At 44.0% G+C, this 144,179-nt stretch overlaps 2 protein-coding genes and 1 long non-coding RNA gene across 4 annotated transcripts; all 3 read left to right on the forward strand.

Moving 5' to 3' along the window:
- The first annotated feature begins 671 nt into the window (after positions 1-671).
- LOC124031397 (plexin-A2-like) lies at positions 672-71,590 on the forward strand. Its single transcript, XM_046342584.1, has 32 exons — positions 672-1,053; positions 17,596-18,939; positions 20,096-20,278; positions 29,307-29,441; positions 34,529-34,629; positions 38,683-38,806; positions 38,955-39,108; positions 39,293-39,389; positions 42,056-42,170; positions 42,340-42,540; positions 43,161-43,257; positions 43,591-43,790; positions 44,532-44,683; positions 51,118-51,235; positions 51,377-51,513; positions 54,811-54,978; positions 55,776-55,869; positions 56,028-56,267; positions 56,384-56,527; positions 57,087-57,321; positions 57,498-57,640; positions 57,784-58,052; positions 59,538-59,604; positions 59,824-59,970; positions 60,803-60,962; positions 61,105-61,208; positions 62,057-62,153; positions 62,271-62,464; positions 62,572-62,741; positions 62,855-63,067; positions 63,592-63,742; positions 69,363-71,590. Exons 2-32 carry the CDS (start codon positions 17,719-17,721, stop codon positions 69,456-69,458), a joined length of 5,727 nt encoding a protein of 1,908 aa, XP_046198540.1. The 5' UTR covers positions 672-1,053; positions 17,596-17,718; the 3' UTR covers positions 69,459-71,590.
- A 29,600-nt stretch (positions 71,591-101,190) lies between these two features.
- Positions 101,191-125,536, forward strand: LOC124031398 (hematopoietic progenitor cell antigen CD34-like). Of its 2 annotated transcripts, none has more exons than XM_046342586.1 (8): positions 101,191-101,357; positions 111,224-111,331; positions 111,484-111,719; positions 112,239-112,319; positions 114,087-114,207; positions 114,304-114,356; positions 115,809-115,958; positions 124,247-125,536. In XM_046342586.1, exons 1-8 carry the CDS (start codon positions 101,270-101,272, stop codon positions 124,391-124,393), a joined length of 984 nt encoding a protein of 327 aa, XP_046198542.1. In that variant the 5' UTR covers positions 101,191-101,269; the 3' UTR covers positions 124,394-125,536. The 2 variants fall into 2 exon arrangements, with proteins under 2 accessions (XP_046198542.1, XP_046198541.1); XM_046342585.1 differs by having other exon boundaries at positions 101,192-101,357; positions 111,481-111,719.
- A 7,298-nt stretch (positions 125,537-132,834) lies between these two features.
- Positions 132,835-141,566, forward strand: LOC124020373. Its single transcript, XR_006836010.1, has 3 exons — positions 132,835-132,974; positions 138,512-138,617; positions 141,271-141,566. It is a non-coding gene; the product is annotated as an uncharacterized LOC124020373 (long non-coding RNA).
- The last annotated feature ends 2,613 nt before the right edge of the window (positions 141,567-144,179 follow it).

Genomic DNA, 144,179 nt, shown 5'->3' on the forward strand with positions numbered 1-144,179 from the left:
CTTTGAAGTGTATACAATGGCACCCACTGCCTGTTTGTTAATTAAACCATGGTTGATTTTACCGCAAAATGTGACCTTATTCTGTATTTGGTTAATATTGTTTGGTTATGTCCTCTCCCAGGCTGTGTCTATAGCCGAATAACTCCACAAGAAATGTTATCTTATTCACAAAATTGCCTCTGAGGGTAGTTTATGTACACTTTCAAAAGATATATTCTGGATGCTCTCTACTAGTCTGATTAGAAGCAAGGCGAAAGAGTTCATTGAACAAGTGTGGTTGCAGCAATGAACCTACAGATGTCAGTGTTTTAAAGGGAAATGTGACATTTACATCGCCATATAGAGAATGCAGTAAAAAAATGTATATATTCGAACTGGCTCTGATATTAAAATAATTCACACACCCCTCCCCTCCAGTTTATCCTCGATAGACACACTTGAGAACAAGGAACAACGAAATATGAAATGTATTGGATGAAACTGTAATTGAAGTCTTTCTAGCTTTTGTGACTATACGCATGAAGTAAAACACGCAATACAACTGAGCACAGTATGTGAATGTGAGAGCATCAGATGACTCGGTCATGTGGACAGACTTGTCGATGAAGCCAACGCTCAGTCTACGAAAAAATATTGCACTGAGCCCTCGTGAAAGGATGACGCGAGGGAGGTTTGGTTTAATCCGCACACATTGTACGTGAGATGAAAGTAAACTGATGAGAGTCCTGTCTTGAAGCCTACCACCGGCATTCAAACACCGAATGGAAAAGTGAAGAGTCTTTTGAAATGTGTAATTGGGGTTGCGAGTTTAGAAAACACGTAGGCTAAATGTCCATTGATCAAATGAGAGAACTGTTTCAGCGTGATACATGAGAATCAAAATTGTCGCATCCTGAACGTTTTTCTCTCAGTATATGGACATTGCGCGCATCACCGCTGACTGTGCCATTGTGGGACATTTTCCAACCCCAAAGGAAGGACACTGAATCCAGCAGATCCTTTATTAATTCAACACACTAGACACATCATGACTGAGACTTTCTACTGCTCAAGGTGAGTACCATACTAAGATTGATAATTGCAACCCATGAGGACGAAATTGTAAAATTGTGTTACTTTACGCGACCAGGGCGCATTGAAATGACAAGCGCGCGTCCAAAATAAATGAGCTACTGGTACATTCTTATTGTTCGGAATGTATTTACATACCGGTATATTATTTCAGTGTGTAGGCTATTCCAATTGTAACAATTCCGTAGAAGTCATGTTGAATTGAGTTATAGTCTACTGTGATATCATCTCGTTTTCCCAGACAGTGAGCAGCTGATGGGCACATAACGCATGCAGCACGCATATGCTTCATGACTTATTTATATGGATATAAAGTATCTATCTGGAATATCTCAGATTCGGATACATTCTCTATGGAGTCTCTCTTTAGTGGTACTGCACAATCATGGACATATTTCTCTATAGAGGTATCATCTGGTATGATCATGAGAACACCAAGATTAGACCTCTGTGGGAAATGGGTTTTTGAGGCAGGCACTTTACTTGATTGCCAACTGTCAGGGATTCTGGGTTTAGGCAGCAGCAGCACACACAACCTAAATATCCTTTCATGAGATGTCATTGTAAATATGAATTTGTTCTGAACTGACTTGCCTAGTTAAATAAAGGTTCAATAAAAATAAACAAAATCATCATCATCATCATCATCATCATCATCATCATCATCATCATCATCATCATCATCATCATCATCCTCAATGGGCATACATCAAAATGTGCATCCTCATAGAGATAAATGCATCAGGTACCACCGAACCAGCTGTGGAGAGAGTTATCTAATCCTGTTGAGAGTTGTTTGGCCATTATCTGTAGTTGTATGTAGTTTACTGGAGCTTCGGTATACATAGCCAGCCTTGGCACAGGAGTGAGAGTAGAATGTATTGGGTTGATGGAGACAAAGTGCAAAGCGGAGAAGAGTTGGAGCCTAAACAGCCAGAGTAGATGCAGCTGCAGTGCAAACTTCCACAATGATGTTTACCAAGCTCATCTCATCTTTGTTCTGTGTGTGTATTTGGGAGAGGTATTGGATTTGGTGCCTTTTAGACTCTCCCAGTCAAGCAAACCAGATGGACCCAGGGCTCTCTGTGTTCCTGCTTATCTCACTGGCCAGTTGGACTGGATTTATTCAGATGGTCCCACCAGAGCTATAAAGCTTCTCACAGAGAGGGAGATTGGCCTCTCTCTCTGTTTGCTCACTAATGCCAGGCCGCTACTTTATCAGTTGCTTGCTAAATTTAGAATTTAAATGGGTCTTTATTTTTGTTCATTTTTTATTGCTACACTGTAATATAATGAGATTGCATTTTCCTTTGGAGGTGACTCAGAATTGCTTCCATTACTGTATTTCTCTATATATTTATTTGCAAGTGCCAATGGCAAACAGAGTGCTATTTTGTTGCAGCACAACTTTGTGTAATGTATTGATTTAATGAGACTTAGTGTAATGTATTGATTTAATGAGACTTTCTGTAATCTACTGATTAGATAATATGTAACATCTGTCATGGACTCTCGTTTTCATTGCCTTTCATCAGTCATGAGTTCCCTTCATATCTTTAGATTGAATGTTGCAGCACTGCCTTGTGTGTTCTTTACCGAGGTGTCATGATCCCCCTTTGGAAAGGGTTATTGATTTAAACACAGATTATAGATAAAAGAATACAGTTCACTCACATATGAGATATATTTAGCGTGGCGTGGTAGCCTTATCAAATGTTGACACTATATAACTATGGTTGTTGTGTGATCAAATCAAATCAAAGTTTATTTGTCACGTGCGCCGAATACACCTTACAGTGAAATGCTTACTTACAGACTATAATCAATGGTGCGAGAAAAAAAAGGTGTGTATGTGTGTGTGTGTGTGTGTGTGTGGTGTAGGTAAGTAAAGAAATAAAACAACAGTAAAAAGACATTTGAAAAAAGAGTAGCAAGGCTATATACAGACACCTGTTAGTCAGGCTTATTGAGGTAGTATGTAGGTATCGTTAAAGTGACTATGCATATGTGATGAACAGAAATAGGGGTTGGCGGGTGGTGGGATGGGAGCACTGGTTGGTCGGGCCAATTTAGGTAGTATGTACATGAATGTATAGTTAAAGTGACTATGCATATAAGGTAAACAGAGAGTAGCAGCAGCGTAAAAGAGAGGTTGGGGGGAGGCACACAATGCAAATAGTTACCTGTTCAGGAGTCTTATGGCTTGGGGGAAAAAACTGTTGAGAAGCATTTTGGTCCTAGACTTGGCACTCCGGTACCGCTTGCCATGCGGTAGTAGAGAGAACAGTCTATGACTGGGGTGGCTGGGGTCTTTGACAATTTTTAGGGCCTTCCTCTGACACCGCCTGGTGTTGAGGTCCTGGATGGCAGGCAGCTTTGCCCCAGTGATGTACTGGGCCATACGCACTACCCTCTGAAGTGCCTTGCGGTCGGAGGCCGAGCAATTGCCGTACCAGGCAGTGAGGCAACCGGTCAGGATGCTCTCGATGTTGCAGCTGTAGAACCTTTTGAGGATCTCAGGACCCATGCCAAATATTTTTATTTTCCTGAGGGGGAATAGGCTTTGCCGTGCCCTCTTCACGACTCTCTTGGTGTGTTTGGACCAATCTAGTCTGTTGTTGATGTGGACACCACGGAATTTGAAGCTCTCAACCTGCCCCACTACAGCCCCGTCGATAAGAATGGGGACGTGCCCGGTGCTCCTTTTCCTGTAGTCCACAATCATCTCCTTAGTCTTGGTTACGTTGAGGGATAGGTTGTCTCTGACCTCCTCCCTATAGGCTGTCTCGTCGTTGTCTGATCAGGCCTACCACTGTTGTGTCATCAGCAAACTTAATGCTGGTGTTGGAGTCGTGCCTGGCCATGCAGTCGTGGGTGAACAGGGAGTACAGGAGGGGACTGAGCAGGAGGGGACCCATGGGGAGCTCCAGTGTTGAGGATCAGCGTGGCAGATGTGTTGCTACCTACCCTCACCACCTGGGGGCGGCCTGTCAGGAAGTCCAGGATCCAGTTACAGAGGGAGGTGTTTAGTCCCTGGATCCTTAGCTTGGTGATGAGCTTTGATGGTACTATGGTGTTGAACGCTGAGCTGTAGTCAATGAACAGCATTCTCACATAGGTGTTCCTCAAAACATCATCAGGAGCAATGTGGGTCAGCGGCAATGCCCTGTACTCTAGTCGCAGTAGTAAGTCAGGCAAATTAGTGTATGTAAGACAATTACATGGTGTGTGACTGCACGGCAGCTCACTACCCAGAGCTGGAAACTCCCCCGTTGCCCACGGAGACACTGATTAAACACAACTTCTTAGATGCTACAGCCTGAGGAGAAGAGCATATGTGAAAGAGGGAGCGTCACAAAGAAAGGCAGGGAGACAGAGTATGAGAGTAAGAAAGATAAATAAAATCCCCCAAATGAACAAACATTTCCTGTAGCTATTGTGCTCCCTCTTCTCTTACCTCATCAGTCCCCCCTCAAGCACCTGTTTATTTAGAGCATGAGCCAACATTAAGGTAAAACGACTGTACATTTATATTCAAAGTAGTGGAGAGTGTGGGAGGGGAGATACAGGTGGAGGGAAACAGTGAGCTCACCTGCCATATGGTTCCTTTGGCAGTACACTGCATGCAGGGATTGCTATCTTGCAATATGGCACAATGCCTACAGATTGTTATCACTATTGTCAATGTAAATGCTGCTGTCACAGTGCTATTGTATTGGTTGATCTCCTACAGGCTACTTCCATGTTGATTTGTAATCTCTGGCACTTTGTGATGGCATTGTGCCAGTGTAAATGGGTGAGCCTTTTAGATATTAAGTGAGACACACTGATGAATTAGTGAGAGAACGAGACCAATGACAGGACATTGAGTAGATGAGCAGGGTTGAGAACTAAGAGATAAGAGCAGAGATAAAGAGATATACAGGACTCTAGGAGGGAACTTGACAGTGTCAGACATGTAATGTGTGTGAGGAGGAAGCAATTCTGCATACTGTATAGGGGAACATGATTTGTGCAGCAAAGTCAGTCTCTATGATTTTATTCCCTGTACCGTGCCCTTGACTCAGGCATTAGTGCAGCGTTTCAAGGTAGGGGCAGGACGGACCCTCCAGACCATGGGAAGAAGCTAGGCTGATGCTTGTATTTGCATAGCTCTGTGTGTGAGCTACCTCCTTGGCCTTATTTACATTTAGGATTAAATCTGGAATGGGTGCTGCCGGTGCACCGGAGACTCCAGAGAGGAAGTTGTGAATAGTAGACAGCATGAATTGTCTCTCCTCCTCTTCCCTGTTTGCTGTGTTTCTCTCTGGGCTTCCAGCGATTTTTGTCAGCAGTGAAGGTAGCAGATGCTCTGTAAATCTTTGATCGTAATTATTCGTGCCAGCTACCTCTATCATTGGCATCCTCCTCCCTACACAGCCATATGGGCCAGTTGAGGGAAATTGAGGAAACATACAGCCTTGGTCTGAATCAGTTATTATTGGCTTTGTGTGCATGTCCATATAAGGGTGTGTGTGCATGTGTGAATATGTGCTTCATGTGTTTCGTTCTATTGTGTATGTTACTTCCTCCTCATATGCTGTACTCTTTACCCGGAATCCTACTTTGTATATGGAAGTCTACTGTCTATCAGATGAGAGAGCAACATCTGCACTGCTTTCACTTTTCTATCCTGAATGATTGATGCCAACAAACCTTACACAGTATAGCGAACTATACAGTCATACCTGATCTACAGGGGCAGTTACAATAACTGCAGGATGTCGTAAGCAATACCAAAAAATGAACTCATGGCAGAAACGGACTGTCATATTGTACCAGCACAAAACTGACTGAGTATCTAGCTGAGGGAACACTTCCAAACAGAACTCTATAGTTGTTCCTTGTCCCTGTCCCAATCACACTGGAGAAGAGAGCTTGTATTTCACTGGCCTTATTCCACATTCCCATCAGTTATTATTCCAACAGTGCACTAGTAGCTTTACTCTTTCCATTGTTCTGTTTCTAGTCACTACCAATAGGCGTGCCGTAGCAGCTACAGCAGAACATAGTGGGCCTCTGTCTTTCACTGAATGCTGAATTATAGAAGACCTGGTATTGCACTTGGGCTGCACAGGTCACTTTGACTTTCCATTTACATTTACATTTAAGTCATTTAGCAGACGCTCTTATCCAGAGCGACTTACAAATTGGTGCATTCACCTTATGACATCCAGTGGAACAACCACTTTACAATAGTGCATCTAAATATTTTAAGGGGGGGGTGAGAAGGATTACTTTATCCTATCCTAGGTATTCCTTAAAGAGGTGGGGTTTCAGGTGTCTCCGGAAGGTGGTGATTGACTCCGCTGTCCTGGCGTCGTGAGGGAGTTTGTTCCACCATTGGGGAGCCAGAGCAGCGAACAGTTTTGACTGAGCTGAGCGGGAACTGTACTTCCTCAGTGGTAGGGAGGCGAGCAGGCCAGAGGTGGATGAACGCAGTGCCCTTATTTGGGTGTAGGGCCTGATCAGAGCCTGGAGGTACTGAGGTGCCGTTCCCCTCACAGCTCCGTAGGCAAGCACCATGGTCTTGTAGCGGATGCGAGCTTCAACTGGAAGCCAGTGGAGAGAGCGGAGGAGCGGGGTGACGTGAGAGAACTTGGGAAGGTTGAACACTAGACGGGCTGCGGCGTTCTGGATGAGTTGTAGGGGTTTAATGGCACAGGCAGGGAGCCCAGCCAACAGCGAGTTGCAGTAATCCAGACGGGAGATGACAAGTGCCTGGATTAGGACCTGCGCCGCTTCCTGTGTGAGGCAGGGTCGTACTCTGCGGATGTTGTAGAGCATGAACCTACAGGAACGGGCCACCGCCTTGATATTAGTTGAGAACGACAGTTTGTTGTCCAGGATCACGCCAAGGTTCTTAGCGCTCCCATTTGATTGTCATCATACAGTACATACAACATGAGCACTCCCTGATTCAAATCCTGTTTCAAGTCACAATGAGCCAGTAGAGATCTACAGTGAAAGGTATGGAAGACAGAGCCCAGGGAAGTTAATTTATGAATGAATCTGACTATGGCAATATTGGGATGTTCTATATTTCTATGCGGACCGAGAATACTGCAGTGTTGCATAAATGTCTATTTTATCGCTGTGCATAATGCCATGCATTGTCAAGAGGTCACTGATTGTGTTTTGGCAATATGCTTGAAGAGATTCCTTTCCACAACCTTGGTTCACCACCCTGTGGTTTTTTATGAGTATACCATTCTAGATTGATAGAGTGCTGTTTTATGGTTCCCCATAAACGTCCTCTGCTACCCTGCCATCATTCTTAATGCTTGGTCTCTAAAGCTAGCAATCTGAGAATTGTTCACTGAACAACACAATTGATATAAAAATGATATTACGTGTAACAAACAATCCAACAAACTATGCTATCAAATAAAATTATGAATAGCTTGAATTTATTTGAAGAGGGATATGGTCACTAAATGGTAGAATTCACTGCTTGTATGCCTATCCAATAATCACAGTATTGAGTGGTTTAAATGAACATCCATATGTCATTATAGCCATTTTAGAGCTGAATGTGGGTTTGTAAGAAGGCCAATAAAAGCAGAATCCATAGCCCCGGGCCTGGCCCTCCAATGAGAACACAAATAAGACAGGAGTGGAGTGATCACAAAACATTTATTTTACCATAAACCCCACAGGTCCCATGTGATTAAATCTGACATTCGTTTAAAAGTCATCGTTAACAAAGACGACACTTTCATGTCCTAATTCCTCTTCCCATCACTGTAGGTACCAGTGTCAGCCTCCGGCTCTGGCTCGCTCTCCCCCCCATCTCCACCACGTATGACCTACTTCTGTCTCCGCATCATTGTAAACAGATCTACTAATTGCTTTCATTTATTCATTTGGAAGTCAAGTTCTGTTGGGGCTGGCGCCCTCCCTGTTCATTCATGTGTGACGTGTACAATTCTCCCCTCCCCCCATGACTCATCCACATGGATTTGTGGCAGACCCCATGACAAAGGTATCCCATCAGGCTTTGTGATTTAGCCAATGATTAAATGAGTGCCATTTTGAGTGCGAGACATTTTTGCAGTGTCCCATTGTGACTAACCTAGAAGTGTGGCACATGACAATATACCGAACAGAATGCATTGACAAGCTCTAGAAGGAATGAAGATATCTTTATGGATATATGGCTTTGTAAAGTTTTTGTCAACGCCCTTGATATTCCACCCTAAAACCTAGAAGTGGGGAACATTGATTTTGAGCAATTCTCTGGAGGCAGTGCAGGATTGATATGACCAGATCACATACAGATGTTAATTTGATCACTCTTTTGTTTGTCCTTGTTGCTAAAATATGCAGATGAGTTTCGTGATTTACATAAATTCACGGAAAACCCACACTAACATCCGTTATATTAACAGTATTGTACTTTTCATGTAGCCTACCTTTGACCAGCTAATAGCCTAACCATCGATCAAGCAACATCAAGGCCTAAACCTGTTCAAATCCTGTTGCTGCAGGATCATTTTGCTGTGCAAATATTGGTCCAATGAAGATCCTATATCTGTACACTCCTGTCCCTGTGCCTCCAACCTGTGTTATTACTCTGTTTTGTCCAGCCTGATCAGACTAGGCCACAAGACACACAATTTTCATCACATCTGATGTAATAACACAAATCTATTGTTGAATCAGTGTGAGAACATTGTGTCTGTCCTGCAGCCTGAAAGATGGTGTCAGAGTCTGTCTGATTCCAATCTTCTCACATGTTATCAGCCTGTGACCAGCAGGAGCCTCAAAGGCTGCTGCAAATGGAACGCATTGGGCCCCACTGAGCCATAAAGTACAATAAGCACTGTGCATGAAGTGCATAAAGGGGGAGAAGGAGACATATTTCTGTGATCATTTTAGTTCATGTTTATGTATGGTTACAGACGGTTACCCTCCAATGAATCACACATAATAAGACACTACAGAGTTTATGCCAGAATGTCACCCCAATGCATGCTGAAAACATAGGCACAGCCCTGTGGATCTTGGTGGGTTTCTAAAGGTCAAATAAAAAATGGTGGCAAGAAATTTTGACTCAGATTGGTGCCCGCCACCGTAGCCAGAGGCCTGAGCATGTTCTTCTATGAGTTTGTGTGAATGAGTCACGTCTGGGGCTGAGGCTGGGGTTGGCAGGAGCGTATCTGACTGACGAGGCAGTGTATTCAGCAGGGAGGGCTGCAGCCAGCAAGATGCTGTCTCTACAATCTAGGGTAAACAGAGCAGCATTACCGCACGCCTCAGACGAGACTGAATCGAGAAGAAAATAAATAGATGGGCTGTTGTTACTTCCTGCTTCGCGCCCACCTTGTTATGTTTAACTTGATCTTCACAACACTGAATTAACCTCTGTAGGTCTCTGTATTGCGGAACTAAAATTGAGGGATGACCTATCATTTTGCACAGACACAGGCACAACACTTGAGGCGCAACTAACATCTTAAAGCAAATTATGTTGAGGTTCATAACACTGAAGTTTGTCATATGATTTTGGATTGGAATGATTTAGAATAAAATATTGGATTTCCCAAACCACTGAACACAGCAACTCAAGGTGGTCTTCCATGATATTGTAAACTGGGAGCTTAATATAGAGTTTGAAATGGGGTGTACTCCTGGGGGGATAAAAATGATTAGTGACAATCCATTTGCTTGCGGAACCTGTTAATGGAATTCACTCTCTGCATGTACAACAATGAAATGCTGCATAGAGACAAACCAGATTGCCCTGAAGCCATCATAAAACAGAGCTACAACTCACACCTGTGTGTGAATCCTGTAGAAGGCCCCAGAGACTCACTAGGCTAAGGCTATTCATTATATTTTACTACAAAGACCAACTGAATACAGTATGTTATTATATAACCACATGTATACCAAGATGGCATAGCAGTCAGACGTCCTCGTCTTGTCGTGTCCCGTGTATATATATTTACATCTTTCTTCGCATATCTTTTAGATATTTTCTTTTCTAAAAACTCAACTTCAAAACAATCTCCTGCAACCCGCCTCACCAATTAAAAAAAGGCATTATTTACCTCAAATCTGAAATCCACAATAGAAGCTAGCCAGAAGCTAACCAGAAGCTAGCCTGAAGCTAGTCAGAAGCTAACCAGAAGCTAGCCAGAAGCTAGCCAGAAGCTAACCAGAAGCTAGTCAGAAGCTAACCAGAAGCTAGCCAGAAGCTAGCCAGTTTACTGGCTAACGTTCGTATTCAGCTAAACACGGTTTGTGGTCATCAGCTATCCTTTAGCTTGAAAAGCTATCGTCAGTTTTGTACAACGCGACTCAGACCAGAACATATCGGACCTATTTTTCTCTCCATATCCCCGGATTTCAACCGCAAGCTCTGGACATTTACTCCTGGATCTCGCAGCTAGCTAGCTGCTATCCGTGTGACTATTGGAAAATGTCGATCCCGGAGCAAACATCAACTATTCCGGAGCTAGCCAGCTGAAGAGTTCCATCAGCCACTTCTGGGCTACAATCACCTATCCAGAACCATTTTACTGCCGATGTGGAGCCCCACCGGGCCTTCACGACTGGCCTACCGACGTTATCTGCCCGAGGGAGTTATCCAACTGGCCTCTCCGTCGCGATGTTACCTGAACGCCCATCTGCGGCCCGCTAATTGTTAGCTGTCTTATCGGCTGCTATGTGAATAGGTCTATCGGACAATTTTTCTTGGGTCACTATAACTATATATATTTTGCCATTCGGATTGATCCCCTCTACCACACAGAACCCCACTAATCTACCGCCGGAAACGCACGAGGTGGCTAAAAACAGACCTCCATCCTATGCTAGCTTGCTAACGATGGCCCGGCTAGCTGTTTGAATCGCCGTGACCCCAACCAACCTCACTACTCACTGGACCCTTATGATCACTCGACTAAGCATGCCTCTCCTTAATGTCAATATGCCTTGTCCATTGCTGTTCTGGTTAGTGTTTATTGGCTTATTTCACTGTAGAGCCTCTAGCCCTGCTCATTATACCTTATCCAACCTTTCAGTTCCACCAGCCTCAATTATGTTTCTAGAGACAATATCTCTCTCATCATCACTCAATACCTAGGTTTACCTCAACTGTATTCACATCCTATCATACCTTTGTCTGTACATTATACCTTGAAGCTATTTTATCACCCCCAGAAACGTCCTTTTACTCTCTGTTCCGAACGTTCTAGATGACCAATTCTCATAGCTTTTAGCCGTACCCTTATCCTACTCCTCCTCTGTTCCTCTGGTGATGTAGAGGTGAATCCAGGCCCTGCAGTGCCTAGCTCCACTCCTATTCCCCAGGCGCTCTCTTTTGATGACTTCTGTAACCGTAATAGCCTTGGTTTTATGCATGTTAACATTAGAAGCCTCCTCTCTAAGTTTGTTTTATTCACTGCTTTAGCACACTCTGCCAACCCGGATGTTCTAGCCGTGTCTGAATCCTGGCTTAGGAAGACCACCAAAAATTCTGAAGTTTCCATCCCTAACTATAACATTTTCCGACAAGATAGAACGGCCAAAGGGGGCGGTGTTGCAGTCTACTGCAAAGATAGCCTGCAGAGTTCTGTCCTACTATCCAGGTCTGTACTCAAACAATTTGAACTTCTACTTTTAAAAATCCACCACTCTAAAAACAAGTCTCTCACCATTGCCGCCTGCTATAGACTACCCTCTGCCGCCAGCTGTGCTCTGGACACCATATGTGAACTGATTGCCCCCCACCTATCTTCACAGCTCGTGCTGCTAGGCGACCTAAACTGGAACATGCTTAACACCCCAGCCATCCTACAATCTAAGCTTGATGCCCTCAATCTCACACAAATTATCAATGAACCTACCAGGTACCACCCCAAAGCCGTAAACACAAGCACCCTCATAGATATCATCCTAACCAACTTGCCCTCTAAATACACCTCTGCTGTTTTCAAGCAAGATCTCAGCGATCACTGCCTCATTGCCTGCATCTGTAATGAGTCAGCGGTCAAACGGTAGCGTAGCCTAGTGGTTAGAGCGTTGGACTCGTAACCGGAAGGTTGCGAGTTCAAACCCCCGAGCTGACAAGGTACAAATCTGTCATTCTGCCCCTGAACAGGCAGTTAACCCACTGTTCCCAGGCCGTCATTGAAAATAAGAATATGTTCTTAACTGACTTGCCTGGTTAAATAAAGGTACAATTTAAAAAAAAATTAAAATTAAAAACGACCTCCACTCATCACTGTCAAACGCTCCCTGAAACACTTCAGCGAGCAGGCCTTTCTAATCGACCTGGCCAGGGTATCCTGGAAGGATATTGATCTCATCCCGTCAGTAGAGGATGCCTGGTTATTAAAAAGAAAAAGCCTTCCTCACCATCTTAAATAAGCATGCCCCATTCAAGAAATTTAGAACCAGAAACAGATATCGCCCTTGGTTCTCTCCAGACCTGACTGACCTTAACCAACACAACAACATCCTATGGCGTTCTGCATTAGCATCGAACAGCCCCTGTGATATGCAACTTTTCAGGAAAGCTAGAAACCAATATATACAGGCAGTTAGAAAAGAAAAGGCTAGCTTTTTCAAGCAGAAATTTGCTTCCTGCAACACAAACTCAAAAAAGTTCTGGGACACTGTAAAGTCCATGGAGAATAAGAACACCTCCTCCCAGCTGCCCACTGCACTGAGGATAGGAAACAATGTCACCACCGATAAATCCACTACAATTGAGAATTTCAAGAGGCATTTTTCTACGGCTGGTCATGCTTTCCACCTGGCTACCCCTACACCGGTCAACAGCACTGCACCAACCCACAGCAGCTCACACAACCATTTCCCATTTCTCCTTCTCTCAAATCCAGTCAGCTGATGTTCTGAAAGAGCTGCAACATCTGGACACCTACAAACCAGCCTTGGCTAGATAATCTGGACCTTTTCTTTCTAAAATGATCTGCCGAAATTGTTGCAATCCCTATTACTAGCCTGTTTAACCTCTCCTTCGTGCCGTCTGAGATTCCCAAAGATTGGAAAGCAGCTGCGGTCATCCCCCTCTTCAAAGGGGAGGACACTCTTGACCCAAACTGCTACAGACCGATATCTATCCTACCCTGCCTTTCTAAGGTCTTCGAAAGCCAAATCAACAAACAGATTACCGACCATTTTGAATCCCACCATACCTTCTCCGCTATACAATCTGGTTTCAGAGCTGGTCATGGGTGCAACTCAGCCACGCTCAAGGTCCTAAACGATACCTTAACCGCCATCGATAAGAAACAATACTGTGCAGCCGTATTCATTGACCTGGCTAAGGCTTTCAACTCTGTCAATCACCACATCCTCATCGGCAGACTTGATAGCCTTGGTTTCTCAAAGGATTGCCTCGCCTGGTTGACCAACTACTTATCTGATAGAGTTCAGTGTGTCAAATCGGAGGGCCTGTTGTCCGGGCCTCTGGCAGTCTCTATGGGGGTGCCACAGGGTTCAATTCTTGGACCGACTCTCCTCTCTGTATACATCAATGATGTCGCTCTTGCTGCTGGCGAGTCTCTGATCCACCTCTACGCAGACGACATCATTCTGTATATTTCTGGCCATTCTTTGGACACTGTGTTAATAACACTCCAGATGAGCTTCAATGCCATACAATTATCCTTCTGTGGCCTCCAATTGCTTATAAATACAAGTAAAACTAAATGCATGCTCTTCAACCGATCGCTGCCTGCACCTGCCCGCCCGTCCAACATCACTACTCTGGACGGTTCTGACTTAGAATATGTGGACAACTACAAATACCTAGGTGTCTGGTTAGACTGTAAACTCTCCTTCCAGACTCACATCAAACATCTCCAATCCAAAGTTAAATCTAGAATCGGCTTCCTATTTCGCATAAAGCATCCTTCACACTACCGATCCTCGACTTCGGCGATGTAATTTACAAAATAGCCTCCAATACCCTACTCAATAAATTGGATGCAGTCTATCACAGTGCCATCCGTTTTGTTACCAAAGCCCAATGTACTACCCGCCATTGCGACCTGTACACTCTCGTTGGCTGGCCCTCGCTTCATACTCGTCACCAAACCCACTGGCTCCAGTCACCCTTATCTCAGCTCGATGGTCACCATAGCAGCACCCACCTGTAGCACGCTCTGCAGCAGGTAAATCTCTCTGGTCACCCCCAAAACCAATTCTTCCTTTGGCCGCCTCTCCTTCCAGTTCTCTGCTGCCAATGACTGGAACAAACTACAAAAATCTCTGAAACTGGAAACACTTATCTCCCTCACTAGCTTTAAGAACCAGCTGTCAGAGCAGCTCACAGATTACTGCACCTGTACATAGCCTATCTATAATTTAGCCCAAACAACTACCTCTCCCCCTACTGTATTTATTAATATTTCTACTTTGCACATTCTTCCACTGCAAATCTACCACTCCAGTGTTTTACTTGCTATATTGTATTTACTTCGCCACCATGGCCTTTTTTTGCCTTTGCCTCCCTTATCTCACCTCATTTGCTCACATTGTATATAGACTTATTTTTCTACTGTATTATTGACTGTATGTTTGTTTTTTGACTGTATGTTTGTAACTCTGTGTTGTTGTATTTGTCCAACTGCTTTGCTTTATCTAGGCCAGGTCGCAATTGTAAATGAGAACTTGTTCTCAACCTGCGTACCTGGTTAAATAAAGGTGAAATAAAATAAATACATATCAGAATAGAAACTAGATCAGGAAAGTCTCAGAGTAAGGGCTCTAAAATTTCAATCAATTCCCTGGTTTTCCAGGAAATCCGGAATTTTACAGCCCTGTTCAGAGTGTACATCATGCAGACGTGAGAAAGGCACTGTCAGGAGTTAGCATCTCTTGCTCTCCCTCCCAAGGGCCACAGGATTGAACTTTTATGTGGATCCTGCAGAGTACAGCCTGCAAGGGCAATGACACATTTTCTTTTTTATCTGGATATAGAGAGTTTTGACATTTTCCTTCTAACATCCAGCTTTAAATTTGTAGCTGACATGAATTGCAACCAAATAACTGCATGATGACAGGATGACAACATAACAGGGCAGCAATGCCGGGGACAGTATGTACATAGTGCATAAAACATTAAGAACACCTTCCTAATATCCTAATATTGAGTTGTGCCCCCTTTTGCCCTCAGAACAGCCTCAATTTGTTGGGGCATGGATATCTCCAAGGTGTCTAACGCGTTTCACAGGGATGCTGGCCAATGTTGACTCCAATGCTTCCCAAAGTTGTGTCAAGATGGCGGGATGTCCTTTCGGTGATGGACCAATCTTGATACACATGGGAAACTGTTGAACCTGAAAAACCCAACAGCATTGCAGTTCTTGACACAAACCGGTGCACCTGGCACCTACTACCATACCTCATTCAAAGATACTTACATCTTTTGTCTTGCCCATTGACCCTCTGAATGCCACACACACACAATCCATGTCGCAATTGTCTCAAGGCTTAAAAATTGGATTTGGATTTAACAATTGACAAGGAATCATAGCGTTCACCTGGATTCACCTGGTCAGTCTGCCATGGAAAGAGCAGGTGTGCCTAATGTTTTGTACACCAGTGTATAATTGTCATCAGTTTGAGGGTGAGTATATAATAGGATATGTGTTGTATGTTGCAGAGAACAGGGAGAGAATACACAAAGTGTCTGCCTGCCAAAGGGACAAGAGGAAACAGGGACACTCCAGTGATTTCCCCCCCGACGTCTTTGAGGCAGGGACAGATGGAGAGGAGATGCTGGAGTGGAGCTGGAGAAAACCCAGACACCACCGTGTCAGTCCTCCACTCCTGTCTGTCCTCTCCATCCCTGGCTCCTACACAACACACCCTGTCGGACACCCTGTTAGTAGTAGCAATGGAGTGCAGCCATGGCCACTGCTGTCCACTGCGAGGACACAAATTACCATTTATATTTAAACTTTATTCTAAACAGGAAGTCTCATTGAGCTAAATTATCTATTTTTCTATCTTAAGGGGACCTAGGACAGAGAAAGAAGGCAATTGTCTCCACGCTAAAGGCTTTGAGCTGGTCAGGGGCTTCCGTACCATTCCACTGGGAAGTTGAATGTTTTGTGAAGCAGTAGTACAGTAGAGAGCTATTGGACTGGCATCAGACAGGACAGAGCATGTGGCGTGTGGCGGCAACGCAGCCTTAGAGAGACAGCTTGGCTAAGTCTCTAGAGCTGCTGGGACTCAGACAAAAGAAGCGGGTGCACGCAGATGTGGGCTCCTAATTTACAGTCCTCTCCTCCGCGCATGGCACTTTTATTACTACTATAATGGACTGGGATGAAGTGAGTGCATGTATGAAGCCAACAATTCTACCTTATTGTGATCAATGTTCCCTACCGTAGATTAATAAGGAGTCATATAAAAAAGGTAAAAGTGCAATTTGTTCTCCAGGTCCAAATTTACTAACCAGGTTATCTCATCGGTGTGAGATTTTTATTTATTTAGACAGATGCAAACTCAAAGCATACAGCACATGATGAATAGATTGTGAAAAGAAAGAAAGTCATGAATAAAGATTTTTTTTTACAAGGCTTTCACTCTCCTTTCTCTAATCCACTCATCCATCCACTCATCCATCCATCCATCCATCCATCCATTCCATGCAGTATTCTAGGGCCATTGTTTGTCCCCTGGTTGAAGTAAAATATGCTAATGAAGTTAAAAGGGGAAATGAAAGGGTTGATGCTGTCCGACTCTGAATCCTTAATGATTCACCGCGAAAAGGCCTGATTAATTTAGGAATGTCAGACGTCCTGGAAAGAGTGATTAATTCCTGGAGGATTTAACCATTTAGGAGAACAAGAGGGAGGGAAGGAGAGAAAACAGGCAGCTGGAAATATGTAAGCATAATTAATACATTTGGATCCTATTTAATTAGCTGTCTAAACAGTATGTAAAGCACAGAGTCACTGTTTGTCACTGCTTTGTTGAAGTAATAGGCTACAGACCTCCCTGGTCGTCACAGAGAGATAATGAACCCCTGCAGATAGGGAGAGCAGAGAGACCTCTCCTGCTAATCTGGCACTCTGTATTGATTGCAATGGGGATGGAGATCTACACTGCTCCTGTGAAGTGATTACTGGAATTGCATGTTCTGTTGATGTATGTTGTGTCTGAGAAAGCAGAGTGGGAGAGAACAACAATGGTGAAACCATTTCAAGATGGTATTTATCAGTGTGATTTTGTTCTGTCTCTGGCCTGTATCTCTTCTTAGCCCTGTCTTTTATAATGGAAAACTCTTGTCACTGTAAAATGTCAACCTAGTAAAATTGGAGGGAGGTTATTCATATATTTATTTGAACCAAAACCTTATATGAATAAAACCCTATTTTATGAGTCCTTGCTAAAGATTTATGAAAGGTTTATTATAACGCCTTTGATTTGTTTCTAAATCATTCAAAGTATTCTAGGTCATCAAGACTAAACCAAACCATTTATTTTCTCTTTCAGGATAATGTGAAGACCATTGTTGCGGATATCAACTAGAGTGCAGCCTGACTGAGAACAGTCTTATTCATTCCTACCCTACAGCACTAGACATTTAGTCTGGACTTGCCATCTCTTAGAAGTCCTATGGGGATGGGGATGTGTTTGGATATAGGATGCATTTACAGTGGAAGTACTAAGGGGCAGTCATGGTCCCTGACGCGGTGGCTGTTGGTCTTGATGCCCATCTCCCTAGCAATGGGCCAAGGCCAGTCCCAGTCCCTCAACACCTTCAAGTCAGAGAGAAGGGAATGGACCCTGAACCACCTGATTGTGCACAAGACCACTGGCGCTCTCTATGTTGGTGCTGTGAACCGGATTTACAAGCTATCTGCCAACCTGACCCTCCTGGTCTCCCATGACACAGGACCTGAGTACGACAACAAGGCCTGCTACCCTCCTCTTATAGTGCAGCCCTGCTCTGAGCCCCTGGCCTCCACTGACAACATCAACAAACTGTTGCTCATAGACTACTCCCACAACCGCCTGCTGGCCTGCGGCAGCCTCTACCAAGGCGTCTGTAAGCTAATGCGACAGGACGACCTGTTTATCCTGGTGGAGCCCACCCACAAGAAAGAGCACTACCTCTCCAGTGTCAACCAAACAGGCACCATGTATGGGGTCATCGTGCACTCTTCACAGGGCCAGGACGGCACCCTGTTCATCGGCACGGCCGTGGGTGGGAAGCAGGACTACTTCCCTACCATCTCCAGTCGTAAGCTGCCCCGTGACCCAGAGTCATCTGCCATGCTGGACTACGAGCTCCACACGGACTTTGTATCCTCTCTCATTAAGATCCCCTCTGACACGCTAGCTCTGGTCCCGCGGTTTGACATCTACTACATCTACGGCTTTGCCAGCGGGAACTTTGTCTACTTCCTGACCGTGCAGCCAGAAACCCCAGAGAATGGGATGCCTGCTGGCAGTTCCCCAGGTGACCTGTTCTACACAAGCCGCATCATACGGCTCTGCAAAGGGGACAGGAAGTTCCACTCTTATGTGTCACTGCCAGTGGGCTGTGTACACAAGGGAGAGGAGTATCAACTCCTACAGGGCGCCCACCTGTCCAAGGCAGGGAAAGTACTGGCCAGGTCCCTCAACATCAGTGCCCAGGATGACGTCCTCTTTGCTGTGTTCACCAAGGGCCAGAAGCAGTACCACGAGCCCCTGGACAACTCAGCCCTGTGTATCTTTACCATACGAGACATTAACGCCCGCATCAAAGAGCGCCTGCAATCCTGCTACCAGGGAGAGGGCAACCTGGAACTACATTGGCTACTGGGAAAGGATGTGCAGTGCACCAAGGCGGTAGGTACCTGTAGCTACCTTTGCAACCAGTCCCTTCATTAGCATCCAGCAAGCCAGGGGCCGACCAGCACTGGCTCCTCTGATGTGGCATACAGACACATTATTCAGACAGTGAAGGTGACAGGTTAGATAATTGAATATTGAAAGCTTTTTGATTACCCCACAGCCTTGATTACACCAACAGTAGTTGATATGCCCCAAGGTAGCCAAAATCCAGTTACAGAGTCCCATTCAAAGTTTTTATATTCCACAAGAGCAACAGAGAAGTAAGTGGGGGAGATTCATTTATAATTCTAATCAGAGGAGTTTTATATGCAGCTTTTATACCATTCAGAGGTTTAGGCTCTCCCTGCGTGGCGCAGTGGTCAGAGCAGCGCGCTTCTCTTCCGAGCATCATGAGTTAGCGCCAGTGCTGGGTTATTTATTTGTATTTTTTTGGTGAGTGCAGAGGAAGGCGTTCTCAGGACCGTTTCAAACGTCCAAAATTGAAGTTAGCCTTCTCTCTCTATGTTTCTCTCTCTGTCTCCCTTTTCTGTTATTCAGTATGATAGGAGTATCTCAGCATTCAGAAAAACAGGTAACAAGGACATCCATCAAGGTTGTTATTCAGCAACTCTCACACAACCACCCATTTCGACAATAGTCACATACTGCCTCTTACCCCTATCATCACCGTTCCAGTGCAGAAGAAAGAAGAGATTCTCTCGAAAGGTGCAAGAAATTAAAGTGCAAATGTGTTGCCCTAAAAAGTGAGATTTCTATTCTGCCTGACAGGCCATTAGTGGAGGTTTGAGGTGGGTTGTGCTAGATGTACTGTAGCAGGACTGCTTAGCTTGTGAGCCTCTTTGATGCTAAATCAAAAGCTGACATCTCTGGGGCTGTGTGTTTGTGTGATGTCAGATCTAGCGATTTAAAATCACAGAAACCGGCACCAAATACATAGTGTTTTCATGTTTGCAAAGAGCAATTAAAATGATCAACAAACACTCTCCTGGCATTGTTGACTAATTTAACAGCCCCAATATCTTCTGAAGTCACTGCCTTGAATACCCTGGTAACAAATGTGAAGATTATTACAGTAGAAGATTATTACACCTTCTCTTACTCTCTGTCGTCTCACCCATCTTTCCCTGTCTTTCCCCATCCCTCTCTGCAGCCTGTACCTATCGATGATCACTTCTGTGGGCTGGACATCAACCAGCCCCTGGGGGGCTCCCAGCTGGTATCTGGCCTGACTGTGTACACTGAGACCAGGGACAGGCTGACCTCGGTCATCTCTTACGTCTATAACGGCTACAGCGTGGCCTTCCTTGGCACCAGGAGTGGCAGACTGAAGAAGGTAAGCATGGGTAATACACTGACAGATATAACAGGGGGATTCTTTCTCCACAGTCATGTACAGTAAGCAGCCAACAGTTAGAGACCAATGAGGATTTATCAACAGGAAAAATAAATCAACAGCCAAGACTAGCAATATCATAGATTATAGCCCCCTGGGTTTAATCGCTATGCAAGAGGCACAAATCAATTTTGACAGTATTTAGTTTCTTCAAGAGTCTCCCTTGATTTAGGCCTCCCGAGTGGCGCAGTGGTCTAAGGCACTGCATTGCAGTGCTAGAGGCGTCACTACAGACCCTGGTTAATTCCCAGGCTGTGTCACAACTGACTGTGTTCAGTAGTCCCATAGGGTGGCGCACAATTGGCCCTGCAACATCTGGGTTAGGGGAGGGTTTGGCCAGGGGGGTAGGCTGTCATTGTAAATATGAATTTGTTCTTAACTGACTTGCCTAGTTAAATTAAGGTTAAATAAATTAAAAAGATATATATAACTGTATTGACATAAATCAAGATAGGGAAAGATTATTGTATGGATGAATGGGAACATTGTGACATTAGCCAGTGGGCACAGTGTCAGCCTGTCTGGCACACATGCAGGGTGGACTTGGAGCAGAGGCTCACATAACTAGACAATAACTCCTCTGCTTTCTCTTCCCTCAGTGTGTGTGTGTGTGTGTGTGTGTGTACGTAAGGACAGGGTTTATCATTACACTGACATGATGCAGACTCCATAGTTCCCCCGTGGAACATCATGTCTGCCCTCCTATTCCATCATTCTAAATGGTCACAGAGAGTGGAAGTGGGGCATGACAATAAATGCCATTAGGAGATCAGTCAGGCAACAATGCCATTGGAAAGGGCAGGCTCAGCACACTGGAAAGTCAGGGGTCAGAAGGTCAAATGAATAAGCAACACTCTCACCGTCCAGCATCTGGGGATATCACACCCAGCAACACCCATTTCCAACCTGACTTCACATGTCTTTTATCAATGGATTAGATATGTCTGTATGTTTGTTGTTGGCGTGTGGTCTTCTTGGATAATTTCCTTGTAGATTGGATTCTGTTGTTCCATTGTTTAGCCTACTGTGTTTTCCTGGCTCAAACTCAACACCAATGCCGAGTATGCCAGTAATCCACCAGTGTGCCACCAGTGACAGTAAGGCTCCATTCTAATAAGATTAAATGGTATAATGCAGATTAAATAGTGTCAGCAAGTTATGGCTTACTTTGACATAGTTATTCACTTACCAAGAAGAGGCCATTGACCTCTGTAATATAGGTGTTGCATGGCAAAACACGAGAAGGACATGAATGCATCCAATATTCTTCTCAGTGGTTAGCTATAATCACTTAGTAGTATTTCCCTTGGATTCATATGATAAGCACACAGCTCTCATGAATGGTCTCAAGTGCTGATACTGCATTCATTATAGCTTTTTGAGAACCGACCAAGTGAGGACACTTTCCAATGTGTATGTACTAAATTACTTGAGCTTTTCAAAGACAGCTTCAGAGCGGAAAGGAAATATTTGGTAATTGAAGTGATGAGAGGAGAATCTCAGACAGGAAGATGGGGACTGGCAATGAAGATATAGGTAGGGGTAAAGTGACTAGGCAACAGGATAGATAATAGACAGTAGTAGCAGCGTATGTGATGAGTGTGGAAGTGTTTACGTGTGTGTGTGGCGAATGTGTGATTGTGTGTACATGTAATGTGTGAGTGAGTGTGTGTGTATGTGTTGGAGTGTCAGTATGTGTGAGTGTGTGGGGAGAGTCCAGTGTGTGTGTATGTGTTGGAGTGTCAGTGTGTGTGAGAGTGTGGGGAGAGTCCAGTGTGTGTGAGAGTGTGGGGAGAGTCCAGTGTGTGTGTATGTGTTTTCGAGTGTCAGTATGTGTGAGAGTGTGGGGAGAGTCCAGTGTGTGTGTATGTGTTGGAGTGTCAGTGTGTGTGAGAGTGTGGGGAGAGTCCAGTGTGTGTGTATGTGTTGGAGTGTCAGTGTGTGTGAGAGTGTGGGGAGAGTCCAGTGTGTGTGTATGTGTTGGAGTGTCAGTGTGTGTGAGAGTGTGGGGAGAGTCCAGTGTGTGTGTATGTGTTGGAGTGTCAGTGTGTGGGGAGAGTCCAGGAGTGTTGGAGTGTGTGTGAGAGTGTGGGGAGAGTCCAGTGTGTGTGTATGTGTTGGAGTGTCAGTGTGGAGAGTGTGGGGAGAGTCCAGTGTGTGTGTATGTGTTGGAGTGTCAGTGTGTGTGAGAGTGTGGGGAGAGTCCAGTGTGTGTGTATGTGTTGGAGTGTCAGTGTGTGTGAGAGTGTGGGGAGAGTCCAGTGTGTGTGTATGTGTTGGAGTGTCAGTGTGTGTGAGAGTGTGGGGAGAGTCCAGTGTGTGTGCATAGAGTCAAAAATAAAATGCAGATAGTCTAGGTAGCTTTTTGGTTAACTATACACTAACTATTTAGCAGATGTATGTCTTGGGGGTAGAGCTGTTCAAGAGCCCTTTGGTCCCAGACTTGGCGCTCCGGTACTGTTTGCCATGTGGTAGCAGAGAGAACAGCCTATAACTTGAGTGGCTGGAGTCTTTGACAATTTTTGGGGTTTTCCTCTAACACGGCCTGGTATAGAGGTCCTGGATGGCAGGAAGCTTGGCCCCAGTGATGTACTGGGCCGTACGCGCTAGCATCTCTAGTGCCTTGCAGTCGGATGCCGAGCAGTTGCCATACCAAGCTGTGATGCAGACAGTCAGGATGCTCTTAATGCAGCTGTAGATCTTTTTGAGGATCTGAGGGCCCATGCCATATCTTTTCAGCTTCCTGAGGGTGAAGAGGCGTTGTTGTGCCCTCTTCACGACTATGTTGGTGTGTTTGGACCATGCTGGCTTGCTTCTGAAGCTAAGCAGGGTTGGTCCTGGTCAGTCCCTGGATGGGAGACCAGATGCTGCTGGAAGTGGTGTTGGAGGGCCAGTAGGAGGCACCCTTTCCTCTGGTCTTGTAAGTGACTGTCCCACTGGCACACCAATTTCCTCTGGTCTCTGCTAAATAAAATGTAAATCCCAATGCCCCAGGGCAGTGATTGGGGACATTGGCTTGTGTAGGGTGCTGTCTTTTGGATGGGACGTTAAATGGGTGTCCTGACTCTCTGGGGTCACTAAAGATCCCATGGCACTTATTGTAAGAGTAGGGGTGTTAACCCTGGTGTCCTGGCTAAATTCCCAAGCTGACCTTCATACCACCTAATCATCCCCAGCTTCCAATGGGCTCATTCATCCTCCCCTCTCCCCTGTAACTATTCCCCAGGTCGTTGCTGTAAATGAAAACCGGGTGAAATAAAAACATTAAGCGATTTGGACACCGAAGGACCTGCTCAACTACAGCCTTGTCGATGTGAATGGGGGCATGTTTGGCCCTCCATTTCCTGTAGTCCACAATAAGCTCCTTTGTCTAGCCCACATTGAGGGAGAGGTTGTTGTCCTGGCACCACTCTGCCAGTTCTCTGACCTCCCTATAGGCTGTCTTATCATCATTGGTCATCAGGCACCACCGTCGTGTCATCGTCAAACTTGATGATGGTGTCATGGGTGGCCAGCCAGTCATTGGTGAACAGGGAGTACAGGAGGAACACTAAGCACGCACCCCTGAGGGGCCCCGCTTGGAGAGCACTATGGTGTTTAACGCTGAGCTGTAGTCTATGAACAGCATTCTCACATAGGTGTTTCTTTTGTCCAGGTGGGAAAGGGCAGTGTGGAGTGCAATAGAGATGGCTTCATCTGTGAATCTGTTTGGGAGGTATGCGAACTGGAGAGGGTCCAGGGTGTCTGGGAGGATGGTGTTGATGTGAGCCATGACCAGCATTTCATGGCTACAGATGTGAGTGCTATGGGGTGGTAGTCATTTAGACAGGTTTCCTTGGCATTCTTCAGCACAGGGACTATGGTAGACAGCTTGAAACATGTAGGTATTACAGACTGGGTTGAAAAATGTCAGTGAAGACACTTGCCAGCTGGTCAGTGCATGCTCTGAGTACACGTCCTGGTAATCCGTCTGGCCCTGTGGCGTTGTGAATGTTAACCTGTTTTAAGGTCTTACAACACATGGGCTATGGAGAGCGTCATCACACAGTTGTCCGGAACAGTACTCTCATGCATGATAGAAGGGCAGCTATGTCCATATATCCTCTGCTTCTCTTGAGTTCTGCTTGCATTAGGACACTGAAACATGTACTGCACTTAGTACACACCCATGAGCATGCAGGCTAAGACATGCACACGTGCAAAAATACACTACACACACACACACACACACACACACACACACACACACACACACACACACACACACACACACACACACACACACACACACACACACACACACACACACACACACACACACACACACACACACACACACACACACACACACACACACACACACACACACACACACACACACACACAAACAGGATGCATCCGTTAAATAGCAGTTAAGAAAATTAAATCCAGATGAGTGCCTGAATCGCCCCCCAAAACAAAAGGAATGGAGGAGGGGGTATAGAGGAGGACAGGAACAAGAGAACAGGAAGCAGGGCCCTGAACGAGAATCCAAAAGCTCTTAAGGGAAAACACAGAGACCTAGATGAGTCTGTGGTCATGTCGTAGAAATGGTGTTATGGAAGCTAGCCACAATGTAGAATGTTAAGTTCAGGGAAAAACTCAGGGATCATTCAGCAAACCTCATACCTTTGGGCCAACACTGACATGCTGTATGTTTTTTTCTTTGTCAGACGAGCCCTCTCACACAGCACATGCGTACGCACGAACGCACAGCATACACACACACAAACACAATTAGAGTGCAGTAAGCCTAGTAAGTAATCATCTTTGGCAATTGCATTTGTTAACATACAGCTTGTTCAATGTCAGGGATCAATACAGCTCTCTTAGTAGCAGTGATGAGATGTCTGACTGATTAGAGCAGGTGTGTAACACAGACCTCCACCTCACTAAACACTAAGCACTACAGCACCATCCTGTCTTAACAGGACAGACACACGCTCCTCCTCATCAGCATTCAGCCAAAGTCATGATGGATACGGGTTAATCAATGTCCACTCCAGTCTGTCAGCTAGAATTTGCCAAAACACACAGCCGTTCAACCCTGAAGGTTACCAGACGTACTGGCTTTATGTCACTGTATTTTCAGTCAGTTAGAAAGAGATGCTTGGAAAATGTCATGAATTTTTGTTGCTAGTGTCCCTACTACCATACTGTATCTGGCAAAGGAATAAGGGACACTGGGTGGATACTAGACTAAAACGTATAGGCTAGCTGAAGAGATTGCTCCCAGTCTATTATCCATATGTTAGGATACACTCAACACACTTTGCCCATGCTAGTCACATCTGATCACATTTAGTGGGAATGGCAGGCCAACAACATGTACGGTAAACTGATCACCTTTGACACAAACCTCCAGGGAAATGGAAAGCTATAGGAACATTTATGTACAGAAATGTGTACCACTTCTAGAACCCTTTTAAATTGATTCCCTGATCATAATAATATCATAATCAATCCTGCATGTTAATTGTTAAAGGAGGAGAAATTAGAAAGATGTGACTCAGGGTAGCTGTCTTGCAACTTTCAAACTACCCAATTAGGCAATTTTTTAAATGACATCTTAGCCTTAGGTTTTGTGTTTTTTCTTTTAAGGATGGAAGCACAGACCAACAACCAATGAAAATAAGCTGAAAAAAGCAGCAAACCATGTCAATAGAGCTGGGAGGGGGGGGGGGCAGGTTGTTTTCATAACTAAGATTTATGTGGGATCATATGAAATTCCAATAGTTATTTGGGTTATTTGACTTTGTTGTTTGTATCCAATGTTGGTCTCTAAGGGGGTTAAGATTCATTTCATCCATCAGTATCAGGAAGGAAAACACACCATTGTAGGTATAACTATGATTCAGGAGTGAAAAGCATTTCCTCTTATAGGTGAGTTTGGACATTTAAAGGGATAGCTCACCCAAATTAGAAAATGACACATTGGTTTCCTTACCCTGTAAACAGTCTATGGACAAGGTATGACAGCAATCTATGATTTGGTTTAGTTGCCCTGGCAGTAGCTGGCGCTGTTTCCAAATGCTAACATTTTAGTGACTACAAGCGACTTTGGTGAGCTTCACATGATTCTTGAAAAATGCTAACATCGGTGCCATGACTTGAATGGGATTTGTGCTACAAATACTAAAAAGTGAGTATTTGGAAACAGTGCCAGGTAAACTAAACTATTTCTCTGAGTGAAAAAAAAATGTGGGAGGGGCCTCATTATCATATTTGCCAGCATGCTTTGTTGAAAGTTGATTCTTAGAATAGTTTGTTTCATTACCTTTGTTTCTGCATGCATATTGATTGATTTGTTGATCTTATACTATACAAAGATAAATAAATAAAACATTTCTAAACTAATCCAATCTGTAAGGGGTTTGATTGATCACACCTGTTACTGAGATGGTTATTCCAGTTTAGATTGTTTTTAAATCCTTCACCATAGCAGTCATTCTGAATGCAGGTTGTGGGTGATACAATATTCCAATTGTTGGATTTCCTCCCTCTGGCTGGATTCTAATAGGAATTACTAATCACTTCACAAACCAGCATATTGTGACTTGAAAGTCTGATGTGGCCCATGAGCCAGTATTTTCAGACCACAATGGTGAGGATAACTAAGCCATAACTAAAGGCCTTATCAAATGTATAATATATGGTCATAAACGGTTCATTTAAATGCATCCATTTATTGTAGATAGTCACTTGGTGAAGGCACTAGGGCTAAAAAGTTATTGAATGCAGCAATCATGTCTGTCACTAACAAACACAGCCATGGGTGGGTGACCCTCAAATTCACTCAAAAAAGGCATGCTGGGAAATATGCAAACAAGGCTTTACACCCTAGTGTTAAAACAACATCTACCCCCCAAAACACTGTAACACTACATGTGTTATTCCATAACACAAAACATTTAAGTCAGAATTTGCAACACCCATAGTGTTAGGAAACCAACACTTTAGTGGTGTTAGTTTGTCAAAACTTTGAAAAGTGTTAGTTTTTACACTGTGAATGTTCAATTCTGATCTCAAATTTGCTGTGTGTCCTTCTATCCAGTAAAATCGACAGCACACAAAGAGAGAGCGAACATCTTTGTGTGCACATACAGTAAAGAGCCTTGAAATTAAATTATTTGTGGTTTAGATGACTAAGGTTGATAGGACAGCAGTCATCGGTTGATCCTTGTGAACTAGCCACTTTTCGTCATGTACATTACTTCTACCACAAACTCTGGCTGAACTAGGACAGCTTCTAGAAACTGTGCACATGTCATCAGCTACCAGCAGGCTCATTATAAAACCAGTGAAATGCTCCTTCTCTCATTACGGACTGTGAGCTTAAAGACAGATTGAAGACATGTTGTAGTTCCACAGGGCCAGAGCCCGTGACAAACCTGTTTTAGATTATAAACCCATGAATAAATGGATTGAAATCAAACTCTGGGCTGGTCAAAAGGTCAACATTTCATCTGAGCTCATTAATTGGACCCTGTCCACCATGGTGGCCCCTGGTCAACCTCCTAATGCCCTGCTAAATATCTCTATTGACAATTTAGGATTTATTTACGATAACATTTTTCTAAGGGAACTCATACAAGCTTTGGTTTCTATTTATGAAATATGGAGTGTGGGAAATGGAATGGAAGCCGACTCCGCTTTGTGTGGGATTGTGGTAAGAGAGTCCGAGGGTGAGGGGGAAGACAGGGAAGGGGGGCAGGGATCCACTAAATAGATGAGAAGTTAAAGAGAACAGCTTTCTATTGAGTGACTGGTTAGGAGGTTGAACGTGTCAAATCAATGGTGGACAGAGCTGGTTAAATGAGAAATGGAGCAAAGTGGACACCGTGATCCTCTGGTGATCCTGCTGAGAGAATCCCCTGACTGTGGGGCTGCTTGCCAGGCGTTGGTCTGTTTGTCCCAGAGGGATTGTCCTGTAGGATTCTCCCATCTCAGCCCAAGAGCTGTTTTTCTCTGTACTCCCCTTTGTTTTTGGTGGGGAGCCCAGCTTGCAGGAGAGAACTTCTGACTGGAAGGTGGAGGGTTTGATTGATTGGTGCAGTTTTGGAGCCCAAGGGATCCAATCATGCAATCCGTTTGTATTGATTGCTGCTGTGTCTATTGAGAGAGCATTGTGAGTCTGCCAGTGACTGTGTGTACTGGCCTGGCACGCAGGGAGATTTGCTGCAGTCCAACCTGAGCTTGGTGCTGGAGATTTGTAGTGTCCAAATAACTAGAATGGAGGATATGTTGTTTATTATGGGCTTCTCTTATACTGTATTTACATTACATTACATTTAAGTCATTTAGCAGACGCTCTTGTCCAGAGCGACTTACAAATTTAGAGGATTATTGTCTTTATCTAAAAAAGTACATTGAATTATATTTTTGTGCCTGATTTCTTAGCAGCCATTACATTTGAGATTGTACATCCAATGAGGATATTTTCTCTTGGGTGTTGAACTTGAAGGTTTATTAATTTTGTCTGTCAAGACTCTGGGTAGATGTGATAATAATGTACTGTGATGTATGGAGCAATTCAGATGTCTGATACAGCCTACTAATGAGGGCAGTGTTTTCTGTGTATTGATGAAAATGTGGCCTGTGGACAGAAGGGGGTAGGGGAAGGGAATTCAATTCTCTGTTTGGAAGTAGAAGCCTATCCGCCTGCATGCTTTTAATGAGCTCCAAAAAGATGGTGGTTTGAAAGTCATGCCAAAGTCAAATCTTTAGAGTCTGGTTTACTTGAAAACAAGCCAGAAAAATGCCACCACCAGTAACAGCATGAACTAATCCTGGAGTAGGGACAGCATTACAAAGCCAAGCTAAAACCACAGCAATCCATAGGTATGTTTGGTCAAAACCATCCCTTTATTTCATATTCAAGCATACAAATGTAATTAACCAGACCCATGTCTGTCTTTCTCTCCATCAGATCCGAGTGGATGGGCCTCCTGAGGGCGGGGGGCAGTATGAGACCCTGACCGTGATGACAGATGGCAGTCCTATCCTCCGAGACATGGCCTTCACTCTGGACCGCAACTTTCTCTACGTCATGTCTGACAGTCTGGTGAGGAATCTCCCATTTCCTGCTGCATCAGAAGCAAATGTTTATAGGTTAACAAGACCCTTAACTATGAACAGAATGATGTATGTACTGTATGGGTTCAAAGTTGTGATGCAAAGAAAAATAAAGAAATTGATGATTAACAAACATTATTATGGCTCAGGGTAATGTGTATAATATACACTATATATACAAAGGTAAGTGGACACCTTTCAAATTAGTCGATTCGACTATTTCAGCCACACCCATTGCTGACAGGTGTATAAAATCAAGCATACAGCCATGTAATCTCCATAGACAAACACTGGCAGTTGAATGGGCTTACTGAAGAGTTCAGTGACTTTCAACATGGCACTATTATAGGATGCCACCTTTCCAACAAGTATGTTCGTCAAATTTCTGCCCTGCTAGAGCTTCCCCGGTCAACTGTAAGTGCTGTTATTGTGAAGGGAAAATGTCTAGGAGCAACAACGGCTCAGCCCCAAAGTGGTAGGCCACACAAGCTCACAGAACAGGACTGCCGAGTGCTGAAGCGTGTAGTGTGTAAAAATTGTCTGTCCTCGGTTGCAACACTCACAAGTTACAAACTGCTTCTGGAAGTAACGTCAGCGCAAGAACAAGCGTCGGCTGGAGTGGTGTAAAGCTCGCAGACATTTGACTCTGGAGCTGTGGAAACGCGTTCTCTAGAGTGATTTTTTGTCAGTCTGACAGACCAATCTGGGTTTGACGAATGCCAGGAGAACACTATCTGCCTGAATGCATAGTGCCATCTGTAAAGTTTGGTGGAAGAGGAATAATGGTCTGAGGATGTTTTTCATGGTTCGGGCTAGGCCCCTTTGTTCCAGTGAAGGGAAATCGTAACGCTACAGCATACACTGACATTCTAGACGATTCTGTGCTCCCAACTTTGTGGCAACAGTTTGGGGAAGGCCCTTTCCTGTTTCAGCATGACAATGCCCCCGTGCACAAAGGGAGGTCCATACAGAAATGGTTTGTCATGATCGGTGTGGAGGTACTTGACTAGTACCTTTGGGATGAATTGGAATGCCGACTGAGAGCCAGGCCTAATCACCCAACGTCAGTGCCCAACCTCACTAATGCAAGTCCCCACAGCAATGTTCAAGTGGAAAACCTTCCCAGAAGAGTGGAGGCTGTTATAGCAGCAAAGGGGAGACCAACTCTATATTAATGCCCATGATTTTGGAATGATGTTCAATGAGTAGGTGTCCACATACTTTAGGCCACGTAGGGTATATAACGAGAATTGAAAATAGTAAAGATGAATTTGATCTGAAATATTTGATCTTGTGCTCTCCTTCATACATTGTGATACTATTGCACATTTTTAATTCTTCTCTGATTATATTATACGTACACTCCATGTTGGGTTGTGTGTAAGATATGCAGGGCATGTTCAGACAGAATGACAGATGCTCTAATTACTCACCCATGTGCACTGACTAACATGTATCTCATACTACACACATCCCATAGAAACCACTAGACTAACATGTATCTCATACTACACACATCCCACAGAAAACCATTACAAGTCCATTCATCTACACACATCCCAAAGAAATGACTTGCCTTCGATGTATCTTCTAATCTACATGCTCCACACATCCCATTGAAAACCAGACATTTCATTGGTTTGGGGATGCTTTTTGGTGTTCTCCAGTTGGGCCAGCATCACAGCAGCTAGCAGAGCAGTTGTTGTTGGCAGATATCCTCTGGACTCTTTGGAGATAAGAGGGAACAGTGGTAATCACTTTCAACTCCCATCAAGTGATTTTTCTGGCACAGTCACATGACGTTGTGTAATGGGATTAGATTTCAGTACGGCCAAAAGGCCTGCTATCACTGCTACACTCACTTGTCTCCCAACTGTTGGAATATATTTTTTAAACTAAACTGATGGACAAAGAGGCAGAGGGCGTTTGAACAACACAGGCGGCATAAATTTGTTTAATGTGTCTAGAAATAATCTCTAAACATCAAGTGAAGGAATAAATGAGGTTGTCTGTGAGAAATGAGGGAGAAACGGGCACAGGCATTGTACATAAGTGTCTCTTGATACAAATGAAGGAAGCACTTCCTAGAGTGTGATAGACTAGAAAAGACAGGACATCACTTATTGACGAGCCCTGGTTGTTCAAGGAGATACTCTTCCCATTCGGACTGTAGTATGAGAACATGGATGAATGTAACCAACCAAACCAGCCCATGGCCATGCACTCGCTCTCTCCTAATATTGGAATCATACAGTCTGCTTGTGGCTTTTGGCCCCTAGGGACCAGGAAAGGAGTAAAGCCTTCCTCCCTTTCTCTTATTCCAATCAGACCTTCCTAGAGCTTTACAGAGGAATTCCAGGAGGAGAGGGGCTTGCTGGGCTGCTCTCTCAGATTTCCTGCTTTCCCAGCCGATCCCAGAGTATGGGGATTTGGGGATTTCTCTGAGCCAAACAATAGAGAAATTATGTGAAATGAGGAGCGAGGCACAAACAGATTTGACTGCGATCAGGCGACCCTCGCAGAATAACAATGAGCCTCTCTGTCTCCTGCCGAGCATGATGATGCAGAGTGGAGAGGAACGGAGTGTGTGTGTGTGTGTATGTGTGTGTGTGTGTAAGTAGTCTAAGAATGTACTTTTTTATCCTACCAAGCAGCTTTATAATAGTGGATCTGAATGATGTCCTCAGGTTGATTATTTGTTGAAACATCTATCTATCCCTGCTTTACCTTAAGAAGTATTGGTGCGGCAGGGTAGCCTAGTGGTTAGAGCGTTGAACCAGTAACCGGAAGGTTGCAAGTTCAAACCCCTGAGCTGACAAGGTACAAATCTGTCATTCTGAACAGACAGTTAACCCACTGTCATTGAAAATAGGCTGTCATTGAAAATAAGAATTTGTTTACCTGACTTGCCAAGGTAAAAAAATTGTCCAAACATACACACTCTTCATTGAGTTGTAATGGTCTGATGTAGCATGGGGTCAGAGGTTTAATGCTGGTCCATAACAAGTGTTATTACAGTTATTTACTCAGAGGGAATACAACCTGCATTGCCTACAAGGCCAATCTCTCTACAAGTACTGTAAAATGTGGAATAATTGCTAAAAGTTTCACATCTGCTGCTTCACAAACTCCATTTCTGAGAGTACCATTGTTTAGGACACATTAGATAATGAATTCCCCTCTTATTCCCATTTTAGTCAGTATAATTAACCTGAAGGCAATAGCTATAACCCGGGTGAAATGTAACATCATCATACAGGCTACACATCGTACATAAACAGTATAGGCTGCCTATAGTGCTTATAGAGCAGGGCTCTCCAACCATGTTCCCGGAGTGCTAATGTCCTATAGGATTTCGCACCAACCCAATCTAGCGCACCTGATTCTAATAATTAGCTGGCTGATTAGCTTAAATCAGGTTAGTTACAACTGGGGTTGGAGCGAAATCAACAGGAGGGTAGCTCTCCAGGAACAGGGTCGGAGAGCCCTGTTATAAAGGCAGCCATGACCCGTCTCGTGAAGGAACAAAGGCAGAGGAGGAAATACTTCGTATCTGGGCATTTTGTTGAGCGTGGTTTGGTTGGACTTTGTGTGAGGTTGTTTGGACAGGAAGGGTTAAGTCTCTGTCCTGGCTTCTGTCCTGACCCGTCCTTGAACCTTTTGTTATCCCTGTCAAGGGGTCAGCAGCTGTGAACACAACAGGTCAGGGAGGAGAGCAACCTCTGTCTGTCCTCCCAGCAGATCGACTAGTCACATAATAAGCTGATGATTGATGGATAGTGTCAGTTGAAGAAAGATAACAATCTGAAGCATTCATCAAGTGACTGCCAATGATTTCAATGTGAAAATTAATTTGAGTTACATTTCTATAGATTTTCTAGGGCTGTACATTTGTAGGAGAATGTGGTCCTAAAAAAATCCTGCTGTCAATGTCATCTCATTGTGATTCACAGCTATGCATTTATGCTCAGGTAAAATCCGATGGACAAATAAACTCCCATCATCTGAGCACCAGAGGCACGCAGCACCAGAGGCACGCTGTTGGCACAGTGACACCAAGGCTCTGTCTGTCTGCTCCTTCCCATTCTCAGCTAGTTTAGAAGAGGCTGATCTGAGTTGGGTTGGTTTAGTCGATTACTCCTCCTGCATCAGATTTGCCCGTCCATCCCTTCTAAAATAATTTTCCTAATGGAATGCACTGTGTTCTGAACACTTTAAAAAATAAAAACGGATTTTGCGGGAAGAGGCAGATAATCAGTTTTGCTAACACAGACCTGGGAGAGAACCCACTTACGCTATCAAGTGCAGCAGAGACGTTCTAATCCATAATTCACTCTTCATTTGTGACTGCTTACAACAATAAATTGCTTGCATTGTCCGTCAAAGGGGAGAATAATAGCAAAGTATAAAATAGCAAAGAGCTTCAACCTGTTTGTGTATGCACTGGCTGCTGGCGCTGCCCACTCAACAGCAACGTCTGTCACAGCGACTAATGGGAGCGTATGCTTTGCCAGGCGTCCACACAGAGAGGAGGTGTGTGTGTGTGTGTGTGTGTGTGTGTGTGTGTGTGTGTGTGTGTGTGTGTGTGTGTGTGTGTGTGTGTGTGTGTGTGTGTGTGTGTGTGTGTGTGTGTGTGTGTGTGTGTGTGTGTGTGTGTGTGTGTGTGTGTGTGGGCTGATCTAGGCTGTGAGCTCACCCATTTAGATCAGGCTTGTCTTTGCTGTGGCTTTACTCCTTTCTCGGCCTGTTTGCCAAAGCTATTTCCTCTGTTGAACACACCCACAATCAATCAGCTGAATCAATCTGATTTCATGGACTACCAGTCTTTTCTCAATTTCCTTAGATACTGTAAACCGTGTGTCATTGGTCAAGCCAACAGGAAATACACTATTTCAATGGATACATGACATTCATCACATACCACCACACCAGCTAAAAATGTAATGAAGCAATTATATAGAGCAATATGTTTTACACTTATTCTAAATCATATGCTACTCATATCTATGTGAATGTGAATGTTGTAGCCTCCATGGCCTCTGTGCTGCATCTAAGCCTTCCTCTGTTGTGTTGTAGGTGACCAGGGTCCCAGTGGAGGCATGTGAGCAATACGGGACCTGCGGAGAGTGTCTGAGCTCTGAGGATCCTCATTGTGGCTGGTGTGTCTTGCACAACATGTAAGTCCACTACCACACTATTCTTAAAAGGCACAATGGCCATGGTTTAACACACCAATCACATAACTTACCAACACCTGGAATTTAGATGGAAAAAAGGAGTAAGAGTTTATAGAATCCCTTGAATAGAAAATTATGCTATTGAGCACACAGATACAGACAGACAAACTGTCACTGCTGGTATGGGGGGACAGAATGAGACAATGGGGACAGAGTACAGAAGGATTACAGGGAGTAGACAGGGTAACCCACTGGGCTGCTGCAGACTCTATACCATTTTGGTCTTTGAGAGACTGGGCTTACATCTTAATTGTCTGACCGGCATGTTAGCTTACGTAATAGAACAGGACAGACCAGAAGGGATTCAGAAGATTAAAACCCAAGCAGTGTTTCTGAAAATTTACTGAAACAGACCTCAGAAAGGATTTAATATGCAGTATTATATTGCATTTGCATTTCAGCAATCTCTACGATCATCATTATCTAAATTGCAGCTCTTGGAGTGTACTCTTATCATCCTACTTGACTAGCAAAACACAGAATAGATTTATCCTAATTACACTGAACAAAAATATAAATGCAACATGTAAAATCTCGGTCCCATGTGTCATGAGCTAAAATAAAAGATCCCAGAAATTGTCCACATGCACAAAAAGCTTATTTCTCAAAAATGTTGTGCACAAATTTGATTGCATCCCTGTCATTTGCCTAAGATAATTTTTATACCTGACATGTGTGGCATATCAATAAGCTGATTAAACAGCATGATCATTACACAGGTACACCTTGGGCTGGGGACAATAAAAGGCCACTCTAAAATGTGCAGTTTTGTCACACAACACAATGCCACAGATGTCTCAAGTTTTGAGGGAGCGTGCAATTGGCATGCTGACAGCAGGAATGTCCACCAGAGCTGTTGCCAGAGAATTGAATGTTAATTTCTCTACCATAAGCCACCTCCAACTTAGTTTTAGAGAATTTGGCAGTACGCCCAACCTGCCTCAAATTTGCAGACCATGTGTAACCATGCCAGCCCAGGACCTCCACATCTGGCTTCTTCACCTGTGGAGTCGTCTGAGACCAGCCACCCGGACAGCTGATGAAACTGTTGGTTTGCATAACCGAAGAAATTCTGCACAAACTGTTAAATAAAATAACATTTTATTGGTCACATACACATGGTTAGCAGATGTTAATGCGAGTGTAGCGAAATGCTTGTGCTTCTAGTTCCGACCATGCAGTAATATCTAATAAGTAATCTAACAATTTCACAACAACTACCTTATACACACAAATGTGAAGGGATGAATAAGAATATGTACAGTACATTTAAACATATGGATGAGCGATGGCATGCGGCACAGGGAAGGTGCAGTAGATGGTATAGAGTGCAGTATATACATATGAGATGAGTAATGTAGGGTATGTAAACATTATATAAAGTGGCATTGTTTAAATTGACTAGTGATACATTTATTACATCCAATTTTTAATTAATAAAGTGGCTAGAGATTTGAGTAAGTATGTTGACAGCAGCCACTCAATGTTAATGAAGGCTGTTTAACAGTGATGGCCTTGAGATAGAAGCTGTTTTTCAGTCTCTGGGTCCCAGCTTCGATGCACCTGTACTGACCTCGACTTCTGGAAGATAGCGGGGTGAACTGGCATTGGCTTGGGTGGTTGTTGTCCTTGATGATCTTTTTGGCCTTTCTGTGACATCGGGTGCTGTAGGTGTCCTGGAGGGCAGGTAGTTTTCCCCCGGTGATGCGTTGTGCAGATCACACTACCCTCTGGAGAGCCTTGTGGTTGAAGGCAGTTGTCATACCAGGCGGTGATACAGCCCAACAGGATGCTCTCAATTGTGTATCTGTAAATTTTTGTGAGGGTTTTGTTGATGTTGAGTGTGAGGTTATTTTCCTGACACCACACTCCAAGGGCCCTCACCTCCTCCCTGTAGGCCGTCTCATCGTTGTTAGTAATCAAGCCTACCACTGTAGTGTCGTCTGCAAACTTGATGATTGAGTTGGAGGCGCGCATGGCCACGCAGTCATTGGGTGAACAGGGAGTACAGGAGAGGGCTGAGAACGCACCCTTGTGGGGCCCCAGTGTTGAGGATCAGCAGGTTGGAGATCTTGTTTCCTACCCTCACCACCTGGGGGTGGTCCGTCAGAAAGTCCAGGACCCAGTTGCACAGGGCGGAGTCGAGACCCAGGGTCTTGAGCTTAATGACGAGTTTGGAGGGTGCAATGGTGTTAAATGCTGAGCTGTAATCGATGAACAGCATTCTTACATAAGTATTCCTCTTGCCCAGATGGGTTAGGGCAGTGTGCAGTGGGATTGCGATTGCGTCATCTGTGGACCAATTGGAGCGGTAAGCAAATTGGAGACGGTCTAGGGTGTCAGGTAGGGTGGAGGTGATAAGATCCTTGACGAGTCTCTCAAAGCACTTCATGATGACGGAAGTGAGTGCTACGGGGCGATAGTCATTTAGCTCAGTTACCTTAGCTTTCTTGGGAACAGGAACAATGGTGTGCCTTTTGAAGCATGTGGGAACAGCAGACTGGGATAGGGATTGATTGAGAGAAGCTGATGAGCTCAGGGAAGCTCATCTGCGTGTTCATCGTCCTCACCAGGGTCTTGACCTGACTGACTGCAGTTCGGCATCATAACCTACTTCAGTGGCCAAATGCCCACCTTCGATGGCCACTGGCACGCTGTAGAAGTGTGCTCTTCACAGATGTCCCAGTTCTTCCATGGCCTGCATATTCACCAGACATGTCACCCATTGAGCATGTTTGTTATCCTCTGGATTGATGTGTACGACAGCATGTTCCAGTTCCTGCCAATATCCAGCAACTTCCCACAGCCATTGAAGAGGAGTGGGACAACATTCCACAGGCTACAATCAATAGCCTGATCAACTCTATGCGAAGGAGATGTGTCACGCTGCATGTGTCACGCTGCATGAGGCATTTAGTGGTCACACTAGATACTGAATGGTTTTCTGATCCACGCCCTTATATATATTTTTTAAGGTATCTTTAATCCCACACATGTGAAATCCATAGATTAGGCCCTCATTTATTTATTTCAATTGACTGATTTCCTTACATACTCTATAACTCCGTAAAATGTTGCATTTATATTTTTGTTTTGGTACTTTATTCGTCATTTGTTTACTTTAGTGCAGTTTCCACTCCCAGTATTATACCTGTATGCATGCTACTTCCATGAGCTACTATTCACTATATAGCTTATACTGCCTGAATTAAATACTCAACTTGTCTCTCAAGAGTAAAACAGGGAGTTAGAAAATGCAACATGCAATCACTGTATATGCCCACCCAAAGCATGTGGAGGTAAACCCCATGTGACCTACAGAAGAGTGTGTGTGGTGGGTTAATGTCTAAGGGGCTAGGACAGGAGAACAAACAGCTCTATCAGACATGACATGGAGGGGGAGATGAGATAAAAGGGAATGAAAGGGCGTCTGGGATGAAATGGCTGTCCAGAGGCACTTCAATTAATGAGAGGCCAAGAAGTTAGTGTCTATTCTCCCTGTGGGTACAGGCTGTATCAAGGAGACGGTAGGAACAACAACCATCCATTCTGCCTTCATTGCCTTGTAATTACAGTTGAGGCCTCTGTGCACTTTGAAGGCTCTCATGAGATGTCACCCTCGACAACATCTGAGAGTTCATTAAGCACCGTCTCATCCCGCAGTGGGCATTACAAATGTAAAAGAGAGACACGCTCTATTGTCAAATCCTCGTCAAGAGGAAGCGTGATCGCTGAGAGATGCAACCTTGAGATCCTCTGTGTGCATTTTCTAAATCTCCACGTCCCAAGCTATCACAATTTCTCATTTAAAGAGACTGATTATATAACCCCAACATAAAACACAATTTATCCCATCTTACAACAATCCAGAACAATCCAATCACACTGATATGGGCTCACTTTCCTTAGTTGACCTCAATTGCTTTGACATTGCAGCAATGTTGTTAAGATGTCCCTTAACATTTTGAATAATGTCCTGGTTCCCATCCATAGGTGTGCCAGAAGAGACCGGTGTCAGAGAGCAGAGGAGCCTTTCCGGTTCACCACTGATATCGAACGTTGTGTGAAAATTATCGCTCACCCAGACAGCATCGCCGTGTCAGCACACAGTGTTCCCGTGAGTCAAATCTTAACCATTCGTTCTTTACTTCTGATCAAACTGATTCTTACATGTTTTGAGTCAATGGTGGCGATGTGGTCCTGAGCTTTTCATGACAGACCAGACAGTTCCAAACCAGCTATCCCTCTCTCCTCCTCCGCTATAGCTCCTATTGGAGGTGAGCAACGTGCCTGACCTCTCAGCTGGGATCAGCTGTGCCTTTGGAGAGCAGGCGGAGATGGAGGGTCATGTCAACGGCAACAGAGTCATGTGTCTGTCCCCGTCTGGCAAGGAGGTCCCACACATACCTGAAGGACAAGGTGAGAAAAGATATAGCTCCAGTATAGAACCTATTTCTCTGTGTTCCTCAGTGATACAGATGTGACCTCTTTTTCAGAGGACCAACAGCCTGAATAAAGTTATGCACTGTATAACCAAAAACCTGGAAATCCATAAATATACTCAAAATCAGATGTATCCTTACCCCCCCCCCCCATCTATCAGACTGGTTGAGTGTGGAGCTGCGTCTGAACTCTAAGGAGACAGGTCAAATGCTGGGCAGTACAGAGGTCAAGTTCTATAACTGCAGCATGCATCACACGTGAGTACAACACCCCCCGGGCCACACATGATCTGATCCATTCAATAGATAGTAGAGTACAACCTCATTAAGGGCATTGATGTACGCAACCCCACTTAAGTACAGGCAGGTAGGTAACCTCTAAATTCAGGTCAACCTTAGGCAACCTTTGGTCAATACTGAGTTAGGTAAATCAGCTTTAAGTTTTCTTGATCCTTATTTGTGGAACAAAAACTGGATCTAACCAGAATAGAAAGAGCAGTGGGAGGACCCTGGCAGCATCATTAAATAGCATCCCCACTCCTCTTTCTATTCTGGTTAGAGACAGTTTGCGCTGTTCTGTGAAGGGAGTAGTACACATCATTGTACGAGATCTTCAGTTTCTTGACAATGTCTTGCATGGAATAGCCTTCATTTCTGAGAACAAGAATAGACTGACGAGTTTCAGAAGAAAGTTATTTGTTCCTGGCCATTTTGAGCCTGTAATCAAACCCGCAAATGCTGATGCTCTAGATACTCAACTAGTCGAAAGAAAGGCCAGTTTTATTGCTTATTTAATCAGGACAACAGTTTTCAGCTGTGCTAACATAATTGCAAAATGGTTTTCTAATGATCAATTAGCCTTTTAAAATGACAATCTTGGATTAACTAACATAACTTGCCATTGGAACACAGGAGTGATGATTGCTGATAATGGGCCTCTGGACGCCTATGTAGTTATTCCATACAAAATCAGCCATTTCCAGCTACAATTTCTAAGTGACTCCAAACTTTTGAACAGTAGAGTATATACAAAAGTATATGGACATCCCTTCAAATGAGTAGATTCGGCTATCTCAGCCACACCCGTTGCTGACAGGTGTATCAAATACAGCACACCGCCATGCAATCTCCATAGACAAACATTGACAGTAGGATGGCCTTAATGAAGAGCTCAGTGGCTTTCAATGTGGTATCGTCATAGGATGCCACCTTTCCAACAAGTCAGTCTGCCAAATTTCTGCCCTGCTAGAGCTGCCCCAATCAACTGTAAGTGCTGTTAACGTGAAGTGGAAACATCTAGGAAACACAACGGCTCAGCCGCGAAGTGGTAGGCCACACAAGCTCACAGAACGGAACCACTGAGTGCAGAGGCATCTGTCCTTGGTTGCAACACTCACTACTGAGTTCCAAACCTCCTCTGGAAGCAACGTCAGTACAAGAACTGTTCGTCGGGAGCTTCATTAAATGGGTTTCCATGCCCGAGCAGCCGCACAGAAGCTTAAGATCACTATGCAAAATGTCAAGCGTCGGCTGGAGCAGTGTAAAGCTCGCCACCATTGGACTCTGGAGCAGTGACAACTCGTTCTCAGGAGTGATGAATCACACTTCACCATCTGGCAATCCGACGGACTAATCTGGGTTTGGTGGATGCCAGGGGAATGCTACCTGCCTCAATGCATAGTGCGAGGAGGAATAATGATCTGGGGCTGTATTTCATTGTTCAGGCAGGGGCCTTAGTTCCAGTGAAGGGAAATATTAACACTACAGCGTACAATGACGTTCTAGAGGACTCTGTGCTCCCAACTTTGTGGCAACAGTTTGGCGAAGGCCCTATCCTGTTTCAGCATGGTCCTTCTGTAGCTCAGTTGGTAGAGCATGGTGCTTGTAACGCCAGGGTAGTGGGTTCGATCCCCGGGACCACCCATACGTAGAATGTATGCACACATGACTGTAAGTCGCTTTGGATAAAAGCGTCTGCTAAATGGCATATATTATTATTATATTATTATATTATTCAGCATGACAATGGCCCTGTGCACAAAGGGAGGTCCATACAGAAATGGTTTGTCGAGATCGGTGTGGAAGAACTTGGCTGCCCTGCACAGAGCCCTGACCTCAACTCCATCGAAGACATTTGGAATTAATTGGAACGCCGACTGAGAGCCAGGCTTAATCACCCAACATCAGTGCCCGACCTCACTAATGCTCTTGTAGCTGAATGGAAGCAAGTCCCCGCAGCAATGTTCCAACATCTAGTGGAAAGCCTTCCCAGAAGAGTGGAGGCTGTTATACCACCAAAGGAGGGACCAACTCCATATTAATGCCCATGATTTTGGAATGAGATGTTCAATGAGCAGGTGTCCACATACTTCTGGTGAAGTAGTGTAGCTCTCTTGCAGGTACATTCAGGTCAACTTGAACATATTACTATAATATAAATGCAGTACAAAGCCTCATCACATCCAATTCATCAGAATGCAGTGTCCATTAGCAGCTAGCGACCCTCTCTGGTCTATAGTGTGATTAATATGTCAGTCTAAACAGCCTCCCCCTTCTCTCCCCTCCCTTTTTGCCTCACACAGCACAGCAGCATCACATCAGCCTCCGTGATTAATTATCCTGTGTTTGAAACGGCCCGGCAGGCCAGTTCTATTAGTACAGAGCTGTTACAGAACATACTGACTTACTGTTGCTCGTGGCCTTTCTGAAACACTGCTGTATTAACATTATGCGCTAGTGGTACAATGTTGAGGAAACTAACTATGCTCTCTTCATGCACTGCATCTTGGATGGATCATTAAGAGACATACTAAGATCGTGTGTTTGGCCACCGAGTCTGGAAGCATTTGGATGTCCGTTGGCTGGTTGGTCATATGATGTCTGTAACGTGTCCATCTGTCCCTCCCTCTGTCTTTGCCCTGCAGGTGTCTGTCCTGTGTGAACAGTACCTTCCACTGCCACTGGTGTAAATACCGCAACCTGTGTACTCACAACCCCTCCAGCTGCTCCTTTCAGGAGGGCCGGGTCAATGCCTCAGAGGTAGCTGCATGGCTATGGATTAACAAACACTAGATTAACAATTTTGTCTCTATAATACACATTAACACATGTTTACATTAACCAGTGTTGAATCTTTCTTTATAATTGAATGGACCTTGATAGAAGCTTTTTGATGTCTGACCTTTGACTCCTGGCGTACGTTCTACAGGACTGCCCCCAGCTGCTGCACTCTGGAGAGATCCTGATCCCAGCAGGGGAGGTGAGACCCATCACCTTGAGGGCCCGGAACCTACCCCAACCCCAGTCTGGCCAGCGGGGTTACGAGTGTGTGCTCCACGTCCAGGGAAACAACCACCGCGTCACCGCCCTGCGCTTTAACAGCTCCAGTGTGCAGTGTCAGAACAGCTCGGTACGCACTGTGTGACCCTCTCTAACACACCCGCTGGGACCAGCCTCAACCTGGCTGTGCATTATCCAGGACCATTATCTCTAGTGTAGTGAATTACATCTGAGGTAGTCTCTGAGCGTAATCTGAATCTGATCTCATCCCACTGAAATGATCTGTCATGCGGTGTCTCGATAAAATAAGAAGTAGGTTGTCTGCAGTGGAAGGACTAAAACAGACATCTAAATTATGTCTGAAACCTAACATGTCCGTGTCATTCAAACATACATCTAGGTCCTTGTAATATGGACATAATAGGTTCCCTTGAGACTCAAGTTTCAGTGGAGTCCAACTTCTCAGATAGTTGAGTGAGGAAGAGTGGCAGACATAGCTACACAGACTACATGACATTTTAATGTATCTATACCTCACTCTCCTCTCTCACGTCCAATGAACAGCCTCTCTAGTCCCCGCAGAGGCCTGTCCCAATATGGGCAAGTCCCAGGGGATAGGAGCAGATAGTGATCATAGAAATGACAGGTGGTTAAAAGCCGCATCTCTCTCTCTCTCTCTCTCTCTCTCTCTCTCTCTCTCTCTCTCTCTCTCTCTCTCTCTCTCTCTCTCTCTCTCTCTCTCTCTCTCAGTACATCTATGAGGGTGTAAAGATCAGTGACCTGGCGGTGGACCTTTCTATCGTTTGGAACGGCAATTTCATCATCGACAATCCCGAGAAGATTAAAGGTGCCTGTGCCATCCATCATTGCCTGCAATTGCTGAGGAGTGGAAAACAGTCACTCTGTTGGGATGAATGGGGTCTAGCCCACGTCAAAGCTTTCCCTCTGCCTTCAGATAAAGTTCACATGGCTCTCACGCTCTACTGTGTTATTATTAAGGCCAATCATTTGTGCTGTGAGAGTGAAGGGTGAACTTTTGTGTTTACCATTTTTGGTTTCTAACTGTTAGAACTCTTTCCATTATGTATTTGGTTGTAGAATAGTGCCATCCAATATCTAAATACTGTGAAATATACACACACTGAATATAATTCAAATGCGGTCCTCCTCTATCCCACAGTGCACCTGTATAAGTGTGGTGCCCAGCGGGACAGTTGTGGCATGTGTCTGAGGGCCGAGAGGAAGTTCCAGTGTGGCTGGTGCAGTGGAGAAGGCCGTTGCACCATGAAGCAGCACTGTTCACCCATCAGCCCCTACGCCAGCCGCTGGCTCAACCTGTCCGGCAGGAATGTCAGGTGTACCAACCCACGCATCACTGAGGTTAGTTAATCAGTGAGACCCTTACCTTTTCCTGCAAACCTCTACTTTAACCTTCATCATTATCCATCATAGGACCTTAGTAATAAGAGGTCTTCTCAGAAATAACCAGTAAAAACACTGGGATCAGTCCTTAGACATGAGCATCATATCCTCCTTCAAATCAGTAAAACACAATTAAGGAAGGACTATACGAGACACAGCGAGTGCCACATAGAGTACAACATTATCTCTGCAACCAAATGAATGCAGCCATGAGCCGTGCACTATGCAGCCTATTTTATGAGTCTTTTTGGCCCTAACTCCTTCTTTATTACAAGAGACATAGTGGGTCAGACAGACATATAACTAATGCTCCCACTTCAAAGAGCCGCAAGCCTTTGAAGTCCCTGTCACATTATTAGTGTTTCAGTGGCAGTCTGGGAGGGAATTGATTCAGACCCGGACTGCTACTGCCTGCTGCTGGGAACAGGGATAGAGCTGCACTACAGACCTGAGGGGTGTTTGTGTGGTCAAGCCATTTTAAGGAGAGCTTCTGAGTAATTATCTTTGTACATAGTGATGCAGTGCTGCTAGAGGGCCTACGCATGGAATATTACTTAAAGGCTCTATTTGAACCGCATGATTTCTGATTGATATGTTTTCTACCTATTATTTTATCCTCTCACTTTCAAACACTAATATACAGTGTTCTGAAGTGCTCTAAGTCTCGCACTTCTCCATGCCACTGTCTCCTCCCTGTAGGTGAGCCCAGTGGCAGGGCCTCCAGAGGGGGGGACACTGGTCACCATACAGGGAATGAACCTGGGCCTGTCCTTCTCAGAACTGTTGGGGAACGTGGAGGTGGCAGGGGTACATTGCACTCCACAGGAAGAGGGCTACATCACTGCAGAACAGTAAGAACCAACACGCACAGAAGCACCCAGACACACATGCATGCACAAACTCAGGCACTTACACGCAAAGACACACACACACGCACACACAAAGATTACAACCAATGATAGAGATAGAGATAAACAGTTTGCAGCAGGCTTGCTTTACTGTACTGAGGAGTGGAGAGCAGAGCTGTTTTGTGTGTCTTCGTGAGGCTGACGGCACCCCTGTAATTGAAATGCGCTGCATGTCACTGACTGCAGGGACAATCTGTTAGCCATGGGTTTCTCTCACAGCCATGTCATTCAATTGGTCCATGGCTGAGGGCACCTTATTTATATCCTTGTATAAAGAAACATGCCAGCAGAAAATTGGAAAACTCGCCTGACATAGCAGAGGGGGGCGAGAAGAGGATTCATTGGGTCCTGTTATTGTCAGGTGAAAGGTTAATCCCTAAGACATTTCTGGGACTACTCATTTAGGCCCCACACAGTGCTTTAAAGCATGGCATTACAACCATTATTTTTTACTGTAGGTCAGTTTTATAATGACTTATTCATTGCATACTTTATCTTATTGACCTGACACGCTAACACATTTATGGAGAACACACTGTTGCCATGGTGCCCGAGTTAATGGTGGGTGGTAGAGATGGGGTGTAGTTTAACATTGCTATTCTATTGGTGCTATTGGTTTTCCATTAGGAAGAACGGTGGCCTTCCATATTGACCTACCACTACTTTGAAAGTCTGCCACAATCACATTGAATTGTTATGCAGGTGAATGAGGACCCAAAAGCGACTTGGCGAAAACAGAGTCTTTAATCCAGTTTAAGGAAATAGCAATACTCCTAGACAAATCGGAGCGGTAAATAAAGCATAAAAACAATTTCACTCGTAATCACGAGAACTGACTGGAGACTCGATAATAAACTGCAGGTTGCCTCGGGAAGGCACTTGACCGTAGCAGACTCAGACACCTGCTCACCACGCAGCATCTGAGGGAAACACGACACGACAGGGCGATACAAAGACACAGCACAGTGAACAATATACAAGGATCCGACAGGGCAGAAACGGAAAACAAGGGGAGAAATAGGGACTCTAATCAGGGGAAAAGATAGGGAACAGGTGTGGGAAGACTAAATGATTGATTAGGGGAATAGGAACAGCTGGGAGCAGGAACGGAACGATAGAGAGAAGAGAGAGGGGAGGGAGAGAGAAAAAGGGGAACGAACCTAAAAAGACCAGCAGGGAGAAAACGAACAGAAGGAAAAGCAAAATGACAAGACAATATAAGACAAAACATGACAGTACCCCCCACTCACCGAGCGCCTCCTGGCGCACTCGAGGAGGAATCCTGGCGGCAACGGAGGAAATCATCAATCAGTGAACGGTCCAGCACGTCCCGAGACGGAACCCAACTCCTCTCCTCAGGACCGTAACCCTCCCAATCCACTAAGTATTGGTGACCCCGTCCCCGAGAACGCATGTCCATGATCCTACGTACCTTGTAAATAGGTGCGCTCTCAACAAGGACGGGAGGGGGGAGGGAAGACGAACGGGGGTGCGAAGAAAGGGCTTGACACAGGAGACATGGAAGACAGGATGGACGCGACGAAGATGTCGCGGAAGAAGCAGTCGCACAGCGACAGGATTGACGACCTGGGAGACACGGAACGGACCAATGAACCGCGGAGTCAACTTACGAGAAGCTGTCGTAAGAGGAAGGTTGCGAGTGGAAAGCCACACTCTCTGGCCGCAACAATACCTTGGACTCTTAATCCTACGTTTATTGGCGGCTCTCACAGTCTGTGCCCTGTAACGGCAAAGTGCAGACCTCACCCTCCTCCAGGTGCGCTCACAACGTTGGACAAACGCTTGAGCGGAGGGAACGCTGGACTCTGCAAGCTGGGATGAGAACAGAGGAGGCTGGTAACCCAGACTACTCTGAAACGGAGATAACCCGGTAGCAGACGAAGGAAGCGAGTTGTGAGCGTATTCTGCCCAGGGGAGCTGTTCTGCCCAAGACGCAGGGTTTCTGAAAGAAAGGCTGCGTAGTATGCGACCAATCGTCTGATTGGCCCTCTCTGCTTGACCGTTAGACTGGGGATGAAACCCGGAAGAGAGACTGACGGACGCACCAATCAAACGACAGAACTCCCTCCAAAACTGTGACGTGAATTGCGGACCTCTGTCTGAAACGGCGTCTAACGGGAGGCCATGAATTCTGAACACATTCTCGATGATGATTTGTGCCGTCTCCTTAGCGGAAGGAAGTTTAGCGAGAGGAATGAAATGTGCCGCCTTAGAGAACCTATCGACAACCGTAAGAATCACCGTCTTCCCCGCAGACAAAGGCAGACTGGTAATGAAGTCTAGGGTGATGTGAGACCATGGTCGAGAAGGAATGGGGAGCGGTCTGAGACGACCGGCAGGAGGAGAGTTACCTGACTTAGTCTGCGCGCAGTCCGAACAAGCAGCCACGAAACGGCGCGTGTCACGCTCCTGAGTCGGCCACCAAAAGCGCTGGCGAATAGAAGCAAGAGTTCCTCGAACACCGGGATGACCAGCTAACTTGGCAGAGTGAGCCCACTGAAGAACAGCCAGACGAGTGGAAACAGGAACGAAAAGAAGGTTACTAGGACAAGCGCGCGGCGACGCAGTGTGCGTGAGTGCTTGCTTAACCTGTCTTTCAATTCCCCAGACTGTCAACCCGACAACACGCCCATAAGGAAGAATCCCCTCGGGATCAGTAGAAGCCACAGAAGAACTAAAAAGATGGGATAAGGCATCAGGCTTGGTGTTCTTGCTACCCGGACGGTAAGAAATCACAAACTCGAAACGAGCGAAAAATAACGCCCAACGAGCTTGACGAGCATTAAGTCGTTTGGCAGAACGGATGTACTCAAGGTTCTTATGGTCTGTCCAAACGACAAAAGGAACGGTCGCCCCCTCCAACCACTGTCGCCATTCGCCTAGGGCTAAGCGGATGGCGAGCAGTTCGCGGTTACCCACATCATAGTTGCGTTCAGATGGCGACAGGCGATGAGAAAAATAAGCGCAAGGATGAACCTTATCGTCAGACTGGAAGCGCTGGGATAGAATGGCTCCCACGCCTACCTCTGAAGCGTCAACCTCGACAATGAATTGTCTAGTGACGTCAGGAGTAACGAGGATAGGAGCGGACGTAAACGTTCTTTTAGAAGATCAAAAGCTCCCTGGGCGGAACCGGACCACTTAAAACACGTCTTGACAGAAGTAAGAGCTGTGAGAGGGGCAGTAACTTGACCGAAATTACGAATGAAACGCCGATAGAAATTAGCGAAACCTAGAAAGCGCTGCAACTCGACACGTGACCTTGGAACGGGCCACTCACTGACAGCTTGGACCTTAGCGGAATCCATCTGAATGCCTTCAGCGGAAATAACGGAACCAAGAAAAGTAACGGAGGAGACATGAAAAGAGCACTTCTCAGCCTTCACGTAGAGACAATTCTCTAAAAGGCGCTGGAGAACACGTCGAACGTGCTGAACATGAATCTCGAGTGACGGTGAAAAAATCAGGATATCGTCAAGGTAGACAAAAACAAAGATGTTCAGCATGTCTCCCAGAACATCATTAACTAATGCCTGAAAAACAGCTGGCGCATTGGCGAGACCAAACGGCAGAACCCGGTACTCAAAATGCCCTAACGGAGTGTTAAACGCCGTTTTCCACTCGTCCCCCTCTCTGATGCGCACGAGATGGTAAGCGTTACGAAGGTCCAACTTAGTAAAGCACCTGGCTCCCTGCAGAATCTCGAAGGCTGATGACATAAGGGGAAGCGGATAACGATTCTTAACCGTTATGTCATTCAGCCCTCGATAATCCACGCAGGGCGCAGAGTACCGTCCTTTTTCTTAACAAAAAAACCCCCCGCCCCGGCCGGAGAGGAAGAAGGCACTATGGTACCGGCGTCAAGAGACACAGACAAATAATCCTCGAGAGCCTTACGTTCGGGAGCCGACAGAGAGTATAGTCTACCCCGAGGAGGAGTGGTCCCCGGAAGGAGATCAATACTACAATCATATGACCGGTGAGGAGGAAGGGAGTTGGCTCGGGACCGACTGAAGACCGTGCGCAGATCATGATATTCCTCCGGCACTCCTGTCAAATCACCAGGTTCCTCCTGAGAAGTGGGGACAGAAGAAATGGGAGGGATGGCAGACATTAAACACTTCACATGACAAGAAACGTTCCAGGATAGGATAGAATTACTAGACCAATTAATAGAAGGATTATGACATACTAGCCAGGGATGACCCAAAACAACAGGTGTAAAAGGTGAACGAAAAATCAAAAAAGAAATAGTCTCACTGTGGTTACCAGATACTGTGAGGGTTAAAGGTAGTGTCTCAAATCTGATACTGGGAAGATGACTACCATCTAAGGCGAACATGGGCGTAGGCTTGTCTAACTGTCTGAAAGGAATGTCATGTTTCCGAGCCCATGCTTCGTCCATGAAACAACCCTCAGCCCCAGAGTCTATGAAGGCACTGCATGTAGCACCCGAACCGGTCCAGCGTAGATGGACCGACATAGTAGTACAGGATCTAGATGGAGAGACCTGAGTAGTAGCGCTCACCAGTAGCCCTCCGCTTACTGATGAGCTCTGGCTTTTACTGGACATGAATTGACAAAATGTCCATCAAATCCGCAATAGAGGCACAGGCGGTTGGTGATCCTCCGTTCCCTCTCCTTAGTCGAGATGCGAATACCTCCCAGCTGCATGGGCTCAGTCTCTGAGCCAGAGGAGGGAGATGGTTGCGATGCGGAGCAGGGAAACACCGTTGACGCGAGCTCTCTTCCACGAGCTTGGTGACGAAGATCTACCCGTCGTTCTATGCGGATGGCGAGAGCAATCAAAGAGTCCACACTGGAAGGAACCTCCCGGGAGAGAATCTCATCTTTGACCACTGCGTGGAGTCCCTCCAGAAAACGAGCGAGCAGCGCCGGCTCGTTCCAGTCACTAGAGGCAGCAAGAGTGCGAAACTCTATAGAGTAATCCGTTATGGATCGATCACCTTGGCATAGGGAAGCCAGGGCCCTAGAAGCCTCCCTACCAAAAACTGAACGGTCAAAAACCCGAATCATCTCCTCTTTAAAGTTCTGGTAATTGTTTGAACAATCAGCCCTTGCCTCCCAGATAGCTGTGCCCCACTCTCGAGCCCGGCCAGTAAGGAGTGAAATGACGTAAGCAACCCGAGCTCTCTCTCTAGAGTATGTGTTTGGTTGGAGAGAGAACACAATATCACACTGGGTGAGAAAGGAGCGGCACTCCTTGGGCTGCCCGGAGTAGCAAGGTGGGTTATTAACCCTAGGTTCCGGAGGCTCGGCAGACCAGGAAGTAACAGGTGGCACGAGACGAAGACTCTGGAACTGTCCAGAGAGGTCGGAAACCTGAGCGGCCAGGTTCTCCATGGCATGACGAGCAGCAGACAATTCCTGCTCGTGTCTGCCGAGCATGGCTCCTTGGATCTCGACGGCAGTGTTACGAGCGTCTGTAGTCGCTGGGTCCATTCTTTGGTCGGATCCTTCTGTTATGCAGGTGAATGAGGACCCAAAAGCGACTTGGCGAAAACAGAGTCTTTAATCCAGTTTAAGGAAATAGCAATACTCCTAGACAAATCGGAGCAGTAAATAAAGCATAAAAACAATTTCACTCGTAATCACGAGAACTGACTGGAGACTCGATAATAAACTGCAGGTTGCCTCGGGAAGGCACTTGACCGTAGCAGACTCAGACACCTGCTCACCACGCAGCATCTGAGGGAAACACGACACGACAGGGCGATACAAAGACACAGCACGGTGAACAATATACAAGGATCCGACAGGGCAGAAACGGAAAACAAGGGGAGAAATAGGGACTCTAATCAGGGGAAAAGATAGGGAACAGGTGTGGGAAGACTAAATGATTGATTAGGGGAATAGGAACAGCTGGGAGCAGGAACGGAACGATAGAGAGAAGAGAGAGAGGGAGGGAGAGAGAAAAAGGGGAACGAACCTAAAAAGACCAGCAGGGGGAAAACGAACAGAAGGAAAAGCAAAATGACAAGACAATATAAGACAAAACATGACATGAATGGAGAGACCAACATAAAATAGCACTTTGTGTTCACTTGAAAAACGTGTACAGCAAAGTTCCCTCTCCCTCAATTAAATTTGCTTTATTGGCATGACGTAACAATGTACATATTGCCAAAGCTTATTAATATCGAAATTGTCAACGGGACAACATTGAAAACAATAACCAAGTGTCAGAATAACCATACATTCAACAATAACAATAAGCATACAGTAGTCTCTCTCTCTCTCCCTCTCTCTCTCTCTCTCTCTCTCTCTCTCTCTCTCTCTCTCTCTCTCTCTCTCTCTCTCTCTCTCTCTCTCTCTGTGTGTCTGTGACTTGATAGGATTGTGTGTGAGATGGACTCTACGTCTCAGGGCAGGGCACCTGGTCCAGTCCAGCTGTGTGTTGGTGAATGTAGACCAGAACTACAAACTCAGTCCTCCCAGCTCTACTCCTTTGTGGTATGATATGCATACATAGTACACATCTCTCTACTGCAGTATTATTGCTCTGGAACAGTTTGTTCTCATAGACTATCATATGAGTCATCGACAACAGAGTTGACAAAGTAACATGCCATGTGGAAAATGCTCTTTTCCCAGACCTCTAACCTGGTGGGACTGACCCCTGGCCGAGGGCCTGAGTCTGGCGGAACTAAGGTCACCATCGTGGGGGAGAACCTTGGTGCTGGTAGCAGAGCGAATGTTACCTTTGGAAACCAGACCTGTGAGCTGTACAGGTGAGTGCAGAGGAGAAGGCCAAAAGAGAATCCTCTACGGAAGCTCCTACAAAGATCCTTATATAAAAGTGGGGACTTGATGAAAGTGCCTACTCTTATTTTGTCGGGACCAATTTTAAAAGGTCCTGTGCAGTTAAATATGTGATTTTCCTGGGTTTTATGTAAAGCACAGAATCATCTAGAATGTCATTGTATGCTGTAGCGTTAACAGTTCCCTTCGCTGGAACTAAGGGGCCTAGTCCGAACCATGAAAAACAGCCACAGACCATTATTCCTCCTCCACCAAACTTTACAGTGGACACTATGCAAGTAGTGATCTCCTGGCGTCCGCCAAACCCAGATTCTTCTGTTGAACTATTTCAACGCATTTCCACTGCTCCAGAGTCCAATGGCGACAAGCTTTACACCACTCCAACCAACACTTGACATTTGGCATGGTGATCTTAGGCTTCTGTGCAGCTGCTCGGCCATGGAAACTGATTTCATAAAGCTCCCGACGAACAGTTCTTATGTTGAAGTTGCTTTCAGAAGCAGTTTGGAACTCGGTAGTGAGTGTTGCAAACGAGGACAGACGTTTTTTACTCACTACGCGCTTCAGCAATCGGGGGTCCCGTTCTGTGAGCTTGTGTGGCCTACCACTTTGCGGCTGAGCCGTTGTTGCTCCTAGACGTTTCCACCTCACAATAAAAGCACTTACATTTGACCAGGGCTTAAATTTCACAAACTGATATGTTGGAAAGGTGGCATCTTATGACGGTGCCACATTGAAAGTCAGAGGATGCCATAGTCTTCAGTAAGGCCATTCTACTGCCAATATTTGTCTGTGGAGATTGCATGGCTGTGTGCTCGATTTTATACACCTGTCAGCAACGGGTGTGGCTGAAATAGCCGAATCCTCTCATTTGCATATATACTTTTGTATATACAGTGTGCTTTTGTATATACAGTGTATTCTTCCACACTATGAGGTTGGATTAATTATGATAATGCTATTTTAGTGTAAGAGCTGTTTGAAAAGACTCCCTGAAATTGGTGGGATGGAGTTTTGGCCTGCCTGGTAACAGCACCAGTCATTAATTTAGTAAGTAGACCAAGAAAATGAATAAGAAATGATTTATTGGGAAATTGCTAAGAAGCCATTTATGTTTATTTTTGACCATTTTAATTTAAAACAATCCCAGAAGGTACTTAATTGTTACCCAGAGTTGCTATTTGAGAATGAGAGAAAAAAGACTGTTTTGGACCTTTAAAGATCAAAAAGGCCTCGTTGTGAGAGTCAGTAGGGTGAAGAAGAGGAACCATTAGCTATAAATCCTCTAATTACCACTTTTCCTCTGTAACGTGTCTCTACTGAGGAAGAGGCAGACAGTAATGCTCGCTCGCCCTGCATGGTAATGTGCATAACTCACTGTAGTAGAGTTAAGATTCCCATGCGGTAAAGAGTAGGCACAGACAGAATCAAAGGAATTGAACCTTGTTGGTATTCCCTGTTGGTATTCCTTGTTGGTATTCCCTGTTGGTATTCCCTGTTGGTATTCCCTGTTGGTTTTCCCTGTTGGTATTCCCTGTTGGTATTCCCTGTTGGTATTCCCTGTTGGTTTTCCCTGTTGGTATTCCCTGTTGGTTTTCCCCGTTGGTATTCCCTGTTGGTATTCCCTGTTGGTATTCCCTGTTGGTATTCCCTGTTGGTTTTCCCTGTTAGTATTCCCTGTTGGTATTCCCTGTTGGTATTCCCTGTTGGGAATACCTATGTGAGAATGCTGTTCATCGACTACAGCTCGGCATTCAACACCATAGTACCCTCCAAGCTCGTCATCAAGCTCGAGACCCTGGGTCTCGACCCCGCCCTGTGCAACTGGGTACTGGACTTCCTGACGGGCCGCCCCCAGGTGGTGAGGGTAGGCAACAACATCTCCTCCCCGCTGATCCTCAACACGGGGGCCCCACAAGGGTGCGTTCTGAGCCCTCTCCTGTACTCCCTGTTCACCCACGACTGCGTGGCCACGCACGCCTCCAACTCAATCATCAAGTTTGCGGACGACAGTGGTAGGCTTGATTACCAACAACGACGAGACGGCCTACAGGGAGGAGGTGAGGGCCCTCGGAGTGTGGTGTCAGGAAAATAACCTCACACTCAACGTCAACAAAACTAAGGAGATGATTGTGGACTTCAGGAAACAGCAGAGGGAACACCCCCCTATCCACATCGATGGAACAGTAGTGGAGAGGGTAGCTAGTTTTAAGTTCCTCGGCATACACATCACAGACAAACTGAATTGGTCCACTCACACTGACAGCGTCGCGAAGAAGGCGCAGCAGCGCCTATTCAACCTCAGGAGGCTGAAGAAATTCGGCTTGTCACCAAAAGCACTCACAAACTTCTACAGATGCACAATCGAGAGCATCCTGGCGGGCTGTATCACCGCCTGGTACGGCAACTGCTCCGCCCTCAACCGTAAGGCTCTCCAGAGGGTAGTGAGGACTGCACAACGCATCACCGGGGGCAAACTACCTGCCCTCCAGGACACCTACACCACCCGTTGTTACAGGAAGGCCATAAAGATCATCAAGGACATCAACCACCCGAACCACTGCCTGTTCACCCCGCTATCATCCAGAAGGCGAGGTCAGTACAGGTGCATCAAAGCTGGGACCGAGAGACTGAAAAACAGCTTCTATCTCAAGGCCATCAGACTGTTAAACAGCCACCACTAACATTGAGTGGCTGCTGCCAACACACTGTCATTGACACTGACCCAACTCCAGCCATTTTAATAATGGGAATTGATGGGAAATGATGTAAATATATCACTAGCCACTTTAAACAATGCTACCTTATATAATGTTACTTACCCTACATTATTCATCTCATATGCATATGTATATACTGTACTCTACATCATCGACTGCATCCTTATGTAACACATGTATCACTAGCCACTTTAACTATGCCACTTTGTTTACTTTGTCTACACACTCATCTCATATGTATATACTGTACTCGATACCATCTACTGTATGCTGCTCTGTACCATCACTCATTCATATATCCTTATGTACATGTTCCTTATCCCCTTACACTGTGTATAAGACAGTAGTTTTGGAATTGTTAGTTAGATTACTTGATGATTCTCACTGCATTGTCGGAACTAGAAGCACAAGCATTTCGCTACACTCGCATTTAACCTCTGCTAACCATGTGTATGTGACAAATACAATTTGATTTGATTTTTTGGTATTCCCTGATGGTTTTCCCTGTTGGTATTCCCTGTTGGTTTTCCCTGTTGGTTTTCGCAGACGGACCATGTCGGAGATCGTGTGTTTCTCGGCACCCTCTGTGACTGGTGCTGGCCTGGTGCAGGTCAGCCTCATTGTGGATCTGGCCAAGGTGCCAGGAAACCTGAGCTTTGAGTACATTGAGGATCCCACAGTCCAGCGCATCGAGCCAGAGTGGAGCATCACTAGGTACAGTAACCCCCCCCCAGCATAGAATAAACTGATATTTTAATAAACTATTGATGTTTTTCCCCCATTTGGTTCAGCTGTATATTACTGAGGGATAAGGTGAGTGAAGATGCAAGGCACCACAGCAACCTGCTCTGCTGGCCTTCCTGTCAAAGATTATGCATGATAGTTGGTGCAGTGCGGGGTGTGACTCGAGGACACAGAAACAGCCAGCCAGGGAGAAGTTGTGCAGTGAAGTGGCTAGTGGCTTTCTACTAAGTCAACTGACAGAGGATTTCACAGACTTATAATTAAAGTCCCATCGTCTCATCATCTGTGTGCAGTCACACCATGTGGCTACCAACGCTTAGGTATCCTTTGAAGTGTGGGAATGACTGGATCCATCTCAAGCTAACTAGACAGATGTTCCACTTTTCCATTTAGTTTCTCTCTTCTCTTCAGATCGGTCTCATTTTATTCTGAGCTCTACCTGTAGACCAAGTGATAACAGGGTTAGTTTGTTTGTGTTAATACATATAACACAATCAGGTAGCATTCAGGAAATGCCAGTCTTGGATACCTGATAGATGAATAAACAGGAAGCCAGCTAGCAGAACCGTTCCACTTGGCTCTAACTGGCCAGAACAGTTCAATGTTTTCCTGGTACCAAATATGCATTTATGCTGAAAAAGTACAATTCAATACAAATCAGGTGATTTTGATGACGACAGGAAGAGGAAACTGCCGTTTATCTCCCGGATCACCTATTCAGTGGCCAATATGGAGGTGTAAAATGGTGTATGTGTTGTGTTTTCTAGTGGACACACTACCCTGATGGTGACTGGGACCAACCTAGATGTGGTGCAGGAGCCGAGGGTCAGGGTCAAGTATGCCGGTCACGAGTCTGTCAACGTGAGTCTGTCCACTGATAACATATTACTGTATCTCTTTCCCCTGTCCTGTATATCGTCTAGTCCTGAGAAATGGTGGCCAATTCTAATTGTCATTTCAAAAGTGTTGACAATGATTTCTTTGTTCTTGTCTGTCTCTGTCCTTGGATCTCTCCCCAGGTGTGTAAGGTGCTCAACACCACCACGATAAGCTGCTTTGCTCCCTCCCTGAAGGCAGAGTACACACCGGAGCAGGAGTCAGTGAAACACGTGGAGGAGTTTGGTTTTGTCTTCAACAACGTGCAGGCCCTGCTCACCTACAACAGCACCAGTTTCATCTACTACCCCAACCCTTACCTAGAGCCCCTCAGCTTGTCTGGGGTGCTAGAGCAGAAACCTGGCTCTCCCATCATACTCAAGGTGGGACCACCCAGCCCAACCTAAAGCAGCCCATAACTCTGTAGCAGTACTGTCATAAGATGAGGAGTTCTATCTACTGACCTGACGGATGTGGGGTTTCCCTCTCTGTGTTGCAGGGGCGTAACCTGGTGCCCTCGGCATCTGGAGGGGCCAGGTTGAACTACACAGTGCTGATCGGGGACACACCCTGTTCCCTCACCGTCTCTGACACACAGCTCCTCTGTGAGCCACCCAACCTCACAGGCCGGCACAAAGTCCTGGTCAGTTTGTCTGTCGAAGTCCAGTTCTAGATAAACTATTAAAGGCCCAAAGCAGACGTTTTTGTATCAAATAATATCTGTGTAACAATTAAGGAAGAATTTTGATAAGACAGTCTGCGAGTGGTCTGAATGGGGAGGGGAAAACTGAAAACTATCTGTTAATGGTAGACAGGTTGGTTTGGAACTCTCTTTATTATCGGTCTATTAACTTATTTGCCACTTGGTGATGTCCCCAAGCAAGCCAAAACTCCACCCATGCAAAACCTGCTGATTAGAAGTTCTTGAGTACATTGTATTTTCAACCAACTGGATGGAAATAACACTGATGAAATTATTTCCGATTTTTACACTGTTCTTTTCATTAGCTGGTATACAATATGATACAAAACACCGGAAAAGTGAATTTTGACTGCACTTGGACTTTAAGTCAAATGCAGCTTGGCCAAGGTCAAACAAACATTTAAAAAGGAAAGTATTGATCAGTATAGTTTACCTATGTGTTACATTTTGCATGAGGGCCTATGTACATGTGTGTTTATGGTTTATTGTCTATGTACAGGTCCAGGTGGGTGGTCTCCACCTCTCTCTTGGTGCAGTCCACATCCGCTCAGACAGCCTGCTCACCCTCCCCGCCATCTTCAGCATCACGGCTGGAGGAGGCCTGCTGCTCATCATCGTCTTCATCGTCCTATTGGCCTACAGACGCAAGTCGCACGAGAATGACCTCACTCTCAAACGCCTGCAGATGCAGATGGACAACCTGGAGTCGCGAGTGGCTTTGGAGTGCAAGGAAGGTGAATCTGACCAGCACATGTTATCAGACAATCTCAACTACCCATACAAGAGAACAATCTAATCCAATCATGCTCTCTCTCTCTCTCTCTCTCTCTCTCTCTCTCTCTCTCTCTCTCTCTCTCTCTCTCTCTCTCTCTCTCTCTCTCTCTCTCTCTCTCTCTGTAATTGCGCCTAGCTTTCGCTGAGCTGCAGACTGACATCAACGAGCTGACCAGTGACCTGGACAGGGCTGGGATCCCCCACCTGGACTACCGCACCTATACCATGAGGGTCCTCTTCCCTGGCTTCGATGACCATCCTGTACTCAGGGAGCTGGAGGTAACCAACCATTACAAACCTGGCAACACCTGACCACTTGCCATCTACTGTATCTGTACATTATTTGTAGAATCAGATGATATACCCCATGCAAGATCCCCCTACTCTCTGAGGGTTCTGTGTGTGTCTCTGTGTGTGTGTAGGTGTCTGGGAGCGGGCAGCAGGGTGTGGAGAAGGCTCTGAAGCAGTTTGCCCAGCTGGTGAATAACAAAGTGTTCCTGCTGACATTTATCCGTACTCTGGAGCTCCAGCGCTCCTTCTCCATGCGTGACCGCGGCTACGTGGCCTCGCTCATCATGACCGCGCTGCAGGGCCGCCTGGAGTACGCCACAGACGTGCTCAAACACCTCCTCTCTGACCTCATCGAGCGCAACCTGGAGAGCAAGAACCACCCTAAACTACTGCTGCGCAGGTACAGACAGAGAACGCTTGTTTCCTGTTTTGCTGAATGCTGAAAACCTCATATCACACAGAATAACTGTCAGAGAGGGAGAGGGAGAGAGAGAGAGAGAGAGAGAGAGAGAGAGAGAGAGAGAGAGAGAGAGAGAGAGAGAGAGAGAGAGAGAGAGAGAGAGAGAGAGCGGAGACCACAGTGTGCCATCACAGCAGCGATTTGTGACCTGTTGCCGCAAGAAAAGGGCAACCAGTGAAGAACCATCACCATTGTAAATACAACGCATATGTATGTATATTTATTTTCCCTTTTGTACTTTCACTATTTGCACATCGTTACAACACGTTATATAGACATAATATGACATTCGAAATGTCTTTGTTCTTTTGGAACTTCTGTAATGTTTACTGTTAATTTTGATTGTTTATTTCAATTTTGTTTATCATCTATTTCACTTGCTTTAGCAATGATAACATATGTTTCCCATTCCAATAAAGCCATTGAATTGAATTGAGAGAGAGAGACAGAGAGAGAGAGAACGCGAGGGTAGACAGCCATTGTCAGTCTGACTTATACTCTATGTGCCATTCATGAAACATTCAGCTGAAGCTCATATTTCCTCCCCTCCACCTCACTTTATTCTGCACAGCACATTGTTTTCCCAGGACTGGGAGAAGCCTGTTAAATCTTTCATAGGAGGCACTCAATCTGAGACACACTCTTTCAATATAAGGATGTGTTAACATGGGAGCCAGCAAGGCTGACCTTGTTAGCCCAAACAGTCTGCAGTCACAAAAACAATCCCAAAGATAATGGAATGCAGGCAATGGGAAAGAAGTGATAGCCAGCTATATGTACAAGAAAGAGCATTGAGCAGGAGCTAGGAGCTAGGAGCTAGGAGCTAGGAGCTAGGAGCTAGAAGCTAGGAGCTAGGAGCTAGGAGCTAGGAGCTAGGAGCTAGGAGCTAGAAGCAGAGCTGCCATGTCTATCGGCACCATCTTTCCAGAAGGGAAGAGATGAGCAAGTTAGGAGGCTGCAATGGAGCTATACTGTAGTATTACCTCTAAGGGGAGGCGAAAGGTTCATATTTAACATCTAGATCTTTGAATGTTTTATCAGATAGAACATACAAGTATGTTTTAGTGTATCTATTGATACATAATAAATCACAATCTTGCCCACATAGCATTTGATGATGCGATGAGCACTGCTGACACAGTGAAAGGAGAGAAAGTGGTCAGATAGTAGCTTTTGCACAATTATGTCATGACCCAAATAGGTTCCATTCTATAGCAGCAGCACTCAGGTTCCGGTGTTAGTCCTCTGAGACCATGCAGAGCAGGATATTACTTTTACATAAACTAACTCGCCATGTCGTTTTTTTACACACCACTGGGTTGTCTACCGTCCCTCTTAAGCATTCGCTCTACCTAAATGGTCAGACCACTCTACGTTACGACATCTCCCGCTTTTAAAATGTATCCGTCCGTTCCTTTCTTGCAGAACCGAGTCAGTTGCAGAGAAGATGCTGACTAATTGGTTTGCCTTCCTACTTCACAAATTCCTTAAGGTAATATCAATGACTTGGAACCTCATCACTGCAGATGTCACCACGATATATCACTCCAATCCTCGAATGATTGTTATTGATGATACACCAGATGGATTTCTATGTGCGTTGGGGAAACACGTGTGTGATATGGACGTGTTTTATGAACAATGTACATCTCCTCTCCTTTGCTCTCTCAATCCTCTCCCCTCGCACACGTCCTTTCCTTCCTGGACAAAGGAGTGTGCAGGTGAGCCTCTCTTCATGCTCTACTGTGCCATCAAGCAGCAGATGGAGAAGGGACCTATCGACTGCATCACCGGGGAGGCGCGCTACTCCCTCAGTGAAGACAAACTCATCCGCCAGCAGATTGACTACAAGACCCTGGTGAGTCACCAAACCATACAACAATATGTCTTAGATGTCGGATTCTATTAAAACCACTTGGAGTATTTTCTTAATCATAGTTGCCACCATAAAAGTGAGGTGCTTGCTTACACCACAGTTGGTAGGGGACATGCTGTGCAGCGCCTCTGTAAATATTAACTCGTGGTGCCCTTATGTCAAAGCTCTGAATAGGAGATAATTAATTGGCTACTGTAGATAATACGATCTAGAAGAAAAAGAAACGCACACCTATTAAGACGGGTGCTGGCTAGCGGAGTAGAAAACTTGAAAATAAAAGGGAGCCGCACACTCTAGGAGCTCAGATGCAAAACTGTAATTACCAACGTTTCGACAGCCAAGCTGTCTTCATCAGGGTATGTTGATAATACAACAGTAAAGAGCCAAAAGGATGATACAAATCATGTTTGAAATGCTGTTCAGTGACACAATCAGCTAAGAGTTAAACCTGATGATGTAATCAAGGCTTGGCCCCAGGGAGAACTTGTCCGTAGCTAAAGCAGAAGTTGGATGCAGCAACAGTGTGGCTCATCCCCCAGAGGCATTAGCCTGAGAGCAGCCCAGTTACAAGACGACACGTCTCTGGTCACCCTGTGGGAGAGGTTGTGTCTCATTATCCATTTAATGCCCCACTAGAGCTGGCAACCCGACATTCAGCTGAAAGTGTGAAATTACATTTCTGGCCAAAGCTGTGAGAGAGATGGCACACAAGGAGAGGAGAACCTTTTCCATGCAGCCAGGAGGCCGATTTAAAGAGAGGGACAGTGAATACTAATAACAGCATTCTCTCTCTCTCTCTCTGGTCCCTCCTCAGACTCTGAGCTGTGTGAACCCGGACAACGAGAACAGCCCTGAGTTCCCCGTTAAGGTGCTCAACTGTGACACCATCACCCAGGTGAAGGAGAAGATTCTGGATGCTGTCTGTAGGAACATGCACTTCTCCCAGAGGCCTCGGGCTGTGGACATGGACCTGGGTGAGACAGACTGGCTCCAGTCAGAATGAATGGATGACATACAATAACTAATACAGTGGTTATTCACTGTCTGCTTGTGTCTGACTTATTGAACCTTGAAAAGGGACTCATAGATGCACACCTGGGTTTTTCCCCCCACCAGAATGGCGCCAGGGGAGGACGGCACGTGTGGTCCTGCAGGATGAAGACATCACCACTAAGATTGAAGGAGACTGGAAGAGACTAAACACCCTCATGCACTATCAGGTCAAACCACTCAATCCCCATCACACAGTTCACTAACACAGTTCACAGCCTCTGTACATTCTGTTGTCCACAATGCTGCCTCTGGCCATAGTAAACCAAACTAATCCACCTCTCTCATCTCCTGTATGAGTCAGCTGCCTCCTGCTACGAGTAGATCATGAGGGGTGTTCATGTTAAACAGCTTTAAAAAGAGCACTAGTGTAAACACATTAAAGTCCATCTCACTCTGCACTCACAAATGCTCAGACTATGGGGTGTAAAACATGTTTGCATTAAGCCAAGAGATAAAGACATCCAACTTTAGCTGCCACACCAGGAGGGAGGGTTTGAAAGAGATGAATGTGTTGATAAAATCTATCAAGGAAATGAACAATTTCCCTCGATTACATTTAGTCTCTCTGGGGGGGGGGAATGCTCCCCTCTGCTACGTACCTGGTTCTGTGACAGCCCGGCCTGTGGCTCCTGTAGAGCAGCAGCAGTGAATTCTACTCATGCTGGGAGCCTGCTTTACTGCAAAAGGCATGCACACCTCTCTGACCTTCTTCTCCCCTACCAGTGTTACCTCCAGTGTTGCGCAGAGCGTCTGGAACTCCCTCCCTCCAGCCATCTGTGACTCTGAGTTCCTCACTATCTTTCAGCCCCACCTAAAAACCCACATATTCACCATTGCCTACCCCCTAAGTTCAAGTTCATTATACTGCATATCACAAATTGTAAATTGAATAACTTCTATAGGTCTTCATCGGGCCAAATTTCTCATATCAATGTCATGTTCTGACCCAATAATGTGGATTTGGGAGTGGGTCAAACTGACATGAACCCTTGTGTTTTCCGTATGAATCCTGCAGGTGTCCGACCACTGTGTGGTAGCCCTGGTGCCCAAGCAGATGTCCTCGTACAACCTGCCCTCCTCAGCCAGCTTCCCACGCAGCATCAGTAGATACGGTCAGTCAATCAGACCTGCCCTGGAGCCACTCTCACCACCAAACCACTCACGTACCTATTCATTATTCTAGAGGTAATATATCGTGACCGTCTGTCTGGGATCCTCTCTCTCTGCAGATGTACCATTCCGCTCCACCCCCACCAGTCCTGACAGCCCTCACTCCCGCGTGCCCATGCTCACCCCGGACATGGAGAGTGGGGTGAAGGTGTGGCACCTGGTCAAGAACCACGACCACGGGGACCAGAAGGAGGGTGAGCGCGGCTCCAAGATGGTGTCCGAGATCTACCTGACCAGGCTACTGGCTACTAAGGTATTCCCTTACTCTCCCCCCCAGAGCATCTTAGCAATTACAGATTCAGTCATTTTTTTTTCCAATGCTATGGTGTGTTTTTAACATTGCTGTGGTTTTTTATTTAGGGTACACTGCAGAAGTTTGTGGATGATCTGTTCGAGACGTTGTTCAGCACTGTGTGCCGGGGCAGTGCTCTTCCACTCGCCATCAAGTACATGTTTGACTTCCTGGACGAGCAGGCTGACAAGCATGGCATCCATGACATGGACGTTCGCCACACATGGAAAAGCAACTGGTAAGGGAGTGCAGATTTAATGTGCTACTTGAAAGCAATAATGGTTTTATGCTGATCGTGTCAATATATAGACTGTCTGTGAACTATTCTTTCTCATCCTCCCTCTGTCCCAGCCTGCCTCTGCGCTTCTGGGTGAATGTGATCAAGAACCCGCAATTTGTGTTTGACATCCATAAAAGCAGCATCACAGACGCCTGTCTGTCTGTGGTGGCTCAGACCTTCATGGACTCCTGCTCTACCTCAGAGCATCGCCTGGGCAAGGACTCCCCCTCCACCAAGCTACTCTACGCCAAGGACATCCCCAACTACAAGAGCTGGGTGGAGAGGTGAGATGAGTGTGTGTTTTACTCACATCACTCAACTGTAATATTATTAATGGATTCGTAGTTATTCTTTTACACTGAAGAAGTGTAAAAATCACAGAGGAAGACTGACTTCAGTGTCCAGGCTTTTTGTTAACAGTCCACAGTGAAACATATACCCACTGGGCCCACACTAGTTGAATCAATGTTGTTTCCACATCATTTCAATGAAATGATGTTGAACCAACGTGGAATAGATGTTGAATTGATGTCTGTGCCCAGTAGGTAGCAGCTAGCTACGACATGTTTGCCAGTTGAGTGAAGTTGTTTCCACCCGGAATATTAACAAGACAACACTCCATCTTAACTTGTCCTCCACACTTACTGGATTGGTCGAACAGTGCAGAAGAGAACCTGTCAACAGTTTTTTTATCTCGTCATGTCCAGAATATGGGGTGTGTACTTTCAGGTGTTTCTTTTACGCCTGCTGTGTTCAGGTTACATGTTGGCTGACAGAACAGCCTGTGTGCGTTTCTGTTTCCCGCTAGGTACTACGCGGACATAAACCGCCTACCTGCCATCAGTGACCAGGACATGAATGCCTACCTGGCCGAGCAGGCCCGTCTTCACTCCAATGAGTTCAATGTGCTGTGTGCCCTGCATGAGATGTATGCCTACGTCAGCAAGTACAGCCAAGAGGTGAGGCCCTATACCTCAATGTGTTTACAAAATACAGTAAGGGTGTCATGCAGGTGAAAGAGGACCCAAAAGCGACTTAACAGAAACAGAGTTTATTCAAGTCCAAACAGGGAATAACTGAAATCCTCTAGTCTGTAGAGGGGAATAACAGGAGAAGCGGCCACAGACTGCAGGTCGCTTTGCAGGCGCAGGCCGTAGCTGACAGAGACACCTGCTCACACGCAGCATCTGATGAAGGCAAAAAACACGACAGGACAGGGCGATACACAATCACAGCACGGTGAATTCTAAACAAGGAACCGACAGGACAGGAACGGAACACAAAGGAATAAATAGGGACTCTAATCAGGGGAAAGGATCGGGAACAGGTGTGGGAAGACTAAATGATGATTAGGGGAATAGGAACAGCTGGGAGCAGGAACGGAACGATAGAGAGAAGAGAGAGCGAGAGAGTGAGAGAGGGAGGGGGAGAGAGAGGGATAGAAAGAGGGAAAGAACCAAATAAGACCAGCAGAGGGAAACGAATAGAATGGGGAGCACAGGGACAAGACATGATAATAAATGACAAACATGACAGTACCCCCCCCCACTCACCGAGCGCCTCCTGGCGCACTCGAGGAGGAATCCTGGCGGCAACGGAGGAAATCATCGATGAGTGAACGGTCCAGCACGTCCCGAGACGGAACCCAACTCCTCTCCTCAGGACCGTAACCCTCCCAATCCACTAAGTATTGGTGACCCCGTCCCCGAGAACGCATGTCCATGACCGTGCTTTTACACCTGCATTGTTTGCTGTTTGGGGTTTTAGGCTGGGTTTCTGTACAGCACTTTGAGATATCAGCTGATGTACGAAGGGCTATATAAATAAATTTGATTTGATTTGATTTGATTTATGTACCTTGTAAATAGGTGCGCTCTCGACAAGGACGGGAGGGGGGGGAGGGAAGACGAACGGGGGTGCGAAGAAAGGGCTTAACACAGGAGACATGGAAGACAGGATGGACGCGACGAAGATGTCGCGGAAGAAGCAGTCGCACAGCGACAGGATTGACGACCTGGGAGACACGGAACGGACCAATGAACCGCGGAGTCAACTTACGAGAAGCTGTCGTAAGAGGAAGGTTGCGAGTGGAAAGCCACACTCTCTGGCCGCAACAATACCTTGGACTCTTAATCCTGCGTTTATTGGCGGCTCTCACCGTCTGTGCCCTGTAACGGCAAAGTGCAGACCTCACCCTCCTCCAGGTGCGCTCACAACGTTGGACAAACGCTTGAGCGGAGGGGACGCTGGACTCGGCAAGCTGGGATGAGAACAGAGGAGGCTGGTAACCCAGACTACTCTGAAACGGAGATAACCCGGTAGCAGACGAAGGAAGCGAATTGTGAGCGTATTCTGCCCAGGGAGCTGTTCTGCCCAAGACGCAGGGTTTCTGAAAGAAAGGCTGCGTAGTATGCGACCAATCGTCTGATTGGCCCTCTCTGCTTGACCGTTAGACTGGGGATGAAACCCGGAAGAGAGACTGACGGACGCACCAATCAAACGACAGAACTCCCTCCAAAACTGTGACGTGAATTTCGGGCCTCTGTCTGAAACGGCGTCTAACGGGAGGCCATGAATTCTGAATACATTCTCAATAATGATTTGTGCCGTCTCCTTAGCGGAAGGAAGTTTAGCGAGGGGAATGAAATGTGCCGCCTTAGAGAACCTATCGACAACCGTAAGAATCACAGTCTTCCCCGCAGACAAAGGCAGACCGGTAATGAAGTCTAAGGCGATGTGAGACCATGGTCGAGAAGGAATGGGGAGCGGTCTGAGACGACCGGCAGGAGGAGAGTTACCCGACTTAGTCTGCGCGCAGTCCGAACAAGCAGCCACGAAACGGCGCGTGTCACGCTCCTGAGTCGGCCACCAAAAGCGCTGGCGAATAGACGCAAGAGTGCCTCGAACACCGGGATGACCAGCTAACTTGGCAGAGTGAGCCCACTGAAGAACAGCCAGACGAGTGGAAACAGGAACGAAAAGGAGGTTACTAGGACAAGCGCGCGGCGACGCAGTATGCGTGAGTGCTTGCTTAACCTGTCTTTCAATTCCCCAGACTGTTAACCCGACAACACGCCCATAAGGAAGAATCCCCTCGGGATCAGTAGAAGCCACAGAAGAACTAAACAGACGGGATAAGGCATCAGGCTTGGTGTTCTTGCTACCCGGACGGTAAGAAATCACAAACTCGAAACGAGTGAAAAACAACGCCCAACGAGCTTGACGGGCATTAAGTCGTTTGGCAGAACGGATGTACTCAAGGTTCTTATGGTCTGTCCAAACGACAAAAGGAACGGTCGCCCCCTCCAACCACTGTCGCCATTCGCCTAGGGCTAAGCGGATGGCGAGCAGTTCACGGTTACCCACATCATAGTTGCGCTCAGATGGCGACAGGCGATGAGAAAAAGTTCGCAAGGATGAACCTTATCGTCAGACTGGAAGCGCTGGGATAGAATGGCTCCCACGCCTACCTCTGAAGCGTCAACCTCGACAATGAATTGTCTAGTGACGTCAGGAGTAACGAGGATAGGAGCGGACGTAAAACGTTCTTTTAGAAGATCAAAAGCTCCCTGGGCGGAACCGGACCACTTAAAACACGTCTTGACAGAAGTAAGAGCTGTGAGAGGGGCAAACTTGACCGAAATTACGAATGAAACGCCGATAGAAATTAGCGAAACCTAAAAAGCGCTGCAACTCGACACGTGACCTTGGAACGGGCCAATCACTGACAGCTTGGACCTTAGCGGAATCCATCTGAATGCCTTCAGCGGAAATAACGGAACCGAGAAAAGTAACGGAGGAGACATGAAAAGAGCACTTCTCAGCCTTTACGTAGAGACAATTCTCTAAAAGGCGCTGTAGAACACGTCGAACGTGCTGAACATGAATCTCGAGTGACGGAGAAAAAATCAGGATATCGTCAAGATAGACAAAAACAAAGATGTTCAGCATGTCTCTCAGAACATCATTAACTAATGCCTGAAAAACAGCTTTACTCAAAATGCCCTAACGGAGTGTTAAACGCCGTTTTCCACTCGTCCCCCTCTCTGATGCGCACGAGATGGTAAGCGTTAAAGGTCCAACTTAGTAAAGCACCTGGCTCCCTGCAGAATCTCGAAGGCTGATGACATAAGGGAAGCGGATAACGATTCTTAACCGTTATGTCATTCAGCCTCGATAATCCACGCAGGGGCGCAGAGTACCGTCCTTCTTCTTAACAAAAAGAACCCCGCCCCGGCCGGAGAGGAAGAAGGCACTATGGTACCGGCGTCAAGAGACACAGACAAATAATCCTCGAGAGCCTTACGTTCAGCCGACAGAGAGTATAGTCTACCTCGAGGAGGAGTGGTCCCCGGAAGGAGATCAATACTACAATCATACGACCGGTGAGGAGGAAGGGAGTTGGCTCGGGACCGACTGAAGACCGTGCGCAGATCATGATATTCCTCCGGCACTCCTGTCAAATCGCCAGGTTCCTCCTGAGAAGTAGGGACAGAAGAAACGGGAGGGATGGCAGACATTAAACACTTCACATGACAAGAAACGTTCCAGGATAGGATAGAATTACTAGACCAATTAATAGAAGGATTATGACATACTAGCCAGGGATGACCCAAAACAACAGGTGTAAACGGTGAACGGAAAATCAAAAAAGAAATAGTCTCACTGTGGTTACCAGATACTGTGAGGGTTAAAGGTAGTGTCTCAAATCTGATACTGGGAAGATGACTACCATCTAAGGCGAACATGGGCGTAGGCTTCTCTAACTCTCTGAAAGGAATGTCATGTTTCCGAACCCATGCTTCGTCCATGAAACAACCCTCAGCCCCAGAGTCTATCAAGGCACTACATGTAGCACCAACCGGTCCAGCGTAGATGGACCGACAAAGTAGTACAGGATTTTGATGGAGAGACTTGAGTAGTTGCGCTCACCTGTAGCCCTCCGCTTACAGATGAGCTCTGGCTTTTACTGGACATGAATTAACAAAATGTCCAGCAACTCCAATAGAGGCACAGGCGGTTGGTGATCCTCCGTTCCCTCTCCTTAGTCGAGATGCGAATCCCTCCCAGCTGCATGGGCTCAGTCTCAAAGCCAGAGGAGGGAGATGGTTGCGATGCGGAGCAGGGAAACACCGTTGATGCGAGCTCTCTTCCACGAGCCCGGTGACGAAGATCTACCCGTCGTTCTATGCGGATGGCGAGAATCAATCAAAGAGTCCACATCTGAAGGAACCTCCCGGGAGAGAATCTCATCCTTAACCACTGCGTGGAGTCCCTCCAGAAAACGAGCGAGCAGCGCCGGCTCGTTCCACTCACTAGAGGCAGCAAGAGTGCGAAACTCAATAGAATAATCCGTTATGGACCGTTCACCTTGGCATAAGGAAGCCAGGGCCCTAGAAGCCTCCCCACCAAAACTGAACGGTCAAAAACCAATCATCTCCTCTTTAAAGTTCTGGAACTTGTTAGAGCAATCAGCCCTTGCCTCCCAGATAGCTGTGCCCCATTCTCGAGCCCGGCCAGTAAGAGTGAAATGACGAAGCAACCCGAGCTCTCTCTCTAGAGTATGTGTTGGGTTGGAGAGAGAACACAATCTCACACTGCGTGAGAAAGGAGCGGCACTCAGTGGGCTGCCCGGAGTAGCAAGGTGGGTTATTAACCCTAGGTTCTGGAGGCTCACAGGCCAGGAAGTAACAGGTGGCACGAGACGTGACTCTGGAACTGTCCAGAGGGTCGGAAACCTGAGCGGCCAGGTTCTCCACGGCATGGCGAGCAGCAGACAATTCCTGCTCGTGTCTGCCGAGCATGGCTCCTTGGATCTCGATAGTGTAACGAGCGTCTGAAGTCGCTGGGTCCATTCCTTGGTCGGTTCCTTCTGTCATGCAGGTGAAAGAGGACCCAAAAGCGACTTAACAGAAACAGAGTTTATTCAAGTCCAAACAGGGAATAACTGAAATCCTCTAGTCTGTAGAGGGGGAATAACAGGAGAAGCGGCCACAGACTGCAGGTCGCTTCAGGCGCAGGCCGTAGCTGACAGAGACACCTGCTCACACGCAGCATCTGATGAAGGCAAAAACACGACAGGACAGGGCGATACACAATCACAGCACGGTGAATTCTAAACAAGGAACCGACAGGACAGGAACGGAACACAAAGGAATAAATAGGGACTCTAATCAGGGGAAAGGATCGGGAACAGGTGTGGGAAGACTAAATGATGATTAGGGGAATAGGAACAGCTGGGAGCAGGAACGGAACGATAGAGAGAAGAGAGAGCGAGAGAGTGAGAGAGGGAGGGGGAGAGAGAGGGATAGAAAGAGGGAAAGAACCAAATAAGACCAGCAGAGGGAAACGAATAGAATGGGGAGCACAGGGACAAGACATGATAATAAATGACAAACATGACAAAGGGGCTAGGGTGGCATCCAAAACAGGGGCATCTAGATTCAACGTAAATTAAAGTACCCCTTAGCCTGCCTAATTGTAGTAACAGGAGGGTATTTGCAGCGCAAAGTACAGTAACCTTGTGTTTCCCTGCCTGCTTTGCTGATTTTGTGTCTGTCTTGTATGTGTATGTGTCAGATCATTGAGGCCCTGGAGCAGGATGATCAGGCCCAGAAGCAGAGGCTGGCCTACAAAGTAGAGCAGATCATCACAGCCATGTCTGTGGAGAGCTGAGGCAGACGTGTGTACTCAGAGACACACAGACAGACAAGGACCAGGACACAGGTCACATGCTACCAGAAGAGCAAGCAGCCCCGCAAGCAGCAGGTGAAGGAAACTATACAACATAATAATTCAGCCTGAGTGCTCAACAAGGGAAGAGCACAGATATACAAGCAAATTCACCAAGCACTGCTGTCCTCTCTCTGTCTGCTGCAGTGGGGCCACATGTGGAGGTGTAAGGGATGAGCAGGCATCGATAGACTACTAAACAGTACCACAAAAACTAAATAAATGCATATCATAGCCTTGGCCTTGGACTGACATTCCCTTTTCAGCGGACAAGTCTAATGTTGCGTCATAAAGCCTTCAGGAAGCCTTATGAAGGCTCCTTGAAGGTTTCAGTTAATGAACTCTGCGATTAGGTGACATTAAAATGTCATCTCCAGATCATCCAAGGTAGCAAAACATTTTTGTTTGGTTACCGCCCTGCCAGACACTCAATTTACCAGACACACTCTGAGCACTCTATCATAAAAACCCACACAAAGCTCTTATTACAGGGTGGGGGGGGGTCAATTCTATTATGGCGTACTTTGGGCTGGATTCAATCAAATCTGCCTTAGTAATGTTTACACAGTAACTCTGCCTACTGCCTGTGCAAACATGTGCCTAAATCTGGGAACTGGATGCATTGTGAGGGGAGGTAATCTGGTGCCCAAAACCTTCTATGAGTCTATTTGAATTTATTTATGCTGTTGTGTACATACTGCAGTCCAGATTTAATTGAATTAAGCCATCAGAATTCAGTACATTTGTAAAGAGAATAAATCTGAATAGAAAACCATTCCAAATATACCCATTATTTAAAATGATCACTTCAGCCTGTTGACCCTTGCTCTTAGTCCTAAAAGTTTCTCATGTTTCATACTATGTAAAATGCCCTGTAGCCAAAGTAGAAATTATATTTAGAAAAGTTTAACAAGGTGGTTTTAAGTTATTAAGGCACTCTGGGGATGACAGAAATTAGGGAAGTGGGTTTCTAGACCATTTATTTAACCAACTGTATATTAGCAGTGACCCAAAGTAGCCAATGGAGCTTTGGGAATCATTCCTTAGAGCTGGAAGATTAATGACACTTCCTGTGGGTCAGATCAGTTTCCTCCTGGTTTATGAGACCCCTCAGCCATCAGTCAATGTTTACATTGAACATGATACTTGAATTTCAGTAGATCATTGTGTTATACTTTCAGAGAATCCTCAGGTTTCTACATAGCATACTTTCAAAGGTGGAAACTCAAGATTCCTGTTGCATCAAGTAGACTGTAGCTTTCTTTTAAATATGTCCCATTAACGTTTTTAAAAGATGAGGTCAAGATGAGAGAATAGCCTTTTAAATGGTTTGAATTTAACATATTCAAATGACAAATGATTTTTGCTGTTACATTCACTGAGTGTCATCTTAAAGATTGGCATTATAAAACTGGATTCTCCATAGGATTGCTTTAATTCAGGGTTTCTTTTTGATATGTTTATCTGCACTGAAATCATTCATTACCCTCTTGATGATTTCTCCATTATTCTCCAGTAATTTTGACCAGTTACTTGTCCTGGGCCCGTTTTCCCAAAAGCATTGTTCATCGTTAGACCCTTCTTCATAGGAACATTATTACATCTCCAAGCTGTTTCCCAAAACCATTGTTATTAACATAGCACTTGGAACCAATCGTAATCACATGCCTGTCTCAGACAACTTGTAGAACAGCTAAGTGCGTCCTTAGATGCTTTTTCCCTCCTGCGTCCCATTATACACAGAGGATATCCACTAACATTAGAATCACATGGTTTATCAGTGTCTGTGGCCGCCAATGACTTCAGAACAAAGCTGACTACAAATCCAAAGTTGCCAATGTCTTTGCAATTGATACAAACATGCGACGTATAAAAATATGCTTCAAATGAAAACTGAGATGAGTACATTAAAATATAAACAGTAGGCCTGTTTCATTCATATAGAAATACATTTAATGTTTAAAAATAATTGTATGTCACCTTTATTTAACCAGGTAGGCCAGTTGAGAACAAGTTCTCATTTACAACTGCGACCTGGCCAAGATAAGCAGTGCGAGACAAACAACAACACAGAGTTACACACCTCAAATAAACAAACGTACAGTCAATAGCACAATAGAACATTATATGTACAGTGTGTGCAAATGAGGTAAGATTAGGGAGGTAAGGCAATAAATAGGCCGTACTGGTGAAGTAATTACAATTTAGCAATTAAATACTGGAATTATAGATGTGCAGAAGATGAATGTGCAAGTAGAGATATTGGGGTGCAAAAAAAAAAAAAATAATAATAATAATATGGGGATGAGGTAGTTGGATGTGCTATTTACAGATAGGCTATGTACAGGTGCAGTGATCTGTGAGCTGCTCTGACAGCTGATGCTTAAAGTTAGTGAGGGAGATATGAGTTTCCAGCTTCAGTGATTTTTGCAATGTTCAATCAATTGAGTTCTATTTTGCTATTTGTAGACTACTGTCTGTATTTGTCTCTATATATTTAATGATGTGTAGCATAATGTACGCAATGATATGCCAAATCGGTGATTTAGTGCATTTTCATAAATGTAATTTGGTAAGCGTTATTATAATATTTGCAGCCGTAGGTGGTAATATCTCTCTAGAAACTGATCCGTCGTCAGTATTGTTAAATAATTATAATGTTAAGGAAAGATTTGCATGGAGAAAGCTGATCTGAGAGTCTATCAGTATGGGAAACGCATGTTACATATTTGGCAGTTGTAGGAAAGATGTCTTGTTAAAACACTCTTAAGCCTAAATTCCATCGCTATCGGGAAACCGGGCCCTGGTCATTTTGGTCAACTTTGGAGGGCACTCCACAAATAGATATTCGTAAAAGAGTTTTCAAAACATAACAGTTGAATCAAAATAAGAAAACCCATGTCCTGTTTAAGTGTTAAATGTTTCATGTTGTTTTTATGATGATAATTTATAAATGTGTGGTGCAATAAACTGTAATACATTTTACCATTGAACCTTTTTTAAACAATAAATTATTGTATAAATATTGTACATACAAAACATTACTATTTTGGAAGCAAACGATTCACTTTGTACTGTTGCTATACATTAAAATGTCAACTGATGGAAATACATTTGTCTGGATTATAAATGAGTCATTGCCAGCATGTGTAGGCCTTGATTATATGTTACACTTGTAGCTTATGGATATGCATATTATTCTTTAAAATATTTCAGACCAATAGAATAGACGCCTTGACGCTGACTTGACCCTTCTGCCTCACAATGAAGCTAGATTTTCTACTTGAAGCATCTTGTGTTTCATAATTCATGGCAACTCCACTTCATGTTCCCATTCTTACACTGGAGCCAATGTCTGATGCGATTATTGGGAGGTGATTTGTCTGCCGGCGTAAGCAGCACTAGAACCAAACCAGCCCTGTAGCCTATTCTACTCATCATGCTTTGGCTGCATTAGCATGCAAATTGAATAGTGTTGTAAATTGGTATCGGTTTTGCCTGGAGTGGTTCTCTGAACAGGGCTCCCACAGTCTGATGTCAGAGGTCGACACTGATCTTTGGGATGTTGTTCAACTGTTGTCCATTAATCTGGGTAATTGCTAACATTGATTTGGCTATCTCCATTATTGATGCCTTTAGAGCTCAGAAAGAGCTTGGAAAAGTAAATAATAACTTCAGGTCTGTCTTATTTTCTCGAAAAATTGTCCTGAGTATTTTATTGAGCTAAGATAAATCATTTGAGCAAATGAAAGAGGGATTGGATTCTCAGAATCTCTGAAAATCCATTTGTGGAAAATAGAATGAATTAAATACGAGCCACAAACGTGGCTATATTTGAACAAAGAAAATGTTTGAATTAGAGATGGTACTTGACCACTTGCCCTACAGCCAGCACACAATTCTACAGCATGTAGGTACAGTAGAGGGGGCCTCAAGGGTACTTACCATAGGAGTAATTAATTATTCATACTAACCCTCTGGGGCTCTATGTAAAGGAGTGGGGGAGAGGTACCTTGCCTTTAAGACCCTATACTGTACCTGTCATATCCAGGCAGAGGGGCCTTTTTCAGTACTAACAGCCTGACTTCTCTGCCTGTCAGAGAGCCTCCACCCAGCAGCTAGCATTCAGCTCACCTCCCCAAGAAACACTGGGGAGCATCATTCGAGCTCACACCTTCTCCACCCACAGACAGACAGACGGAGACAGACAGACAGACAGACAATCAGCCTACAGGAAGTCCTATTATTTAGCATATGGCTAGAAACCAACTGGATTTATTCACACTACAGTAGAGCTACAAGAAACACACTGTGGCACTTTAATCACAACCCAACAACCATACAATCTGAGAGTGCATTTCTCCTGCTTGATGGGAACATAAATAAGCCTACTTGATTCTATCTAGTCACAATATGGCTGCGTCAATAGTCCAGATCTCGTCGTCCTCCATAGTCCCGGCTGCATTATGTTTGAGCCAGGGAAAGCAAGACCTTGCTTTCACTGCAGATCTTGGAGAATACTTCAGTTCATAGCTATTACTGTGCAATGAATACTAAATGGGAAAGACCTTGGAGTCTCTTTGGACCCTGAGCAACAGAACAGTCCATGTAAAGTGTAGCCATTCTCTACGCACAAAGAAATCATACTAGTATCTACTATTTATCATTTAATATCTCACCTCACTTTTTCTCAAGCACATAATACATTATGCAGGTGCACATTTACAAACACACATTCTGTCATAATGTAGTTAAAAATGATTGTTTATGAAAAAAAAGCGCTTAAGTATAGCCATCATAGTCAGTGTTGTTGGATAGATGGATAGATGCATAGTCTAGACTGCTAGACCTATAATATTTGTTGCTCATTAATCTCCAGTCTGGTGCCCAGACTTCATCTCTTCAAAATGTACAAACTGGTCATATCTCATGTTAAGAACAAGGTGATTACTTGTAAGTCTACCTAACCTTTTTTTCATACACTTATTCACAAGTCATATCTAAATAAGATTCATACACCCTAGTCAATAATTCATTTTCATGCCACTAGACGGTAGGCAACAATCAGATGGCAACAATCATTTAGTTCTTAGGCTGGGAGGTGTCAACTGCATTATAGGAAACTTTCATCAATGCCTGAAAAAGTGTTTTTTTAATGAAATGTCCATGTATCAAAGAGCACTTTAAAAAAAGTATTGATTCAACCTCAGTGAGAAAAAACCAAGGCTGGCCAAAACAACTCCCTCTTGAGTAGGGAAAATACTGCAGAGACCTGGATAGAGAGAAACTGTGTTCGTGGCCGGACCCATTCTATTCAAAAGTCACCTTTACATGTTAGACTAATGACTTACTGCAAAAGCATTTGTGTAAGTCTATTTGTCTTCCATTGTTTTATTCTAGTTAACTATAGGGCTATTATTGGCAACGATATAAGAGAAGTAATCATTCTCTGTTTTACGCTGTGGCATCTCATATTGAGTGACAATTACATATTCCTTGAACATCATATACAGTGGGGCAAAAAAGTATTTAGTCAGCCACCAATTGTGCAAGTTCTCCCCCTTAAACAGATGAAAGAGGCCTGTAATTTTCATCATAGGTACACTTCAACTATGACAGACAAAATGAGAAAAAAAATCCAGAAAATCACATTGTAGGATTTTAAATTAATTTATTTGCAAATTATGGTGGAAAATAAGTATTTGGTCAATAACAAAAGTTTATCTCAATACTTTGTTATATATCCTTTGTTGGCAATGACAGAGGTCAAACGTTTTCTGTAAGTCTTCACAAGGTTTTCACACACTGTTGCTGGTATTTTGGCCCATTCCTCCATGCAGATCTCCTCTAGAGCAGTGATGTTTTGGGGCTGTTGCTGAGCAACACAGACTTTCAACTCCCTCCAAAGATTTTCTATGGGGTTGAGATCTGGAGACTGGCTAGGCCACCCCAGGACCTTGAAATGCTTCTTACGAAGCCACTCCTTCGTTGCCCGGGCGGTGTGTTTGGGATCATTGTCATGCTGAAAGACCCAGCCACGTTTCATCTTCAATGCCCTTGCTGACGGAAGGAGGTTTTCACTCAAAATCTCACGATACATGGCCCGATTCATTCTTTCCTTTACACGGATCAGTCGTCCTGGTCCCTTTGCAGAAAAACAGCCCCAAAGCATGATGTGTCCACCCCCATGCTTCACAGTAGGTATGGTGTTCTTTGGATGCAACTCAACATTCTTTGTCCTCCAAACATGACAAGTTGAGTTTTTACCAAAAAGTTATATTTTGGTTTCATCTGACCATATGACATTCTCCCAATCTTCTTCTGGATCATCCAAATGCTCTCTAGCAAACTTCAGACGGGCCTGGACATGTACTGGCTTAAGCAGGGGGACACGTCTGGCACTGCAGGATTTGAGTCCCTGGTGGCGTAGTGTGTTACTGATGGTAGGCTTTGTTACTTTGGTCCCAGCTCTCTGCAGGTCATTCACTAGGTCCCCCTGTGTGGTTCTGGGATTTTTGCTCACCGTTCTTGTGATCATTTTGACCCCACAGGGTGAGATCTTGCGTGGAGCCCCAGATCGAGGGAGATTATCAGTGGTCTTGTATGTCTTCCATTTCCTAATAATTGCTCCCACAGTTGATTTCTTCGAACCAAGCTGCTTACCTATTGCAGATTCAGTCTTCCCAGCCTGGTGGAGGTCTACAATTTTGTTTCTGGTGTCCTTTGACAGCTCTTTGGTTTTGGCCATAGTGGAGTTTGGAGTGTGACTGTTTGAGGTTGTGGACAGGTGTCTTTTATACTGATAACAAGTTCAAAAAGGTGCCATTAATACAGGTAACGAGTGAAGGACAGAGGAGCCTCTTAAAGAAGAAGTTACAGGTATGTGAGAGACAGAAATCTTGCTTGTTTGTAGGTGACCAAATACTTATTTTCCACCATAATTTGCAAATAAATTCATAACAAATCCTACAATGTGATTTTCTGAAATTTTTTCCCTCATTTTGTCTGTCATAGTTGAAGTGTACCTATGATGAAAATTACAGGCCTCTCTAATCTTTTTAAGTGGGAGAACTTGCAGAATTGCTGGCTGACTAAATACTTTTTTGCCCCACTGTAGGTGGAGGTACACAGTACCATTTTGCTGTATCCAGTGGCGATTTTAGCATGTAAATCCTGGTGGGGCAAACTCAAACTGTATTTCTTAGATGCATGCCAGCAAAGACCTACACAACACTAAAAACAATACATTAATTGCACTATAATGGCAATAAGAGGTGCCCACAAACTGTTAGGGCCAACATAAAGCACAATTGAGTGAATCCTTACTACATTTACATTTTACATTTAAGTCATTTAGCAGACGCTCTTAATACACCTGGCTATCAGCGGAGTCTTGTATGGCAGCGAAACAATTAATTCATCCTCGTTTACCGCCTTTTTAAAAGACATAGCTGATATAGCTGACTTGCTTAAACAAATGTGGTTTCTACTAACAATTGAGATATACAAACAATGGCATAAGGGAACGTTGAGCGGACAAGAGTCATTCCGTAATTTCGATGAAGACATTAATGAGCGAGCTACGACGGACGTAGTCAATGTAACTATGTGTTCAGCACTTTTGAAATGTACAATGACAGAATACAGAACATGGGCTGCTATTACAGAATTGTCCCTGTACACCAAGTTAGAACCGTAGGATAAATAAAGTGGGTGTATAAAGCAGACAATGAAACCTCTTACAATATTAGATGACGTTTCTCAAAAACAGGTTATAGGCTACATGTGCAGCACCACCGAGTCAGAACAGTAACGTTCGACGAAATGAAGAGGTGAAAATAGACCAAATTATTAGGGTGAAGCACACTGGCTATTAACAGCTTACTACACAACATAAACTTAGTACTACTTTCTTAGCTACAGTATACATATCTCCCTTGCACATTACATAATGTATGCAGCAGCATACAATACATTTTTGGACTCACATTGGCTTGTGATGTGCTCACTTAAACATGAAGGCGGTGCGGCGGTTTTGTCATCAAACTTTGTCATCAAAGTTTGGCATTCTCTGGATTCATGGTGGGAACTCAGAAAAAAAACACACACAGCCACTCCATTGAATAGCAGGCTACTGGTTGCATTACACTGCTTGCAGTTGGCCACTGATTCCTTCCACACGACTCATTGTTGAATTTGCGATTTCCAACTTGTGTCATTTTTATGTCCAATGACCGATGAGCACCGTTTTATCTATAATTTCTCTTCATTATTTCTCTTCATATGACAAGGATTACAAAGGATTTGCCAGTAGATTGTCGACTTGATTCATGATGATGACTGCTAGCTAAGACTTTAAAAGTAAGATATTGACATGATCTGTCCAATCAAAGCTACTGTACATATGACGTGATTTGATGTCATTTTATCTGTGGCCAATGACCTTGAGCCTTCTTGGAAGAGCACTTGTAATATAACTCTAATGCAGGACCCAAAGGGCTGAAATTTTGAATATCTACCCTTACTAAGGACATAAACTCTGCGATGAAGTAGTGTCCCCATCAGTGACAGAACACTGAGCCAATCATGGCGCAATGCTCCTATTTTTTGCTGGCTAGCCCCACTACCACAGAAAGCACTGAGCTAGGCTGAACATCTGCATTTTGGAGCTGCCTTACTCAAGAAAACAAAAAAGAGACCATGTGTGTATGAGGCTTTATTAACTCAATGATATATATATTGTTTATTTTTTTAACATTATTTGCAAACTGATATGTATTAATGCCAAAATAACTAGCAAAACAAGAAAAAAAAATCTCTATATTTATATATATATATATTTTTTAACGCAAAAAAATGTGGGACTCAAAACAGCCCCACCTGCCCTGAATGACGTGTCGCCACTGGCTGTATCAGGTATAATAGATGGCACTGAAGGGTAGGGCTGCTGTCTTATAGGCTCTTAACCAACAATGCTATATTGTTTATTTTTCGCGTTGTTCGTAACCTGTTTTGTACATAATGTTGCTGCTACAGTCTCTTATGACCGAAAAGAGCTTCTGGACATCAGAACTGGGATTACTCACTTCAAATTGGACGAGGAATTTTTCTTCAATGAGTCCGACGCAAGGGATATACTACGGACACCCGACCAGGCCCAGATCCCCGTGATTCGCTGGAAGATGAAATGTACGTTTTGTGGAAAGAGATCAGATGCCATGTGAGGATCAGGCGACGAGTGGCTAATCTGCCCTTGCCCTCCGTTCTGCTAGCTAACGTTCAATTGTTGTAAAATAAATGGGACAAACAGAAAGCACGCATATCCTACCAACGGGTTATTAAAAACTGTCATATCTTATGTTTCACAGAGTCAAGGCTGAACGACGACATTAAGAACATACAGCTGGCAGGTTATACACTTTATCGGCAGGACAGAACAGCATCTTCTGGTAAGACACAGGGCGGGGGCCTATGCATATTTGTAAGCAATAGCTGGTGCATGATATCTAAGGAAGTCTCAAGGTTTTGCTCGCCCAAGGTAGAGTATCTCATGATACGCTGTAGACCATACTATCTACCTAGAGAGTTTTCATCTGTATTTTTCATAGCTGTCTCTACATACCACCACAGACCAAGGCTGGCACTAAAACCACACTCAATGAGCTGTATTCTGCCACTAGCGAACAGGAAAACGGTCATCCAGAGGCGGCGCTCCTAGTGGTCAGGGACTTTAATGCAGGGAAACTTAAATCAGTTTAATCTAATTTCTATCAGCATGTTAAATGTGCAACCAGAGGGAAAAAAATTCTAGACCACCTTTACTCCATACACAGAGACGCGTACAAAGCTCTCCCTTGCCCTCCATTTGGCAAATCTGACCATAACTCTATCCTCCTGATTCCAGTTTACAAGCAACAATTCAAGCAGGAAGCACCAGTGACTCAGTCTATAAAAAGTGGTCAGATGAAGCAGATGCTAAACTACAGGACTATTTTTGCAAGCACAGTCTGGAATATGTTCTGGGATTCTTCCATTGAGGAGTACACAGCATCAGTCACTGGCTTTATCAATAAGTGCATTGAGGATGTCGTCCTCACAGTGACTGTACGTACCTACCCCAAAGGGAAGCCATGAATTACAGGAAACATTCGCATTGAGCTAAAGGGTAGAGCTGCCGCTTTCAAGGAGTGGGACTCGAACCCGGAAACTTCCCACTATGCCCTCCGACCAACCATCAAACAAGCAAAGCATCAATACAGGACTAAGATTGAATTGTACTACACCGGCTCCGACACTCGTCAGATGTGGCAGGGCTTGCAAACTATTACAGACTACAAAGGGAAGCACATCTGAGAACTGCTCAGTGACACGAGCCTACCAGAGAAGCTAAATAACTTCTATGCTCGCTTCGAGGCATTTAACACTGAAACATGCATGAGAGCATCAGTTGTTCCGGTTGACTGTGTGATCATGCTCTACGCAGCCGATGTGAGTAAGACCTTTAAACAGGTCAACATTCACAAGGCCGCAGGGCCAGACGGATTTCCAGGATGTGTACTCCAATCATGTGCTGACCTACTGGCATGTGTCTTCACTGACATTTTCAACCTCTCCCTATCTGAGTCTGTAATACTATGTTTCAAGCAGACCACCATAGTCCCTGTGCCCAAGAACACTAATGTAACCTGCCTAAATGACTACCTACTTATAACACTCACGTCTGTAGTCATAAAATGCTTTGAAAGGCTGGTCATGGCTCACATTAACACCATTATCCCAGAAACGCTAAACCCACTCCAATTTGCATACCGCACCAACAAATCTACAAATGATGCAATATCTATTGCACTCCATACTGCCCTTTCCCACCTGGACAAAAGGAACACCCATCTGAGAATTCTATTCATTGACTACAGCTCAGCATTCAACACCATAGTGTCCTCAAAGCTCGTCACCAAGCTAAGGACCCTGGGACTAAACACCTCCCTCTGCAACTCTATACCAGGCAGTTCAGAGGCCCTAAATATTGTCAAAGACTCCAGCCACCCTAAGTCATAGACTGTTTTCTCTGCTACTGCACGGCAAGCGGTACCGGAGCACCAAGTCTAGGTCCAAGCGGCTTCTTAACAGCTTCTAACCCAAGCCATAAGACTCCTGAACAGCTAATCAAATAGCTACTCAGACTAGCATGCTGCTGCTATCTCGGTCATCTATGCATTGGCACTTTAATAACTCTACCTACATGTACATAATTACCTCAATTACCTCGACACCGGTGCCCCCCGCACATTGACACATTGACTCTGTACAGGTACCCCCTGTATATAGGCCCGCTATTGTTATTTACTGCTGCTCTTTAATTATTTGTTTTTCTTATCTCTTACTTTTTCTGGGATTTTCTTAAAACTGCATTGTTGGTTAAGGGCTTGTAAATAAGGTCAGGTTTACACCCGTTGTATTCGGTGCATGTGACAAATACAATTTGATTTAAGTTAAATTGAATATTGACAAAAAGTTTTTCACACATTTCACAATTGATTATGGAAAAGTCTGATGGCGCCATCACCTGGCCAAATTCATTATCACAGCCTCAGGGAATAAACAACTCGGAAAGGAATAGAAATACCCCCACAATGTGGCATGCTCCCTTTATTGTAACATTTCGATTAGGTGGTCTTCTTCAGGCTAGCAATCAAACCTATGGGAGAATGCTGTGTGTGGGTAGTTCTATTCCTTTCGTGTGACTTTCTTCCACTCTACAAATAGAAATTTGTTGGATGTGCAAACACTGTGCTATAAAATCACTAGGCTATAAAATGATCAAGATTGGGAATGTGAACTTGTCTGTTTGCGTGTTGACATGAGTTGCTCTGGATACATGACTGTATATTTGTGAGTATGTGTGTGTAAATGTATGCCAGTGTCTGTGTGACAAAAAAAAGTGTCTGTCTCAGAGGGTTGCCTGAGTGTAGCGGCTGAGCTGCACAGGGTGCTGAGCTGCACAGGGTGCTGAGCTGCACAGGGTGCTGAGCTGCACAGGGTCATACAGCCATATGATTAAAGGTCACAAGCCCATGGTAAGCACAGCCTCAGTCAGTTCTCTGACAATGCACAGTCCTCACTTCAACTCATTCCTCAACTCCCATTTGGTTTTCCTCTGTCTTCTCTCCCTCTCTCCTCTTTATTTGTTCTTTCCTACCCTCTCCTTCTGCTTCCTCCTCACCACACACCACGCAGATAGATTGGGGTTGAAAGCTAAATTGGGGTTGGCTTCTTGTTTACCTAATATTCAACAGCTCAGTCTGAACTGAAAGTCCTCCCACTCTAACAACCCCTCCCTCCCAACACAGACATGTTCCCTCCATTCCAGCCAATCACAGATGATTGTGGGATTTATGGTTCCTGCTCTCAAAGGTTAAAAAAAATGTGTGTGTGTGTGTGTTTTGCCTCATACATTCAAATAAATCAACAAACACCCACTCAGTCTGTGTCATTTACAGAAGAGTGATGGAAAGTGTCTGTTTTCTAATTCATGAATCACTCAAGCCACTTGTCAGCAACAAACTGTGTGCCAATTTATTCTCTTCCCACAAAATGACATCACATTAGTAAAGAGTCTCCATTTACAACTTCCTGTGGAATTTGGATTCTGCCTCAGGCTCTTCTAATTACAAATCATTATCAGATGAAAGTTCTCTCTCCCAAAAAGAACAGCACCGTGGAACACCAGAGGTACAACAACACGGACATTCAAACAGTTTCAACAACAATTCTGTCCGATTTTTCTTAACTTTTTCCCAGTCTGCCACAAAACAGCTTTAAATTAATACAAGGAGCAGTGTATGTGAAAAATAATTCAAAACATACTTGTGATCTGAAATCCCTCATGTCTCTACTTAAATTGGCACCTTACAGCGAGGGAGATTTCTCATTAATTAAAAAGGGAGCTTGTATTTCTAACATTGCAACAACAACAAAAATGGTCACCCATTGCTATTCCAGTGCCTTATTAGTAACTGTAACAACCCACTTCAAGAAAATAATATGCTTTTGGAGCCAATCCCTGATAACCTTTTCTGTCTCATTAAGACCGGAGTCGTGACATTACAGTCAGAACAAAGGAGCTTCGTCTTTACTCAGCTTTTATATATGAAGATAAAGCACAGATATAAGAAAAAAGGTCTACATTCATCATCACATTCTGATGTCCAATGCAGGACAAGGTTAGCATTCAACTCCACTTTATCTACCTTCAAAACTTGGGCGTGTGGGGAGAGAATCAGCGTTATTATCCTGCCTTGTTGGCAGAGGAGTTTGGTGGCACCTTAATTGGGGAGGACAGACTTATGGTAATAGCTGGAGTGGAATCAGTAAAATTGTATCAAATACATCAAACACATGGTTTCCATCACACACATGGTTTCCATCAAACACATGGAAACCATGTGTTTGATACCATTCCCACTGGGTAGGTTCCAGACATTATTATGAGCTGTCCTCCCCTTAGCAGCTTTCAAATCAAATCAAATATTATTGGTCATATACACATGGTTAGCAGATGTTAATATGAGTGTAGCGGAATGCTTGTGCTTCTAGTTTCGACGGGGCAGTAATATCTAACAAGTCATCTAACAAATTCACAACGACTACCTTATACACACAATGTAAGGGGATGGGATAAGAATATGTACATATAAATATATGGATGCGCTATGGCCGTGCGGCATAGGCAAGAGATGGTTTAAAATACAGTATATACATATGAGATGAGTAATGTAGGATATGTAAACATTATTAAAGCTGAATTATTTAAAGTGACTAGTAATACCTTTATTAAACCCATTTATTAAAGTGGCCAGTGATTTGAGTCTGTATGTTGACAGCAGCCTCTCTAAGTTAGTGATGGTTGTTTAACAGTCTGATGGCCTTGAGATAAACAGCTTCTTTCAGATTCTCGGTCCCAGCTTCGATGCACCTGTACTGACCTTGCCTTCTGGATGATAACGGGGTGAACAGGCAATGGCTCGGGTGGTTGTTGTCCTTGATGATCTTTTCTGTCCCATCAAGGTGAATAGGGGGGTGCTCCTTCTGCTATTTCCTGAAGTCCACGATCATCTCCTTTGTTTTGTTGATGTTGAGTGAGAGGTTATTTTCCTGACACCACACTCTGAGGGCCCTCACCTCCTCTCTGTTGGCTGTTTCGTCATTGTTGGTAATCAAGCTTAATGATGAGTTTGGAGGGTATGGGGTTGAATGCTGAGCTGTAGTCAATGAACAGCATTCTTACATAGGTATTCCTCTTGTCCAGATGGGATAGGGCAGTATGCAGATTGATGCCGATTGCATCGTCTGTGGACCTGTGGACCTATTGGGAGTGGGTCTAGGGTATCAGGTAAGATGGAGGTGCTATAATCCTTGACTAGTCTCTCAAAGCACTTCATGATGAAAGAAGTGAGTGCTACGGGGCTATAGACATTTAGTTTAGGTACCTTATATTTCTTGGGAACATTAATAATGGTGGCCATCTTGAAGCATGTGGGGACAGCAGACTGGGATAGGGATTGATTGAACATGTCCTTAAACACACCAGCCAGCTGGTCTGCACATGCTCTAAGGACACAGCCAGGGATGCCGTCTGGGCTGGCAGCCTTGCGAGGGTTAACACATTTGAACCTTTTAATCACGTCGGCCACGGAGAAGGAGAGCCCACAGTCTTTGGTAGCGGGAAGTGTCGGTGGCACTGTATTGTCCTCAAAGCAAGCAAATAAATTGTTGAATTAGTCTGGGAGCAGGACGTCGATGCCCACAACGGGGCCTGTTTTCTTTTTGTAATCCATGATTGTCTGTAGACCCTGCCACATACGTCTCATGTTTGAGCCATTGAATTGCGACTCTACTTTGTCTCTATACTGACGCTTAGCTTGTTTGATTGCCTTGCACGGCTAGGACTATAATCGAAGAGAATTCTCTTGGGAGATTATGCGGTCAGCCTTTGATTGTAAGGAATTCTAGGTCAGGTGAACAAAAGGACTTGAGTTCCTGTGTGTTGTTATGATTACACCTTGAGTCGTTAATAATGAGGCATACACACCCACCCTTCTTCTACAAGAGAGATGTTTGTTTCTGTCGGCGCTACGCATGAAGAAACCCGGTAGCTGTACCGATTCTGATAATGTATCCCGAGTGAGCCATGTTTCGGTAAAACAGAGAATGTTAAAATCTCTGTCTCTCTGGAAGGCAACTCGTGCCCTAATTTCGTCCACCTTCTTGTCTAGAGACTGGACATTGATGAGTAATATGCTTCGAAGCTGTGGATGGTGTGCTCGCCTTCTAAGTCTGACCAGGTGGCCGCTCTGTCTGCCTCTCCTGCGGTGACGACGTTGTTTTGGGTCGGCCTCTGGGATTAGATCCAATGTCCAGGGTGGAGTTCCGAACAAAGGATCTGCTTCGGGAAAGTCGTATTCCTGATCGTAATGTTGGTAAGCTGACGTCGCTCTTATATCCAATAGTTATTCCCAGCTGTATGTAATAACACTTAAGATTTTCTGGGTTAACAATGTAAGATATAATACATTTTAAAAAAAGAATTACTGCATAGTTTCTTAAGGATTTGGAGCGGGGTGACCATCTCTGTCAGTGCCATCTTGCATCCGTAAAATGCAGCCACTGCTTGTTAGAGATGTGTATAAGTGTGTGTGTAGGAGGTACAGTGCCTTGCGAAAGTATTCGGCCCCCTTGAACTTTGCGACCTTTTGCCACATTTCAGGCTTCAAACATAAAGATATAAAACTGTATTTTTTTGTGAAGAATCAACAACAAGTGGGACACAATCATGAAGTGGAATGACATTTATTAGATATTTCAAACTTTTTTAACAAATCAAAAACTGAAAAATTGGACGTGCAAAATTATTCAGCCCCCTTAAGTTAATACTGTGTAGCGCCACCTTTTGCTGCGATTACAGCTGTAAGTCGCTTGGGGTATGTCTCTATCAGTGTTGCACATCGAGAGACTGACATTTTTTTCCCATTCCTCCTTGCAAAACAGCTCGAGCTCAGTGAGGTTGGATGGAGAGCATTTGTGAACAGCAGTTTTCAGTTCTTTCCACAGATTCTCGATTGGATTCAGGTCTGGACTTTGACTTGGCCATTCTAACACCTGGATATGTTATATTTTTGAACCATTCCATTGTAGATTTTGCTTTATGTTTTGGATCATTGTCTTGTTGGAAGACAAATCTCCGTCCCAGTCTCAGGTCTTTTGCAGACTCCATCAGGTTTTCTTCCAGAATGGTCCTGTATTTGGCTCCATCCATCTTCCCATCAATTTTAACCATCTTCCCTGTCCCTGCTGAAGAAAAGCAGGCCCAAACCATGATGCTGCCACCACCATGTTTGACAGTGGGGATGGTGTGTTCAGGGTGATGAGCTGTGTTGCTTTTACGCCAAACATAACGTTTTGCATTGTTGCCAAAAAGTTCAATTTTGGTTTCATCTGACCAGAGCACCTTCTTCCACATGTTTGGTGTGTCTCCCAAGTGGCTTGTGGCAAACTTTAAACGACACTTTTTATGGATATCTTTAAGAAATGGCTTTCTTCTTGCCACTCTTCCATAAAGGCCAGATTTGTGCAATATACGACTGATTGTTGTCCTATGGACAGAGTGTCCCACCTCAGCTGTAGATCTCTGCAGTTCATCCAGAGTGATCATGGGCCTCTTGGCTGCATCTCTGATCAGTCTTCTCCTTGTATGAGCTGAAGGTTTAGAGGGACGGCCAGGTCTTGGTAGATTTGCAGTGGTCTGATACTCCTTCCATTTCAATATTATCGCTTGCACAGTGCTCCTTGGGATGTTTAAAGCTTGGGAAATCTTTTTGTATCCAAATCCGGCTTTAAACTTATTCACAACAGTATCTCGGACCTGCCTGGTGTGTTCCTTGTTCTTCATGATGCTCTCTGCGCTTTTAACGGACCTCTGAGACTATTACAGTGCAGGTGCATTTATACGGAGACTTGATTACACACAGGTGGATTGTATTTATCATCATTAGTCATTTAGGTCAACATTGGAACATTCAGAGATCCTCACTGAACTTCTGGAGAGAGTTTGCTGCACTGAAAGTAAAGGAGCTGAATAATTTTGCACGCCCAATTTTTCAGTTTTTGATTTGTTAAAAAAGTTTGAAATATCCAATAAATGTCGATCCACTTCATGATTGTGTCCCACTTGTTGTTGATTCTTCACAAAAAAATACAGTTTCATATCTTTATGTTTGAAGCCTGAAATGTGGCAAAAGGTCGCAAAGTTCAAGGGGGCAGAATACTTTCGCAAGGCACTGTATATGTGTTCGTGGGTGTGTGCATGCATGAGTGGTGGGCATGTGCCTGTATACATTGTGCCAAAGTATGTGCTTGTAAGAGGCATGCGTGTGAGTGTGTTTTAGATTTAACACACACACTATCAAAAGAGCAACAAACAAAGCTAACAACATAACCTCAAAAGATGCTTGACACACACAGGCTACAAATAAATACACAAAGCTGTCAGAAATCAAATACAACAAGAAAAGGTGAATAGCCTAGTCAATTTACACTGAGTCTAAAAAACATTAGGAACACCCGCTTACACATACATATACACATTTGATGTCACTCTCTTCTCTCCCCTCTCTCCCCTCTCTCTCTATTGTTGAGAACTGTTCTATAATTTCATATGTTTCTTGTTTGTCTATCATTTCTATGTCTTTGTCTACATGTTTAAATATGTTGACTACAATCAAGGGGAAGATATCAGAATAGGGATATTTGGGAATAATAACATATTGTACATGATCAAATCAAATCAAATCAAATTTTATTTGTCACATACACATGGTTAGCAGATGTTAATGCAAGTGTAGCGAAATGCTTGGATACATATGTACTGTAGTGAAGCCGTCTCTATGGTAATGCAAGGTCTCTTTCATGATGTTGTGAAACATCAATTGCTATGGAAATGTTGGTGTGTTTTTTAAAATGACGTTTAAGGTAATTACGATGCAACTATGATGGGGATACGGTATGGATTACAATTATCATCATGAATATTTAGGCTACCCACACTACATGTTACACACAGTGTAACGGTTTTCTTTAGGTGAAAGAGGCAGACCAAAATGCAGCGTGGTTAGTTTTGTACATCTTTAATAAAGATGAAAATACAACAATCTACAAAACAAGAACCGTGAAAAACCAAAACAGCCCTATCTGGTGCCACAAACACAAAGACAGGAACAATCACCCACAAAACCCAACACAAAACAGGCTACCTAAATATGGTTCCCAATCAACGACTAACACCTGCCTCTGATTGAGAACCACATCAGGCCAAACATAGAAATAGACAAACCAGACACACAACATAGAATGCCCACCCAGCTCACGTCCTGACCAAAACTAAAGCTTCACTTATTCAAAAGTTTTACTTGAACCCTAAATGGTTCTCAAGTAGATTACTAAGAAACGCTCATCCATTGTTTAAACATGGTCTTTTTGCCTTTGTGCAGATTGTCATGTCTTATTTTCGATTAATTGAAAATTATACTTTTTTCAAAGTATCTTTCTTTTTCAAACAAGCATTGCAGATCTGGCTACAATTTCAATTTCATCCCCCTGAAAAGTTAGAACAGATATTACAACAAATATTATGCTTGAACTCAAATGTGCTGGTTGATAAAATACCTGTATTTATGGGAAAGATGTTTGAAAAGGGTATTTTGTTCTTATATGATATTGTAAATTGGAATAGTAGACTTATGTCCTTCATGGAGTTATCAGAATTGTACAGGAAGATCTGCTCAATCCAAGAGTACAACCAATTGATTACAGCATTGCCTCCAGAATGGAGGAGGCAAGTGACAGTGAGACGTGGTAGGGAACTGGTCTGTCTGCCCAATATAAAGGATCAAAACGTGCGTAGGAATAAAAATAGCATAAATAGGAAAGTATACCAGTATCATTTGAGGATCAGGGTGTTGACAACTGTGCCATACAGATTGAAAAATAGTTGGGAAGAGATTTCTGATGTACCGATTCCATGGTACATGGTGTATGGGTTGATACGTATATAAAACGATTCAAGACTTCGTGCTTTTCAGCTAAAGTTATTATATAGAATTTTTGCCACCAACAAAATGGTCAATATTTGGAGCATAAAATCATCAATGCTCTGCAGATTTTGTTGTGATACAGAATCAAAGTGACCCTAGAAATAGTACTGATGGGAGATCTGGAGAGACCGGGGCAGTCAATTACTAATATACTAATACTCTTGGTAAAAGTATTTAACTTGAATTTACAATCTGTGGATTCTATTCGATTAGATAGATTAAAATTGTATGTTAAACATCACAACATAGTTGAAAGATATACATGTCATGTTTTGTCATAGATTGTCATGTCTTGTCCCTGTGCTTTCTCTTCTATTCATTTCCCCCTGCTGGTCTTATTAGGTTTCTTTCCCTCTCTCTCTATCCCTCTCTCTCTATCCCTCTCTCTCTCTATCGTTTCGTTCCTGCTCCCAGCTGTTCCTCATTCTCCTAACTACCTCGTTTACTCTTTCACACCTGTCCCCTATTTTGCCCTCTGATTAAGTCCCTATTTCTCTCTCTGTTTCTGCTTCTGTCCTTGTCGGATCCTTGTTTGATGTTTGCTGTACTGTGTTCTTGTTCCGTCCTGTCGTGTTTTTGCCTTCATCAGATGCTGCGTGTGAGCAGGTGTCTCTAATAGCTACGGCCTGCGCCAACCCGAAGCGACCTGCAGTCTGTGGCCGCTTCTCCTGTTGTTCCCCTCTACAGACTAGAGGATTTCTGTTATTCCTGTTTGGACATTACCTGTGAAAGAATTCAGGATTAGTCGTTTTCTGTTAAGACTGGAATAAACTCTGTTTCTGTTAAGTCGCTTTTGGGTCCTCATTCACCTGCATAACAGAAGGATCTGACCAAGAATGGACCCAGCGACTACGGATTCTCTCTACTCTGCTGTCGAGTTCCAGGGAGCGATGCTAGGCAGACACGAACAGGAATTATCTGCTGCTCGACATGCCGTTGAGACCCTGGCCGCCCAAGTCTCCGGCCTCTCGGAGGAGATTCACAAGCTCCGCCTCGATCCACCGGTTACCTCCTGGGCTTCCGGGTCTCCGGAGCCCAGAATTAATAACCCACCGTGCTACTCTGGGGAGCCCACTGAATGTCGCTCGTTCCTTACCCAGTGTGATATAGTGTTCTCTCTCCAGCCCCACACGTACTCCAGGGGTATTGCTCGTATCGCCTACGTCATATCTCTCCTTACTGGACGGGCTCGGGAGTGGGGCACGGCTATCTGGGAGGCAAGGGCTGAGTGTACTAACCAGTATCAGAACTTTAAGGAGGAGATGATACGGGTTTTTGATCGTTCTGTTTTTGGGAAAGAAGCTTCCTGGTCCCTGTCTTCCCTATGTCAAGGTAATCGATCCATAACGGATTACTCTATAGAGTTTCGCACTCTTGCTGCCTCCAGTAACTGGAACGAGCAGGCGTTGCTCGCTCGTTTTCTGGAGGGACTCCACGCTAAGGTTAAGGATGAGATTCTCTCCCGGGAGGTTCCATCCAGCGTGGATTCTTTGATTGAACTCGCTATTCGCATAGAACGACGGGTAGATCTTCGTCACCGAGCTCATGGAAGAGAGCTCGCGTTAACTGTGTCCCCCCTCTCCCCGACACTACCATCTTTCCCCACTGACTCAGGTGTTGAGCCCATGCAGCTGGGGGGTATTCGCATCTCGACTAAGGAGAGGGAACGGAGAATCACCAACCGCCTCTGTCTCTATTGCGGTTCCGCTGGTCATTTTGTCATTTCATGTCCAGTTAAAGGCCAGAGCTCATCAGTAAGCGGAGGGCTACTGATAAGCACTACTACTCTGTCCTCTCCGTCAAGTTCCTGTACTACCTTGCCGGTCCATCTACGCTGGACCGGTTCGGCAGCTTTCTGCAGTGCATTAATAGACTCTGGGGCGGAGGGCTGTTTTATGGACGAAGCCTGGGCTCGGGAACATGACATTCCTCTCAGACAGTTAGGGGAGCCCACGGTCATGTTCGCCTTGGATGGTAGTCCTCTCCCCAGTATATTATGTGAAACACTACCTTTAACCCTCACAGTATCTGGTAACCATAGTGAGACCATTTCTTTTTTGATTTTTCGTTCACCTTTTACACCTGTTGTTTTGGGTCATCCCTGGCTAGTGTGTCATAATCCTTCTTTTGATTGGTCTAGTCATTCTATCCTTTCCTGGAACGTTTCTTGTCATGTGAAATGTTTAATGTCTGCTTTTCCTCCTGTTTCTTCTGCCCCCGCTTCACAGGAGGAGCCTGGTGATTTGACAGGATTGCCGGAGGAATATCATGATCTGCGCACGGTCTTCAGTCGGTCCAGAGCCACCTCCCTTCCTCCTCACCGGTCGTATGATTGTTGTACTGATCTCCTCAAGAAGCGTTTAACATCCGCTCCTATCCTTGTTACACCTGACATCACTAAACAGTTCATTGTCGAGGTAGACGCGTCAGAGGTGGGCGTGGGAGCCATTCTGTCCCAGCGCTCCCATACTGACGATAAGGTCCACCCTTGCGCGTATTTTTCTCATCGCCTGTCGCCGTCGGAACGTAACTATGATGTGGCTAACCGCGAACTGCTCGCCATCCGTTTAGCCCTAGGCGAATGGCGACAGTGGTTGGAGGGGGCGACCGTTCCTTTTGTCGTTTGGACTGACCATAAGAACCTTGAGTACATCCGTTCTGCCAAACGACTTAATGCGCGTCAGGCTCGTTGGGCGCTGTATTTCGCTCATTTCGAGTTCGTGATTTCTTATCGTCCGGGCACTAAGAACACCAAGCCTGATGCTTTATCCCGTCTCTTCAGTTCTTCTGTAGCCTCTACCGACCCCAAGGGGATTCTCCCTGAGGGGGCGTGTTGTCGGGTTGACTGTCTGGGGGATTGAGAGACAGGTAAAGCAAGCTCTCACTCACACTCCGTCGCCGCGCGCGCTTGTCCTAGTAACCTTCTTTTCGTTCCCGTTTCTACTCGTCTGGCCGTTCTTCAGTGGGCTCACTCTGCCCAGTTAGCTGGCCACCCCGGCGTTCGGGGTACGCTTGCTTCTATTCGCCAGCGTTTTTGGTGGCCTAATCAGGAGCGTGACACGCGCCGTTTCGTGGCTGCTTGTTCGGACTGCGCGCAGACTAAGTCCGGTAACTCTCTTCCTGCTTCTGCTCCTGCCCTTGCTCTGTCTCAGTCTGTCCCCAGCCACCGCATCTCTCCTGGTCCTGTTCCTGCACTTGCTGTGTCTCAGTCTGTCCACAGCCACCGCCTCTCTCCTGTTCCTCGTCTTAACCTTGCTGTGTCTCAGTCTGTCCCTAGTTGTTACTCTCCTGGCCTGTTTGGTCCTGATTGCTCTAACTCTTACAGTTCTCTACCCGTGTCTCATTTTTATAATAGTAATTGCCCTAGATTCCCTCTTCATCGTTTCCCGTTACGGTCCTGAGGAGAGGAGTTGGGTTCTTTCTCGGGAAGTGCTGGACCGTTCGTTGATCAATGATTTCCTCCGTTGCCGCCAGGGTTCCTCCTCGAGTGCGCCAGGAGGCGCTCGGTGAGTGGGGGGGTACTGTCATGTTTTGTCTTAGATTGTCATGTCTTGTCCCTGTGCTTTCTCTTCTATTCGTTTCCCCCTGCTGGTCTTATTAGGTTTCTTTCCCTCTCTCTCTATCCCTCTCTCTCTATCCCTCTCTCTCTCTATCGTTTCGTTCCTGCTCCCAGCTGTTCCTCATTCTCCTAACTACCTCGTTTACTCTTTCACACCTGTCCCCTATTTTGCCCTCTGATTAAGTCCCTATTTCTCTCTCTGTTTCTGCTTCTGTCCTTGTCGGATCCTTGTTTGATGTTTGCTGTACTGTGTTCTTGTTCCGTCCTGTCGTGTTTTTGCCTTCATCAGATGCTGCGTGTGAGCAGGTGTCTCTAATAGCTACGGCCTGCGCCAACCCGAAGCGACCTGCAGTCTGTGGCCGCTTCTCCTGTTGTTCCCCTCTACAGACTAGAGGATTTCTGTTATTCCTGTTTGGACATTACCTGTGAAAGAATTCAGGATTAGTCGTTTTCTGTTAAGACTGGAATAAACTCTGTTTCTGTTAAGTCGCTTTTGGGTCCTCATTCACCTGCATAACAATACACTACCATTCAAAAGTTTGGGGTCACTTTGAAATGTCCTGTTTTCCATGAAAACATACATGAAATTAGTTCCAAAATGAATATGAAACATAGTCAAGACGTTGACAAAGTTATGAATAATGATTTTTTTTGTGTCTTTCAAACTTTGCTTTCGTCAAAAAATCCTCCATTTGCAACAATTACAGCCTTGCAAACCTTTGGCATTCTAGTTGTACATTTGTTGAGGTAATTGTTAGAGGAATTAAATTCCTATATGTTTATTACCCAATTCAATTAATACACTCAGCCCATTTCTAAGGATTTGTAAGAAACTTATTTGCATAAAATGGGCGGAGACCAGTCTCAAAATCAAGCACTGGCGTTTATTCTCGAGAGTACTGAACATGATACAATTTACAACAGGTTATAAACCGAAAATGACGTCATTAGTTTTCAAACTGTCCTGTCCCTCCTCCACTCCGGTACAATGGAAGTATAGTTCTCAAGCCTTCCTACATCGACCCCCACTAGTTTAGATAATTTATGACCAGGCCAAAGCCTCCCTGTGTAGATAAGCATTCTAGCCAGTCTGACAATAAATTCATTCGTTTCTACCAAAGAACAGACAGTCATTGTTCTAATTCTTGATTAGAATTACACACATTATATTCAGTATTAGGATTAAACTAAAATTCATACATCTATACAGTAACATAATAGTATTCTGATTAGTCAGTCCTGATTGAAATGTATACATAATTAGTCATTATTGATAAAAAAATCCCTTAACAGTAATCTAAAGAGATTTCCTCCCATGCTTCCTGAAGCACATACCACAAGTTGGATTGGCTTGATGGACACATCTACATACCATACGGTCAAGCTGCTCCCACAACAGCTCAATAGGGTTGAGATCCAGTGACTGTGCTGGCCACTCCATTATAGACAGAATACAAGCTGATTACTTATTAGTTATTGCATAGTTTGGAGCTATGCTTTGGGTCATTGTCCTGTTGTAGGAGGAAATTGGCTCCAATTAATCGGCGTCCACAGGGTATGGCATGGCGTTGCAAAATGGAGTGATCGCCTTCCTTCTTCAAGATCCCTTTTACCCTGTACAAATCTCCCACTACACCACCACCAAAGCACCCCCAGACCATCACATTGCCTCCACCATGATTGACAGATGGCGTTAAGCACTCCTGCAGCATCTTTTCATTTTTCTGCATCTCATGAATGTTCTGCTTTGTGATCCGAACACCTCAAACTTAGATTTGTCTGTCCATAACACTTTTTTTTCCCAATCTTCCTCTGTCCAGTGTCTGTGTTCTTTTGTCCATCTTAATATTTTAACATCTTAACATCTTAATACCTTCCCAAGTTCTCTCACGTCACCCCGCTCCTCCGCTCTCTCCACTGGCTTCCAGTTGAAGCTCGCATCCGCTACAAGACCATGGTGCTTGCCTACGGAGCTGTGAGGGGAACGGCACCTCAGTACCTCCAGGCTCTGATCAGGCCCTACACCCAAATAAGGGCACTGCGTTCATCCACCTCTGGCCTGCTCGCCTCCCTACCACTGAGGAAGTACAGTTCCCGCTCAGCCCAGTCAAAACTGTTCGCTGCTCTGGCTCCCCAATGGTGAAACAAACTCCCTCACGACGCCAGGACAGCGGAGTCAATCACCACCTTCCGGAGACACCTGAAACCCCACCTCTTTAAGGAATACTTAGGATAGGATAAAGTAATCCTTCTCACCCCCCTTAAAATATTTAGATGCACTATTGTAAAGTGGCTGTTCCACTGGATGTCATAAGGTGAATGCACCAATTTGTAAGTCGCTCTGGATAAGAGCGTCTGCTAAATGACTTAAATGTAAATGTAAATGTAATATTTTCTTTTTATTGGCTAGTCTGAGATATGGCTTTTTCTTTGCAACTCTTCCTAGAAGGCCAGCATCCAAGAGTCGCCTCTTCACTGTTGACGTTGAGACTGGTGTTTTGCGAGTACTATTTAATGAAACTGCCATTTGAGGACTTTTGAGGCATCTGTTTCTCAAACTAGACACTCTAATGTACTTATCCTCTTGCTTAGTTGTGCACCAGGGCATCCCACTCCTCTTTCTATTCTGGTTAGAGCCAGTTTGCGCTGTGAAGGGAGTAGTACAGAACATTGTACGATATCTTCAGTTTCTTGGCAATTTCTCGCATGGAATAGCCTTCATTTCTCAGGACAAGAATAGACTGACAAGTTTCAGAAGAAAGTTCTTTGATTCTGGCCATTTTGAGCCTGTAATCGAACCCACAAATGCTGATTGAAACCCTAGACCCACTCCAATTTGCATACCGCCCAAACAGATGATGATCCACAGATGATGCAATCTCTATTGCACTCCACACTGCCCTTTCCCACCTGGACAAAAGGAACACTTATGTGAGAATGCTATTCATCGACTACAGCTCAGTATTCAACACCATAGTACCCTCAAAGCTCATCACTAAGCTAAGGAACCTGAGACTAAACACCTCCCTCTGCAACTGGATCCTGGACTTCCTGACGGGCCGCCCCCAGGTGGTGAGGGTAGGTAGCAGCACATCTGCCACGCTGATCCTCAACATTGGAGCTCCCCAGGGGTGTGTGTTCAGTCCCCTCCTGCATTCCCTGTTCACCCACGACTGCATGGCCAGGCATGACTCCAACGCCATCCTTAAGTTTGCAGATGACATGACAGTGGTAGGCCTGATCACCGACAATGATGAGACAGCCTATAGGGAGGAGCTCAGAGACCTGGCCGGGTGGTGCCAGAATAACAACCTATCCCTCAACGTAACCAAGACTAAGGAGATGATTGTGAACTACAGGACAAGAAGGACCGAGCACGGCCCCATTCTCATCGATGGGGCTGTGGTGGAGCAGGTTGAGTGCTTCAAGTTCCTTGGTGTCCACATCAACAACAAACTAGAATGGTCCAAACACACCAAGACAGTCGTTAAGAGGGCATGACAAAGTCTATTCCCCCTCAGGAAACTAAAAAGATTTGGCATGGGTCCTGAGATCCTCAAAAGGTTCTACAGCTGCAACATCGAGAGCACTGGTTGCATCACTGCCTGGTACGGAAATTGCTCGGCCTCTGATCGCAAGGCACTACAGAGGATAGTGATGTACGGCCCAGTATATCACTGGAGCTAAGCTGCCTGCCCTCCAGGACCTCTACACCAGGCAGTGTCAGAGGAAGGCCCTAATAATTGTCAAAGACCCCAGCCACCCCAGTCATAGACGGTTCTCTCTACTACCGCATGGCAAGCAGTAAAGAGTGCCAAGTCTAGGACAAAAAGGCTTCTCAACAGTTTTTACCCTAATCCATAAGACTCCTGAACAGATAATCAAATGCCTACCCAGACTATTTGCATTGTGTGTGCCCCCCCAAACCCTCTTTTTATGCTGCTGCTACTCTCTGTTTATCATATATGCATAGTCACTTTAACTATACATTCATGTACATACTACCTCAATTGGGCTGACCAATCAGTGCTCCCGCACATTGGCTAACCGGGCTGTCTGCATTGTGTTCCGCAACCCACCAACCCCTCTTTTACGCTACTGCTACTCTCTGTTCATCTTATATGCATAGTTACTTTAACCATATCTACATGTACATACTACCTCAATCAGCCTGACTAACTAGTGTCTGTATGTAGCCTCGCTACTTTTATAGCCTCGCTACTGTATATAGCCTGTCTTTTTTACTGTCGTTTTATTTCTTTACCTAGCTATTGTTCACCTCATACCTTTTTTGCACTATTGGTTAGAGCCTGTAAGTAAGCACTGTAAGGTCTGTTATATTCGGCGCACGTGACAAATAAACTTTGATTTGATACTCAACCCGTCTCAAGAAGGCCAGGTTTATTGCTTCTTTAATCAGTATAACAGTTTTCAGCTGTGCTAACATAATTGCAAAAGGGTTTTCTAATGATCAATTAGCCTTTTAAAATTATAAACTTAGATTAGTTAACACAATGTGCCATTGGAACACAGGAGTGATTGTTGCTGATAATGGGCCTCTGTACGCCTTTGTAGATATTCCATTAAAAAAATCTGACGTTTCCAGCTACAATAGTCATTTACAACATTAACCATGTCTGCACTGTATTTCTGATCAATTTGATGTTATTTTAACGGACAAAAATGTGCTTTTCTTTCAAAAACAAGGACATTTCTAAGTGACCCCAAAACTTTGAACGGCAGTGTATGTTGCGTAGGAATATGAAGCGGGTGGCCAGCAGAGATAGTTGGGATGGGCTGAGGGAAGCTGAGGGTTGGAATGTGGAATCAGAGACAAGTGGGAGTGGACTTCCTGGGCAGGGGATAGAGTAATGGTCAAAGATAAAAGAATAAAAAATAAAGTCAAAATAAAACATAATAAAAAGTATGTTTGAATGACACCGAGAGGCAGTGTTTTACAGCTAATGCCAGTTCGCCTGAAGCCGATGCCGTGCAGGTGTTTGTACACATGCATATACATACACTCTAATTCAAATGCACACATACACACATGTAAATAGTGCCAGACATGCACTCAAACATACACAATTGGCCTTACTGTTATGATTTTAGATGTCCTTGATGTTTTTTGCATTGTTGTTTTCGGGTTATTTTCATCTTTTTCTTTTTTCTCTTTAGTTCAGTTTCTTGGTTGTTGGTGCATTGGGGGGTTTCTTGGGGTGGGGAATGGAATTATTTATATCAATTTTTTTCCTTGGGGGGGGGGCTGTGGAAGAGGTCTCGGATGGTTGATGGGCAGCTCTTGGGGAACTGTGGTGGGATCTTGGAGGGTTCGGGTCCCTGTTTTTGGCCTTGTGGGAGATCTGTCGACCTGCCCTTGGGCAGGGCGTTGACCCTGGATGCTTCTGTGTGTCGCTCTGAATTGGAGTTTGTTGGACGACTGGTGTGATGTAGTTGTTGAGCTGCTTCACTGCAAGTAAAGTTTTGGATATAGTTTTGGATGTTTTGGATATTCAATAAAATGCATAATATATGATATATAAAAATAAATAAATATTAGGAACACCTGCTCTTTCCATGACATAGACTGACCCGGTAAATCCAAGGTAACCTGTTAAATCCACTTGAATCAGTGTAGATGAAGGGGAGATGACAAGTTGAAACAATTAAGACATTGATTGTGTATGTGTGCCATTCAGAGGGCAAATGGGCAAGACAAAATAATTAAGTGCCTTTGAACGGGGTATGGTAGTAGGTGCCAGGCGCACCAGTTTGCGCCTGGCAACGCTGCTGGTGTGGTCCACCACCCAAAGGACATCCAGCCACCTTGACACAACTGTGGGAAGCATTGGATTCAACATGGGCCAGAATGCATGTGGAACACTTTCGACACCTTTTTAAAGTCCATTCCCCAACGAATTGAGGCTGTTCTGGGGAAAAGGGGGGTGAAAATCAATATTAGGAATGTGTCCCTAAAGTTTTGTACACTCAATGTAGGCCTATAAATATTTACATGGCACAGTGACTGTGTTTTGAAACTCCTTAAGCTACAACAGATTTGGCCAACAGTCAACGTACTGTAAAAAAATAAAAGCTATATTTAATGCCTAGGCCTTAAGTCACAACTAAATGTAAGGAGGAGAAATGCCTTCCAGATGAGCTTTTTCACAGGCTGGAGAGGAATGCACATGCTGTCTGTATTGGTTTCCTGGGCTGAGACGATGACAGACCGGGCTGCAGCACGCCATCTAAAGACAGACTATAGCTGGAGTCAGAAAGAGAGGGAAGGACAGAGTGCAGAGAGAGAGAGGAAAGTAAAAAGAGACAGAGTTAGAGAGACCATGAGAGAGAAACAGATAGAGGAATTTGCCATGGCACTTCCAACTGCTCTTTCACAGTGGAAAAAAAAGGGAATTCTGTGCTTTTACTGCTATATGAGAGGAAGTCATGATTCACTGGGACACCAGCGGCCAAAATGCCTCTAACTATTTAACAGCCTAAGTAGAGAATGTTTTACTGCTGTGACATAGGCGGTGTACGCCAGCTGTGGTGTGTCCATTCCCCAGTTACCCATACTACCCCATCGTCCCCCCAGTCCTACCCCATCAACCCCCCAGTCCTACTCCATCGTCCCCCCAGTCCTACCCCATCAACCCCCAGTCCTACCCCATCGTCCCCCAGTCCTACCCCATCAACCCCCAGTCCTACTCCATCAACCCCCAGTCCTACTCCATCAACCCTCCAGTCCTACTCCATCAACCCCCAGTCCTACCCCATCAACCCCCCAGTCCTACCCCATCAACCCCCAGTCTTACTCCATCAACACCCCAGTCCTACTCCATCAACCCTCCAGTCCTACTCCATCAACCCCCAGTCCTACCCCATCAACCCCCCAGTCCTACCCCATCAACCCCCAGTCTTACTCCATCAACACCCCAGTCCTACCCCATCAACCCCCAGTCTTACTCCATCAACACCCCAGTCCTACCCCATCAACCCCCCCAGTCCTACCCTATCAACCCCCAGTCCTACCCCATCAACCCCCAGTCCTACTCCATCAACCCCCAGTCCTACTCCATCAACCCCCAGTCTTACTCCATCAACACCCCAGTCCTACCCCATCAACCCCCCCAGTCCTACCCCATCAACCCCCAGTCCTACTCCATCAACCCCCAGTCCTACTCCATCAACCCCCAGTCCTACTCCATCAACCCCCAGTCCTACCCCATCAACCCCCAGTCCTACCCCATCAACCCCCAGTCCTACTCCATCAACCCCCAGTCCTACTCCATCAACCCCCAGTCCTACTCCATCAACCCCCAGTCCTAACCAATCAACCCCCAGTCCTACCCCATCAACCCCCAGTCCTACTCCATCAACCCCCAGTCCTACCCCATCAACCCCCAGTCCTACCCCATCAACCCCCAGTCCTACTCCATCAACCCCCAGTCCTAACCAATCAACCCCCAGTCCTACTCCATTAACCCCCAGTCCTACTCCATCAATCCCCCAGTCCTACCCCATCAACCCCCAGTCTTACTCTATCAACCCCCAGTCCTACTCCATCAACCCCCAGTCCTACCCCATCAACCCCCAGTCTTACTCTATCAACCCCCAGTCCTACTCCATCAATCCCCCAGTCCTACTCCATCAATCCCCCAGTCCTACCCCATCAACCCCCAGTCTTACTCTATCAACCCCCAGTCCTACTCCATCAACCCCCAGTCCTACCCCATCAACCCCCAGTCCTACCCCATCAACCCCCAGTCTTACTCCATCAACACCCCAGTCCTACTCCATCAACCCCCCAGTCCTACCCCATCAACCCCCAGTCCTACTCCATCAACCCCCAGTCCTACTCCATCAACCCCCCCAGTCTTACTCCATCAACCCCCAGTCCTACCCCATCAACCCCCAGTCCTACCCCATCAACCCCCAGTCCTACTCCATCAACCCCCAGTCCTACTCCATCAACCCCCAGTCCTACTCCATCAACCCCCAGTCTTACTCCATCAACCCCCAGTCCTACTCCATCAACCCCCAGTCCTACTCCATCAACCCCCAGTCCTAACCAATCAACCCCCAATCCTACTCCATCAACCCCCAGTCCTACTCCATCAACCCCCAGTCCTACCCCATCAACCCCCAGTCCTACCCCATCAACCCCCAGTCCTACTCCATCAACCCCCCAGTCCTACTCCATCAACCCCCCAGTCCTACTCCATCAACCCCTCCTCCCAGGATGAGGGCAAAGCTCAGGCTAAGAAGCAGCAAGAAGCCAACTATCCACCTTAGCAGCTGCTGTTTTCATTGAATGTTACTGATAGGGGTTTGGTTAGGGGGATGGGGGTTGAGGGAAAGGGAGGAAATGGATGAAGGGAGAGAGGGGAATTGAGGCCAAATCAGGGACAGGGGACATTAGGTATCAGGTTAGGGGCCTGTTTCTCCAGCATCAAAAAATAAAAATGTAAAGGCTTGTGTTGGAAGGTCTTATTTTTAGCTTAATAACAGGTCACACCAATGTTTTGGCTATCATCTTAAAAGCGTATTTTACCTCAGTGCATCTGCATAAGGCCATTAACACGCAAATGGCCCACAGTCTACCTTCCATTGTGTGTAGAATGACTGCTTCCCTACAAACACTTTTAGGCGTGATCGGGGGTCACAATAGAAGTGAATAACTTCACAATGTGAAGTTATAGCCACACATTATAGACATTTCATTTTATGAACCGCAGGCATTCTAACTTTGAATAATTAGCCAATATAATTTGTATAACAAAATAATAGATTTTCAAACTATGTTCAACTATATACCCCATTTTTCTCCTCTTCCCCCTCCTTCTGCCTTACCCCCCCCTCCCCCCCAGTAGGGGGCACTAAGGAAGGGTTAATTAACCAGTGAGAGAAGGGGTGTGGGGTTGAGCCTCAGCGAGGGAGGAGAGCCATATAAAAGTGCCAGAGCAAAAGTGGCGCTTTATCCGCCCCGCTCAAGATAGGAGGAAACCCTCCTTCTCTGTCACACATTCACACTGGACAGGAGGAGAATGTTAGCAGCAGCATCCAAAAGGAGAATGACTGAGACCCACAAAATGATAGCTTTCGCTTTGCTTTTCATCGCCACACTCCTTCACGGTAAGTCAAAATTCATACATCCATGCTTTCCAAGCTGAAGTTGATAGAAAGCATGGCCATCTGCAGAGACAGGAAGGGTCAGGGTAGAGACTCTTCAGAAGTATCTTTGCAGTCACTGTGCCTAGAGTATAGACTAGTCTTTACATGGCAGAATATAATTTATTGTCTAGAACATAAACACTGGAAACATGCCTGATAGCAGGCTAAACCTCCCAATCCTGTACTATCTGCGTCTGATCTATCACATTTCCTGCCAATGAGAAGAGACTTCGCTTGAACTTTGAGCCATGTGTCTTTGTTCTGATGGCAACACCAAACTGCACATAAACTAACATTACAACAATAGCAGTTATTTATGTTATACTTAATTGCATTCGATTTTTGTTGCCGTGGAGGATGACATATTGAGGTAGTAATTTGTTTCATCTCAAACTCATGCCATGTTCATGGGATTTATTACAGATGATGTCAATGGTAGTGGAAGTATCAGATTCAATTTCTACGAGTAGAAGACAGCTGGTTCAGCTATGGAAAGTACCTCGGTCTGAGGAACACATGCATGTAGATTAACGTTGATAAGGAATCAGTATACAGTACCAGTCAAAAGTTTGGACACACCTACTCATTCAAGGGTTTTTCTTTATTTTTATTATTTTCTACATTGTATAGTGAAGACATCAAAACTATGAAATAACAGATATAGAATAATGTCTTAACCAAAAAAGTGTTAAACAAATCCAAATATATTTTAGATTTTAGATTCTTAAAAGTATCCACCAATTTGCATTGACAATAACTTTGCACACTCTTGGCATTCTCTCAACCAGTTTCACCTGGAATGCTTTTCCAACAGTCTTGAAGGATTTCCCACAAATGCTGAGCACTTGTTGGCTTCTTTTCCTTCACTCTGTGGGCCCACTAATCCCAAACCATCTCAATTGGGTTGAGGTTGGGTGATTTTGGAGGCCAGGTCATCTGATGCAGCACTCCACCGCTCTTCTTCTGTGTTGGAGCTGTGTTGGGTCATTGTCCTGTTGAAAAACAAATGATAGTCCCACTAAGCGCAAACCAGATGGTATCGCTGCAGAATTCTGTGGTAGCCATAGGGCTATCTTCTGTATACCACCCTACCTTGTCACAACACAACTGATTGGCTCAAACGCATTAAGAAGGAAAGAAATTCCACAAATGTACTTTTAACAAGGCACACCTGTTAACTGAAATGCATTCCAGGTGACTACCTCATGAAGGTGGTTGAGAGAATGCCAAGAGTGTGCAAAGCTGTCATCAAGGCAAAGGGTGGCTACTTTTAAGAATCTCAAATCTCAAATATATTTGGATTTGTTTAAACACTTTTTTTCATTACTATATGAATCCAAATGTGTTATTTAATAGTTTTGATGTCTTCACTATTATTCTACAATGTAGAAAACAGTCAAAATAAAGATAAAACCCTTGAATGAGTAGGTGTGTCCAAACTTTTGACTGGTATTGTATCTTACAAAATCTTGAATCTTAAGAATGCGTGGACACTTATTTAATATAATTCACCATTCAATGAAAAGATGAACATCACAATGCCATGCGAAGCTCGCTGACATAAATTACTGGTACCAGAATGCCTTACAGTTGTTCCAAGCAGTGTGAGGGAGAATGCATGGGTGCAAGAGGTGGAAAAGCAACAGGAAAAGCAAGAGGTACAGTAGGGACAGAGAAACAGAGAGGGAGAAAGATGGCGAGAGTGAGAAAAGAAGGGGAAAGAACAAAGCAGTCTATAGTTTGTTTAAAGACCGTACTTCCTGGGAAGAGACAAGTTTTTTTGCTTTCAAACAAATTCATATTTATACCATTTGTTTTATCGCTGGGTGCTACCATCAACTTTAGAGATGTGGAAGAGAGAGGGCTGTATTATGTTAGCACTACGCAGAATTACTGTAGTACGCTGGATTGAGTCAGAACTAAAAGACACTGGCATACAGTAGCTGTAGTAGGAGGGGCTTGTGAGAGATGGGGTTAGAGAAATGATTCAAAGAGCTACAGCCAAACAGCAGGATGAGGGAATCTACTAAGGTGTTGTGGAACCCCAAAACTTGATGCAATTGTAACTTTTTAATGTCACCTCTAAAAGTTCAACTAAACAAAACAGAGAATAGATGGATCTCATCTGCAATCTCTCCACCTTATTACAGCTTCACATAATGAGATTGTAAATGCCTGCCTGTCTAAGTTTGAATTTGAGTAAAACCACCTTGTTTTCTTAACTGAAGTCTCTAACTAACATTTCTAGAGGTTGTGTTTGTGAACACACTACAAAGGATTTAAGCCATATGCTTTTCCTTGGTTAAGGAGGCTTACTAGTTTCAGAAAGAACTCGACCTGACCTCAGGGCCTGTAATTATGTGAGTCATAGATATTGTTTTAGCAACATCTACTGAACACTCACATAGGAACATGGATTTGTCCCAAAACACAAGGTAATGTATACAGCAGTGAAACTGTAACGGACAATCGGTGGAGTGAAATACATACACAAGTAGAAACAGATGTCGTGTGTACTGAATCCTGACTGAAGTCCCCAGCACTTAGCTGTCATAACCGCAGGGTGGGGCAGCCATGGGTGCAGCATTAGGGCCTGATTGAAAACATGAGATCCTTCATCCTCTTTCTGGGTTTAATGCCAGGGAAAAGATGGCTGGGTTGGTTCTGGGACAGAGACAGAGATGAAGTTGGCAGGTCAGGATTCTGCTGTTTCAGAGGCAAGAGCTACAATCCTGTGTTTATACCCCGAGGGACTGAGGTCCAATGTCACATTCCTCAGCCACTAAAAGCAGCACTTTCAGACGCAAATTCCTTAGGTCCACTAGGAGAGATGTACTATAGTGTCATACACAAGAGAAACCTGAAGAGTGACTAGAATCGCCGGTAGAGTGAGGTTTTATTCAGCATCGTTCCACCTCTAAAAGCTCAAGAACAAGAATTGACACCCACCATCTCAGATTGTTCTGAAATCGTTTCTGTTAAGATTAACATTCATGAAACATTATTTTGTTGAAATATAATTTGATCTCTGAGAAATTAAACCAATTGATTGCATCCAAAAATTGGCCATTTTAATTTATACAATTCATATAATATTCAATAAATATAGTACCTAACATCCAATTTGGACCAAAAATATTTTAACAATGGGCAAGACATGAAGAATCTAAACGAATGGTCAAAAGCTACCCCCCCCCCCCCCCCCCCCCCCCCCCCCCCCGAGCCAATCCCATCCCAACAACGAGTATATAGTATCAGTTCTCTGTCTGACAAGTAGCATGGAGCTGTGGCTCGGAGTATTGTTTCTCATCCTATGTAAGCAGCTTCATTAAATAGTACCCGCAAAACACCCGTCTCAACGTTAACAGTGAAGAGGCAACTCCAGGATGCTGGACTTCTAGGCAGAGTTGCAAAGAAAAAGCCACATCTCAAAAGAACACAGACAATGGAAGGAGGAACTCTGCCTAGAAGTCCAGCATCCCAGAGTCGCCTCTTCACTGTTGACATTGAGACTGGTGTTTTGCGGGTATTATTTAATGAAGCTGCCAGTTGAGGACGTGTGAGGCGTCTGTTTCTCAAACTTGACAATCTAATGTACTTGTCCTCTTGCTCAGATGTGCACCGGGGCCTCCCACTCCTCTTTCTATTCTGGTTAGATACCGTTTGTGCTGTTCTGTGAAGGGAGTAGTACACAGCATTGTACGAGATCTTCAGTTTCTTGGCAATTCGCCGCATGGAATAGCCTTCATTTCTCAAAACAAGAATAGACTGATGAGCGGTAGTGTATATACATATTAACACCTGCTCTTTCCATGACAGTACACTGACTAGGTGAATCCAGGCAAAAGCTATGATCCCTTAAATCCACTTTAATCAGTGTAGATGAAGGGGAGGAATTTTTAGCCTTGAGACATGCATTGTGTATGTGTGCCATTCAGAGGGTCACTGTGCAAGACGAAATATTTAAGTGCCTTTGAACGGAGTATGATAGTAGGTGTCAGACAACACCTTGTAGAAGCCAAGTCCGACAAATTGAGGCTGATAGCAAAAGGACGTGCAACAGACTATTAGGAAGGTGTTCTCAGTGTTAATACAGTGCCTTCAGAAAGTAGTCACACACCTTGACTTTTTACACATTTTGTTGTGTTACTAGGTGGGATTAAAATTGATTTAATTGTCATTTTTTGTCAACGATCTACACAAAATACTCTGTCAAAATGGAATAAAAATGTTATCAATTGTAAAAAAAATAATAATAATAATAATTTTTAAAAATAACACAAATATACTGTATCTTGATTAGGTAAGTATTCAACCCCTTGAGTCAAGACCTTTGGCAGCGATAACATCTGAGATTACAGCACATTATACTTTTTTTTATTCTTCAAGCTCTGTCAAGTTGGTTGTTGATTATTGCTCGACAGTCATTTTCAAGTCTTGCCATAGATTTTTAAGACGATTTAAGACACAACTCTAGCTAGGCCACTCAGCAACATTCAATGACATCTTGGTAAGCAACTCCAGAGTATATTTGGCCTTGTGTTTTAGGTTATTGTCCTGCTGAAAGGTGAATTTGTCTCACAGTTTCTGTTGGAAAGAAGACTGAACCTGGTTTTCCCCTAGGATTTTGCCTGTACTTAGCACTATTCCTTTTATTTTATCCTAACAAACTCTAGACCATTTCTTTGTCACATTTTTTGCAGTTTTACTTTAGAGCCTTGTTGGAAACAGGAAGTTAGAAAGGACACCTGTGTCTTTGTAGTGACTGGGTGTATTGATACACCATCCAAAGTGTAATTAATAACTTCACCATGCTCAACGGGATATTAAAAGTCTGCTTCTTTTATTTTAAACATCTACTAATAGATGCCCTTCTTTGTGAGGCATTGGAAAACCTCCCTGGTTTTTGTGGATGAATCTGTGTTTGACATTCACTGCGTGACTGATGGACCTTACAGATCATCGTATGTGTAGGGTACAGAGATGACTTAGTCAGCAAAAATCATGTTAAACACTATTGTTGCACACAGAGTGAGTCCATGGAACTTATTAAGTGAATTTGTACTCCTGAACTTATTTAGGCTTGTCAAAACAAAGGGTTTGAGTACGTATTGACTCGAGACATTTAATTTTTTCATTTTTAATGAATTTGAACAAATTTCTAAAAACATAATTCCACTTTGACAATATGGGGTATTGTGTGTAGGCCAGTGACACAAAATTGAAATGTTATCCATTTTAAATTCAGGCTGTAACACAACAAAACGTGGAAAAAGTCAAGGGGTGTAAATACTTTATAAATTCTCTGTATATATTTTTTACGAAGTCGCTTAAAGGAGATCCTAAGTCATTCAAACAAGATAATCCGTAGTCTCCTCTTTTTTTTGCCTTGGGCTTCAGGGCATCCATTAGTAAACGCAATTAAACTGCCACAAAACTGCAGGAAAAACCAAACTCAAGTGACACCTGTATTAACAGTTGCTAGCCTACGTATACCAGTGTGAGAACCTCCCTCAGTACTGTTGACTCATCTGTTTACACAGCACGCTGACTGTTTGACACCTGCACATCATACGGATTTAGCCAATCCCATCAATGCAACACACAGCATTTAACACACTGCAACAACTGACTGTAAATGTTAAATTCCACAAGCAAACACGGTGGAAAGACAGTCGGAAATGTCAGACCTAGTGGTACAGTAGCCTATCCAAAACCCTGCCAATTATTCTACACACTTTTATTTTAGAATGGCTATGACCTGTTCTTGCTTGGACAAGACTTATGTGGCAGCCTGTTAGAGATAGGGGGCAGTATGATGAATTGCGTGCCCATAGTGAACTGCATCAAAAGCTGTCCTAAATTGCTAATATATGCATATTATTAATAATATTGGATAGAAAACACTCTGAAGTTTCTAAAACCGTTTGAATTATGTCTGTGAGTATAACAGAGTATAACAGAGTATAACAGCACTTAGTTTGACCAGTTTCGTCGACCTGTAATATGTCATTTGGAAGTTTTGATGCAAAGTTATCTTGGACCAGAAGTCATTTTTGGGGCATTTGAGCTGAAAGTGGTAGCAAATGCTGCTACTTGGAAACTAGAATTGAACATTATGAAACAAAACGATTTATTGTTGAACTAGGACTCCTTGCACTACATTCTTATGGAAGATCATCAAAGGTAATGGAATATTTATGTTGTAATTTTGTATTTCTGTTGACTCCAACATGGCAGAGAAATATTGTTATGTCTGAGCGCCGTCTCAGATTATTGCAATGTTAGGCTTTTTCTGTAACGTAAAAAAAAATGTGACACAGCAGTTGCATTAAGAACCAGTGTATCTTTTTAATTATATGTAGAACATGTATCTTTAGTCAAAGTTTATGATGGGTATTTCTGTTATCTGGCGTAGCTTTCTATAATTCCTCCGGATATTTTGGAGAATTTTCTGAACATGGCGTCAATGTAAACCGAGATTTATGGATATAAAATGCATATATTATCGAACAAAGCATAAATGTACTGTGTAACATGTCATATGACTGTCATCTGATGAAGATTTTCAAGAGGTTAGTGATTGATTTAAAAACAAATCCTGCTTTTGTCATTTTATCTTTTGCTGTACAAAATGGCTACGTTTTTTTCTTTGTTTTGGTGGTGGTCTAACATAAATATATGTTGTGTTTTCGCCGTAAAACATTTAAAAAATCTGACACGCTGGGTAGATGAACAAGGTGTTTATCTTTCATTTGGACTTGTTAATGTGTGGAGGTTAAATATTTCTAAGAATATTGTTGCATTCCCTGCGCCACCGTTTCAGCTGGGGGGGGGGGGGGGGGGGTCCTGTAGGGGAACCCATAGCCTCAAGAGGTTTTAACCAGAAAACAACAATGTGTTACTGTATGGAGAAATGACAGGGAGGGAGGAGAGAGTCGTAATGAGATCTACAGAATTATCATAACGCCTAGTGGGTGAGGTAATAAGATGTCATAAGGATGTCATAAGGTGAATGCACCAATTTGTAAGTCGCTCTGGATAAGAGCATCTGCTAAATGACTTAAATGTAAAATGTAAATGTAGGTAATGACGTTGTGTGAGAGGAGTGGAAAGGGAAAGGAGGGGTCCATTACTATCTCAGTAAACATGTTACATCTCAGGAAAAAGGGAGTCAGACGCATTACTTATTAGTGTTTTTATACCAGTACTATCTATGTTAGTTTAGTCTATTAAACATACACTGCCCAGCATGGTATCCACTGTATTAGCACTGTCCATAGTAGCTGACAATAGTAGCATTCAATAGTAGAAACTATTAAGTCTGGAACTTCACGTAAAACAGGCTTTCACCTCAGAGGGCCTGATGGGTAGAAGTAGTAAAATAACACATTTTTTGAGAAAAAGTATTAATTCAATATCACACTGTGAGCCAACAATTTCAGTAAACAGTAGAATATTTCGGTAAGGAGTTCAGATGTTTAACAGGCTAGCTAGATGGAAACTTAATTCACCTAGATTATTTGATATTGTGTATTCTACTGACTAATGAGTCTGAAACGGGCACTGGTGTTGTCTAGGGAAGCACAGCTCTCCTATTACTTCTTCGTGGCATATGAGAGCTGGGACTGAGATGGAGTCAGTATCAAATCCCATTAGTCTAAAAGACATGGCCATCCCCATGTAAGGGTATCAGTGATATATCAAGACCCCCATTCAAAAGGCCCCACTTACAGGCACAGACAGGTACAAGGGTCTTATATTTCACTTTAAAACTTGCCATGGCGTTTATATGCCCATGGTTTCACCCTGTTGGAGGATAATGGGTGTTACACACTGGAGAGATATCCCTACCCTCTTTTAGCAGTGAGTGGCACCTCTCTTATAGCATATCGCCTGGCAAAGAAGACTTTAGACAAACCATATTTGATGGTTGGTTTATTGAAATATCAAATGCTTCAAGGGTTTAGAAATTATAAGTTCGTTTTCGAGAGTGTGAAAGCAGTGCAGGTGTTATACTGAAACAAATATAAACGCAACATGCAACAATTTCAAAATATTTACTGAGTTACAGTTCATATGAGGAAATAAGTTAATTGAAATATATTCATTAGGCTCTAACCTATGGACTTCACATGACTGGGAATACAGATATGCATCTGTTGGTCACAGATACCTTTAAGAAAATGGGGCTCACAATGGGCAACAGAATCTCATCACTGTATTTGTATGCATTCAAATTGCCATCAATCAAATGCAATTGCATTCGTTGTCCATAGCTTATGCCTGCCCGTACCATAAGCCCACTGCCATCATGGGACACTCTGTTCACATTGTTGAACATCAGCAAACCGCTTGCCCACACGACACCATCCACACGGTCTGCAGTTCTGAGGCTCATGAAACATGGGACAAACACGTTACATGTTGCATTTATGTGTTTGTTCAGTGTATATTAATCCACATGAGTAGTTAAGTAGTTTTGAAGAAGTAAGAATCGTATCTGTCCAGCCACATAGCTAACTGGGTATGAGGACATGAATGCACATACTAAGACTTTAAAGAGTGTAATAATATAACATCCATTTCCAGTAAATGACACAGAGGCCTATGTATTAATATCTGTCATTAGACCAGAGAGACATTTCCATGGGGGACTCGTACCTACCATCCCAGCGGGAGTGTGTCTGGGGTCAGGCTCCCTGGCTGGCAGCGACAAGAGAACGTTTATTTGCACTGGGGCCGTGTTCCCACGCATCCAAGACATCTACTTGAAACAGTTACTGAGGAAATCCCGCAGCATCATCAAGGAGCCCACTCATGAGCTGTTCACTCCCTTACCATCGGACAGACGGTATCGGAGCATGGTCTGCAACAGTTTATATCTAAAAGCCATCAGACTGCTATACACTTGAACTGGACTGGGGACCTGCATGGACTCTCCGTCCCTTAGCACACATGCATGCTCACACACATTCATGCTACACACACATCACAATTGCTGCTACCACTCTTATTTACTACTGCTAATAGTGCACAATTTAAACACTTGGCCTACAATCCCCCCCTTTCTGATACATGTGTAAACATTGTACTATAAATTGTGCCTTCCTGTATTATGCTGATGCTAAAATGTTTATTCTATTCTACTGAGCCATTTACTTTGTTGGCATTCTTGTATTTTATTATTGTTGAGAAGGAGCCTGCAAGTAAGCATTTCATTGGACGGTGTCTACCATGTTTATTCTGTACATGAGACTAATAAGACTAAACTTGAACCTGGAACAGGCTGAGCTGAAGACTTATCCCACAGTTAGGCTATTAATGTCAGACCCTTTAGTGCTGCATGGGGCCTAATTGATTTCAGATCAGGCCCTGGGTGGAGTCTATTAGAGACGGGCACCATTGGTTTAACACAAACACCTCACTCTAGATTACATTCACAGCCCATGAGACCCCCCCCCCTTGGTATCACTACTAATACCAGAATATATTGGTGTGGCAGGATTGCTATCAGTTCTGCGAGTCCAGGTGCTAAGTCAAGTCTGTTTGCACACATGCTGTAGAATTAATGTGGTGATATAAGCCAGGGTGGGTCTGGGCTCAGTTGAGCATAGCTTGGAAATTCAATGTCATGTAAAAGTCAATACAAATGACCATGTAGCTTGGTGTAAATTAGAATAGCAACCCTCAAGATAAGTGACACAGAAGACTCTACTCTTTCAGGATTGGACATCATTGTTGTGACAAAGTTGTCATAGTAGCTACAGTACATGTTGGGATGCAAGTGTTATACTATAAGTTATCCAATTGTTGTTCTCTTCCAGGTGGCGTAGTTGCAGAATATGAGGTTGTTACTGGGCCCACACGGCCAGTGAATGATGCTGGAGTCATTCGTGGGGATGACATTGATCCTACACAACTGTCAGATGAAGGTAAGATCCATTAGCAGATTGTCTCCACAGAGCCACTATGGGTGTTGCTGTATTTATATACCGTCCTATAGGCTCATCCCATCATTTTTTCGTCAACAATGAATTAAATACAATTGGACATAGGCCTAAAACCCTAACCCTTTTTTCAGAAGGAGATGCACCCTTTTTCCAGATCAATGTATTCTCCAGTATTCCTGGACTGGACCTCTCAGACATTTTAGATGACACCACAGCGGCTCCAGTCACCAAGGTGGTAGAGGAGACCAGAGACATGAGGGAGGCCACAGGGAAGGCTGGTGAAGCAGCAACCACAGACGACAACCAGGAGACCCAGGCTCCCCAGCAGATTCTGACCTCTCAGTCAAGTGACATGGTGCTCATTCCAGAGGTGATCCTAGAGTGCAGTAACAATACCATCCAAATTGGGCCTCCCGAGTGGCGCAGCAGTCTAAGGCACTGCATCACAGTGTCACTACAGTCCCGGGTTCAATCCAGGGCTATATCGCTGCTGGCCGCCACCGGGAGACCCATGATGCGGCACACAATTGGCCCAGTGTTGTCTGGGTTAGGGGAGGGTTTGGCCGGCCGCGATGTCCTTGTCCCATTGCGCTCTAGTCAATCCTTGTGGCGAGCCAGGCACATGCACGCTGACTTCGGTCACCAGTTGTTACGGTGTTTCCTCTGACACATTGGTGTGGCTGGCTTCCGCGTTAAGCATGCACTGTGTTGCAGCGATGGGACAAGACTAACTACAAATTGAATATCACAAAATTGGGGAGAAAAAGGGGTAAAAAGTACCAAAAAAAGTATAATATTATTTGTATTTTTTATACCATCCAAATCACCCAATACAGAATGAATGACACACACTCTAGTCTAACTGAAGTGGTCTGGTCTCTCTCCACAGGCTGGTGTGATGTGTGTTGATAAAGAAGCGGTCCAGGACAGAGATGCAGTGAGTCTGAAACTAAAGGCCTCGTCCAGCTGTGTAAGTACTGTCCACGCCACAGGTATGGACACACACCTCACCAAAAGAAAAGCCACTGCCTTCCTGATCTGACATTCAGGAAACCCTCTTGGCAGCAGTGTCCACCTCAGTTCAAACTGTATCCAGAGGGTAGTCTCAAGGTGGAAAATGTGAGCGGAAGCTAAGGTGGTCAGAGTAAGAAGTTAGATGATTGGGTCTTGAAGCAAAATCATAACAGGAAAAAGGAAAATGAGTTTGTTTACAGAGATGCCACTTTCAATTTGCCCCTTTTCAAATCATTGCTCATGAGCTAAAAAGGAAATTCCTCTTCATTAATCAGCAGTGATTAATATGTCTCCAGTGGGCAGTTTAAGGAGGCAAGTGGCACATCTGCCCTTCTCCTCCCTAGTTATGCCTGCCAGGTGGGGAGGGGGAGTCAAAATAGTTTGTTACAACTCAAGGTATGCCTTCAGGAGAGAGGTCCAAAGAGGGCGAGAAGAACGTGTCGAAAGGTTTGGCGTGAAGGGTGGCTGGGCGGTGGTGGGGCTGCTGCTGTAGCGTATGTATCAAAGTGATTCCTCAGCGTCTTGGGGCAGTGCTGGTTGGGCTAACAGGAATTCCGCTCCGTGCAGGTCGGGCCAGGTAAGGGAAGGGATGTCTGGCATTTCTTAGCTGTGTCTGTCTGCCTGCCGTCTGGAGCTCCAGCTCCTCGGATCTCAATCAAGATTAAATCGTATTAAATGGTTCCCTGGAATAGAGGAGTCTCCCATTAAGAGGCCTATGTAACCTATGTAACAGTATTGAATGGGACCGAGCTCCCCCCACTCTTTCTCCATTTAGGCTTGCATGGGAAAGACCCTGCAGCATGGCATGTAATCAGTGACACGCTCACTCTTACACCAGATTAAGCGTTATGACTTGATTGGCTTCATCCGGGTTAGACACCACATTTCCTTTGATGTGGGGGATCTTAATGACACATCCATGTATGTTTCCAATTATGAGGATCATATTTAGATTAAAAATAAAAAATGTTTTCAATTATAAACAAATTACTGATGAATACTGATACAATTCTGAGGTAAATGGTGCGCTACACAATATAGCTGCATCAGGGGCTGGAGGCAAAACATGTTTTACCTTGAGCTAACAGCAACTACTCAAACTTCTAATAGAACATTCCTGAATGATAACATAAAGTAGGCTAGCAAATACATGTCATCCAATGACCCCCTCACCCCTCAATTCTAACCCCTTACAGAGAGTACTCAGAAATAAGTTGATTCAGGGAAAAGAGAAGTGAATAAAACTGTTTTCAACATAGATTATAGTCTGTGTGCTGTACATGAATTATATTCTACATGCTCTGAGTGCCATAGCAGATGAGGCCTTGAGAGCGGTCTAGTTTCCTTGGCAGAGCCAGTGAGCTTTGTAATGAGGCCAGCTGTCCACTCTGGGGCTGGGATCAAGGGTTTGAGCAGAGCTGTCTGTGGGGGCTGGTGGCTCTATTTGGATCATGTTACATGGGGTGGAGTATAATTGCACAAGGTTTTGGTATCATTTTTTTGGTTTATGGGAAAGAAAGAAAGATGGGATGAGGTAGGTTCCTCTCAGGGTATACATTTCTAAAGAGCCATAGTTGTGAATGTGTATGCACATTAATGTACTGTATGTGAGCACATTTCGGGAAGACAATTCCCACTTCAGTTATCTAAATGACAAGGACTAACCAGAGGTTCTGTAGCCCCAAGTGCAAACACTTTATTAATCCAACTAGTCTTTCCACAGGAAGAGACCAGGTCTAAAATCGAAAGTGTTCTGGAGCACCTGTGTGGGGTTGACTGTAAACTGGAGGTCTTTCAGGAGGACAACTCTAATGAAATCCTGATCTTTGGCCAATACATAGAAGGTTAGCCTCCTCCTCTGCTTTTTGATTTATGTGGGAAGACTCTGATAGTCTGTTGTTGAAAAAATATGAACCAAATCACATGTTCTCTTCTTACAGCTGATGCTAAAGGAATGGCAGAGAAGTTCAACAATGACAATATAAAAGACAAGGTAGAGTCTCACGTATCTTTATTTCTAATTAAATACCAGGAAAACAACACATTATTCCAATTCCACATATGAAGTTCACAGAATTCACACCACGTACACATCCATGTCTGAGTCATGAGAAAGACATTATGTTCAGTGGCCACTGCAGTCACACCTACAATAAAGGACTTTAATTTGTGCACAGTGGTAAGTGAGGTAAAGTCACAGTGCTGATTTGGCTCCTGATCTAACCACAGTGAAATAAACAAGGAGTGATTCCTCACTCACGGCTCCAAGCTGCCGGGAAGATGTTGCATGACAAACACAAATGTCCCGGTGGACATGGTGTTGAGTGTTCCCAGCGGGAATGAGGAATGGGTGATCCTTCTCATGCTCCCTCCAACCATGTTGTCCTTTTGACATTAGACACTCTGCGCTCCATCTCTACATCCACTCTTACACCCCTTGCAGCACTAAAAAAAGTTTAGTGAGCTGCACCCAGCCACACTTTTCTCATTATGTTGGTCAGTCAGTTCAATGGCACCTTTGTGTTCAGACTTTGCTGTGGAGGGTTGGGAGATTATGCCCTTTCTCCACTCAGTCAGTTATCTCTATACTGTATAGCCTTACGATAGCCCTGGGTACAGAAAGCCTATAGTCATCCTCTACATCAGGGATGGGTAACTTTGATGGGGGCCACAAAAAAACGTAACTCATTATGCGTGTCTTTGTTTGTAGTTTTACAGCTATTTTACTGCAGTTCTACACACTTTACCATAGGGTGGAGGTAAATGTTTGCAGTTTTTAACATGATAACTGATGATCAAATGGGCAGTACCCTGGTTAGTAATTCAACCATGCTTACCACAAGTTTAGATAGCTGGCCGCTAAACTAATTTACCAATCTAAAATAAAATTGCTGACATAGGCTAATTAAGTTTTATTTGTTTTATTTTAATTTCACCTTTATTTAAGCAGGTAGGCCAGCTGAGAACAAGTCCTCATTTACAACTGCGACCTGGCCAAGATAAAGCAAAGCAGTGTGACAAAAACAACAATGTTACACAACCAAATTTTAAAATTGCACCTTGTATATTCTATTATTCTAACTCTCAACAGGAAGTTGAGACCCCAACTGTTTTAATTGGTTCATGGTCTACTGAAGGGGGCTGCCAGTTGCCTATCCCGGCTCTACAGTCTAGGGGTAAAATATCCTGATCCAAATGGCATCAGAGGCCCTGCTATTACTAGTGACAGTATACAATCTATACCAGAAAAATGCAGATGACTGCTGTAATTCACACAGGGTATTTTGTAAGAAAGACCATGTATAGTTCCAGCCATGCAGGTATTGTGGATTCTTTGCTTGTAAAACTATTTAGAACTGTTTTCCCCCGTCCCCCTTGCGTCCCCCTCACATTTATGAAAACCCTGAATTCCTGATATTAACGTGTATAACTCTCGTCTCTCCAGATTGATTTTGAGGAGGCTGTTCCTCGCTGGGGGAAGAACTCCAAGCTAGTGCTGGTCTCCCTGCTGCTCACTGGACTGCTCCTGGCTATTCTTCTCATCGCAGGCTACTACCTGAAAACCCACCGCCCACCACCCAAGGGAGCGAGACTGGTGAGTGGTCATGATATGAGAGAGACCCATAGAAAGCTAAAACTGTAAAGGACCAAGTTCACTGGGAAGACTGGGTGGTTGATGCACCTCTTGCTTGTCTATTTAAAATGTTATGACTGGATTTAAGGTGAGGTTATCCTTTGGTTGCTTCCTCACGCAAACCCACACTCACATAAACAGCTCTAAGTCTTCTCTGCTGTTTCTATTTCATCCTCATACCAGGTGGCCACAAGTTACATTTTTTTTCTCCTACAAAAGCCTCATGAGATTGTCTGAAATAGCTTTCATATGGGCCACACCCATATGCTGGTTTAGACAAAAGTATATGGCACTGCCTTCCTTTGGCGTCTTCTTTTCACAGTCAATCGTCATAGGCATTGCATAAACTAACCTCAATCTCATCTGATTGACAAAAACATTCCCAACCTCAGCCCAGACTCCCTATCTCCACCATACATGTTTACATTGCATCATAGTGATTGTTTTATTTGTACATTTACATTTTTTAAATTTTATTTAACCTTTATTTAACTAGGCAAGTCCAATCACTGAGATGAGATTGGAGATACTGGTTAGAGCTGCCCTGCAATATAAAAAACTCACAAAATGTGAGTGTTTGCTATTCACATGAATCATTGCCTGATGTGAACCATGCCTCAAAAACAAAGAGATCTTAGAAGACTAAGAATAGTTGACTTACATAACGCTGGAAAGGGTTACAAAAGTATCTCTAAAAGCCCTGATGTTCATCAGTCCACGGCAAGACAACTTGTCTACAAATAGAGAAAGTTCAGCACTGTTGCTACTCTCCTGAGGAGTGGCCATCCTGCAAAGATGACTGCAAGAGCACAGCGCAGAATGCTCAATGAGGTTAAGAAAAATCCTAGTCTCAGCTGAAGACTTACAGAAATATCTGGAACATGCTAACATCTGTTGACGAGTTTACTGTATGTAAAACACTAAACAAGAATGGTTTTCATGGAAGGACACCACGGAAGAAGCCACTGCTGTCCAAAAAAACCCATTGCTGCATGTCTGAAGTATGCAAACGAGCACCTGAATGTTCCACAGCGCTACTGGCAAAATATTCTGTGGACAGATGAAACTAAAGTTGAGTTGTTTGGAAGGAAGGAACACAACACTATGTGTGGAGGAAAAAAAGGCACAGCACACCAACAACCTCATTCCCAACTGTAAACTATGGTGGAGGCAGCATCATGGTTTGGGGCTGATTTGCTGCCTCAGGGCCTGGACAGCTTGCTACAGTATCATTGACAGAAAAATGAATTCCCATGTTTAAGCAGAATTCCTCCTGACCGTTGTGCAGGTCTGATCCGCTTGGTTGAGGTTATTGCTGCCAAAGGAGGGTCAAACAGTTATTAAATCCAAGGGTTCACATACTTTTCCACCCTGCACTGTGAATGTTTACATGGTGTCACGAACCGGCTCAAAGCCCGTAACAAAGGGAGACAACGTGGAGATAAGGAGTAGCAAAATATGTATTTATTAACTAAAGCAACTAAGTATAATATACAATGGTGTGTGTAATCAGTAATCAGTAGTGTAAGTGAGTGTTTTGCATGAATGAATGTGATAATGCAGGGTGATGAAAGGTGCCAAAGCAAACAAACAAAAGGCCACCAAGAAACACAACACAATCTACAAAAGGTGTCTGCATGGAGAGAGTCTCCTCCATGAATGTTGAAGAGGTCTATTTATCCTGGGAGACACCTGGCCCAGGTGTTTCCCATGTAGCTGACGACCCTCTCAACTCCACCCACCGGCATCCTAATAAGGAAACAAGAACAAAGACAGAATACGGCAGACAGAGTGGGAGGGTCGTCACATTCCCCCCCATAAAACCGGGGACCAACAAGGACCCCGGAACAAAATCCCAGCCTCCAAGTTCCAAATTGACACAGCCTCTGTGCCCAAATTGATGAGGGTTTACGTGTTCACACTTACAATTTGCCCCAGCCAACCTCCTCCCCAGACCTCAGCAACCTTCACACAGGAAGCAACATTTAAGAGGAAAGAAAACAAGACCAGGAGGGAGCAGACAGGACAGAGAGAACATGACAATACGAAACAATGGTAAGTCACGTAAACATTAGGAACAGAGCGCACGAGAGAGCGCATCAGCAATCACGTTTTCAGTCCCCCGGATGTGCCTCACGTCGAGATGGAATGATTGTAAAAATAAACACCATCGCATTATCCTCTGGTTTGGACACATCATGGACCTCAAATAAGTGAGGGGGTTATGGTCGGTGTAGACCACAATAGGTACTACCCCCGACCCGACATAGACTTCGAAGTGTTGTAGCGCCCAAATGAGTGCTAGCGCTTCCTTTTCAATAACCGAATAGTTCAACTGATAATCGTTAAACTTTTTAGAAAAGAAACAGGCCTCTCAATCCCAGACACATCTGCTTGCAGCAAAACTGCACCTGCCCCCACATGACTAGCATCCACCTGCAAGGTAAATGACAAATCCATGCGAGGAGCAGCCAGCACTGGAGTTGAGGTAAGCAACCTCTTTGAATCTTCAAAAGCGTGTTGACAACGAGTAGACCAAACGTAAACAGCCTTAGCTTTCAGCATATCTGTCAAGGGAGCGACCACAGTAGAGAAGTTATTACAAAAACTACGGTAATAACCAATCATGCCCAAGAAACGCATCAGTTCCTTTTTAGTAGTTGGTGGTGGAAAAGCATCAATAGCCACCACTTTAGCCCGAACAGGACGCACTTCACCCTGCCCAACCACTTTTCCAAGGTATGCAACGGTCGCCTGAGCAAACTCACATTTTGCCAGATTGATTGTGAGGCGACCCACAGCCAGACGTTCGAACAAGGCTTGAATATGGGACAGATGTTCTTCCCAAGTATCTGCATAGATCACTACATCGTCCAAATAAACAGCGCACCCGGTCAGACCGGCGACAACCCTGTTCATAAGTCGCTGAAAAGTGGCAGGTGCATTGCGCAGACCGAAACTCATAACTGAATACGAGTACAGACCAAAGGGTGTAATAAAGGCAGAGATTTCATGTGCCCTACTCGTCAGTGGCACCTGCCAATAGCCTTTTAACAGGTCAAATTTGCTCACAAACTTAGCTGCACCGACTTGATCAACACAGTCCTCCATCCGAGGAAGAGGAAATGAATCTGGCTTTGTGACACTGTTTACCTTACGGTAGTCCGTACAAAAACGGTTTGTTCCATCCGGTTTACTGACCAAGATACAGGGAGAAGCCCAACTGGAGAAAGAAGGCTCTGCTATCTTACTCTCCAGCATGTACTTGACCTCAGCATCCAGACAACGTAGTTTCTCTGAAGAAACTCTATAGAACCGCTGACGAATGGGGTCAGCACCTCCAATGTCAATATCATGTTCTATTAAGTTTGTACGTGTAGGTGTATCAGAAAATAAACCTGGAAATCTCTGAATCAGACCAACCATCTCTTTCCGCTCATCAACAGGTAGGTGAGTGAGAAGACTGTCTAAAATATCCAGTGTTTCTGAATTTTTCAATCTACCCTGCAATATACAATCGTCAGGACCAGGAACATCTTCCTCCTCATGCACAGATCTAGCACGACAAGAACCCAAGGAAACAACGGTATCAGCCAAAAGAACAGGTTTTACCGTCCTCTGTAGAATCCCACTGTTCAGTCTCAGAGGAACGTGCATAATAGGGTTTTAACAGATTTACATGGCACAGCTGGTGTGCTTTCCTCCGTTCTGGAGTGGCAACTAGATAATTTTGCTCAGTGTACTGGCGCACCACTGTATATGGACCTTGAAATTTGGCTTGAAAAGGAGAACCAACAATTGGCAGCAGAGCAAGAACCTGGTCACCTGGACTAAAGTGACGAGGCTCAGTTCGGCGATCAAATATGCCCTTCATCCTCTCCTGTGAAGATGATAACTTCTCTTTAGCCATTTCACCAGCGGCATACAGCCGTCGCCGGAAATCACACACATACGAACACAGGGACTGAGGAGGCTCGGGAGACTTCCAGTCATCCTGGAGAACAGATAAAAGTCCACGCACCCTATGTCCAAACAAGGTCATTTGGACTGAAACCTGTGCTCTCCTGTGAAACTTCCCTAGCGGCTAACAGTAACCAAGGCAACCCCTCCTCCCAATCCTTATCCATCTCAGTACAATAAGCTCTCAACAAAGACTTAAGTGTTTGATGGAAACGTTCCAGTGCTCCTTGACTTTGCGCGTGATAGGCGCTAGACACATTGTGTTTAATATGGAGCTGTTGAAGAACCTGACCAAACAGATTAGAGGTAAAATTAGATCCTTGATCACTCTGAATGACCTTAGGGATTCCAAACAATGGGAGAAACTGAGTCAAAGCTTTTAACACCGATTTAGTCGTGATAGATCGGAGAGGATAGGCAGCAGGAAACCTAGTGGTCTGACACATCACAGTGAACAGGTAACTGCTACCCTTTTTAGAACGAGGCAGAGGACCCACACAGTCAATAATCAGATACTCAAAAGGTTGGCTGAGTACAGGAATAGGAAACAATGGTACTGGTTTAATAGCTTGATTAGGCTTACCAGTTAATTGACAGGTGTGACAAGATTTTTTTGATAAAATCAGAAACATCCCTTTTAATCTAGGCCAAAAGAAATGTCTTAATATGCGATTGTAGGTTTTCCTCACCCCCATATGTCCAGCAACGTCGCTGTGAGAAGTTTCCAACACCAACTCACGAAGCTTAACTGGTACAACAACTTGACTAATTGCCTCCCCCAGAAAAACACTATCATGAGACACCCACTTTCTCATCAGGACATCCTCTTGGAGAAAATAGCCATGGGCGACATCTCCCAACTGTTCTATAGGCACAATTTGATCACGCAACTCTTCCAACGTGGGGTCATCCCGTTGAGCATTGATTAGATCTGAGCGGGTTACAGATAACGGGATAACAGGGAAAACAGTGACATACTTTGTATTATTATCATTAGTCGGCGCAGTGACTAGTTCGCCACGGCTCATAGAACGTGTCACTGCACACGCAGAGAACACCTCTGGGAAACTCTGTACACTCTCATCAGGAATCCCAACAAATGACGGCTTAGTGGAAACCACTAGAGATGGAAACACGACTGGCCATACACGCTCACCTGCCAAGTTATTCCCAAGGATAACATCGATACCCTCAATAAGCAACGAAGGACGCACCCCCACAACAACTTCACCCTTCCACCAGCCCACAATCCAACATCAGTTTATGCAATGGAACTGACAGAGTGTTCAAACCTATTCCCCTAATTAGAACACTATTCCCCGAATCAGTCTCAGCAGAAAAGGGTAACACAAGACTCCAACACAAATGATTCAGAGGCACCTGTGTCTCTCAGGATCTTCACTGGCACTAGGTCTTTACTTCCTAACATAGACACAAAACCTTCTGTAATGAAAGGTAAATAGTCTGGATCAATATAGACTTTCACATTCTCCTGGGCCTGAGGAAATGAGTCAAGAATGAACTGATGTGGAACAGGTGCAGCTAACGCAGCAGGCTTAGATTTAGCGTAAGCACCCTTTGACCTGAGAAGTGGACATTCGTTTTTCCAATGACCTGAACCTTGACAGTAGTGACACTCCTGCCCAAAGTCAGCCTTACCATGGGAGTCAGGTTCAACCCTAGTTGAATAGAACTCTGCCCGAGAACCAAAGTATCTCGGTGAGCGAAGCCCAAATCTATCCGAACGCCCCCACTCTTTCCGAATACGGGGTTTTGCAAAGACACTTTTGTGAGTCAACACATACTCATCCGCCAAAACCGCAGCTTCAGCAACATTCTTTACTTTCTGTTCATTAATATAAGTGGCAATACGATCAGGAATTGTGTCCTTAAATTGCTCTAACATAATCAGATCACACAGCCCTTGGAAAGTCACAACTGCAGAGGCGGAACACCAGCGATTAAACTGTAAAGATAACTGTCGCGCAAACTCAACATGAGTCTGGTTATCGTCCCTTTTTAAAGTTCTAAATCGTTGGCGGTAAGCCTCAGGGACCAATTCATAAATCTGTAACACAGCCGTTTTAACTTTATCATAACTGGCACTGTCGTGTACACTAAGAGCTGAATATGCTTCCTGCGCTTTACCAGTCAGCACACACTGCAACATTAAAGTGCGGTCAGAATCAGGCCAACTCCTAGCTCAAACAACTCCCGCTCAAACAACGAAAAGAATGTCTCGGGGTCCCTTTAATTAAACCGAGGCAATAACCGCAAGTTCCCAACAATATCAAATGTCTCTGGGGCACGACCAAAAGCGGTACTACCCCTAGGTAAATCTGGGTCACCTTCCCAAAACAAACTCTCCTGAGATCTTTCCTTCCTTAACCAACTCTATACGTTCTTGTTGCAACTTGATTTTAGCACGCTCCATATCTTGTTTAAATGCCAATTCCTTTTCATATTTCACACGATCATGCTCTAGCTTCTCACGATCATGCTCTAGCTTCTCACGATCATGCTGCCGATCATGCTCTAGCTTCTCACGATCATGCTCTAGCTGTAACAAAAGCAGTTATTTCTGCTGTTCAAAAAGAAGGCTACTAGGACTAACCGATGGAATGGCCATTGTAACGTTATGGGGAGACAACAAATCCTCAGCAGAGGCTGGCCCGGTGGTAACTTCAAGAATACCACTCTCCATCAGATTGGCTTTCAATATCAACCTAATAGAATTCTTTAGACGTTTATCACTAATCTCAACCTTGTAGTGTTCCGCGACCTTCAACAGCTGTTCTTTAGTACCTAAATCTAACAATTCCTCTGATGGAGAGCGAATGAACTTATCTACATAAGACGCCATAATCACACAAAAAAAAATCTCGCTCTTCCCTTCTGCTGAGCACACCAGAACACAACCCGAGAATTGACAATCACCCTGAGCACCACAGAAGAGAGATGAGATATGGAGCTTCCCCAAAACCTACAATAACTCAACCCTAGTCTTCGTGCAGATTTGCGGTGGGAATTTACGCACTGTAGCCCGTTGGCAAGGAAATAGAACTCCCCAGCATGCTGGCAAATTCCACCAAGCCACAGATGTGCCCCCGAGACAACTGTTCAGTCCACAGACACCACACAAAAATAACAAACATTAACCATGCCCAACATATTCCAAAAAATGAAACACGTCGCTAAACCTATCAGGGGAAAAAGGCTATAGCTCCGGGTAGCAAGTTCCACTACCCTACCCAAATCTCCCACCGAGGTACACAGCAGATTACTCACTTCAGACTGACGTCCCAACAGAAAGTAGAACAAGAGTTCAGGCTAGGCAGGGCCTGGAAACTAACCATTATACTCTCTCCAACATAGCACACAAACCAAACAACAAAGGCAACCAATACTGGGCCGATCACACTCAAACACCATATTCAAACCAAACACGTACCTCCACGGTCTCCCAAACCAATAGTTCAAAGATCCCGGACGAGCACCTACTTGTCACGAACCGGCTCAAAGCCCGTAAAACAAAGGGAGACAATGTGGAGATAAGGAGTAGCAAAATATGTATTTATTAACTAAAGCAACTATGTATAATATACAATGGTGTGTGTAATCAGTAGTGTAAGTGAGTGTTTTGCATGCATGAATGTGATAATGCAGGGTGATGAAAGGTGCCAAAGCAAACAAACAATAGGCCACCAAGAAACACACCACAATCTACAAAAGGTGTCTGCATGGAGAGAGTCTCCTCCATGAATGTTGAAGAGGTCTATTTATCCTGGGAGACACCTGGCCCAGGTGTTTCCCATGTAGCTGACGACCCTCTCAACTCCGCCCACCGGCATCCTAATAAGGAAACAAGAACAAAGACAGAATACGGCAGACAGAGTGGGAGGGTCGTCACAATGGTGTGTTCAATAAAGACATGAAATCTTTAATTGTTTGTGTGTTATTAGTTTAAGCAGACTGTATTTGTCTATTGGTGTGACTTAGATGAAGATCAGATCAAATGTTATGATCAATTGATGCAAAAATCCAGGTAATTCCAAAGGGTTTACATACTTTTTCTTGCCACTGTATAAAACCTGTCCTAAACTCAATACTCCGTGCAAACTGTATGTGATGTGCCGTTGTTTGCTATTCCTTCAGTTGAATCTGTACTGTTATCACAATATTTCAGTATTAAGTCCCAGCTCTATACCTCTTAACACTTATGGCCCATCCCAGCCTGCCATCAGTGTTTCTTTAATTGAATCTATATGGTTCCTCTGTTGTGCCTGCAGGCCGAAGAGGGTTTCCAGGTGGATGAGGAGAACCAGGCCAACACCCTGGTGTCTGTGGCCCCTCTGCAACCACAGGAGCCCCTGGACAAGCCCCCCACCAACGGCCACTCCGCCACCCAGACCCCCGTTGCCGACACCGAAATGTGAACAAGCTCTGAAGGACACCCCCACCGCCCCATTCCTCCATCACCACATTCCCAATACTTCTCCCCCTTAGTTACCTGGGGATACTGCACTCTGACACAGACACAGATTCAACATCCAACCCCACCTGATCCAACCCTCCACCCCCAGGATGATGACGATGCCTGTAATGTGAAGAAGAGATTGTGATCACTGGCCTCTATTAGGTTTCAGTAGCATCAGAGAAGAAGCCTAAACTCAGTTTGGGGGACTGGACAGCTGGGACACAGACTGCAGTCCAGAAACAATTATCACAGCAAAGAAAGGGCAACAGATCACCAAAATTGACAGTTTGTGTTGCTGTTTCCAAATTCAAGTATAAATCAAGGTATATGCTATATCTTAAACACTTGCAGATCTGAAATGTACTCATTTGAACTGAAGGTTCATTGTGGTTTAAAGTATTGATTGCTTGGTTCATTTGTTTGTATGATCTTATGTGATTGTTTTTTGACTCGCCTGTTCGAGGTAAGAAGTCAAATTTGGGTAACAGAAGTGGAGAAAGAGTGATTAAATTAATGGAGATCATTTGAACCATTTAAAGAGGTTGAATAGGCAGCTTTAAAATAATTATCAATATGACTGGCTAGTGCAGAGCTCAGAGTTGAATCCTGTTGCCTTTAATCGAGGCCTGTCATAAATTGTGTGAGAGGCTGCCGTATGTTTGTTTCAGAATAATGTACAGTAGGCTTAGTGTGTCACTATTTATCAAGACAAACTTTCTATTGCACAGTTTTTTTGAAACATGTTTTTTCTGTTCTGACTTACCACTGTGCCTTTGAGAATGTTGAACCAGGTAGACTCATTTTATCATTCAGGAAAACAGACACATTTTGTGTGGCGAATTTGATCAATAATATTAGTCTCTATGGTGCACTGCCACTCGATTTGGACAACCCCTAACATATTCAACATTTCAAAGACACTTTATGTCCTCAATAAATCAGTCCATCGTGAAACATACAGACATGGATGAAAGTAAAGCTGTATTTTAGCTATTGTTTTTTAAGGACTGATTGTTTTCATACAATATTGCATGTGTACATATGCCCTTTTTCTCGGTTTGTAATACCTGTGTCCCACATAAATTCTGATTGTGTCAATGTTGCTACTGTTTCTTTGTCTTTCTGACCATGTCACACTAGCCTGACCATGTCACAAAGCATGGCACACACTTCCATCTCTTTATAGACCCCATATGAGGAACAGTGAAGGCATTATTCCAATGAGGTTCTTATGACACCTACAACTGTTTTGGGCTTCTTTAAAAAAAAAAACATCTTTATAAATGTTTAATGTGTAATCAAAAAGGTATCAAAGGCTATACATTTTTTTCTCAACTAGATACAGGTTACAGTATTAACTAGCATTGCCTGATGAACTTACCCACAGATTACATTATTTTGGACATTGAATTATCTGACAGTGTATGCTAATCATGTATATTTCTATACCATTCATCTAATACCATTCTAGATATCATATGACAGCCACAAATGTCTGTTTATGGTCATGGATATGACGTGTGTTAATTGTTGCTGCAGAGTCCATACAGAAATAGATCTACCCTATTCTATGGGGAACTGACAAGCATCTGTGGTACAGGGATAGCATGATAGTAATAATATATGCCATTTAGCAGACGCTTTTATCCAAAGCGACTTACAGTCATGTGTGCATACATTCTACGTATGGGTGGTCCCGGGGATCGAACCCACTACCCTGGCGTTACAAACGCCATGCTCTACCAACTGAGCTACACAGGACCAGGGGTACTGTAAAATATGGTGGTGGATCTTTGTTATTGGGATGTTTTGCTTCCACCCAGTACAGCTGGGTGATCAAATTTAAAATCCTACACCTGTACGAGGGCAGGCCCACTAACTATTTTAAATTTGATCACCCTGTTGCAGGAGAACATTCAAACTTGTAGTATATTTGAGGTTTAAAAGGCTTTTGAAGTTTGTAATTTCCACTTTGAAATTTCAGACATGATTTCCCTTAAGAAAAATGTATCATCCCCTATAAAAATGTCCATGAATTATAATCCACATTTCCTGTTGCTGCAGGATTCTTTCCCTGCTGTAGCAAACTGGTTTATATTAAGATCCTACAGCTGTACTATAAAAGTTCTTACATCAGGCTTTAAGTAGATCCCTATGGACCAGGGAACAGCTATGGGTGTTAATGTTTAAATCACCAGGGAGGTGTATGCAGAGCAACCCCTGCACAATGTGTACTGTACCGAAGTCATAGGAAGTATTCTGCCCTTATGCATTCTTATTTCGACATGTGTGCTTGGCCAAAGAACTCTATTATATTAAATGTCATCTGACCGGAGTACTAGTTCCAATCCAAGTGCCAAAGCTGTTCAGCAAACTCCAGACGGTGCCATGATCAGAGGACATGAAAATAGAGCTCTTTAGCCACAAGCACCAGTGGTGGGTTTCAAATTAAGAAAAACTGAAGCATTTTCAGAAAAGTACCTCATACCTACTGTAAAATATGGTGGTGGATCTTTGTTATTGGGATGTTTTGCTTCCACTGGTCCCGGGGAACTTGTTAAGGTCAACGGCATCATGAACTTTACAAGGTACCAGGACATTTCAGCCAAAAACCTGGTAACCTCTGCTAGGAGGCTGAAACTTGGCCGCAAGTGGATCTTCCAGCAAGACAACCACAAGCACACATCAAAATACACAAAGAAGGGTCCTCCCGAGTGGCACAGTGGTCTAATGCATTGCATCGCAGTGTTAGCTGTGCCTCTAGAGATTCTGGGTTTGAGTCCAGGCTTTGTCACAGCCGGCCGCGACCGGGAGCTCCATGGGACGGCGCACAATTTGCCCAGTGTCATCCGGGTTAGGGGAGGGTTTGGCCGACGGATGCCCTTGTCCCATCGCGCACTAGCAACTCCTGTGGTGGGCCGTGTGCAGTGCACGCTGACACGGTGTTTCCTGCGACACGTTGGTGCAGCTGGCTTCCGGGTTAAGTGAGCAGTGCGGTTTGGTTGGGTTGTGTTTTGGAGGACACACGGCTCTCGACCTTCGTCTCTACAGAGTCCGTACGGGAGTTGCAGCGAAGAGACAATATTTCAATGACCAATTGGATACCATGAGAAGGTGTTAAAAGTAACAAAAAAATAAAATACACAAAAAGGAATTATAAATTGACCACAAAATCTAAAATGTTCAATGGCCATCTCAGTCTCCAGACTTGAACCCCATTGAAAACCTGTTATTTGAATAAAAGATGACAGTCCATAAGAGTAGACAAAGGATATCAAGGATCTGGAAATATTCTGTATGAAGGAATGGTCTAAGATCCCTACCCAATGTGTTCTCCAATCTCATAAAAACATTTGAGAAAAAGGCTCAGTGCTGTTATCCTTGCAAGGTGAGGTATTGTAAGGTTTTGAAAACAGGGGTGCCAATCATCTTAAGAAAAAAGTATTACTTCTTTAAACAACAACAAAAACATTTGAGAAATTGCATTAGGATAAAATAATATAATTTCCTTTATTTTGTTGCATACAAAGCTCAGTAGTTTTGTATGATTTATTTTATAATGTATTTTTTGCTCATCTTTTTGAAGGGTGCCAATCATTTTCAACCTGACTGTAAATATAGTTAAAATCATACAACAAAAGTTAAACTCTCCATATAAAGAAAAACAACACCTGGAATATCCCTCATCATACATACCATGTGGTATTGCATAAATCTATACCGCTTAAACAAAAGCGTCGTAAAGTGATTAGTCCGAGTTTGCTAATGTACCACTATCTAGGAAGTCAATTAATCTCAAAGGAAAATCGAGAGTGGTCTAACTAAATCTAATTTCTCAAAGTATGTTTCATTAGCGAGCGGTCTGCTGTGGGTCTAATCCAATCCTATTGTTTTTTACAGCTCAAACTGATTACTTCAAATTCATATGATGGATCATTTTCTATTTCAGATGCAACAATTAGTGTAGGCCTATTGGGTAGCTCTTACAGATAGGAAAATGTATCTTGTTGTACCCCACCAGTACATACAGTTGAAGTTGTAAGTTTACATACACTTAGGTTGGAGTCATTAAAACTCGTTTTTCAACCCCTCCACAAATTTCTTGTTAACAAACTATAGTTTTGGCAAATCGGTTAGTGAATGAACTTATCCCCTGCAGCAGAGGTAACTCTGGGTCTTTCCTTTCCTGTGGCAGTCCTGTGGCATGACACTAGTAATTCTTCCAACAATTGCTTACAGACAGATTATTTCAATGTATCACAATTCCAGTGGGTCAGAAGTTTACATACACTAAGTTGACTGTGCCTTTAAACAACTTGGGAAATTCCATAAAATGATGTCATGATTTTAGAAGCTTCTGATAGGCTAATTGACATCATTTGAGTAAATTTGAGGTGTACCTGTAGATGTATTTCAAGGCCTACCTTCAAACTCAGTGCCTCTTTGCTTGACATCATTGCAAAATAAAAATAAAAATCAGCCAAGACCTTCTCCACAAGTCTGGTTCATCCTTGGGAGCAATTTCCAAATGCATGAAGATACCACGGTACCCATGGTAAACACCATGGGACCACGCAGTCGTTATACCGCTCAGGAAGGAGACACGTTCTGTCTCCTAAAGATGAAGTACTTTGGTGCGAAAAGTGCATATAAATCCCAGAACAACAGCAAAGGACCTTGTGAAGATGCTGGAGGAAACAGGTACAAAAGTATCTATATCCACAGTAAAATTAGTCCTATATCGACATAACCTGAAAGGCCGCTCAGCAACGAAGAAGGCACTGCTCCAAAACCACCATAAAAAAGCAAGACTGCGGTTTGCAACTGCACATGAGGACAAAGATCGTACTTTTTGGAGAAATGTCCTCTGGTCCAATGGAACAAAAATAGAACTGTTTGGCCATAATGACCATTGTTATGTTTGGAAGACAAAAAGGGGGTGGCTTGCAAGCCAAAGAACACCATCCCAACCATGAAGCACGGGGTGGCAGCATCGTGTTGTGGAGGTGCTTTGCTGAAGGAGGGACTGGTGCACTTCACAAAATAGATGGTATCACGAGGGAGGAAAAGTATGTGGATATATTGAAGCAACATCTCGAGACATCAGTCAGGAAGTTTAAACTGGGTCGCAAATGGGTCTTCCAAATGGACAATGACCCCAAGCGTACTTCCAAAGTTGTGGCAAAATGGCTTAAGGACAACAAAGTCAAGGTATTGGAGTGGCCATTATTAAGCCCTGACCTCAATCCTATAGCAAATTTGTGGGCAGAACTGAAAATGCGTGTGTAGGCAAGGCGGTCTACAAACCTGACTCAGGTACACCAGCTCTGTCAGGAGGAATGGGCCAAAATTCACCCAACATATTGTGGGAGCTTGTGGAAGGTTACCCAAAATGTTTGACCCAAGTTTAAATTGTTCAAGGCAATGTTACCAAATACTAATTGAGTGTATGTAAACTTCTGACCCACTGGGAATGTGATGAAATAAATAAAAGATGAATTAGAATAATTCTCTACTATTATTCTGACATTTCACATTCTTAAAATAAAGTGGTGATCCTACCTGACCTAAGACTGGACATTTTTACTAGGATTAAATGTCAGGAATTGTGAAAAACTGAGTTTAAATGTATTTGGCTACGGTGTACATTAACGTCCGACTTCAACTGTTGGTGCAGTACAGACATACATTATCAGAATATTACATGATTTACCAAACTGTATTTATGGATCGCTATAGGGCAAGCTATAAATCAAAATTTGTCTCCATCATTAGTTATATCTCTTGTACTAACTAACCAATCAAAATAAGGAGTTGGAAAATAATCTCTGATTATAAAGCCAGTTGTGTAACTGTTTAGCTTGAAACAGCAAATAATGGGAAGTAGAAATTGCACCACTGATCTGCTTAATTGATATCAATGGTGTAGAACCATGACTGTTCAATCTCCTGGGCCACATGTGCAGACATGGAGAGAGGAGCAGACAAAGCAGACTCCTACAACCAATCAGGTCTATCCCAATACACCCATTTCTGCTGACCATGAAGTTAATTTTAGGGGTACTGTGTAAGAGAGACTCATGCATAAAATACTATAAGGTAAGGAGCAATTGGAAAAACTGTTTTCTAGCCATCCCCAATTCTCAAAACACACAAGAGGAAAACCCTGTCGCCCCTCCCTTCTTACCTCACTCTGACTCAGATTTGAGGGACCACCCTTCCATTAGGGCAAGGTTTCTCAAACTGGGGTTGAATGAGCTGTGTAGTGTTGGGGAAAAAACAAAAACAGGCACCCCTTGGGGTCCCAAGGACTGAGTTCGGGAAACTCTGCATTAGGGTGACACCCTCTCTCAGGACACCCCGGGCTCTCAGTCATTAGTCAACAGCATGTAAAATATTATATAGATGCTGTTAGAAACGTAACATATTCCTTTGACATACACTTTCAATCCTATTACATCAACATGCCTCCTCCTACAACCACTGATATATTGCACATATGATAGTCTCAGACAAGTACTTTCTCATTCTACAAATCTGTGTAATGGGAAAAAAAAGTTAACTGAAGGCCATGACATGCCAGTAATCATACCACGAAAAAGGCAGAAATGATTTTTAATCACTGCTGAAATTATGAATGTATGAATGTGTTTTGATTTTCATTTGTTGTAAAAATGCACAGGCATAGAGATGCAAAGAACACACGAAGCCAGACAAAACCCTTCGATCAGAAAATGAGACATGATAATTACTTCGTATGGCTGTTCAAATCAAACTACGCAGCAAAGTAATGGCAACGTGTGTAGGCCAATGTCGACTCTGTATCATATTGCCCTCTGCTGTATTGAAGAAGGAATTACAATAACAGTTCAGGGACACTAAGGGAGTTGGATTAGACTGAACCGGGGTGACCTAGGCTAAAAACAGCACATTACCAAAGCGGTGAGGGAGGAGCGTCCGGCTGAAATCGAGAATTACCAGGCCTTAATGACAACAAAACAGCATGATGAATCTTTGAGAAATATAAAACATGTATTTTCCATCAAATTAATGTTCATATTTTCAAAGTAGTTTTCCTTGGAAAGGCAGCTTATGCGTTTTTACACTTTTGCACGTGAAAATACCGAATCCAAACTCATTACTCCATATACTTGACATACACTTTCTTCCCCCCACCGCATTCAAAGGGGCACCCGGCTCATTTCCGGGAGGCAGTCCGGTTTCAAAACGAATGCAAATCAGTTTTAACCACGTGGAACCCGGGCGAGCTAAATCGAACTCCCTCGCGGGCACAACTTTTCCTCACGCTGCCTGCATACCAAAACAGGAGGGAACAGAACGTCAAGTACCACTTTCTCCAAGAACATTAGACATTGTGTAATACTTATGTAATATATTTTCATATCTGAAAAATGCTTTTGTACCTTATACCCTCATACTATACGCTTATAAAATCCCATAGGCCTATTATAAACATGTTAAAGGCAATAGTATAGCCATGTGGATATGTTTATTTTGAGGCCGAAGGGATTATATAGTACTTTAGAACTACTAGAATAGAGAGCAACGGTAATGCCGTCTTTTTGTAGGCACTAACGGAATTTAATGGGATTTTGGATAAATCCCGAAAATAAGCTATGTTGTAAACACAGGCTTAGAGAGATCTATACGTTTTGTTCTCTGAGATATTATTAATCGGCTAATATTACTTTTTGTGAATATTGAAGCATTTATATAATCAAAATAAGCACATAATGGCTTCATAATTCATACAGGTCATGTTTTAACTGACTGTTATTATTATAATATAGAACAAAATGTATAAGATCTCTTAAACCTGTGTTAACATCAGACCTTATTTTCTGCATTCACAATGCCACAGCAATGGCGGAACGAACCAGAGGTTTCATTTCCGTTTTTTAAGACTACAGTCTGGCGAGCTCTATAAAGCGCAATAGTAATGCCGTATGTTTGTAGGCAGTAAATCCTGCATGGCTAGATTTAGTTCTATGAGATATCAGTCAATCAACAAATGCCCCAAAACGTTTTAAGATTTAAGATGATCTCATATATCTCATAGAACTAAACGTAAATATCTCCTAAGCCTGTGTTACCCTTAGACTTTATTTTCGGTGTTTATCCCAAAACTCCATCAACGTTCCCCATAGGAATGTCCGAACGAACCAGGGTTAACTCATTTCCGTTTTTAGGACTACAAGCTGACGAGCACTAATTTATGCTTAATGTCGAATGGTTTACGGTAAACTGGGTCCCACCACCATGTGATCTCATCCAATGTTTGTAAACATGCGTCAACCACATGTGATTCCGACGTAGGTAAAAAAACAATTCACCAAGGCCTGGCCAACCAGCCAAAGGGGGAGTGTCAGGGGCGGGCTTCGAGTGTTGCGCTATGGAAAAATCGATGGGGATACTGTAATAATGTGAGGGGTGCTTTATGGAAACAGGTGCTGTCCAGTTATTGAAAACATGATCTAGCCGAAAGGGTCGCCAAGGGATGAAAGAAGACATACGTTGAGGTAAGCTATCAGGCGAAATCATAGTTTTATTCTAGGAATTACTGAGACGTGTTGCCAATTTCAGTAGCCGAATGCATACGATGTTGTAACGACACATTTATCTAATACAATGTGTTATCACAAACATCTATAAACAAATCTGATATAGCCTATAATATAGTGATTGTGGATATGGTCCTCTTAAAATGCTCTTCGCCTTCAAATAAATATGAAAGTGCCAATTTAGTAAACGTTACATATAGTGGAGGTAGTAAACTAATCTAATACAATTACCATTCTCAATTATAATCGACAGGTAAATAGTTACATTTGTCTGCGTCAGAGCGAGTGCTATTGTGACAAACGCAATGGAATCCGGTGGGAATTGTAGCTTACCCCGCAGATACGGAAACCCCTCAGAAACATAGCATGAAGCCGATTACTTAATATAGGCTATTTGTTTTGGATAGAGGAATGTTAGGCAGGCTAAAACTGTTTGCGACGACATGGCGTGTGAAGTGAGGATTGGGAATAGGATGCTGCGCAAGAGATGGATGTGCGTAAATAGGAGCGAGGAGGATGTTATGCACTTGCACTTAATATTGGCACGATCACTACTTATTTCCTCATGGCGGTTTAAAACATCATCAAACACAATAAAGCCCAATAATAAAATCAAGACAGAAAATTATTCAAAAAAGTACTTGTTTAAAAAACAAGCTGTTACCGATTAAATTAAGTTACTGTAGACTATATAGTCATGTTTATAATGAGTAAGTTCGCGTTTATAAAGGACTATGCGTGCTACTTACATAATATATTAATATGAATCTTGTGACTTATGTGAATGAAGGCCATACTGACATAGTTGGTGTTGTGATTGCATGACAGTGCGCACTTGATATACCTAGATGTAAACAAACCAAAACACCATGTAGGCTACCTCCCAGGAGTGTAGGGGCGCTGTTGGGCATATTCACATGACTTGACTTTTCTCCATTCGTGGCAATGCATTATCATCTCCAGCTCTAGTATATAGGCTTCATATTAAGTAGATATTTTTGGAACATATTACAATAATTTACAGACAGAATAATCAACTGAAGGGGCCTAAATGAGCTCAGTTTTAAATTGTGAAAAATAAGAGAAGCTAACCCCCTGGATTTGTCCTATTCTGTATTGGCATGACAGGATGTACAAATACATTAAGTCAGTTAGCAGGCTTGCCTCATTTCTATTGGGAACATAATTAAATGTACACCTGCCAGAGAAAGCCTTTTTCACAATAGGTGCTCGACACACCTGTTTGTGATGCCACTTATTGTTGACAGTCAAACCACAACCCACTGGGCAAAAACTGGTTGAATCATTGTTGTTTCCATGTCATTTCAACCCCAACATTTTATATGACGACGTTGAATCAACATGAAAAACTGATTGGATTTGAAAAAAAGTAATCAACGTAAATTAATTTAGTATTTTTTTCTCTCAACTTTTAACCTAAATCCAATGACCTAGTGACATTTTTTGTTAATTTAATGTTGAATTCATGTTAGCTGACAACTCAACCAATTGTACATTTGAACTAGATGAACTGACATCTGTGTCCAGTGGGAAGCTTCCCAGCCCTGGCTAATGACCCTAATTATGGATGTCTAGGTCCGTCCCATTGCTTCACCCTGGGGGGCAGGTCATGAAACTCCACAGGTGAAAATGATTCACCGTACAGGACCACCATTGATCGCCCCCACCAAGTAGATCTGCCCAGTCACTAAAAAGAGTCCATCAGTATGCTAGTATGTCAAAAAGAAAGGTGCATTAAAATATCTTCCCATGTTATATTCTGAATAGAAAGACACATTCAAGCTTGCAAGATGCTGTAGACTGACTCGATTATTTTATGTTTCTATATATTTTGATTTTAAAAAGTCGTTTCATAACAAAGAATTCAAACGTTTACCATACCCACCCTCTACTGACTAGTTAATGATTTGGCCCACTTTCAGAGACAAGGAAAATCTGTGACATCAATACCAGTTTTTCAGCTGTTCTAGTCAAACAAACAGAAGCAGACACACGTGTTTAAGAACAACTTTTCTTAATTTAAAATAGCTGCAGTATTTCAATGTTTTTGTTGAGGACTATGAAACAAAAACTTAAAATGTGCAATTTAAATTAATTTAGCAAAATCAGGCGCTATCTCTGTCTGGCAATACGCTGCATCTGTCAATCCGTAGCAATGACAGGAAAACATCCAAACTAAATGTTGTTGTTTACTGCAGGAACTGAATCACATGTAAATTAAATTTAGAGAAAAAAAGAGACCCTGGCACCTGTCTTTACAACAGAGCCTTATCCCTCCTACATGGAGCTGAGAGTTTGGAAGGTGGAATACTGCTGAGAGATGACAGTGCTAAAATTAAACCCCACTGCCTGCTGGATGATGATGTATAAATAGACAAGTGGGAAGAAGCGGTGTTCGTTCACAGGCATCATTATCAGCTCTGCACTTAAAGTGCTGCTAAAGGGAAAAACCTCTTGCGCAATTTTTTTACATTTGCGTTGCTTTGTTATTGTCCCTGTTAATAATACTATTTATTTCCAATACGTCACTGAGATGCAAAACTCCATTAGAGTAATTATCTGCATATACAGCAGTAAATTGCTTCATGTGAAGCGTAGTGAACCCATGGACTACTGACCAAAGTATTTGTACGAAACAGAAAAACATGCAGATCATTTGTCTTCCACTCTCAGATCATGTGACATGCAGCTTATATTTCACTACAGGCAGAGCAAGAGGTGGAACAGGATGTAAGCCAACTCTTCCGTCAATAGCCCCGCCGCTTACCCCACCCTCCTGCCAGCCAAACACAATGTCCCGCTTATCAATAGCCTGATCAGGTTGTCCACTAATGTAGCTCATCTCTCAGTCTCAATTTGTTGCTTTTTCTTTCAAAGTCCCTGGGGAGGTTCTCAGGGCGACGAGGAATGCAATATACCCTCAACACTTCATGCCTCAAACCTTATGTTTTTCCTCTGCCTCACTGCACCTCAGTGAGGTAGTCAAAAAAGCTTTGCTGCGCCATCTCCTTCATCGTTTCTGCTACCTACCAGATAAGTCCATGTGCCCCTTCCTCTTACAATTATACAAGATATAACATGCAAAACATGGGGATAGATTACAATTTTTCATACGATTAACTTTAACAGTTTTGAATGTTAATGTACCTCCATTATCTCATTGCATGCCAGCTAAATTAGGACCTCTAATCTATCAGAGGATAATCTGTCAATGCTTTGTCGTCACCTAACCCCCTCCACCCCTCCTGCATGTTATGTCAGTATGCCTTAAAGTATACATGGCTCTACAAAAAAATGTATGTATCACATAGGCGTTGCAATACCAACTGACACACTTGACAGCCTAAAAAAAAAAAAAAAGGACCACACAACGGCCTCCCTGTTTTGGTTTAAAAGGGAATGATGCACCTTTAAAAGCAGTTGACAGTCCGGTGACTTGGTAAGCAAAAGTGAACTCAGCTCTGAAGCAGAAAACAGAGCAACTGCAAACAGTATAGAGAAATAGAGAGCGAGAAAACAAACAAATGAAAGAGAGGGAAAGAGACCCAAATTCACATTTGACAATGTTGAAGCAGAGAGGAAAGAGAAGATCAAAAAAACAGGTAGAGGGAAGAAAGAGGAGGTCACTGTGGCCCTAGAACTAGATGACGGTATAGTGGTGAGGCTACCAGCCTGAGTAGTTCAAGAAGCTGCATTCAATGTGTTTAGGTATACAGGGGGAATTCCTGGAACCGCTGAATAAATTCATTGGAGAGACTGTGAGCTTGCACACTAGTCTTAAGAGCTTCTGGTTGTAAGTGAGGCTGATTGTCAAACTAAACTTTGTTGTGAAAAAAGAACACAACCAATCTGCTAATGTAACAGTCATTGTAGTGGAGGATATGGCAAGACAGGTGAGAGATGGTAAATTGTGAGAGGTAGACAGAAGAGGATATTTTGGAATTAGTTACGTCAGTTTTTTTTATGTCGGTAGGGCAACAGCCAGGGTAATTTTATTTTCAATTAGGAAGAACTTTAAAGCCCGTTTACCTTGCCCTCCATTTTTTAAATGTTTTGTATTCATAATTTGTGCTCTACTGCTTTGTCATTTGAGATGCTGTCTTCTTTCAGGGAAGAGTGTGGATGCCTGCAGGATGCTGATTATGTGGCAGCCAGATGTTCTACTTTGGAATTAATATTCCTGCAGTGAGAGATATTCCTGTTTTATTCTTATTCCAGATAATTTCTCCTCTGTAATACTCTGACACCTGCAGTGAAACCCTTAATTGGCCAAAATACTGTATGCTTGTCAAATGGACAGAGGGAGGCTCGGGGGAGGATACAAGGCATGTGTTGATATTTTCAGGAAATCCGCAGGAGACAAAGGAGAGCCATGGGAAGCCAGACATCACTTTTTTTACCCTGGCCATTGTGCCAACCAGCTGCACCCTCCCTTCCTACCCACTTTTTCTGCAGTGAGAGCAAGGGTGAGTGGAGTACTTTTCCTGCCAGGAAGTAAGTTGCAGTGTGGCTCTTGGAGGCCTTGACGGATTGATCCCTCTCCTCCTCAGTGTGCCAGCAGAGCGACCAGCTGGTTATGTGCCTTTTTCTTCTGTCGTCTCCTTCTCCCTGCTCTCGCTCTCTGTCTCTCTCCAAGCCCTGTCAGCCAGCGGAGGGTTCCAGGCTATGCTTCCTGGAAGAGCTTCCCTTTTAAAAGCGGCATCATAGAGCCCTGTATATCATGGCTCCAGATCAGAGAGTCCTTAACCTTGCTCGCTTGGTGACTCAAAGTTGGCAGCAGTAGTAATGGGATGGAATACTTTATCATGCAGCAACTGTAACACAGGCTCAGTGGATGCATTTGTCCCCTATTAGTCTAGGGCAGGTGTGTCAAATATATGGCCCCCAGGTCCAATCCGGCCCACGGGTGGTTTGGGTAAACCCCCCCCCAAAGTAAAAAACAAAACTTAATATACTTCAAAATGCCTAAAACCAATACAAAACTGTAGACGTTTCTTGACTGTGTCCAGGTCCCTAATATTCACCCAAATGAAAGCTAGAAAATCAGGGTGCATCGAAAATGTAAAAAACTATAGACTATTGTTTTTCAAATTTTGACAGTGAGGAAATATAACACATTTTCAATGCGGCCCTCCAGACCTTGTTGAAGACCGAATGCACCCCATTGGGCAAAATGTGTTTGACACCCCATGTCTAGTGAGACCTCATCATTGGAAGTTCTAAACCCAATCAGTGACAAGCATTGTTTTTGTTGTTGTATGGGAGAGTCGTGAGATCTTTTATTATGTAGCCTATCCAATGTTGATTGAGGAAGACAGATATTGTAACCCAGATATTGTGTCCCTAGTTCTGCTTAACATACTCTTTCTCTATCCAACTCTGCATGAATCTATTAACCAACATAAGAACACGTTCTTTGAAACATACTCACTCAAACAGTGAAGATGACATCTCTTTTATGTTGTCTCTTGCAGTGCTGACACCCCATGATGGCCAGAAGGGATGGGTGCATTCCAGAATGTTATTAAGGGGAGAGATGGGCCTGCTGTTCTCTACTTAACAGGCATCTATCTGTACAAGGTAATCAAATGGTCTCTCATGCAACAAAACGGAAATCAAATTCAGCCTTCCCAACAGACTAAGTTCTCTCTATACATGATTCCAAGCCATGAATCTCAGATTTAGTTAACTGCACAAAGCCTTTACAGTTTGATTGGCTAAATAGTTTCAAGTCATCATATCTATGTCTACATTAATTCATTTACAGTTAGTAGAATATCATTATACAGTTGAAGTCAGAAGTTTACATACACTTAGGTTAGAGTCATTAAAACTCATTTTTCAACCACTCCACAAATGTGTTAACTATAGTTTTCAAATCAAATCTAATTTTGGCAAGTCGGTTAGGACATCTACTTTGAGCATGACATGACACAAGTAATTTTTTACAACAATTGTTTACAGACAGATTATTTCACTATATCACAATTCCAGTAGGTCAGAAGTTGACTGTGCCTTTAAACAGCTTGGAAAATTCTAGAAAATTATGTCATGGCTTTAGAAGCTTCTCATAGGCTAATTGACATCATGTGAGTCAATTGGAGGTATACCTGTGGATGTATTTCAAGGCCTACATTCAAACTCAGTGCCTCTTTGCTTGACATCATGGGAAAATCTAAAGAAATCAGCAAAGATCTCAGAAAAAAAATTGTAGACATCCACAAGTCTGGTTCATCCTTGGGAGCAATTTCCAAACGCCTGAAGGTACCATGTTCATCTGTACAAACAATAGTATAAACATCATGGGACCACGCAGCTATCATACCGCTCTGGAAGGAGATGTGTTCTGTCTCCTAGAGATGAACATACTATGATGCGAAAATTGCAAATCAATCCCAGATCAACAGCAAAGGACTTTGTGAAGATGCTGGAGGAAACAGGTACAAAAGTATCTATATCCACAGAAAAACGAGTCCTATAAATTGACATAACCTGAAAGACCGCTTATCAAGGAAGAAGCCACTGCTCCAAAACCACCATAAAAAAGCCAGACTACGGTTTGCAACTGCACATGGGGACAAAGATTGTACTTTTTGGAGAAATGTCCTCTGGTCTGATGAAACCAAAATAGAACTGTTTGGCCATAATGACCATCGTTATGTTTGGAGGAAAAGGGGGAGGCTTGCAAGCCGAAGAACACTATCTCAACAGTGAAGAATGGGGGTGGCAGCATCATGTTGTGGAGGTGCTTTGCTGCAGGATGGACTGGTGCACTTCACAAAATAGATGGCTTCATAAGGTAGGAAAATTACGTGGATATATTGAAGCAATATCAAGACATTAGTCAGGAAGTTAAAGCTTGGTCGCAAATGGGTCTTCCAAATGGACAATGACCCCAAACATATTTCCAAAGTTGTGGCAAAATGGCTTAAGGACAACAAAGTCAAGGTATTGGAGTGGCCATCACAAAGACCTGACCTCAATCATATAGAACATTTGTGGGCAGAACTGAAAAAGCGTGTGCAAGCAAGGAGGCCTACAAACCTGACTCAGTTACACCAGCTCTGTCAGGAGGAATGGGCCAAAATGCACCCAACTTATTGTGGGAAGCTTGTGGAAGCCTACCTGAAACATTTGACCCAAGTTAAACCATTGTAAGGCAATGCAACCAAATACTAATTGAGTGTATGTAAAATTCTGACCCACTGGGAATGTGATGAAATAAATCAATCTCAAATAAATCAATCAATCTCTCTCCTATTATTCTGACATTTCACATTCTTAAAATAAAGTGGTGATCCTAACTGACCTAAGACAGGGAATTTTCACTTGGATTAAATGTCAGGAATGGTGAAAAACTGAGTTTAAATGTATTTGGCTAAGGTGTATTTAAACTTCCGACTTCAACTGTATGTGTATTTAGCTGATCTTCCCGTAGGATTTCTTACACCAGAGCATGCAATTGGTGACACTGGGCATCTTCCTCCTTGTAAGGTATCCATGATGATGGCACATGTGCAATTTAGCTTTGGTACCCATCCTGCAAAGGAATAAAAAGGTCTTAAATCAAAACCTGTTCATACATGACAGTACAAGTAATAATTGACAAATCCAAAAAGGAGAGACGAGAAAAGCTCAAATATGTAAAATATGCCAAAAGTGATACGTTGATGACCCTGATGATAGTTGAGTTTTTTAAAATTAATTTATTTCAACTTTATTTAACCAGGTAAGCCAATTGAGAACAAGTTCTAATTTACAACTGCGACATGGCCAAGATAAAGCAAAGCAGTGCGACACAAACGACAGAGTTAAACATGGGATAAACAAAAGTACAGTCAATAACACAATAGAAAAATATATATACAGTGTGGGCAAATGTAGTAAGATTAGAGAGATAAGGCAATATAGGCCATAGTGGAAAAATAATTACAAATTAGCATTAACATTGGAGTGGTAGATGTGCAGTAACTGAAACGTTTGTCTATGCACTATCCACATATGCACTTATTAGCCTTTATGATTGGCATTACATTTACATTTAAGTCATTTAGCAGACGCTCTTATCCAGAGCGACTTACAAATTATCATGCTGTGATGTATTGAACTTGCATTTGAAACCTATGCAACTGTGGCTGATACTGTTCAATAAGTACTGAAAGCAAGGCACAGACAGCACCTACTGTTTAATCAACATTTGATATTAACCATTTTTATTCTGAAACTTCTACAGGGCTGGATGCCTTGGGAGGCCAATGGAGATTCAGACACAGCCCTGACCATAACTTCCCCTCGAAACTGGTTTCAGACGGTGTTTTAGAGTATCAATAACATATCTAGCACCATTTGAAATCAGTGTTCTTGGTGTAAGGAGGACACCATTTAAAGCAGGAAGGATGAATGCATACAGTAGGCCTAAGGCAGTCTCATCATTTCGCACACATTTGGCTAGGTGGTACTGGTGGGGGTTAACATTATTTGTTGACGGGATCGCATGACAATAAAAACATTCTATTCCATGTCCAATTATGTAAATGTCACACTGGAATATGTTAGCCTTGGAATCGCAGCGCCAGCACAACACACCTCCCCAGTGACTGACAGCAATCCCTGGATCACACCTCACCTCCTCACATCATGACCCCTCTTGCCAAGGCTGACTGTTTTCTTTTGGTGTTTAGAGTCTCTTCTATTTCTAGCACCATTTGAAATCGGTTACAGTGTAGGGGGAATATCATCTGAACAGAAGATGAGAAACACCCTTGGTTCCTCCACACAAGTTCTCTTTGATCAAGTCACATCCTTTTTGCCCAATCTCAAGTAACCTGAGCTAGCTTGTTATAGATAGTCAGATGTAATCAAACACACATTCTGGGTGCAGAGCCGAAAGAAGTTGGAATAAAAGAAAGAGCTTGCACACTCATACTGTAGGCTCCATGTACCATGTACCTTTATTAATTAATTAACCTCCTCCCAGCTGCCCACTGCACTGAAGATAGGAAACACTGCCACCACTGATAAATCCACTATAATTGAGAATTTCAATAAGCATTTTTCTACGGCTGGCCATGCTTTCCACCTGGCTACCCCTACCCCATTCAACAGCACTGCACCCCCCCACAGAAACTCACCCAAGCCTTCCCCATTTCTCCTTCTCCCAAATCCAGTCAGCTGATGTTCTGAAAGAGCTGCAAAATCTGGACCCCTACAAATCATCCGGGCTAGACAATCTGGACCCTTTCTTTCTAAAATTATCTGCCGAAATTGTTGCCACCCCTATTACTAGCCTGTTCAACCTCTCGTGCTGTCTGAGATTCCCAAAGATTGGAAAGCAGCTGCAATCATCCCCCTCTTCAAAGGGGGGGGGGGGTGGGACACTCTTGACCCAAACTGCTACAGACCTACAGTGCCTTGCAAAAGTATTCGGCCCCCTTGAACTTTGCGACCTTTTGCCACATTTCAGGCTTCAAACAAAGATATAAAACTGTATTTTTTTGTGAAGAATCAACAACAAGTGGGACACAATCATGAAGTGGAACGATATTTATTGGATATTTCAAACTTTTTTAACAAATCAAAAACTTAAAAATTGGGCGTGCAAAATTATTCAGCCCCTTTACTTTCAGTGCAGCAAACTCTCTCCAGAAGTTCAGTGAGGATCTCTGAATGATCCAATGTTGACCTAAATGACTAATGATGATAAATACAATCCACCTGTGTGTAATCAAGTCTCCGTATAAATGCACCTGCACTGTGATAGTCTCAGAGGTTCGTTAAAAGCGCAGAGAGCATCATGAAGAACAAGGAACACACCAGGCAGGTCCGAGATACTGTTGTGAAGAAGTTTAAAGCCGGATTTGGATACAAAAATATTTCCCAAGCTTTAAACATCCCAAGGAGTACTGTGCAAGCGATAATATTGAAATGGAAGGAGTATCAGACCACTGCAAATCTACCAAGACCTGGCCGTCCCTCTAAACTTTCAGCTCTTACAAGGAGAAGACTGATCAGAGATGCAGCCAAGAGGCCCATGATCACTCTGGATGAACTGCAGAGATCTACAGCTGAGGTGGGAGACTCTGTCCATAGGACAACAATCAGTCGTATATTGCACAAATCTGGCCTTTATGGAAGAGTGGCAAGAAGAAAGCCATTTCTTAAAGATATCCATAAAAAGTGTCGTTTAAAGTTTGCCACAAGCCACCTGGGAGACACACCAAACATGTGGAAGAAGGTGCTCTGGTCAGATGAAACCAAAATTGAACATTTTGGCAACAATGCAAAATGTTATGTTTGGCGTAAAAGCAACACAGCTCATCATCCTGAACACACCATCCCCACTGTCAAACATGGTGGTGGAAGCATCATGGTTTGGGCCTGCTTTTCTTCAACAGGGACAGGGAAGATGGTTAAAATTGATGGGTGGAGCCAAATACAGGACCATTCTGGAAGAAAACCTGATGGAGTCGGCAAAAGACCTGAGACTGGGACTGAGATTTGTCTTCCAACAAGACAATGATCCAAAACATAAAGCAAAATCTACAATGGAATGGTTCAAAAATAAACATATCCAGGTGTTAGAATGGCCAAGTCAAAAGTCCAGACCTGAATCCAATCGAGAATCTGTGGAAAGAACTGAAAACTGCTGTTCACAAATGCTCTCCATCCAACCTCACTGAGCTCGAGCTGTTTTGCAAGGAGGAATGGGAAAAATTAAGTCTCTCGATGTGCAAAACTGATAGACATACCCCAAGCGACTTACAGCTGTAATCGCAGCAAAAGGTGGCACTACAAAGTATTAACTTAAGGGGGCTGAATAATTTTGCACGCCCAATTTTTCAGTTTCTGATTTGTTTAAAAAGTTTGAAATATCCAATAAATGTCGTTCCACTTCATGATTGTGTCCCACTTGTTGTTGATTCTTCACAGAAAAATAGTTTTATATCTTTATGTTTGAAGCCTGAAATGTGGCAAAAGGTCGCAAAGTTCAAGGAGGCCAAATACTTTCGCAAGGCACTGTATTTGTATATACATTTGGTCAGGTCGCCCAAAAGTTACATATTACAGCTTTAATTAAAAAGTCTCGATTTGTAGCGAATTGTGAAAGAATTCACCGTGGAGATCAAACTTGATCATAATACA

Source organism: Oncorhynchus gorbuscha, linkage group LG03 (genome assembly GCF_021184085.1).
Source record: "Oncorhynchus gorbuscha isolate QuinsamMale2020 ecotype Even-year linkage group LG03, OgorEven_v1.0, whole genome shotgun sequence".
Lineage (NCBI taxonomy): Eukaryota > Metazoa > Chordata > Actinopteri > Salmoniformes > Salmonidae > Oncorhynchus > Oncorhynchus gorbuscha.

Coding starts and splice junctions, on each gene's coding strand:
- LOC124031397 (XM_046342584.1), top strand. CDS start 17,719: ATGGGGATGGGGATGTGTTTGGATATAGGATGCATTTACAGTGGAAGT. Junction 38,807..38,954: donor TGTCAGCACACAGTGTTCCC/GTGAGTCAAATC, acceptor CCTCCGCTATAG/CTCCTATTGGAGGTGAGCAA. Junction 62,154..62,270: donor ACGCAGCATCAGTAGATACG/GTCAGTCAATCA, acceptor CTCTCTCTGCAG/ATGTACCATTCCGCTCCACC.
- LOC124031398 (XM_046342585.1), top strand. CDS start 101,270: ATGTTAGCAGCAGCATCCAAAAGGAGAATGACTGAGACCCACAAAATG. Junction 111,332..111,480: donor TACACAACTGTCAGATGAAG/GTAAGATCCATT, acceptor CCCTTTTTTCAG/AAGGAGATGCACCCTTTTTC. Junction 111,720..112,238: donor ACATGGTGCTCATTCCAGAG/GTGATCCTAGAG, acceptor CTCTCTCCACAG/GCTGGTGTGATGTGTGTTGA.